Source organism: Falco peregrinus, chromosome 7 (genome assembly GCF_023634155.1).
Source record: "Falco peregrinus isolate bFalPer1 chromosome 7, bFalPer1.pri, whole genome shotgun sequence".
Taxonomy (NCBI): Eukaryota; Metazoa; Chordata; class Aves; order Falconiformes; family Falconidae; genus Falco; species Falco peregrinus.
The window spans coordinates 64,816,777-64,960,955 of record NC_073727.1 but is presented as its reverse complement, the minus strand read 5'-3'; the positions used below and the strand labels follow the sequence as shown (position 1 = coordinate 64,960,955).

Below are 144,179 nucleotides of genomic sequence, written 5' to 3'. Positions count from 1 at the left end.
ACATGTTCTATCTGCACTTCACTGTGATGCAGAAGTCACCATGACTAATGTTGTAGACTTTTAATTTTTGAGGTGATTAGGAAAATGAGATTTCTCCAGATCCTAGTTAAATTGTCCATAGCATTTGGGCTGAGACCCTTCCGACAGCGGATGAGGCAGGCCTAGGTATGCTACCATAGACCCTGCCACATACAAGCTACTAAAGACATCATGGAGTTAAACAGTAACTCAGCAGGCATAAAAACAACTATGGAGCCACAGTGAGATGGATTAGATAGCTCTAGTATTTCTTGACATTAGTGGGAACATTTCCATTGGCTTCAGTGAGTGTAGAATTGCCCAAAAACAATAGATTTTTTGTGGTTGTTTTTACATTTCAACAAGCTGGATTTAAATTCATTAACATTCCAAATGAGATCAATAATGAATAGTTCAGTAATAATTACCAGGACTCTACAGAAAACTCTATAAATTATGTCATGAGCTACACACTGCATGTGCCAATTTTCCATAAACAAGGGATTCATTCACTCTCTGTTTTCTAACAATAAGCACGTTTGGTAATTGTCACTAAAACTATACGTTGTTCATCTGAATTTAACACTGTGCTCATTTATTCTTTTGCTAAAATTGTCCTTCCATTCCAGTACCGAGTTTGCAAGAAACAGATTCAACTAAGGTTTCCTCCAAGGAAAAAGAGTTCTCTTGAGCCTCTGAGTTTGAGCTGAAAATTCATCTGTTCCACTAAATTTGTCAAAGCTAAATGTGATCTACCAATGGTTAATTCAGATGACTGCAAGACAACTGGGCTGCCTGCCATAACAATTTTGTTGCACGTCTCATAGTTCTATAGTGTTTATCCTAAGGTTCAAGCCCCTAGAGTAAAGTGACTAGCTGAAAATCTCCTTTATTTATTTAAAAATAAATAAATTATTTGTCTTCCCGGTCATGGACAGTGTTTGAAAACCTGAGGGTAGAGAAGACCATGGTAAAGACTTCTATTTTGAAAACTACTTTTAATCCCATTTCATTAATGCATAATCCCTGGTCACAGTATTTGACCGCACTGTAGACCAAAATAAATGGTAGGTCAAAAATCAGAACTGAAAAGGAAGACATTTTAGAAAGATACTTCTACGTTGTGCAGAAAAGTTACCAGTTGTGAGCTTATTGGTGTATTTCACTTGGTGAACACCAAACTCTCAGTAGTTGGTAAAACAAGGAAAAAACTTACCCTGAAGCAGAATTTTAAAATCATATTTACAGAAGTTATAACCACATTTCCAAAATTTTTACAAGGAACTATGAATTTTACAGTAGTCAAAATTCAAACTGAGAGTTGTCAGTCTAAATGTGGAAGGAGATTATTTGCTATTTTGCCTCAAAAATTAGCTTTAAACATTCATAGGCTGACCAATAATTTTAATATCCAATAACACAGAGCTGAGAACTGGATGGAATCATTCAGCTTAGTCCAGACACTTATTACAAGTACCAAGCAAATGGTGTAATCTCATCCATGATCTTACCATTTGGAAGATGAAGTTTACCTTCTGTCCACTACTCCAAATGGAAATCTGCTTCAAATGAGCATTCACTCCCACAGACAATAGAAAAGCCTTGTTATAATTTTCACACAAGATGAAAATACTCATAGTCACTAACACTTATTTGTTCTTATGCCAATGGTATTCTTCACTGAAGATATATCTTTTATTTCTCTGAGGTATACTATTTTTAGGCAAACTTTTTGTGAAGTTAAATAAACCAAACCCTTCTAACCACTTTTGAAAACAAAATTCTCAAATTCCTTGGTCATCCCCGTGTCTTTTCTCTGTAGACTGAATGCATCTCTCCTGACTGTGGATCATCAGAGCATTTCATTAAAATGAATTAATTAATTTCACTGAGATGACCAGGCTTGTATTGGTAAATACACTAAATGTAAAGGAGGTCAGCTGATGTGGCATGGCTTACTTCTATACAGGTAAATGCACTCCCCTGGTTTTCAGCACTGTTCTGCAAATGGTCCCCAGCCCACATTAGACCCTGGGCCATGCCCAGGCACTACCTGGGAAAGTGCTAATTGGCCTAAACTAAAAACATGCAAGGGCTGTAATAGCAATTGAAAGGAGGGATGATCATGCATCACAGATTGGCCCATGTCTTGGTCCTGTTTAATTATTTGCATAGTTATAGCATAAGATGAATGTTACAGTGGTACTAGTACTTCTCAGTTTCTCCTGGAAATACTTTTCACAACACATCCTAGATCTCAGTTTGCTTTCCTGATGACTGTGTCACATTCATAGCTCACAGCCACCCTGGGGTCATCTGCTGTACTTGCATCTTTCTCATTCAGCTTCTGTAGTCTTCCAGGCTCTACAAAGTCAAGCTATTTGGGGTTGTCCAATTGTGACATTTACAATTTTGTTCAGTTCTCTGAGGGGTCTTCAGAATTTTCAAGACTGAAACAATTACATCTCTACACCATAAGCTAGTAAATCAGACTTGTAAATTGTAATAGATACATTTTTTATATGGAGCAAGTAAGGAAATGGGCAACATAATACCATGAACAAGGGCTTTTATGTATAAATAAATTATCATGTAGGTTACCATATTTACTTGCTAAGAGAGTGCACGAGTCACCAAAACTCACATGAAGATTGGGGGGGTTTCCAAGTGACTCACCTATAGTCATATGCAAATAACTTCCTACATTTCCTCAATTTCATTCCAAGGTTTCATCTGTTAATAGAACATCCTGAGAGATTTCATGTGGATCTGTTAAAACAATACCCAGAGAAAATTTGTGTGCATTATATGACATTAAAATCTCAGTCCATGCATGTTTATCAAGCTTTCTTTCAGAGACCACATGTGAACAATCATATTCTTCATCCCCATGAAGTACATAGCCAAATCAGCTTTAGTACTCTGTTCACTTGAATCTTTGTTAAAAAACCCCAAAGCATTCTGGTCAAATTCAAATGCAATACAAATAAAAGCAACACTGACTTGATTCTTTATTTCTTAAATGTCTTATCTCTTAGCCACCAGAGGAAGCTTATTGAGGCTATGAATAGTTGAAATAAGTAATTGATAATGAAGAGGGGGAAAAGTTAATTAAAGATTTCAAATGAGAATTTTGATACCCTATGTGTTCAAACAAAGTGCCTTTCTTAGATCCTACAAAGCCTTACCCATATGCTAATTTCATGGAAATGAGGTTTATTATATTCTGTAGATTTTTCATTAAACAAGCAGAGACATAACAACATATACTCTTCTCTCCCTAACCCAAGCTCTCACACATCCTGCAAAAGGTGTGATAGCTACTTGCTTTTTATCCATTTTTATCCCTTGTCAACTTGGTTTTGTTGAATCAATATAAAAGAGACAGTATACTGTACAAAATGGATCCCCTGTCTACCTGAACTCAGCATTTCTTAGGATCTACCCCAGCACTGTTGATTTCTGCTGGTCTCTAAAATGCAAACTCTTCACATGCAAACTGTTTATTTGGAATAGTGTCTGGCTCATCTTAATTAACAAACCATGCCAGAGACTGGGCTAACATCTTAACACTGCATTCAAAACTGAATCCATTTCCAAAGAATTGACCCAAGGCTTTAAAATTTGCTATTTTGGACATATCTTCAGGCTGTATCCACACTTCAGATCCAGAAGATTTTGTCAAATCTTTCTTTGGGTTCTTTTCCTGAAGCAATTACCTCTTCTCCCCACCTTCCAATGGTTCAACCTGGCCCAAGTGCAGCTGCCAGGAAAGGAATATGCAGACTCTTTTTTTCTTTTTTTTTTTTTTTTCCCTCCTAACCACAGCCTGTTTAATAGCGTTTATCATGTACTGTATTTATGCACGTAGTCCTTTTGCTAAGGAGGAAAAAAAAGACAGCTCAGTTTTTAGATATCAGCAATAAACACTATCTCAAGGCTATCCAGAAACCTCAGAAAGTTAAACTAAACTGACTGGAAACTTCTTTGGGACTTAATGGTGATACAAATGCTTGGGGAGCACCTACATGCCGTTTTTTGTAGCAGCCTTCTATTCATGGCCATTCACAATACCACGTCTCTGAACACATTTCACAGCTAAAAGCAAGCAAAAGCTGCTCAAATTCTCTAGTGTTCTCTGCTGCATTTAAATTTTCGATTCTTTAATTGAAAGATTAATAGCTTAGTTGACTTTTCTACACTTGCTTGGTCATCTAACGCGGAATGCTCACCAACATCACAGAGCAAGCTGAATTCTGAATATCAAGCATCAGTGTCACACAACAGAACAACAATGCTAAAAGCATATTTAATTAGCTAAACAAAAGCATGGTAGAATTTTTTTTATTTTAGATAGAGAGAAGTGTGAAAAAACAGTTTTGGTCTGGAAATTGTGCATGGCTCAAGAAGGCTAGTGAATCACTTATGCTACTTACTATTTATTCAATATGTTAAAGCCTGGTTTAGTTCCTTGTGAAATCCGAGGAAGTCATTCCACTTGTTCCAGCAACAAGTCTGTAAGGATATATATGTATATTTTAATATTCTGTATATGGGATTTTTTCCCTTCTTTTTCTATCAGATACAGCTGCACATAAAGGACTCAATTACGTTTTTCAACTATACTTAGTATTCTATACATGTATATACAGGATATACATTTCCTAGAAGTAACTTAATATCTACTGTATGTCACTTAAGGTGTCCTACACACACCCCAGCTGCCAGTTCAGAAGGGTTTCCTGGTTTCCTCTGGTTTTCTGCCTTACTTGCAGAGCCCATAGATGTTTTCTATATCCCCAGGCTTCTTAAGAAGCCTAGACATTTATGTTTAGACACCTTAATCAAGCTCAAAGTATATAGGTAATATAACTCTTCTGGAGAATGCTTTGGTTAAAAATACTCAATAACCAATAGCATGATTATTTGTCTTGTTGCTTCTTATCACCAACCTCAGACTCTCTAAAAATTATATAAAGAACATAAAATCCAGGAATTAAATACTTTTAACTGATTATTTTAGAGTTGTTCATCCTAAATTTTGCACTCTTTTCTTGTATGCTTCATAGTTATGGGGTTTGGTCTTTCCATTTAGGTAATATGTTGAGATTCAGAGGAGTTTTGTAGTCTAGACATCTCCTAAACACCCTGTAGTGATGCCCTAGTAGATGTCTTGTAGTTTTTGCTAACCTAGACATTTAGTATGCTGCTATATGTGAACTGGTGGACCATGTGTACTTTCAAGAGCTCTTCTTACCATATAGATTTTGCTCTTCCGCTAAAAATCTCCTGTGATTTTTATGACTTTCATAAGTATTGAAGACCTAAGTATTTAAAAACAACTGTTGTTCAATTTTGTTTGCTTTGAAACTCAAAAAATTCTCCCTACTTTCATCTTAAAGTATGGAAGTAGTAAGCTGTATTACTGCAAGCAAAAATAAATTATCAATAGCAAGAATTAAATATGGGACCTCTAGATCTAAACATGTATATTTCTACTGACAGTGCAAAGGGGCCCTATTCCACAGCAAGGTGCTCTGGCAAGGTCATCAACTTCTCTCTGTGCAAAAGAGGGATACAATACTGCCTTCAAAGGATTTAAAAAAAAAAAAAAAAAAAGCTTGCTGTTTTGTGCTAAAGTGCACTTAGTTTGATCTCATTTTGTAGAATCAAACAAAATACGTGACTACTTTAAGAATATTACAGTGAATGCCTTATATGACCAGTCAGTGAAGTTGTACTGAGTTCAGGAATTTTCTTTGTAAGTATATTGATTTAAATTACAGTGGGATGCATAGAAAACTAATTAGGAAGCAACACTTGGCTTCCCAGAACAAATACTTAGGCCACCTCTTCAAAGATAATGGGCAAAATTATTAACCTCAAGGACATGGCAACCTGTCTGCTAATAAGATATATGTTTATTTTTCCAAACTCAGAACTTGAAAATGTACATGCTAATGAGCAGTTAAAAGTCTTCTGAGAAGAAAAGATAGGATCCTTCTTAGAATACGGCTAGGGAAACAGACTGAAGGGTTAAGCAGAGAGGGAGGCAGAAGGAAACAGATTCTATAGAAAAAGCCTAAGATGTTGGTGTCTTTTCAGGAAAAGGGCATAGCAAGCTGTAGGGGAAAGCTTCATATAAATATATACTGCATTTAGTGGTTTAAAGCATGTTTTCTTTGATGCTTTCTAGGATGCTGTCAGTCATATATTACCTTGGCATGACTGCAGGGAAATGGGAACTACAGGGTCCAACCCTATTTCAGCCCCAGCCTTTGAGTGGGAGAACTGCCAGTAAGGGCACAGTCAAAGACCTGAAAACAGATTATATTCATTCAGACAGAAGCCACAGGATGCTGGGATACTACTATTTTGTCAAAAAAAAACACAACCAAAGTTGTCTGTTTCATTATAGTTAATATTACACATTCTAACAGCCTACTTTATTTTTCCTCTGTACCTCTCTGAGGCATAATTCTCAAGAGAAGACTTTTTTCCCCACTAATAAGGGGACTCTTTCTCTTCCTTGTACCGTCCAGCTCTTCCTCTGCTTGTGGATCACCTTTAGGCTGCGTTTTGACCCATTTTGGCCTGGGTAGAAATTGTGTTACACTGCTAAGATACAATGCATGGAGAGTCAGGATGTGACAGCTTTATGGCTTGGGTGATAGCACAGTGAACAGGCACATTACAAAAAGGGCAATTACTGCAGGCTTTGCAATGTTATTTACAGTACTTACTTTGCTAACATGAGCAGCATTGTAAAAATGCTAGTTGTTAACACTGTTAAAACATAACGCCAGAGTTTTCTGCAGCACAAGTGGCTGGTATGCTGATAAATGACACTGCATGAAATGGTGGCCATGAAAAGCAAATTCACAGTGAATCACCCTCAACACCAGATTGGAGTAAGAGCATTGCAAAGCTGATTTGTGGGCTGATGTTGCCATTTAATGTGGTTTCCATCAAACTGTTCATAAAATTCATAGCTGCAGCTAACCTCCATTACTGTGTCCTTGTACATTCTTCTTGAAAATAACTTGTTTATGAAGCTTCAACAGCACAGAAAGATACTGTATGATCTGAAGGAAATGGAGGACCTTCATGTAAACATCACTGCAAACCAGTGGCCAAAAGGCACATTCCCTGTGAGGGCTTCAACTTCTTACTTACATGTTGTGATTACGTCCAACAGTCTTTGTGATCATCTCTGCCATATATGTTGAGACCAACCTTCAGGCAGGTGCAGGTCCATAGCCCATAGATAGCTATGCATATACTTGATTTATGAGCCTTAATCTGGAGCTGAACCCCACCTTTTATCGCTCTGGTAAGTCTCCAGTATCGTTACAGACTGATGCGATGGACCTCCAGAAACATGAGCACTGTTTAGGATCCATGGAGGTGCCTGGCATGTTACCACCTTCATGTCCTTGGAGAATCCCTGATTTAGACACCAGCACCAAATAATTTCTATATTAACATGAACATTCCTATATTAACATGAACATTCCTATATTAACATGAAATATTTCAATGAAAGTCTGTTTTTATTTGCAAGTTGATGATTTCATATAATGTTTTCCCTTGTGGCGTTACATCTCACCAGTCTCATGGCCAGTTTTGAATGATTAAATGTTCCACATCTCCAACCCTTTTACATGACTTAGATTCATAAAGAGAAAATATCAATGTCACATATAGAGAAAGTATGACAATAAGACAGAAAAGCAGTCTGTCTATTGAAGTTCTGAGAAGGAATTTTTGTTCTGCTTGATTACAGTTATCCCTTTCCTCTATGCTAAAGGGGTTTGGGGGTGGATTTTTTTTTTTTTGTTTGGTTTTTTTTTTAACTTTGCCATATACATAGTTTATATAGAAAACATTGGGGGTTTTATGCTGGGGAAAAAGGAGGATTCAAATTTATTTTTAAAATCTCACTGTAGCAAAGTTAAGGTATATATTCTTAGATGCCAGAATCAAGGAAATGATTGTAAAAGAAGCATATATTGTTGACGTGTACACTTCATACAGGTTTTGATTCATGTTTCAAGTATATATTTACACCATAAATTCAGTCTGTGGAGTTTTTCACAATCCAGTAGCAACTTAACTCTTCTGATTTTTCACAGAAATGGACTTCAAGTCCTTTTCAGATCAGATTATATGACTTGTCTAAAGGAAAATCAAACTGGAAAGTGTAGTTGCCTTTATAAAGGTGAATATGATTTTAACAAAGCAAAAAGCCCTGGAAAGACCCTGTGTCCACTATGATATTTTTGACTATAGATATGGAGTCAGTAGCATCTCTCTACTTGCATTAAAGAAACTTGCATTAGAGAATGAAGCGAGTATCTCTCTGAGCTCCATAAAATGTGAACTCTGAAAAACTCAGCATTTTTTCTGTGTCGGGTAAAAGCAAAAATTAAACAATATGACTTGGAAAATTAGTATTCAATAACTAGAATTGATTATAATGCTGAAATTACCAGATATGTTCATAAATATTCTAGGCTCGGTCAGACAGGAAAGTAATTAAAGTGTTTCAATGAGATCCAAGCTTGCATTTCCCTGGATGGACTGCTCAGCCTACTAGCTTGAAAAGGGAAAATACAAAGGGCAAGTTTTTCACAACTGATTATGGAACCGAGAGAGTCACTTTGCATTTCCTTAAAAGGGGTTGGATTTTCATAAAATACAGAGAAGCCTTGAACCATCTCAAGCTGAGCACCCCAAGCTAAACCAGCTAAATTTAAAAGTCATTTTTGTCAGTGTCTGGCAAGTGGTATATTTAAATTCTGTTTCATGGAAAAAAAAATAAATCAAAGAGACAAATCTAATTTGATCATGAGGATCAAGTCCTACTAATTTTAATTATTGATAAAACAGATCAAACCCAGGAAGGATGCAAACTCTGCTGACATCTTTTGCTTTCATTCCTTGTTTGGGCTACCAGGGAAATGGTCTGAACTAGCTTGCAACACTATGTTGCATTCTGAAGTTGAAAACAAACAACAGCCTCTGCTCTGCAAAGTCCTCACCCACAGTCAGAATGACAACAGCTAATTGGATTAAGAAATGGATTATGACACCCAGCATAGTTTGAATCGGTTAATTGGATTAAAATAGATTGAACTGGCCATTTGGATTAAGGCATAATCAAACTTCTCCACAGACAAAAGATCTGAGTAGCACGTTAAGGAAAAAGAAAAAAAGGAGAGGAAAAAAAAAAAGATAAGGGACAAGAAACGCTTGTTAAGGGGGGGTATGCTACTCTCTTCTTTCTAGCTATTTTTAATGAAGGACACATTATCTCCTTGCCTAGCAGCTGAAATAACATTGTGTAATGGAAATGAGCTCAGCAAAAGGGCTGTAGTCATTATAAAAGATAAAAATCCCTAGAAATCTGTTTAAAGGTTAATAAATAAAAAAGGATAAAAGAAGAAACTAAACATCGCAATACAATGTTACCTGCTACGCAAAACTTCCCAGTCTGCATTCCCTCCCCTCCACATTATTGATTTTTAAATTACATGGTCTTTTTATTACTTTTCTCTAAATCTGTCACTGTAAGAACTGACACAAAATCTAATCAAACCGTAAGGAAACCATCAATTTTATCTAGTTATTCAGATGGTTGGCGAATAACACCACAGCCCCTGGTCCTGTTCACAGTAATGAAATCAAGCCCTGGCCTGTGCTTTCTGATTTTAAAAGTTCTGCTTTGGAAAAAAGGCACAGCTGAAGGGAACACCTGTTTTGGAGTGTTGAGGAGCAGGATGAGGGTACAGATGGTCACAAGCTATTGACCAAAACATTTCCGTATTTCTAATTGAAAGATCTACATAGACATCTACATGCTTTTTAATACTTTCTCATGTATGTGCCTTTTCCGCCAGCAAGCCTCACAAAACTGTTCCTTTCCAGAGGTTTATAGAGCAATAGACACCATTCTATCAGTGTCATTTCACTGAGCATCACATGGGTGTGCACAAACAAGTTCTCTGGTGCGAAGGGACTTAAGCCCTTGCCATTAAGAACGGGCAACAAGGCAAGTGCTGCACTGCCATCCATTCCCATCCAGGGGCTGCAGAAAGCCCATGGTACCGGCAACATCTTCTGAACCTTTGGGCCCTCCAGGAGAGCCACGGGCTTGCAGCGTGTCCAGCAGTGGTTGAGGGTCTGCTTTATCATACAGCTCCCTATTGCAAAGCAGATGGTAGCCTGGGCTGGGGGAGAGGAAGGGCTAGGGGGAGAAGTGAGGGCAACGGGCGATGAAGACAATCATTTTGGCCACAGCAGCAGTTTGGTCTACCCCTGTAGTTCCTGTGGTCCGCACAAGCAGCAGGGAAGTGTTACTGCACTTCCAGCCCCTGCTTAGCTGCCAGGCTGGAGAGGACAGTTGTTACTTTTGGGTTTGCTTGCCCACAGCTCTATCACTTTGGCATTACTCAAGTGTACTGAATGCACCCATCAATAGACAAAAGTAGTAAGAGGGTCATGAAAACAGATGAGACTTGAGGTCAGTATTATAGAAGTTCAGGACCACATGGGCAATTTTCCCAGCTGCAGCTTGCCAACACCCCCCCCCCCCCCTCATATTCAGCAGCAATGAGATGTGTTAACTTAGTGTAAAAATCCTGCCTCCAACATCAACCTTTGCAGAAGCCCCATCATAATCCAAGTAACACTGCTGCATAATACATGGCTTAAATTAACAGATTAATGGAGACAAGAAATAGCCACAAACTCTAGTCATAAGTCAATGTGTATTGAACGTTCCAGTCGCTATCTCTAAATCAGTTTCGTTCTGTCCACATTTTAGTTTTCATCTTCTTTCTCAAGAAATGAACAGGAAATAAAATCCTGATAATTTATTAACATAAGAACAAAAGCTGAGGATGGGATGATATACATTCACTGAAAGACACATTTCCTTCTATGATTCAGAAAATAAATTTCCTGGGTTTGGTTTGTTTTCATTTGGTTTCAATCAGAGGCCATCCTATGGATATTTGCAAAACTATAGCAAGACGTTTACTTTAATATTATATAGAAGACACCTGTACTGCCCTTTTAAAAATTATGAAAGAAAGCTTTTTCAAGTGTTACAGAAATATAAACAGAAATGCTGCATTCTGCAATCTGCAGCAGTTCGGAACATGCCTTTGATGAATGCTATTTTTGCATGTAACCATCTTCCTCATATTTGTTTGAATAGCCAGGACTGCTCCCTCTTATCAACATAAGCATCACATGAGGGAACACACGCCCTTTTTAAAGAGCTGTGGAAGGCTTTTAGCTTCATTAGAAACCAGAACCAATGGGGTTTGGGGACTATAGGGTCAACGATTAAATTAATCTGTTGCTTCCCATCACCTACAGAATACTGCACTTTAGGGCAGAAGTCCCGCTGACTCATCTATATTAACACATTCTTTAATGTGCTTAAGTGCTTAACTGTTTTACTGGGACTCTGTGACTGGCCAAACAGGACCAGAATGTAAACCTCTGAAGCACTGCCCCAGCTGTGGTCAGCTGTGCTGGTCTGGCTTGGCACATCACAGGTATGGCACCACCACCAAACTGAGGTAAGATTCATCTAGCAGTAGAGTGATTACCCAGCCAGAACCTTAAGGGGTAAGTCATAATGCAATATTGGCTTTGACCCACGCTCTCTTCCCTCCTTTTCCCCTCAAGTGAACCTGCCTGTCAATCTGCAGCTTCAAGGTGTCAGAAATAAACTTCTTCGTGCTGAAGTAACCAATTAAGTTTTATTGCTTTATTGATTCCACAGATATAAAATGACTATGTAGAGCATCTGTCATAAAATGCTTGCTTAAGAAGCCGTTGTTGGAGACATCAGTACTCCAGTAGAAAGATGAAAGGAAGATTTAAAACGCGTGATGTGGATATGTGTTAGAAGCTAATTACATGCAGTGGGAACAGACACAAGGATGCCTTGCCATCAGCTGTGGATTGCATCTAAGATGTGGGTATCAGTGCTAAAATGTTTTCATAAAACAATCTTATGTGCTGTCGAGCTAGTCATTTTTCTATCATGAATTGTTCCTTCTAGTGATTTTTTTTTGAAGAAGAAGAAGAAGAAAACTCAGTATTGGATTGAGCTCTTATATCGTATAGAGTAGAGTTCTTTTATAGGGAATTCACTAGTACACACAAAACATTAAATGCTGGTCCTGAACAGGGAAGCCTATTGTCAGGAGTTGTCTTCGATAGCAATAGCATTAATTTATAGAAATATAAAGAATAAATTCAGCATGAAGAATCTATGACCATATAAATCTATCATGGATCAGTTGAAATGAATGCTGTTGAAAAGAACTGGACTGCCAGTATATTCATATAACTGCCTGTGACAGAGAAAGTTTACAAAGGAAAAAAGAAATGCTAGCAATAAAAATGGAAAGGTGACTTTTTTCAACCATATCCTTTCATCTTGATATATGCCCTGCTTCTGCGTTTTTCATATGAAAGCTTAAGAGACTATTGAAATTCTTTAAAAAAGAAAGGAAAAGGAGAGGCAGTGTATATTGCCTATCAGATATAGTCACGGAGGCGGTAGGCTCAGATATACAGATTAGGGAATCTTTTATGCTCTGGCAGCATTGGCCCCTGCATTGTTCTGTGTAGCCCACAGTGGTATTATCTCCTTAATTTGTTATTTTATAAATACTTTGAGCACTGAAACCTTTAAAAAGCCCAGGATAAAATAAAAAGCCCAAACAGTCAGTTTTAAAATGGCAAAGTCGGATCCCTAGCAGGTTCCTTTGAAAAGAGAAATTGTGTATGAGGATCATGTGCATAGGGACACGTTATCAATTCTGAATGATTTTCAAGATGTAGCCTTGCCTACTGCTAACACATTATACAGTGCTGCAGATCGGATGTACCCTTAAGAAAGGTCAGAAGAAAGATATTTTAAATACCATGGGATTCTTCTTCTTTTACACAAAAGGCCATGCTTTATTGAAGAGGTTAGGAAATCTGGTATTGTAAAATCCACAGTGCAGAACAATTTTGCGGAGCTGAAATAGGGCGGTATGTTATTTACTACATATGTAAATATTAAAAAACTGAAAACCTGTTCTAACTTTACATTGCAACACTTATTTCAGAGATCCAGGCATGTATCTAATAAATTCACCCTTATTCAGGAAAACAAGGAGGTAGAAGCAAGTATTAAAAACCCCCTACTAAACCTGCCCAAAGAAATATTCACTGATGATTTTCATTCCTTATTCTTTTTTTGCCCCTCATTTCCTTTCTGCCTCCTCTTCCTTTTTCTGGCTCCATAACTGCTTATTTTTTCAGGGTCAGGAAGGATGTTTTGTGGCAAGAGCGGGAAAGTCTCCTTTCTTTTCTTTTTTCTTTTCTTTTCTTTTCTTTTCTTTTCTTTTTTCTTTTCTTTTCTTTTCTTTTCTTTTCTTTTCTTTTCTTTTCTTTTCTTTTCTTTTCTTTTCTTTTCTTTTCCTTTTCTTTTCTTTTCTTTTCTTTTCTTTTCTTTTCTTTTCTTTTCTTTTCTTTTCCTTTTCTTTTCTTTTCTTTTCTTTTCTTTTCTTTTCTTTTCTTTTCTTTTCTTTTCTTTTCTTTTCTTTTCTTTTCTTTTCTTTTCTTTTCTTTTCTTTTCTTTTCTTTTCTTTTCTTTTCTTTTCTTTTCTTTTTTCTTTTTTTGCCATTTATTTCATTCATATACCAAGACACAAATAGTTTAAAAATATTCTCTATATATTGAAATTCAAAAGAATTAGAAAACTGCAATCTTTTTGCCCTGACCTGATCAACCCTTATTGCAGTTCCTCCAAAATATTCAATATTTCAATTGATCAGGCTTAAGGCTAAAAGACTGATGAGGAAATATTTGTTTTTCTGTATGATTTTATTATTTTAATTATAAAATATACTACTTTTATTGGTATATTTGACCATGCCGTAAGATTCATTGTGAGATTAATAATTTCTTTGTGTCTGTTTATTGGTCCTGACACAAAACCCCTCTCTTATTGATGCAGTGAACTTTGTAACCATCACACATGTTTTAAAGTGAGAAGGAGGAAACCAAGGAACTGCTTCTTTACAGAATGTATTTCCTGCCTTGACATTTCAAGAGTCAAATGCAGATGCTAAATATCTGCAGGTAATGTGGTTTACCATCATCCTGTCAAATAAGATCAGGTAAATCAAGATGTACCAGGACCGGTCTTTGCAGCAGTAACAGAAAAAAATAACTCTAGTTAGAGAGAGTACACAGAAAGGCTGCAATGGACATATCTCTGCAACTGTGCCCCATTCCCCTCTGCCCACCAAGACAGCATCAGTCATGGTTACCAGCCACGTGTCTGTGTGTACTCTCTCCGTGGTTACATTTACACAGAGAGAAAAACCTAGTTATATAGGAACCTCTGCTTGAAAACTTGTCTCTGTTGTAATATCCAGTTGTCTTGAAAATTATTAAGCAAATTACAATTACGTGTTCGTGCATAGTTGCAGCTATAGTACTGCTTTTGTACTGTGTATCTTATTTAAATTTTAATAATTCATACACATGCACAGTCTTCTTTCATTAGTGTTTTTTACTCTCTATAAATCATAAAACTAAAGTCACAACAGAGCAATAGAGTGTATATTATAAGCACTCCAGCTACAAAATTTCTGGTCCCGAAATAGCTTCTATCAAGGCAGGACAAAACATGGATCTACTTTGTCATTAGATTTTGTTAGGGAGGTTGCATACATGTAGGCTGAATTCCTGGGTCAGTCAAAGGAGGCACTGGAAACATGAGTTAATCCACCCTGTGCCATAGCTCCTTATCTCAAAAACATGAAAAATTATTGCCTCCCCCAAAGTGGTATATGAAGTATAAATCTGTTAATGGCTGTGTAAACTTGAATATTACAGTGCTGAGGACCATAGCAAGAGCTTTTTGTATCTTTATATTTTCTTTATTTTCTTCCAGTGTTTTTATATTCCTCAGTCTCACCACCCTCTGGGATTTCCTACAAATTTTCCTCCATCTCATCTCACCTCTTTGTTTGCATAATGTATGCTGTTCCACAACTGAATCCAGCAGTGGCTGGGGTCAGGCTGTAAAACTATGAAACTAGGAGCACAATCACAGGGTTTTAATGGGGATCAATCACCTTCTGAACCCTTCCTTTAATGGTAGTCTATCTTAAGATATGCATTAGTGAGGAAAATCAATTAAATTACCACCACTTAATGAACTATTGCTTGTTGGCCAAGTCAGGGTACCTGACTATGTTTACCACAATTAAAAAAATAAGCCATAAAGGGGATAAAGTAGATGCACCTCATTTCTGAGGGAGGCTGGCTGGGATTTCACACATATTCAGATACAAAGAAAGGTGTTGATTGTATTTCTTTGTATTCGGCCTTCCCTTGTGGACAAACTACAAGTCACAAACTGCAATCAATAATTAAACCCTTTATTTGGCATCTTCCTGCAGCAGACTACACCTAACCTTCTCACATTGCTCTTTCTGTCCCTGAATACATCGAAAGACTCTATCTTAGCAGAAATTCTTGACAGAATGTTTAAGACAGTGATTTGATTCCTGCAGCACAGTTATGCATACAGGTACAGGTACAGTCAAATGTTAATTCAGTTCAGTTAAGCTACATAGCATATTTCTCAGATCATTAAAGATGACCCGATGCTTGTACTGGTGCAAGGATTTGCATTTAGTTTGAAAACTTCTGGGCTTTTAACTTTACGGTTCTTAGCACATCTAAGGTTTCAAGCACTAAGAAATTTGTGATTATGCTGTTGCTAGTGGTTCACATTGCAATGTCAGCAGTGTCTTGCATGGGTCTACACAGGAAACAGCCAGAAATGATCTGGACTAAATTTCCTCTTTTCCCTCAAGACAACTTCCAAGGTCAGAGTGGAGGTCATTAACTGGACGGTGTGGGGAAACTCACACTGCAGCTATCTCTTGTGTTTGCAGTTCATGGATAAACAACAGACTTCATGCTAAGATATTTCAGTCCATTAATCTTCATAAATACAAATATTTATAATGCAGTAAGAATGTATTAGTCCTGTACACAGTGTCTGACTGGTTTACTTCCCTTTGTGCAGTTCGTTAAGTGTTTTAATATAGGCTCCAGTTCCAAGGTGTGTTGTGTTCACTCTTCATCCATCTCTCCATGTAAACCATGCACAGAGTATCTCAGAATGTAGGAGTCATCTTCCTGCTTGTGGATTTTGTTATGGCATTTAGGAGAACTTAATCCTTCCAACTCTATCCTCTCCCTCCAAGGTTGACAAGGCCATGAGAAAGAAGACACTTTCTCCAATTGCTTTGAAAATCTTGGTAACACCTTCACAGAGTACAAAAAAAAAGCAATCCCATAAAAGCTTTTTTTTGTACTCTGTTCCCAGACTGTGTCAAGCACTCTTCAAAAAAAGATGCTGGTGCAGAAGAATGTATGTTCAGAACAGGCTTTCCTCTTTGGTTATTTTCATTTGAACCAAAAAATGCTTCATTGTGCTCCATCAATGCAAATGCGTGTCAGTATAGCAATATACTTACCAACTTATAACTGAGATCTGTAATTTGTCCATGGTGCTTACCTTTCAAAAACAAGTTCAGTACTCACAGCTGCAAGGAATGATTTTTCATAATATGGAGCAGTAATAATGATGCTGTTTCTCTTGTAGAGCTACTATAACTGACATAATATCATATCTAATGGGCCACCGTCAACAATGAACCGTCCATGAAAGAGCACATTCAGTGCTGTCACATTCTAGGCAATTAGTTGCACCATTTAAATTATTACATTTCCAGTAATATGGCAGTGACATATGCACATCAAGAAAAAACTGTATTCTGGCAATTCTTCACCCATGCTAATTGCTTGCAGACCTGTGGAAAAGGCAATAGAAGGAAAAAAAGGAGAGAGGGGAGAAGGCAAAACAACCCTTTACAAGTTATGAGTCCCTGATGGAAATGACAACATCCGTGGAGCGCTATACGTATATCAGTTTATAGATGCATAGATGTTGCTTACATTGTACTTGCAAATATTTGCTTAGTTAGATTGCTAGTTTCATGACATTAAATAATGGATCAAAATTATCTAGTACATCTTTTTTCTTCCAGATTTCAAACATAAGAAAAGTAGTTCTACTTACTTGTTCAGCTTACTAACAGAAACCAGTCCCTCTTCTATACCTAACTCAGCTTTTGCATTTTGCTATACCCAGTCACCAGTGCAGATCAGCAGCACCATACAGCTTACACTTTAGTGCAGGATTTTCTAATAAACAGCTAGATTTTTGCTCCAGCCAGTTCTGTAAACTGGGCAAAACAGGAGTGTACTCTGGCACCATCTAGCAAAAGCACAAAGCAACTCTCATTCTGCTGTCTGAGCACAGACTAAAATGGGGACGTGAAATAACTAACTGGGAGAGAATTCAAAACATTGGCACTGGGCCTCTTTTTTGACACAGGTGAAAGAGTGCTTTAAGGATCATTTGTAAATATGTACCCACTGCGCAAATGTGGTTTTCTGCTGTAATAGCAGAAACTAATTTCTTCTATTTCAAGGCAAATGGAATAGAATATATAACCTACCATGGTGATTTATGCCTCTGCAGAAGGGGATTAAAAAGCAAACTTTCATTTCTCAAGTGTAGTCTTCTGCTTTAATCATACTTGAAATCACTGAGCCAAACACCGATTATTTCCTGAGGACCAGGGTGATTTTAACATCATTTTTTTATTGGCCATGGAAAAGCCACCTGACCCTGGTTTGTGGTATCTCCATACTTGTCATGGAAAAACAAGATTTATTTTACCGGATTGTAGTGAAAATAAAATCTTGCACACTTACTGGTTATTCTGAAAGCACGACACAATCTCAAGCAACTATTTTCCTTCCTATTGGAACTCTAACCAGACAGCTTTCAGGGAGAAGCTTAAACTTTTAAAGGGTAATGAGCAACCAAAACCTGGAGATGAGAAAGTAAAACATGTTACTGTATTAAAGAGAGCAGCTCTGCTGTTCTTGCTTTGCCTTGGGTGCAGAGGGTGAGCTCCTCAGATGCTATAAATTGCACTCCAGCCAGCCAGCTTCAAATGATACCTGTTTACATTGACTGAAGTCCTGGCCTGTGTTTTCTAGCAACACTAACCTTAGAAATCCCTTTGAAGACGTTTTATGGAAACCTTGCCTTCAAAACATCTCTTTTTGAAAGACAGAGGCAGTAGAAAAAGGTTTTTTTCATCAAATAACAAATAATTTCTAACTTCTCCAAATAGGGCTTTAGGAAAGTTAAACACAATTAGCCTGACTCTATAAATCCTATTGTTGGGCTCGTGCTTTAATTCTCTTCTCATCAAATGACTTGTTCAATAAATATTTCCTTTTCTTTAATCTTGCCAGCGCCATCTTGCTTGCGATTCCTCATAGTTGTTTGAATGGTTTATGAAGAGCGGGGGTTCCTTAGTGCTGTCAATTTATCCAGCCACTTTAAAGCATCTGTAAAATTTGAGAAAATCAGGGGGGAAATTTTTTAGCAAGAGATTTGAATCTAAAAGTATTAGAAACCGTGTCAGTTACTTTAGACACAAATCATTAACTAAAATGCCCAGGTATTTGTAAGCACAAAGTTTACCCTACAAGTTCATCTATGGACTTTTTCTTGCCTTTCTCCATTTACCTGGAAGAAGGAATGTATTTAAATCTCTGTTTAAGCCTCATTCCATCCTCTCCTTTTCCACCTATTCTTGCTCTGTTCCATCATATGCTTTTGGAAGATCTACTCTGGAACCCCTGTGCATTAAAATTATCTTCAATATGTCTTTAATTAATTCATATATCATTATATAATATCTGAGAAACACTGACAGGAGAGAGCGCGTTACTGATATTCTTGCCTCTCCGAAGGGACACAGGCAGTTTCCGGGTCTGAGGGATTTTCTCTTCCTGGCTTCTCCTAGTCCCTGTAGTGCATATTCAAGCTACAAAGAGCTAAATGCTTCCATCTGGAGGGTGTAACCTCAAGATACGTTATAGACCTCTCAGCTCTTTTCTGGGCCAACACATAACTTAATAGAGACATATATGAGCACACTGGGTTATCAGTGAAGAGTATGAATCTGTACCTCACCCATGGCACACACAGGCACAGCAGTCCCTGACACAGCAGACTGTTAGCAGGGCTCCTTTCAGCGCCAGGCTCCTCTCATGGTGGCATGTCCCCACAGTTGCTGCCTGCCCCAGGGGCCCTGAGCCCAAGCACGGCTAGCTGAATCCCAATTCCAAGTCACGCTGCAGCACTGAAGGAGCCATGTGAAGACTGCAGCAAATGACCACGCTAATAAACTGCAGCAGAAGGGGACCAGTATAACGCACATGGCTGGTCTGTGCTCCTGCCACTATTTCCTGGACTGGTGGGAGGACTTGGTCAAGGATCTCACAAAGATCCAAAAAGTCAGCTGATTATAGGTGCATAGCTTTTAATCAAATGCATTTTTAAGAACAACATTTGGAAACATTTTTAAATCTGACTGCATATGTTATTTAGCCACCTGCATTGGCTATTCCACACATAAAAACAAATTTTTGTTGGCTTCTTGACGTGAGTTTAAAATACGTTTGTGAATGTAGCTATGTGGGAAATGATTTGAAACTGGACCTTCTTCCATTCTGCTGGAACAATCCCTATGGCTTCAGGGTAAACCAAATGGAAGGCATTTTATTTAAGCTCTGGCAAGTCTCCACATCCCAATTTTTCACAAAGTCATGATATATGCCGAAAAAGTTGACATATCTGAAGTCTTTATGCAGCACAAATGTCATACTAATACTAAAACAAATGGACTATGGTTTAGGCCTGCATTTTTTGTACCATGCTAAATTCCCCTGTAGGACAAACAACAGAGAAATTATCTCTAGAAAAACAGGCTGATTATACTTAGTTTCATTAATAAGCTGTCGGTGTCTCCCTCTAAAAGATCCACATATGCAAATACTGGCCTTCATATATTTAGATATTTTCTCTGTCACCTCAAGACTGTCCGAGCGCATGCAGCTGTGTCCTTTCCAAGCTGTCAGACTCACATATTAACTGATATTTCATCAATTTGGCCTGAGCTGCATTTGTAACCGAGCCCCAAGGGGAAAGCTAATGCATTAAACACAGAACATTAGCCTCCTGGAAGTCATATTTCCTTCAGAAGGAAAGAAGCCTTCCTCACTCAAGCTGTACAAACCAGAAGCACCAAGATGGCATGGAGAAACTCATATTGCTCCTCATGATTTTTTCATGAGTGTTTCTGCTCATGCATCTCTAACATTCAGCTGTACTTTACTGACCTTTATTTATCCTCGTCCCCATGGTAAAGACTGGAAAGGTAAAAATGATCTGGTCCTCCACATTTTTGGGGATCTTTGATATATAAGGAGTACAAAGATGTTCCTTTCCTGTTCAAAAGGAATTGAGGATACTGGGGAGGAGTATTTGGAGCCGAGGGTGGGAACCAGGGTGGATGGATGTTAGTTTGCGAGTCCATAGCCCAATGTCTACAGAATCATGCAGTGCCGGAGGTAGTTAGTTTGTAGCTGCACAGATGGTCATGGATGATAAGATTTGCCTCAGGCAGGAGAGCTGTTCTTGCTTATTCTACTGAAATGCAGCCTTAGATATCTGTAGCTAAATTACTTTGATTTTTTTTTTATTGTAAACTCCTCAAGTTAAAAGGATAAAGCTCAATTTACGAACAAGATGTCAGAAGGCGAAATATAAAATGCAAGCATCCCTTAACCTAGCTTAAATACAAATTTCAGAAACAATTTCATTTGAAATACATTTAACTTGCAGGCTTACCAATCGCATCATTTCCCATACAGTTCAAATCAAGACTCGGCAGAACTTTCTCATTAATGCATCAAATAATGCAGATGTCCTTTTTTTGCCCCCTTTGAAGTGACATATGCTTCAATTTATTTTTAATCTCCTAAGTGATGTTGTAAGTAAAGCCGCCCTGTGTGACATATGAAGTTACTATTTTCTTCATCGCTATGGATCTGGAGAACTCGGGCAGTAGTGGCTAAGCCCAGATTGAATCAGGCTGTTTAACCTAAATGCCAAGGAATGAAAGCCATCATTTAATTGTGAGGACATACACAAAGGCAAATGCAATGAATTTGCCCCTTGCACTAAGACACAGAATACACTAAACACTTAAAACCCCACATCTGCACTTTTATTTTACAAGGCACATTTCCCCTGCCAGATGAAGCCTTTCAGTTGTAGCTGTGTGGAACAACACTGTCATCCAGTGGTTAGCTGGCTAACCACACACTTTCTTCCCTTCAGATTTTCCAAAGTGTGCATCCCTCAAGCTCGCCGCGTTGCTTGACAGATGACAGCTTGAAAATGAGTTGGCGTGAGCAACTTGCCCTCTGCAGCACATCTTTAAGCAATATTTCAGGTAATAGAATGGCTTTCTGCAGCGTCAGCGTCAGGGGAAGGAGAACAGGTTCCATGAGGAACCTGTCAGCCTTTTGGGGACGAGGCACAATGAGCAACCATTTCATTTCGGGCTGATGCAAGCAAGGGGAATATGCAGCTCTTAGAAGGTCATAGTCAAGGCCATTTCAATGGATATTTTTTTTTTAGGATTTGACTTGGGGAAGCCCTTCAAGACTGCCCACAAGTCCCGCTAGCCCCAGGAGGGCCAGGTGGGAAGGCCCTCATGCTGCTACAGAGGGAATTCACTAAGCTCCCTCAGCCTCCAGCGTTCACAGCCCAGGGGCCTCCGGCACCAGCGGCCACCCCTCGGCGTTCAGCAGCCTGTCGGAGATTTTCAGCCTCTAGTTTACCCAGCTGCTCAGTAAAACTTTGATTCTTCCACATGCAAAGAGCCTCATGGCTCATATATATTTCTGCAGGAAAATGGCTTCTCTCATCTGTTCTGACTCTGCCACCAGTCCGTTCTCCTCCTCACGCTGGAAGAGGAAATGAATAATCTATCCCCACGCACGTTTTCTAGGCCATCACCGTGCCAGACCTCCCCTCATCCACCCCTTCCCAGACACCAGACCGTACTGCATCACAGCAGTCACCCCACATCTTTGAGCTTCTCTGACCTTCTCTGCACTGTAACCAGCTCTACAATATCCTTTTTCAGTCAGAGCGACATGACTGCAGATAGTATTCAAAATTAAAGGTGGCATTTTTGGCAGAGCTGGAACTGACTTTCACTTTCAATAAAAGAAAGTCGAAATTAATAATGCATTTTGTTTCGTTTAAATAACATCAAGATCTTCACCGGTATTAAAATAAATTAATTTGGCTTTATTGTTTTCATGCATTTTCCTCTGACCGAAGGATTAAATATTAATTTTATTCTCTATATAACATATCTACAGTATTTAATATTTTATAGTGTGATTTGCCATGGTCTAAATGAAATCCTTTAATATTACTGAACTAGAACTTTCTGACATTTTCAAAATAAAATTTAATAAATGCTCTGATGTTTCCAAACTTAGGGATATAATCTTAAAAAAAAAAAAAAAAAAAGTAGTATGTCATAAAATTCAACATTTCCATTTCAGTTTGGTATAAGATAGTTTAAAAAAAATTCCATGGGAAAACATTTCTATCTTTTCAAGGCTAGTTGCAAGAGTTTTCCAGATGGGAAATGATGCAGCTCCTCATGGGAATATAATGCTCTCCGTATATTTTGTTAAAGGAGTGCATATGACCACTTCAGAAAAGATATATTAATCTCAAGATTTATGCATTATTTGCAAGAAAAGGATGCTGCCAGGGAAAAGTAAGGCCTGACGGACAGCCTAGGAGAGGCCATCCTTATGACAAAATATTTTTTTTCCTTTCTTTGTGAGTCATACCATCTTTTATCAAGGCTTAATTTTCCTTTCCCTTGAATGCAACCTTTAAAAGAAATTCAACGCTCTCAGTCTAAGACCCCTTTCCCTCCTTTTGTCCGTACAGCCTCTCTGTTTTACTGCAGGAGAGTACTGGAGATAAGGAATTTTATAAAAGAACATAAGCAATTTAGGCACAATTAGATATGTGCTCTTAAATCTGCTAGGTGCATTTAAAAGTCTCTCTAGTCAGGTTATGGCCATTTATATCCTCATTTATATGGCCTGCCAGGACTGCTTCTTCAAATTAGCTTGAAGCAGGCCAGATAAACCTAGAAGGAAGTCAGTTGTCTTTTCTTTTGGCTTATAGATAGTCATTGCTTCTGCTTTCAAGGCTAACAACAAACAAGATGAAGGTAGAGATAAAGAGGACAAAGACTAAACCATCTTTTTCCTTAAGAGCTCACCATGCAAGCAGCAAAATGTCAAGACGAATTGGATGAAATAGTAGGGTAAACTCCAATAGGAACAATACATCTTTTGAAAAGAAAGGCTGCCAGATAGCCTGAAAATGTTCCTTGGCTAGATTACCTTTTCCTCAGCAAAGCTCATGAAATCATCACACTAAGCAATCACAGATAAAATGATGGGGTAATTATGAAGGTTTGAGCCATAATACTTGAACTTGGCAAAAAAGCAAGATAAAAGCTCTTTGTTCATTAGCGTTATTAGGTTTCAGTTTGTGTTGAATATCTGTGATATTTTAAGGAGCCTGGAAGCATAACTCAGATTGAAGAGTAATTTCTGCAAGAGCATGCAATGGAAGAAAGGGGGAGTATGTGTGATAGCATCTCCATCCGCCTCACTGGAACTGGGTGCTGGGGACAGGGGTGGGAACAAGCCAGAGGAGGTATTACAGTGTTCCTCAAAAAGTAACATTGCTAGGAAAGTTTCAGGGAATATGTGTTGAGACTCTGGAGGCAGAAGGCAGGTTTTACACGAAGATGACCTTCAGAAACACGTAAACAGAATATTATCACTGCCCTCCGCCTACAGCCGGAAGCGAAAGCTCTGTGTTCCTGCTGGGGGGAGTGGGGTCACAGCTACAGACCCAGGTGCTGCCCATATGTCTTTGTATTCTGACTTTAATCAAACTATATAACATTGATGCCTTTTTTTTTTTTTTTTTTTTTTTTTTTAACCCACCGTTTTGTTTGGGGTTTGGTGGGTTTTTTTTTATTACTGGATTTGAGGGGGTTTTGTTTGCTTATGTTTTTGGCAGGGCTTGCATAGGTGTGTATAGCTGCAGCTGTCACATGGCAAAACATATGTACACATATATTCTGGTTTCATATGAAATAAGCTTTCCAGCCTCCAAGAAGAAAGAAGCAGGAAAACAGTCATCGTGACAAAGTAAAGTCTTTAACCATCCTAACAGTAGTGCACAGAAAGTTCATGTTATGAGATGGGGAGAGAAAAAGTAAGTTCATTTACAGAGAGCGAGAGGCTAAAACAGGCAACAAGCGACCTCAGCTGCAGGAAGTCTTAAAAAATATTGGCAGTATATGGACAATATAGTTGTGGGCACATACAGGGTTAAACCTAACATCCAAGTCAATATAACAAATTTAAACTCCCCTTCCTAAAGCAAAGTTCCTCTAAACATGACTCTCTCCGCAGCTGTCGGAAGCCAGCACTTTACAACCAAACCACCCCTCGCCCAGGCTGCAGGCTGCTGGAATGGAGATCCTCTAATTCACTTGGACTTACAAAACCCAAGGACACACCGTTGCTGACACCGAGGGGGAGCAGCCATATCCTCTCCCTAATCTCTCCACACTGCTCAGGACAGTTCAATAAGACCGTGCTTTGAAGAACAGCAGAGGCGGCAGAGTGATAGTACTCGTGCCCTGTGCTGCAGCAAGTGAAATTCTCCAGACCCTCACAATTGCGGCTGTAATTCCATTGAGGGTTTCTAGTGACATTAGTGAACCCCTCAAGTCTTTCTCTTGATGGAATTAGAGACCTGCTATGGTCTGTGGGATAGACATCGATGCTGATGTCATTAGCATCAGCACTGGTTCTGCCTGAAAAGGCTCAAGCACTGAAAAGCAGCTTCTAAAAGTAAGAGCTGTTTGAAATAATGTTTTAATGGGAAGCCAAAGAACTCACACAGCATAGCTCAGATGTAGCTTTCAAGACAACAGTAACTGAAAGATATAACAATATACAGAGAAATAGAATGTGCTTTTTACATGATTTGTTATAACGTGGTACCTCTTTGCTTTTCACCTTGCTTGTACCAGTATCAACTAAAATAAGACAACATCACTGAAAGCAGTGGGATCACATTGCATAAACTCATCTGATGTGAAGTCAGGATCAAGTTTTAAATACAAATACATTACTAATTCTAGGACAGCTACCGGACAGGGGTGGAAATCCTCATTACCTAAGGGGCAGTTTTGTGCCTGGAGCACTGTTCGCACAGGGCTTTGCCTTCCATAGAAGGCTGCCTAACTGGTTTCTGCTCTTTGTCATCTTAAGTGGCCTAAAAATATGCTGACAATAAAAGCTTTTTTTGACAGTTGTGTAGAGGCCTCTAGTGGGGAGATAAACAAAGGGTGGAGGTTATTCATCCTTCTCCCTCCCCCACGCAGCCTAACACTCCACCCAAGTCAGCAGAGCCAAAAATGTGTCCACTGCAGAAGCTGTCTCTTATTTCTGAATGTTAATCTCCTCCAGAACTGGATTACCACTGCCTAATCCCTTTAACCACAGGCACATAATGTTGGAAATGGATAACTTGCTTAGAAACCTGCTCAGAGCACACACATTTAAGACACATACATGGCCTTTGGGCTGCTCGGCATCACGCCTGTTAGAGCAAACACTGCCTGCTGCTATTTGCTGGCTCCTGCCTTGCTTAAGAGGCCTGTCATACCCTTCCTGTAGACATTACAGAGGGGGGTTGACTGAGCTGTTGTGCACTACCCTCCACGTTATGCTGGAGCTCTGCTATTCCACCTCCTGCCTTCTCGGAATGTGTTTTATATTTTAGTTGGAGAGCTGTAGTAAAGATTTTAAATGAGCAGTTTCTGCTCATTACACAAGCCTGTCACCCTATTAAACAGATAGATGTTGTGCTTCTCATTGTGCCGGAGTCTTCTGCAGCAGTTTTTGTACCACATCCCACACTACACTGCTTTTTATTTACATTTCAAAACACCTGTCTAGCACTGTGCATGCTGCACAAAAATTAAAATTACAGCCTAGCTCTGGAAATATGCTAAATATTTCTGCCTCATTGATACTGCATTGGAATGCATGAGAGGAGAGAGGGAAGAAAAAGCATTATTATTTCATTCAGAAAATATATGAAGAACCAGAGCCTTTTGATTAGTAGTGTGAAGCACGAAGGTGAGTTATGGTACAGGAGTAATAATACATCTTGGTTGATGAGTCAGCACTGAGCAGGGAGGCAGCAGCACTGGTTGTCACTCTGAGCATTGCTGGGATTTGTTCCACAATTAGACAGTAGCTGGGATATTGATTAAGTATAGATAGCAATACTGGTTATAGTCTAATCATGTAACTGGAAGGCAGCTTCTGAGCGTATAATTACTTATACAGAAAATCATCCATGCTCTGTGCTGAATTATCATATAAAAAGGAATATTATTAATGTTCTGTAATGGCAGAGAGGAGAAGGTAACGATGATGCAGTATATTCCGAGTCTCACATTAAAGACAAATCCAATGCTACATTGTGGTTCGGGGTGTGAAGTTAGGGGCAGTCAGAGGCAGTTCTACCCACCTCTCAACTTTGGATGTTGATACCTACTTCATGTAAGATGGAAGGTGCATTTTACTCTTCATCGTAGGTGAACCTCAGATTTACTGATTCTATTATAAAATGGTCATTGCATTTGCCTGCAAGTTCCCTGCAGTACCAGTTTCTAATCAGATACGTGTTTTCAGCATGTATAATGCCTAGAAAGTAATTCTGAGTTATCTATGACTAGAAAGTTTTAAGGTGGTAAAAAGAGACATTGTCATAGTATGAAACCAAGCCCTGTCTAGAAATCACTGATAGTGGAGAGCAAAGGCATTATTTCTTCTTGTCATTTTCATATTGACCAGCACTGACATAGTCATTTAAGAAGAGTTGTTAGATTCACAGATTTCTACTGCATTGGAAATACAGAAGTGACAGTATGCCAGTATGCCGTATGTGTATCGCTTCTGTCTCCTAGGCATAACAGGGAAGCAATTTATCACTATAGTGCACCCAACATGTCCCCATCTATCAGCCAGCCCCTTTATCATATGTTTGTGCCTCCATTTCAACAGCAGGTACCAAATGTCACACTTGTATTTACTACTGCATGGTTCCGCTGAGGCAACTCCTCAAAAACCTTTGTATTTACAAAACCCAATCTTTCACCAGAAAAGACTTTAATAAAATGTACAATGTCTGTGCCAAGGTAGGTGTCTGCCTTGGATCGGCCTCTGTCAGCAGAAATCCAAGGTCTAGGTAAACTGTTTTGGAAATGGTTCAGATGCTTGGGCAATGTCTAGTCTACAACCAGCATGTGAGCTTCACCTGCTGCCATGAGATTTCCAAGGAGACAGCTGGCAAGTGAGGAAGTCCATCAGCCCACAGAGGCTCGGAGACATGGATGCTGCCCTTCTGCGTGCATCAGCCAAAGCACCCTGAGGATGGTCTTTTGTCTCCAGGGGGCAACTACCTGCAACAGTGATGTTGTTTCAGTCCCGTCAAACTAAGAAGTGTTTTCCATATGCTGAGGATTAGTGGTTTTGTTTATGATGCTCTGATGGCTTACTGTAAAGAAACGTGATATGGACTGTAGTCTCACCAGAGCAGAAAGCAGAAATTATCTTCACTTATTAAGGTGAAGATTTTAAGTATTGCTAATTCCTTAAAATAATTCTTAAATTAGGTAGCTAAATCTGCACAAAACATGTGCTTCCAGTCTGTGGAATGGGGCTGGCTCTCCACACTGCAGTGACTAGGAAGTGGTCAGGTATCCCTGATGACAGACGCTGCATAGATGTTTCAATTTAATCATGTACAGAAAACATTTACAGGTTTTAATTCTAGTCCACCTCCATTTCCTATAAAATTCAAAGGTGTTTTCATTAATTGAAAGACCTGACAGTGTAAGATGTGAGATTTATAAACCTGGATTTTAAATTAGGTAATTTAGATTACTTGGGATAATCCAAAGCACATTTTTAGTTTGACTGGCAGAGGCTTTGGTTCCCAAAATGCTGAATTCAGGTCTTTTTCATGGGCGTCTTGGGAAGATACCTTGGGCAGAGACTGCTACCCCAGAATAGGCTACAGATCTCAGCTGCACCTGCATGTTCAGCCAAGAACTGATGCTGGCTCACCTATGCTATTAAATTGTTGGCACAGTCCTGAGAATGTTTGATGAACTAATACAGATGACTGTGTTTCCAGGATGAGAACAGATGACTCAAGCAGCTGTAGAGACCCCGCCTTCTGGCCATTATCAGTCACTGTTTACCATGCCAGAAACCAGTATCTGATATTTTCAACACGTAACTCGGAGGCTTTGCAAAGGTTCCTGAACTGTGACTGTTTGTCTGAAATAGTGCAAGCTGCAGACACCACTGCAACACCCGCATGCAATCTCTGCCTCGTTTCCTCCAGCAGTTGTGCATTTTCTTAGCAAGCTGGGCTGAATCTGCTGGGACATCACAAATCTTCTTGTGCAAAGTTTCTCCTGGAGAAATGCTGCTGAATCTTCTGTTGATCAAAGCATAATTTTCACAGTTTGACTACAAATCTTAGTGCTATATTGCCTCATAGGAGCTATTTGAATTTTGCCAGTCCATGCATTGAATCCAAGCCTGATGGCATCTTGCACTTACCTTCATAAAAAAATGAAGCAAGAGCTTCATTGCAAGTGTTTACTGCAACAAGTTCATATTTTAAATTCATTAATTGCAAATAAACAGACGTGTAATAGATGAGGAACCCAAACATAAGTGCCAAGGAGGTTTTATGTCCATTGTATTCTCACCTTAAACAAATCAAAGTTATTTAAAATTACTTTGGTGGCACAAGAACTGGTTGATTGTAGAAGGGAAGATACTACTGCCTAAGAAACAGTATTTGCCTCACAGTAGTAGGTGTAATCTGTCTCATTCACTCATTGTGGCCATCAGGAATTTTTTATTTTTGTGATGGAGAGCAGAGAATGTACAGCTGGGGAAAGGCTTGTTGTTTTGTTTTTTTTTTTTAATTTATATCTTCTACATTGAACATCTGATAATGCAGCCAGAGAATGCACTGAGGGGAGCTGGTAAGGCACTTTGATGAAGTCAACCCAGCCAATATTTTTTCTAAAATGAGAAAAGTAAAAGGTTCTACAAATAACTGCAAGAGTAGAAGGATGACAAGGTGCACTTTATCTCACAGCTTCCAGGATACACACCCACCAGAGAGTACAAGGCTCTGTGTGATTAGTTGTGTACTGGCACATCAAACTCTTTGTTTCAATGAATTTGAACAAAAGGACAGGCCACTCCAGCAACTTGTTTCTCGAAATAATGTAAACTTCCTTTAGGGCCAAATTGTGGTGCAACTTCAGAGCCACACAAGGGAACAACAGGACTCAGATGCTCCACAAAAAATTACACTGTGAGTGTCTGCTAGAGCAGGTTGTTTAGTGACTCAACTTGCCTTGCAGTCTGCTGCTGGGGCAACGTTGCATTATCCAGTCTTTTGAATGGATCTCACAGCAAAGCCACAGTTTAGCCTTTAAAGAATAAATGTCCAGGGTTATATTGTGCCTGAATTGTCAGCGTTAACACGCCAATGGTTAGGTTTGGAATTTACATGTTGTTGCTGGTTATTGTAATGGCCAAGCACGTGTAACGTAGGAATTCTGAATATTGCAGCAGGGTAGTTATAACTTAACATAGCTTTTCAAGGCAAAATTCAGCATTACTGTTGGTGATAGAGTCTGTGTTGGGGCTGGGGAGAAGGAAGTGGAAAAGCGGACAGGGAGGCTGAAGGGGGCAAAAGTTTCAATAAAGGGGTCTTAGTTAAGGTGTTGGAGGAAAAAGTGTGGCAGAAAGGAAAAGCAGCAGGGCACTATGGATGGCAATGCTTGCCTTTCCTGCTGCTGCTGCAATGGGAATAAGGGCAGCAATGTTATCTGGGTGGGAGCAGTGCATGCCTTCAAGTAGTAACTCTCCCATATACTCCTGGTGTGCTCCCGTATACCACTGGAGCTGGGGCGTACCTAAGACGGAACAGCCTGTCTTAAGGCAGCTGCCTGCTGTGATCCTGCCTCAAACAATTTTGGGACGTCCTGCTTCAGATTTCAGCTGTTCACAAACCACTAGAGCTCCACTGACTTTAGAGTGGCCAGCTCTTCCCCTTCCTCTGTCAGCCCCAGCACCAAGAGGGGCAAAGGTACATTGCATAAGTAGCACAGTGTCCACAAGAATGCCCACTTCCTAAATTTCTAAGTTTCTAAATCACGTATTCATTGCAAAATGCACATCTTGTTTGGTGGCTGCACTCACCGTGCTCCCAGCATTTGCTGTGCACATCGAAGCCATGCAGCATTCACGCAGGAGCATGAAAGGGTTAAGAGTTCATCTGGAGCATATGCGCAGCTGCAAGTTCAGATGAACCCTTGCAGACATTGGGCTTCACTGTTTGTACAGGGTTCATTTTCTATTGCACTCCAGTACACTCACATACCCCCACTCGCACAGGCGCAAGCACACATATACACACACGAGTACCCCTCTGAGAAGATTACAGTAACCAGCAGCTATAATTTTACTTAAGCCTTTATGACGTTTTTAATTAAAAAGGCTTTACTGCTTTTCTAGCATGACATTTGATTGCACTCTAGATAATGCACCCTTGCCGATTCTGGCAGCAGTAAATCGTTTAGAAAATATATGAAATATTTTTATAAGGAATTTTGCCTGATCTGTCTTCGATGAAAGACATAGTGATTTCAAACCATGTGTATTCTTTTCAATAAAACAACATATGCCAGAGCAAGACAGCTGAAAAACATCACCCTGTCTAAACTACTGTCCATTCTAACTGTGGTTTCATTCTTGCTGCCTAGATTAACATTTATGTTTCATATAGGAACTTAAATTTCTTGCACCATTTTGGAGTACTGTCTGAAATGAAACCTGCTACAATCTGTTTCTTGCCTGTCTGGAAAAACCTGGGTCTGATGCCCTTGTCATCCACACCATTTTAATTTATTTGATTTAATCCTGATTTTCATCTTAGGTAGAGTCACAGATTCTCACCCCTCAGAAGCTGTCATAATTATGCTTTATTATTATTTTTATCACTATTAATATTTATATTCCTTTGATTTATTCACATGTATTCCTTTATCCATTTTGGTCAGCAATAATCACACTTAGCTTAAACATGGTACCTTGTTAATCTCTGACACTGAGCTCTAATGCTACCCTCTTTCCTGGATTTATGCAAATCTGAAAGCAGAAATGCTGATACTAAGGACCTCACACACTTTGATGCCATGGATGCATTTCCAAGATCAAAGAACAAAATTCTAGCACCACTGAAGTCATCTGAAGGTAGCCATTGAAAAAAAGAGCTCTTAGATCTTTCTAAAAATAATAGATCTCTTAGAGAATTATTCGGTTGTTTGGTTTGGTTTGGTTTGGTTTGGTTTTTTTCCAGTTAGACAGGGCCTCCGACATTTCAAACTGTCTCCATCCAAATTGAAGTAAAAACTTTTTTTTTTTTATTAAGTCTGAGGAAGAAAATCCTGGGTAAAGCCAAGTTGCCATTTCTGAACAAATTAAAACCTTTTTTTTTTTCATTTGTAATAAAAAAATGTGTATCTTTTGTGCTGAAAAATATTGAGAAAGTTCTACTTTTATTGTCTTTTTTCAAAGTAACACTTCAGTGGAATATCCCTGCAGAAATCTTCAGTCATGGGAAAGAAGTTACTAATTCCGTGATAAATTTGTCTATGGCTCCATCAGGATAGTATGCAAATGGATTTGTCCTGATAGTATCCTTATGACTTGAATAGTTCTCACCCTTCACCTGATATGGATGAGGAAAAAGGCACAAATATTAACATCAAAACCTTCTCCTCATTTGTTAAATCTTGATTTGAAATTCCAAACGCGATTTTTTTTTTGTCAATGTTGTTTTACAGGAGTTTATTTATTGTGGGATGCTTTATTTACTCCAAGCATATTTCCCACTGACTCCGGTTGTCACCCTGAAAGCTCAGTGTTGCTGCAGACTAGACGCCAGATGTCCCCTGGTAGGCACTACAATGAGGAACACACACACTCAGTTACCACCTGTTAAAAAAAAAAAAAAAAAAGAAAAAAAAGAAAAAGTGATTTATGCCTTTTGCCCTGCGATGTAGAGTAACCTGACCCTGCAAGAGCCCTGGGGCTCGGCTGGACCTGCCCCAGCCCTGGCCCATCTGCCTGCACCAAGCGAAGGATGGAGGCCACTGGCAGGGGACAAGCTGTGTGTTGCAGGAAGGAGATGGCTCCTCAGGGGACAGCTTTGGGAACCGAACATTGTCCAGGCAGATTGCTCCAAATCTGACATCTACTTGAAAAAAATCGGCCCCACATTGGATCTATTGGCAGATTGTTTCTTTGGAGGGGCTGGGGAGAAAATTGTTATCCCCCACCGAGGATCGTGTAGGGCTTCACAGTCAGAGGGCAGGAGCAGGTATCACTCGCTGCTTTAACAACCTGTGCAGCCATCCCGTGGCTGCAAGCCCTTCACTGCTTCCTATTTTTATAGTGAGATGAAGGTCCTTTTTAATGAGGCTTCACTAAATCCCCATCTTGATCCATCTCCTGAATGCTGTCTATCTCATGTAGTGTACAAGGTGGGGATACAGCAGAAAACATTTTGCTGAATTGAATCCTGTCTCATTCACCAGCAGCTTGAGCCTCAAAACACAATGAGCTCTGCCCCTTGCTTCTGCATGGGGAGTGCTCCTCCTTGTGCACATTCGAGTATGTTGCTCCTTGCTTTTGGCTCATCCCAATGTTTTTTGATCCTTAGCCTGCTATCATGGGGCTCTTCTTCTAACCGCCCAGCAGCCCCAGCAGCGAGCCAGAAGGGCAGGCAGAAGCAGCCCTGTGCCGTTGTGCCCGATTGCCTGAGGACCAACGCTGGATGTGGGTGATGAGGCTGTGGGAAGAGCTCTGCTCAGCCCCAGCCCGTGCTCACAGACGGGAGCATCAGGTCTCTTTAACAAGCTCCTTTGAGCTGCAGAGAGTTGAAAGGCTGCAGAGGCTTATGACTTGGCCAGATGTTGATAGCTTTTGCTTTTTTTTTTTTTTTTTTTTTTGGTGAACACAACAAGCATGTTTCTGACGCCTAGTCAGGAGTAGCATACAACTCAGGTTTCAGATGTGATGCAAATCATGGAGATGCGCTAGAGCGCTTCAATAAAATGGTGGCTGAAAATTTCTAAAATGGGTGAAGTAGCTTGTCTTTCCCTGCATGCCATGCTGGGGAATCAGTGCACCATTTCTGTGATGATTTTCCCGGATGTTTTGCTAACACTTTTCCAAAAGCATTCACACAAGCATGCTACAGGGGATATTTTGACTCAGAAAGATTGTCAAAGTGAACCTAATGGGAAATTAAAAATGAAGTTTTAAAAGGACAAGTTTCAGGCAGCTTTCACCATAAATACCACTACTTACACTGTTTAGAAGAGGTATGGACTTACACAGTACATGTAATTTTTGAGGCACCACAGCTAACTTTTCAACAATAATTTTTTTCCCTGCTTTAAAATCAAAACTCAACACAACCTTAACTGTGGAGCTAATATGTTACCTCCACAATGAAATTTTGTAATAGCTTTAACACCAGTAATTCATATGATCCTGCCATTATTTGTGGCCTGAAAGAAGATATCAGGAGAAGGAGGGGGAGGAATTCCTACTGACTTGAAAGAGGTTTTTAGAACCAGCGTATTATGGAGTGCAGTCCCCTTTTTCTTAATGGCCCAATTTGGTTCAAAGAATGTTTCAAGGCATTCAAAAATGCTTTAAAAGCAGCAGGTTCTCAACTACATATGTCAAGTTGCAGCCAAGAGTGAAATTTTATAGCTCATTGAAAAATAAGATTGTATTATGGAAAAATCTGACACGCCCTTCATTATTGCAGCCTGAACGAACCCAGTACAATAAAGCAAACTGATAAAACTCAAAAGACAGGTATGTAATAGGAAGCCAGATCAATGTCGTGCGTGCCTTGCTGCAGAGCTCTGGGGATCTTGACTTTTTAATCAGACTACCTGGCTTGTAGCCTCAGCAGCATGCCTTCTGCATGGCTGCATGGAAAAACAGCCCAGGATGCACTGAAACAAAAAATAGCATCATTAAAAAAAAAAAAATAATCCAGTTATTTTATGCTAGTTGTAACAATCCAAGCCTCTGAGCCCCAGGTAACTGCAACATATAACCTTATTACACTCTTTAGTGTATTGAGCATATTTAGTTTCTCTGTGCGGGGAAGAAGTTATAACACATTCACTTCAGACATATAGAGCAAATGAGGCATAGGGGAAATAGGACTACAGTATTATTTAGGTACTTCAGTTCTGCAATTTTTCTGAGTATTAGTTACCTAATTAGCCCTGAGGATCTGGGTTTGGGTGATTTGCTCACAGCCACACAAGCGAGCAGTGACAGAAAAGGCAAACCTTGCTTCAGCAGTGCTGTTGTAAAGATATTATGTTTAAATTCCGTGCAGCTGAAGGTCAGATTAATCACTTTATTTAATACTCCACTTTTCCCTTTCCCTTAGACAGATGGTATAAAGGTACTTGTAACAGCTACATCTCTATGCCATTCGGCAGCTCAGGCAGTGTTCTCTATAAAAAGAAATCAAGAATCGAAAAAAAACCCCGACACCTAACACATGTATCAAAATGGCTTTAAACAATTGTTTGGTTTCCCGCTTTTTAATACAACCACTTACCTTCTGAGCCACCACCCCACGCTACCTCTCATTCTTCCAGCTCTTCATGTTTTATGTGTCTTTATCACTGTAAAGCTGACTGTGCTTATCCAGAAGTATAACCCCCTCTTAAATCCCAAACTGCCTTATTTAGTACTCTCGCTCCCTCTCGTGGCTCGATATTATTTATACACCGACTGTGAAGGATGGCTTTCAGAACTGCAAACAACTTCGGAAGAGACAGTGTTAATCTAATGTGCTGCAGATTTCCCTTTATGCACAAGCAGGCTTGATATACTGAATTAATAGGAGTAAAAGAAAGTAAAAGAAAAAGAACTGGCATCCCAACAGATTTAGGCAGGCAAATGGAGTGGGGCGGGTGGGTTGGAGCCTGCCATCTGATCCGCGGTGCTTCTTCCTTTGATGGAATTTATGGCACGGTGCGTTTTGAAATCAGACTGCTCCCATTACCCGTGCCAGATCTGCTCCCTCTGTGGGGAAATCTGGGCAAGCAGCAGGAAAGTCTGCAAGGTTCCTTCAATGAGGCTTCCAGCAGATTGTTTTGTCAGATGTTGGCCACCCTGCAAATAAAGTCCCAGGGTCTGTTGATCTGCAAGGGAACCTGCCAAAGCCCACAGTCACCTCCCTTGGGTCGCTGGGGCTCTGTCCTCCCTCCCCTCCTCCTCCCAGACTTTGTGGAGGGGAACCCAGCTCCCTGCATCTCCCTTTGGGATCCCATGGCCCAGCAAGGGGAAGATTTCATGGTACAGGAGCCTGCCTCAGGCAAAATTCACTCCCCGAATTCTCACCAAAAATCCTTTTTCTGGAGGTCAAAATGAATCTTAACGTCAAGAGGCAGCACTCCTTTCTGTACAAGTCTCTGCACAGATCACCAGGGACATCAATAGGTCACGTATGCAGGCAGACAGCCGGTGATGGAAAAAGCATGCAATCCTAGATCCCTGCTTCTGTCTGGGATGGGAAGACAGCCCTTAGAGAAGAAAACATTTGTCAAAAGGAATAAAACCTATTTGTCTAAAAGAAATGCTGTTCCTTCCATGCCCTTATACACTATCGACCAGATTCTAAGGACAGGGAGGTCTTTTGAAGTGCCTTTAAATATTTCCCATAAAACTCCGTTGCTTCAAATATTTGATTCTTTTTACTGAAGCACTTGAAAACAAGTATATCTTGGGGCTGTAAACCTCTTCCACTGCCTGAAACAGGGTGAGATGCTTTCTCACCACTGACCAACACGCAGGACCTGATAACCTGAGCCCCAGCATGTGCACAGCTCCTGTTAAAGACTGGGGGCTTAGAGCCCAGGGCTCTCCACATCTGAATATTAGATTCCAAATCCACCATGTGGATCCTGTTAATTCCACACTGAGAAAGAATATCAGAGCTCAGAGTGATAATCCTTAATGGACGTAACCCAAAATCCCCAGCTGAAGCAGCCACGACCTCTCAAGTTCAGACCCAGATCCAGACTCCTGTGACTTACCCCGGCTCCACAGGCTGTGCACAACTTTAACACAGTGCCAAACCCAGGACACAGAAGCAAACCAGAAGATGCCCCAGCTGTGCTCGATTTACTGGCACTGGGTTCAGGGCTTTCCCTGTCCCAACTGGCTATACCACTGGCTAAATCACCACATGATTTGCTTTTTTTCCTGCAGTGTGCTAGTATGTTTCTGCCTATTTTCTCCCCAACACTGTAAACCAAGGTAAAGCAAGGTTTGATATTTACTAAAAAGCTGTTTCTCTAGAAACTAGAACAAAGAGTTTGATTACGGAAATCTTTCTTCTCCTTCTCATTGGTCATCTCTTCACCCCCTCTTATTTCAATGCCTCCAATTCTGCTGCTATTTTCTGCTCCTTAACCTGGCAAAGGGAAATCCTAAAATGGCTTACCTCTACAATTTTTCCTGCAGTATACAAACAACAACATCTACAATATATTCCTTTCTCTCTTCATAAGTACAGCTGTTGAGGAAGAGAACAAAACAAAAACAAACCCTCAGAGAGGTGAAACAATGGTGAGAACAAGCCTCCCCCCAAAGCTTTCAAGTCTGCTGTGGTTTTATTGATACAGACCCCTCTGAGAGCAGGATTTCTCATTGCTTCAGCATTTATAGTCCTGGGCGAAGGCAGGGAGAGGTGTATGTATGAGAGAAGTTGAGCTTCAGAAGCTTCTTGAGAAGTTTGTTGGGCTGCTAGGTTTGATTTAAGAGTTTAATTATGTCCAAAACATTTCTCCCATCCCTATTGCTGATGTTTTCTAAAAATTGATCAATACATCATTTTTTTGCTATCTGCCTGCCAAACATGAAGTCAGAAGAATGATTGAGGTACCTGCATTTTACATCCAGAGTATAGACTTCAATCAAGGAACTTGTTACATCAATTACGCATAGCTTAAAGGTCTCCACAAGTACCAAAGTGGAAAGACTGAGCAGAAGGTCCATACTAAACCCTCCTCCCTATTGGATGCATTACTCAGGTCTGCCCAGGAGTGCAACCTCACCTTGGTGGTACCCTCCAGTGAAAAGACTGGCCAGGGCTCACCCACTGACCTTGAAAGCACAGGGACAGAAATGTTCTTCCTTTGTACAACAGACTGATAAAATACATTCCAAGAAGACATAAGCACAGGTCAGAACCTTACTCTTCTTTCAACGTTTCAATCTCTTGTCTCTTTTCTCTGGTAAGAGTCAGGCTAACATTGCTTCAGAAATAAGTGTTCTTGCTCTTTCATCCCTGTGGGGAAAAGATTAGGAAATCAACACCCTTGTCTGTCTTATGTGGGAAAAGTCATGCTCTACTAAGGGAACATGGTGCAGACTGAATAACAGATGCAGTGGTTTTAGAAGTGTCCTAAATGGCATTCAGACCTAGGGAAGCAAAACAACATATGTGCAGCATTGCACCCATCGGAGTGTCCCTTGCATGGATCAGGTTATGCATGTGCCATTTCTGCCCACTGGTGAGCTATACAGGCAGCCCAGGTGAACTTCTGGGATCCACTGACCCACAGTTGTACATGAAACTTACAGGTAGGAGGCATCTGAAAAATAATTTCTGTCATATAACTAAGCTATGTGTTCAGAGAAAGATTTAATTCCCTACGTATTCCCCCAGCACACAATGTGCACACATACACACATGCACACATACTAACATGCACAGTTCAGGATAGTGTGCATCCAGTCCAGCATCCTCGCATCCTTGCAATCTTGCAATCTTGCATCAGTGTGATTCTATCACAGATTATGAGGTTTTGAAACACATGTGCTCCACCCTTTGCATTTTCTTCATTTTTTTCCATTGCTGATTTTGTATGGAATATTTACTGTACTTTTTGTGGCATGACCTTCTAGGAGGGAAATGTGTGGTTCTTTGAACCTACCTTTTTGAATATTCCCTATTTTTCCCATCTCATTCTTCATTATGGCATGGGCTGAGCACAGCCCTCACTGATTCCCTTCTGACTCAGATCTCCTTTGTGGCTGGTGGGCTGCAAACTCAGAGCAGCTCCCAGGCTGTTTCCCTTGTGTTGGAAAACTTCCCCTGTTTCCCTTTGCCCTCCTCAAGGAGCTTTCTGCAGCCACCTGCAATGTTGTTTGATCAGATTTCTGAGGCATAGGCAGTGTCCCAGGGCTCTGTGGTCAGGTGGACATCGGGGACTGTTGTGGCCCATGAGCTCATGTGTACAAGTGGCTGCATACCATCCTGTTCCCCTTCTCCATGTCAGTCCTGTAGCTGCACTTTTGTTTTACCCTGAAAAAAAAACTGCCCAAAGAACTTCTTTGGAGAACAAGATGAGGGTAGCAACCCCTATCCCTTCTGAATAATGCAAAATCATCCCCAAAAAACACCCTAAATCCAGTGTCTCTAGAGACTTATGTGAGCAACAAGTTTTGTCCCAACAGATTCAGATTTATAAGAAAAACTTCATAAAATGCCAAGCAATTTTTTTCCTAAGATCAAATGCTTTGAGAAAGTGAATCTATTTCGGGTTATTGCTGGCAATGCTACATATAGGTGCTTCCTTTGAATTGCAGCTGCAGATAAGTAAGTCTTCATTTCCTATGCACATTCAGATCATTTCCTAGCTGTCTGCTCTGTGAAACTCCCACACAGAAAAAGGAAAGGCTTTTTACAGTACCTTGAGAGCAGTTTGTTGCACAGATGATGCATCCTCCGAGGGAGGCAGCTGTAATTGTAAAGTAGATGAACTCTAGAGCTGAACTCTTTGCTGTGTTACAGGAGTCATATGGGAATCCTGCTCAACTGAGCAGCAGTGCTGCTACCAGGAAGCAGAGTCAGACCCAGTTAAAGGCTTCTGATCCCAAATACCACAGTTAAACCCAACGGCAGTTCAGAAGCTTGGAACTGCTGAATAAAAGCTAACTTAAGTGCTTTCCCTTCACTAAAATAGCCTATATTCCATTTATCAAACAAATATCATATGGAAAATGGAAAAGCAGAGAAAAACTCATACTGTTTGGGCAATACACATACGTAGTACACAAAAATAATACATGAACTACATTATTAAGGATGTCATTTGAGAACAGACACACCCAAGTAACCAGCTCCAGGAAAATACTGTTGTAGAGTGAGAAAACTCGAAGTAAAATACTGGCACAGAGCCATTTTTGCCAACCTGACACAGAAGAATTGCATCCCATTTTGGAGTGAAAACTAAAAATAGTCTGAAGATGTTTGAGGAATTTTTTTTTTTTGAGGGATAAGATGGGTATCAGGGGTGTCTGAAGGAAAGTTTCTGGGAGCTGCAGTCATGGACTGGAGCATTCAACCCGAAAGCTTACAGGCTGGGAACAAGGAGTACATGCAGCTGGATACAGAACAAACCTCAGAGACAACAGCAGCACAGTATCTTCTGTGTGTCAACGTACGGAAACCTGTTTGCATCAGCAGGTGAGACTCCTTAGCACCGTGTCGTTACTTACCACTCCAACCTCTTGCCAGTCTCACCAATACCACAAGAGTCAAGGAAAGCTTATTTGGAAATGATCCTCTACAAAAGTGTTCATATCCCAACAAAAGCCTCAGAGTAACCAGCCCAAGAGACTTACAGCTCTGGGAAGTCGTATATGTCCTCTACAGAAGCTGTGTCTTCCGTCCTCTCAAGAAAAGATGTGCCTGCTTGACTACAGCATCTTTTGCGAAAGAAAACTGACAGCCCAAGCAAATATGCAGACTGCACTAAACTTTTACCTGTACAGCTGGCCCCAGGGAGAGGGGAAGAGCAGCAGAAAAAGTAAATTGCCCCACTAGAACTCATTCTGTACCTGCCATGTGCTTAAAATGGGGCTTTTACTGGCTGGCTCTTTTCATAAGCAATGAGTTTGCGGACATAACATTTTTTGTCATTTCCCCTGCTTTGCAGTACATGACTTGCACTGTCTCTATGGCTGAATAAAAGGTCATGACTGACCAGCTGGTAACACAGAATGCATTTTTACACTAATGGCAGGGTATTCTAGCTTTTGTTTCCCATTACAATGACTGTATATTTACATAAATCCTACATCTGTTTAGCTAAATTAAGCCAGAGGGTGATGATCTTTGTCTTTACAAAAGAGCTGATTTAATTGTATTGAACATAGCTTTCCATTTAAAAGATCAAAGTCAGTGCAGCCCCCTGCAGCAACAATTCAGTCTTATGTGTTTCTTCAAATATTTAAATTAAGAAAATAGAGGAACTGGGGCTAAAAAAACTAATGAATTTTAACAGACAAATAACAATTACTCATTCCTTAAAAAAAAAAAATAAATAGGGAAATAAAAATAAAAACTCTTTGGGGTCTTTGTTTATCCAGAGCTTGAAGAGAGACATTTTTCCTTCCATCAGAGTCTCATGGAGTGTCCTGGCTCTCCAGACTCTGAAACTGTAAGGAATCGATAGTGGAGGCAGCATGCACATTTTTAGGCAAATTTGTAGAAGCTGTAATGCTATGGGGAAAAGACACAAAACACTGAACAGTAAAGAAAACCTGGTGAAGAACTGGCCTCTCTAGACACCATGCATTAGTTCCAGGCACTCAGCACAGTGAACTCCTACTTGATAAAACATCACTTTGTATGTAAAAGAACAGGTTGCCCAGGGAAGCTGTGGGTGCCCCATCCCTGGAAAGGTTCAAGGCCAGGCTGGATGGGGCTTTGAGCAACCTGGTCTAGCAGGAGGTGTCCGTGCCCATGGCAGCGGGGTTGGAAGTACACGATCTTTAAGGTCCCTTCCAAACCAAACAATTCTATGATCCTGTAATAAAATTGCATGTTACCTCTACAGAAAATAATGGTAAAAATCCTGGCTATGAAACTGTACCTGTAGTGGAGATAGGTATTTCATGTCTTCTGAAAGAGTCTTCATGTCACCTCATAGCATGTGACTTCAGGGAATTAGTCTTTGTCTTGCAAACTTTTATTTTTGGGAGGGGAATGACTGAACACCAACCTTACATTTCACTGCTGAAATTTGGTATTCAAGAGGTTTCCTCATCTCTCAGGCTGACAGCAGCACTTACTGCTCCCAACACTGGGTAAGCACCACGGCTACACCCCATGCTACTGCAGGACGGGGCCAATTGTGCACCAAAATCCACTCTTCCCTGCTCCCACCCTGTGGTTACCCCCTGCAGACAACCTGGGAACATGGACCAAAAGCATCTGTAGCATGTTCCAGGTTAGCCCTCAATCAGGAAACAGAAGAAACCAGACCCAAAGTCTGTTTTGGCTCTGAGGAAACCCTTCCAAGAGAGACACGTTGCTTTTACGTTACATCTGCATCATACATCCACATTAGCATTTCAGCTTGCATCAGGAACACAATTTTGAAGTGATCGTCCTGACTACCCCTCCTCACCATGCTTTGCTTCACCTTGTGGAACAGTCCTGGTGTCTGCAAACAGGACCCCATCCAGACAAGGCTAAAACAAAAGATCTGGTGTAGGAGCACACTCATTGCACTACAGCCGCTAACACAAGACCAGTCAATGTGACCTGATTAGAGCTGGTCTGAAACAAACCTCTGAAATAACGTGGAGGGTACACACTGGGTCCTCTGCACCAGCTCCTCTGTGCTGCAGGTCTGCCCTACTTGTTCCAGGCCACCTGCTAACACAGGCACAGCTCAAAGAGGCTGCGCTGCTGCTTTCTAACCCTCTCACTGCTTAAATGGGTGAATAGCGCCATTTTAGGCACCATATGGTATCCCTGCAGGCCTCCAGCTGCCACTCTGCAGATCAACAGCTCAACCAAATGTCTCGTGTCATATCTGGCAGCCCCTCACAGACATCTCAGATACCTTAGGGAGACTAACGGACTGTGGATGTCTATGTTTAAGCAACAGAATACCGTTTTATTTAAGTATCTATTCTCCTCTAAACCAAAAAAAAGAAAGCAAATGAGACTAAAAATGAGGAAACAAAGGTGCTTGAAATACTGTGGTGAGTTCTATCAAATAAAATAGCATTTCTCATAAAATTCTCTCATCTAAAACACTCGGAGACTTTTTTAATAATTAAAAAGTACACACAGCTTAATTTGGGCCAATAAGAGTATTGTTTTGTACTTCAAGAAACACCTGAAATTTACTAATTGCTTTTATTGTTCAGTAAGGGCTGGGTTTACTGACTTTAACAGAACTATTGAGAAGCCTGAAATTAAGTTTCTGCATGTGTACTTTACCAGTCTAATACCCCAGATGCTCTGAGAACTTTAGCATCAGGATCTTCTCAGGATCACATCCTAAAGCTAGGTCTGTACTAGTAAATCAGTAAATTATCAAATTACTAAATTTGCTGGGGTAGTAATAAAAGAAACAGGCTTTGGCACGTACAGTGCCCTGAGGATGACTGACAGAGAGCAGCCACCTTCTGTGCTAGCAAATGCCTGGCCTCCAGAATGGGCTGGCTGCAGGTAAGCAGGGATGCTGCATGGGCTAACCATGCTCGGGACTGCACGACAGAGACTGACGGCCACAGGACAGCACTGTGTCACGGGCTAACCTCCTAGTCTTACCCAATGATCACACTCCAAAGCTGCAGAAAAACAGTTAGCTACCAAGAAGCAGCCTAAGTTTCTGAATCTGCATGGATATATTTAGAGCTCTAGGTCTTTTAAGCAATGAACCCAAAATATGAACCCTTGCTGTTCTGTTAGTCTTCCTAAGTAGCCTTGGCTTAAAGAAGAGCATGGACTATGAATACATACTGCGTGTGTGCAATCAATAGTGTTTGATGCCACTCACTGTATATATATTATCAGCACTCTTAAATACGAACCTACACTTCTCAGTAATAGATGTGAGTGGGATTTTCCCCTTATACAGAAAAGTACAGTAAACAACAGAGAAACAGATAACCTGCACAGATTACTGTTGACAGAAGAAAGATTATTCTGTGGGACAAAATACATCACAGTGCATTTTCAGGTACCAAAACCAGAGAGGCAATATTTAAGTGCACTAAAAAGTGTATTTTAACTGTTATAACAAAGAAATTGCTTTCACAAAGCACAGTGTTTACTAATTAGTTGTAGTACTGTCTTGAGAACCTCTTCCTTGGAGGCACTGGCATCAACCTCTTGGCATGCAGGATTCACCATCCTTCTGTAGGACTCTTCAACTCTATTTAAAAACAAAACAAGAGAAATAAAACTTCAAATGGCAGGGATATGAAATGGCATTAGCCATCAGTCTCGGAAGAAAGTGTTTGCACTGCAGAGACAAAGGGAAAAAAATCTAGTATGCTAAGAATGAAAGCTACTGCAAAAAGCAAAAAACCATTTGTTAACTATTAAAATGCAAACCTCAAAGCACATAGTTTCCTTGACATTGATTCCCAGAACTCTATCCATATCCACATGGCATGGCACTGAAGTATTTTTTTCTTTACAGCTTAGCACTGGATACAGTCTGGTATAGCAGTACAATGGACAGCCTGCTTCTAACACCTGAATTAATTTATTCAAAGCCCACTAAGGTGTCTCTGAACTATATGGCATGGCATTGTGTAGGTGTGCTCACTGACTGATCTGAGCTTTGAGTTACTGGATTACAGAGTTGGCACATAGTCCAGCCCTTTCCTCTGATCAACTTTGTTAACCGGATGAACATTGGGATGAAATACAGGATGAAAACCTCCTCACTCAGACTATAAGCCTTCTCACAATTCAGAACTTCCTGCATTTAGCATGCAAGGATGAATGAGGATGTGAATATAATTTTCTATGTTCCCACAATTACTAATGCCAAACGTTCAGGCTGCGATTCATAAGACAAACAAAGCAAGATTCTGGATGTTCTCACATCCAGGTTGACATAATTAACAAGTAGAAATAACCAAAGGCTTTCTGACAGAAATAAGAAGTAACAGAACTGGAACATAAAAGATTCTTAAATAGCAGCATCCTCCCTAGCCCACCCATCTCTCTGCAGGTCCCACTATATGAACCCTGTGTCCACACAGCGTTTCTGTCAGAATTAAGTAATGGATATTTTTAAGGTATATGATCACCAGAAATGTTAAAACCCTAGAGGTAGATGTCAGTTTTGCAATTTGTAGATACGGACACTGACATTCAGGTGTCTATACTGAGGTATCTACATGAGCACTAGGTATTTAAGTTTCCACTGTAGACAATGATGATCTAATCGATACATTTGGTGGGGCCTAGACAGCAATTCAACACACCCTGACGTAGGATGCCTAGGGTGCAATTCAGTTGCTTAAGCAAATTTATCTAGTACTGCTAGAGATGCTCAGGACTATCTCATTCAGCTTCCAGTTGCTGATCCAGAAAGTGTCCACAGGTTCTGCATCACTTCTGCCAGCCTTACGCAGATGTCTGAGATCATATCAAATGGCTCTAGATAGTTATACTTAGATCACTGAACTCCAAGCTGCTGGAAGGTTCCATTGAATGTACTGACTATATCGGGACCTGACACACTTAGCACAACTAAAGATATCTACAAGAGGACATCTAAATTTTATTCTCTTAATCTGGATCTTAATTCCATAATTTTCCGGGGAATTTAAGTGTTTCAACTTCTTGCCTCCCAGTTCTGGAATTTGTAGGTCTCTCTTCTTCATGACCTCAATAAGAAAGAAACACAGAATCACAGAATGGTCAGGGTTGGAAGGCACCTCTGGAGATCATCTAGTCCAACCCCCTGCTAAAGCAGGTTTACCCACAGCATGTTGCAGAGTCATGTCCAGGCAGATTTTGAATGTCTCCAGAGAAGGAGACCCCACAGCCTCTCTGGGCAGCCTGTGCCAGGGCTCTGGCACCCTCACAGGAAAGGTTCTTCCTCATATTCAGGTGGAACTGCCTGTGTTGCAGTTTGTGCCCGTTGCCCCTTGTCCTTTCGCTGGGCAGCACTGAAAAGAGCCCGGCCCCATCCTCTTGACACCTGCCCTTAAGATATCTGCAGGCATTGATAAGATCCCCTCTCGGTCTTCTCCAGGCTAAACAGGCCCAGCTCTCTCAGCCTTCCCTCACAAAGGAGATGCTCCAGACCTTCATCACCTTTCTAGCCCTCCGCCGGACCCTATCCAGTAGTTTCCAGTCAGTCTTGAACTGGGGAGCCCAGAACTGGACACAGCTCCCCAGACGCAACCTCACTGGGGCAGAGCAGAGGGGACAATGACCTCCCTCGACCTGCTGGCCGTGCTCCTCCTAATGCACCCCAGGGTCCCATTGGCCTTGGCCACCAGGGCACACTGCTGGCCCATGGGCACCTTGCTGCCCACCAGCACTGCCAGGCCCTTCCCCGCAGAGCTGCCTCCCAGCAGGCCAGCCCCAGCCTGTACTGGTGCGGGGGGTTATTCCTGCCCAGGGGCAGGACCCTACACTTGCCTTTGCTGAACTCCATGAGGTCCCTCTGCGCCCAGCTCCCCAGCCTGCCCAGGTCTCGCTGAATGGCAGCGCAGCCTGCTGGGGTCTCAGCCACTCCTCCCCGTGCTGTGTCACCAGCAAACGTGCTGAGGGGACACTCCATCCCTTCACCCAGGGCACCGATGAATCAGTTGGACAGGACTGGACCCAGTACTGACCCCTGGGAACACCACGAGCCACAGGCCTCCAGCAGGACTCTGCACTGTTGATCACAACCCCCTGAGCTCTGCCACTCAGCCGGTTCTCAGCCCACCCCCCTGTCCACCCATCTCACCCACACTGCCTGAGCTTGGCTATGAGGGTGTTATGGGAGACAGTGTCAGAAGTCTCGCTGAAGTCAAGGTAGACAACATCCACTGCTCTCCCCTCATCTACCCAGCCAGTCACTCCATCAGAGAAGGCTATTAAGTTGGCCAGGCATGATTTCCCCTTGGTGAATCCACTATTCCTGATAACCACTCATGCAGGCCTCCTGTCCCTTTCGTTTGATTATTTACTGATAGGGTGCACCTATCCTGAGCTTGGAGGAAGTGATGCTTGAATATTAGCCAGCTCTCTTGGACACCCTCACCTTCCAGAGCCCTAATCCATGGGATTCCCCCAAGTAGGTCCCTGAAGAGGCCAAAGTCAGCTTTCCTGAAGGCCAGGGTTGCAATCCTGCTTATTGCCCTGCTTCCTACACTTCTGCCACAAAGGTGCTACAACAAAAGTAGCACATAGCAAAATACAAGTATTTTAACTCAAAGCTCCTTTGCAGGAGAATGAAGTTCTTCACCTGCGGCTTTCAAACACTTTCAGTCAGAACTAACAGAATTTACTCTCCTTGTCAGCCATGAATCCTTTCCAAAAAGAACCCAAACCCCAACCCAAAAGCTTAGATGTAGGAAAGCCTTGTCTCAGCAATGTGAGTGGGACATTTGCCACTGATCAGACAGGAGCCAAGATTGCCTCCATCCTCTTATTCCTCATTAAAGTGTACCTTTGGCGAAACAAACTGTTAGTTTCCAGCTCAGCTTCCTCCTTTGTTTTCTTCAGCCCCCGACACTGAAGTCTCCGGACTCGCTCTTCAGGATCAACGGTCAGGAGAAGAACAAGATCAGGTTTAAGCAGATCTTCAGGCCACTGGTATACCTCATCATGAGCTGGTGGAAGACCCTGGACTTCCCCAGTTATTTCAGTGGCAATTGTGTAGGCAGCTGTGCTGTGCCAGTATCTGTCAGGAAGATATAAATGGAGAGAAAAATTTTAAAGAGGACACTAATTCTTCAGTAACATAGAAGACAGGTGTCACTATAATGGCAAGTGCAATAATGACAAGGTAGGTGACACTGTGATTTTGAAGGGAAATGTAAAGAACAGTTCTCTGCCATCCATTATTTCTTAACAGAGCGGTAATATGCAACACAGTACTCAGCATTACTGTGAAATATTAACTAAAACATATGGCAGAAGCTACACATTATGCAAAGAGTGTTCCAATTATTCCTATCAAAAGAAAAGTCTTCTCATCTAGTGAGAGAGGTCAAAAGAAGAGTTACATTATATGGCAAAATCCAATATTCTCGTCCCTTTTTTGTGGTTCCTATCCTACTTCATGCAACAGATTTGGTAGAGAACATGCAGTCTTCAACCACATGTGAATGAAGACAGACTTTGCTAACGGTTATGCATTCCACTTGCATTTAGCATTCCCACCACTCTGAGGCACTGTATTTTATTTATTTCAGTGGTTTTGTGGCTGGTTGAAACTAGCACTCACACACACAGCTTCCGTGTGTGTGTGCTGTGCAGGAGGTTAAAGTACATGTACTGAAATAAGCCAGAGATTTCAAAGTGCATCTAAACTTACTTTAGTAAGAGTAATACTGAAAGCTGCCTACACGGCTGGTGAAAACAAGAAACGACATAAACAAAGCCAAAAAAGTGGGAAGTATATTTCTGGCTTTACATCGTCAAGGAGTAAGTCTACCTAAAACTCAGTCCTTCTAATCCATTCATACCTCAGATGCCTCTTAGAGATAGGGCATCAGCAGCCCTCATTCTCTGCAGGTCACAGAGCCCTAGTTTGTCTTGGGCTGCACAGTCCATGCCTCCACTTATTCCTAACAGAAGACGTAAGACTTTCCATGTGTCTTAAAGCCAGTTATGAGTATCACACAGATGGAAGTCCCCCATCTTACTGTTATTTAGAAGTATTTCTCTCTAGAAGATTTAATATTTATCTGACTATATGCAAAGTAGCGCTTCCAAAAAAAAAGAAAAGAAAAAAGGAGAGGAGAGGAGAGGAGAGGAGAGGAGAGGAGAGGAGAGGAGAGGAGAGGAGAGGAGAGGAGAGGAGAGGAGAGGAGAGGAAAAGAAAAACGAAAAGAAAAGAAAAAAGAAAAGAAAAAAGAAAAGAAGAGGAAACCCAGAGACTATGATTGGTAACTGCTGCTTGTAACACCGAACAACTATATGATGGCACTGATATAAGAGGACTTCTTAAATATACAAACCTGTCTATGATCACAGGTGCTTGAGTGGATGCTTTTGCTATTTCTGAAGCAAGAATGTAGTTGCCCGCAGCATAAAATGCTCTTTTAATGGACTCTGGCTCATCATCAAACACTGTCCTCCACTGGCTGATGCAATCTGGTGGGGACCTTAGCAGGATGCCGTTCAGGGTGTCCTTAACTGACTGGGTTACGGTGGTTTTGCCTGCATTTCATTTACATAAGGAAATATTTGTTACATTATGCACAGGTACAGCTGAGTTTTAAAAACTGAAAACTGCTCCTATCCATTCACTCAGAGCACATGTTCTGACACCTATGTAACCAGAGTATCTTGCGATAATGTTTTCAGCGGGAAATTATTCTGAGTTTAGTTGCAGGAATTGTTGCAGGACCTACTCCACTTCCTATTCTCAACACCTTCCACCCCTCACTCTTGCCAGCTTTAGGTCTTCGCTGCCTTAAATGCATTAAGTGCAAGACAATTTCCCTATATATGCATCTACAATATTTTTCTAGGTCACAGTTCATGTGGATGTCACCATGCTGTCCGCCAGTACTTTCTTTTTAGAGGGGATTTTAATTTATCCTTAACTTATAAGTCAGAAAACAAAGCTATCCAGAGGCAGCTAACACTTCTCCCTGAGCCAAACTGCTTCCAGTTTCCCAGTCTACCACTACTTCAGTTCATTTATTTGAAAACTCTCCGGTAAAAGCGTATTTCATCACCTGCACAAGAAATGTAATTTCCAGCACTCTGTGTATTCTTTCATTTATGTAGATAAAGAATTCATCCACTGAATGAAAATTAGCACAGACTGTTTGATCTCTTACAAAAGAAGACAGACTGGTATTTCTAATTCCTAATTCCTTCAAATCTGTCACAGGTTTCCAGGATTTTTTGACTTTTTAAGCCTTACGCCTGGCTGAAAGCCCTAGCGCTCGCTCTTTCCAACAATTTCTCATCCGTGTTTCTTCAACCACACACTGCCCTTACCTGTGGCATCCAGCCCCTCAAAGACTACGACGGGAAAACCTCCCTTCTGCTGGCGCTCCGGGCATTTCTCCAGCAGGTCGAGCAGCGCTCCAGCCTCCGGGATCCGCGCCGCGCACTGCAAAGAGATGTGACCCTTCACACCCGCCCGCCGCACGGCCCCGCAGCTGGAGGCGCCGGGGCGCGGACCCCGCTCCCGCAGCGCTGCGGGCGGCCCCGGCGGGCGCTCACCTCCCGCAGGCGCTGCCGGACGGCGGGGGCGGCGGACGGCAGGATGCGGCGCAGGGGCTGCGGGACAGGCGGGAGCGGGGCGCAGCGCCGCAGCATCGCTGCCGTAGCCGGGAGGAGGAGCCGGAGGGAAACGAAACCAGCCCCGCCGGCAGGGAGAGAGCCTGGCTACCGGGGAAGGCCCGGCAGGCAGGGGCCGCTCCGGGCGGGGAGGGCTTTCTGCGGCACCCCCGCCCCGCCGCAGCGGCGCTGGGGTGAACGGGCGCGGTCCCCGCGGGAAATGGCTCCGTGCAAGGACGGGCTGGAAAAGAAAGTGAAAGCTAAGGTCTTAGCCCCAGGATTCGGTCTGCCAGCCCCTCCCACGGCTAAATCCTGGCGTTCTCCAAAATAAATAATAATAAAAAAAAAAGGCAACACAAATACACTCCGCTGCTTCGGACTCGGCCAAAGAGATAAGCAAGGCATAAACCACACTGAACTGGTTTTCTGTGTTGCAGTGCCCAAGTAGCACCGAGCTGTCGGGACACATCGGTAACTTATTCCCATTATTCTGTTACTCAATAGCTTTATAACAAGACCAACGCACTCAAATAATTTTGGAAGTACAACAGACTTTCCCAAGCCTGCAGTGTTTCCATAACTTTGTGATGGCCAATTTCAGCTTTCATCGGCTCAGGGGCAGGAACCAGAAGCACTGCAAATAGCTGCAACGCACACTTAGTCCCATGTCAGCTGCTACGAGTAATGTTGCCCAAAATGTGGATTTTGAGTTTTCAAAATTTGTAACCTGAAATGAAGGAGAATCTGCACCTCTGCAGAATCTTATTTCTCCTTTTCAATAGTTGGAAAACTCTCAGTTAATCTAAAGTTAAACTTCTGGTGCATCTTCTGAAAGAATATACTCTGCAAGCAAGCACACTCTATAAGAAATCCCTCAGACACTTGATGTCTTCCTCTGGTCAGCTCAAACAAGCTGCACAAATATCTTTTGCTTGGTGTATCTGCAGGGAGAGGGGAGCAGCTGGTAGACAGTACCAGTTAGCTAAAGATAGCTGTACTAGTTGGGAACTACCCATGCTGAGGAAGCTGCTGGAAGGCTGAGCCACAGCAGGAACTGGGAATACAGCTCTGGAGGCTCTTCAATACAGTCTCAGCAGCTGGTACCAAAACTGACTTTATTTTAAGGTGAAACATGCCCTTTTTCATACCTGAGAACTCCTGTGTTGTTCCACATCACTCAAACACATGGCTATGGCAGCTGGGTATGGGTGCCAAAAGACACAAAGTGAAACATGGTTCATTATACAAGAAACAAATAGATAGTAATTTTAGAAACATAATAATATGCACTACTGAGTCAGAGTAGTGACTCTTCTTGCCCAATATTATGTCTGGTAGAATGACATGCTGTGCATAAGCCTGGCTTATCCATGGTGCCTGCTCCTAGCCCTTGTGTTCATCCAGCATCCAGTCACTGAATTAGAATGTTAGACAGCACATCCTCATCTCTTCCTTTTAACACCTATTTATGGACCCTTGTTAAACCTCTGTTTAAATCCCCTTTTGACTCTACGGTACAGTCTACCTCCACAAGCCCCTGTGGTCTTAAATTCCATCAATGCATCTGTTGCATAAACCAGTTTTCTTTTATAAGTTTTAAATTCATATCCTACTTGTTTCAACAAGTGCCCCTTCCAGTAATACTACTGACTTTGGTGAATAACAGTTCAACATTCAGCTTATTTATCACCGTCATGATTTTGTAAAGCTCACTCAGATTTCCCCCCTTCAGCTTTTTCATGTCAGAAATGAGAGCCCCCACCTCTTCTGAGGCAACTGCTTCATCCCCCTGATCATTTAGATACGGGGATAGTGTCTTTAATTCCATAAGGTCCTGCCAAGATGTGGAGAGCTGAACGGTACCACTAGCCAAGCTATGGCTGCACGCACCAAAGTTTCACAGAACAGCAAATAATGCCATCTGCCTTGTTCTCAGTACCTTTCTGGATGACAACCAAGCTTTTTGTTGTCTCTTTTTGCTACTGCCTCTCACAGAGCCATTGATTTCAGAGGGGTAGTAAAAGTGACTCCCAGATCTCTTTCCTGAGAACTTAGTGCTACTACTGAGCTCAGTGTCAGCTATTAAAGGTTTCAGTTATTCTTTCCTGCATGTATTACCTTCCCTTTTTTCTACACTGAAGCTTATTTACCACATTTCTGTTCACTTATTTTTTTTTAGGTCATTGACTTGCAGCCACATTTCATTTCAAAAGCACTTGAAAGGATGGCAGCGTCCCGCACTGACCTGTGTGTCCTCTTGTTCTTCTGTTTCTGTTTTCCTGATACACTGTTACTTTTCCCTTCCCTGCTAACTAAACAGAAAGAGCTTACTTTCGTTTTTCCTTTTCCCCTCTCACTACTTTGATAAAACCTTGTTTACAAGCTTTCTTGAGCCAAGCTGGTGGTGCTTCCAACCTCTTTTATAATATGCTTATGAGATCATTTATAATAGGCATGTGATGTCTGTCCTCCTTGCTAATTATTTAAAAATATCTTCTTGCAAGATTTTAGGTCTTTCCCACCAGATGATACAGAAAGAGTTCAGGTAAAATTATAGGAAGAATTGCTTTTTATGTCCAAGACAGGTCTTTGTATTTAAAACCAGTGTAGAGAGCATGAATATGTTTTGAAATTAACTTACAGTAAGTACTCAGTTTCTTCACAAGGACCTTTATCATTTTGATGTCTGTATAATATTAAATTATGTTGAAGAGCAAATATGCTAATTATATGAAAAACACTGTTCTGGAGCCTCTTGAGATCTTTGAGGGCTCACTGTGCTTGAGATACAGGCATAACAAGAAGCTGTAGGACCATTCAAAATGTTTTTCATTTGACCAAAGTGGAAAAAGAGAAAAAACAACCTGAAAATGAATGAATCCATAGCTTTAGAAGTATATCTAAGTGCACAGCCCTGTACTGTAGATGAACAGCTGTCTGAGACACAGGCAGGAATTACTTCAGTTGAAGGCTCATGAAATGCGTAGGTACATAAAATACATGCAAATAGAACACAGCTGTTTTCATGCAGAATAAACTTTAAAGGACACTAGTAAAGGGCCCTCCGGTAAAGACAAAGCTCTGGGGATAAGACCAAAAGAACACAGAAGTTAGTACAGTGTCAGGACAAAAGACTCTCTCCTGTTCTGCTTGTGCCAGTGGCCAGTGCCAGATGTTTGGAGAAGAGTAAGGAAAGGACATAGAAGGAACCCCTCCCAACATCTTTTTGCCAAGAAATGTTGGACCAGAAGATCCTTGAGGTGCCTTCCAACCTGGTATGCTATAATTCTATGATCTTTTCCCATATTCTAAGAGTCATCTGTTTAAATACTTCCTGAGCTGGAGATCACATATATACCATCAAAGGCCCATGGCGGACTTCTTTCAAACACACCTAATCTGTGTCTATATTTATATTGTGTGTTTCACATGCATTTCATAACTTAATTGCATGTGGGTTTTAATTTTCTATTTGGTGATTTCAGTGACACCCTTTGGATTCCTGCATCCCAAGGAAGAATGAGTCACTGCAATTACAAGGCCCTTGACAAACCCCCATTTATGGTGCTGCAGATGCAGCAGGGAAGAGATCATTTCCAGCTGGGAGTGGAGCAAGAAGTAATACACTTATCAAACGCTAAAAACTACATCTGCTGTTGCATGACTTCCCTGGTTGTCCTTGGACCATTTCTAGTCCTCACAGGTGACTTGATAATGACTCCTTCTTTAACCTCATTTATGTTACAAGTTCATGTCAGTAATTTGCTTTTCCCAGGGAAGACACTGTTTGACTAGAACTGCCAACTAGCCACACTGGAGAAAGCAATCTCTTCATTTAAATAAATAAAAATACATTATTTACATAAACAATATATCATTGTTCTAAAGTTTTGCTTTCCTAGCAACTAGGGAGCACAACAGCATTATCCATATTTATCCAGTGGATTCTTCCATGCTAGTTGTGCACCTATGTACCACCCAGTGCACCATTAATAACATTATTCAACCATTTTTGAAAAATTATATTTATCTTTAAAAGGTTTTTCAGTGCAGATTTGCAGAACTGAAACATTTTGAGTGCTGGGACTCCATCGTGCCACTGTAAGATGACTTCTATGGGAAAGAAAGGGAAGGAATCAGACTTCCTACCACTTTCAAGGAAAATCATGCTTTTCTGAGCCTCTTCTAGAAGACTCCAGGACAGAAATTTTCATTACAGTTCCTGCTTGCAACATTTCTTGTAGATCCAAAGCTAGTGTATAACAACGCATATTTATGTTTTCTTGTAGGTCTCACCATAGAGCCTGTGAGCTAGAACAGTTTGGGAAGTAAAATGTGAGTCTTTCTTGTTACTGCTAGGATTTGTACATCTGTAGGGGGGCCCATCCTGGTCTGGGTTTACTTTGTGGGGCTTTACAGTAATGCAGAGAGTGTAATCTGAAGACATACTTAGTTGAGGGAGAAAAAAAAAAAAAGAGGGTTTTTATAACTGCCATTTTCTAAGAAAGGATAGATGAAACTACAGAGAACAGGAAGTTTTGAGTAAGCTTGAGTGTTAGGTTCCCTGCATGGTTTGATCCTTGAAACAGAGACTTTCTCTTTCAAAGAAAAACAGTTCAAATGTTAATGTTTTGGTTTACTGAATCACTGAGCAACACTCTTCTGACATGCTTTTGGAGTGTTTGTTTATCAGATGTCTCTTGTTGAGCAAAATTAGTATTCATCAAAGATTTTTAGTGATTTAGGAATTTTTACTGATTTCCTGCTTTAGGAAAGTATTTTGAACCTATTTTTCCCATCCAACTAAGGCACTAGGCAACAAGCTCAGGGCTGAGGTCTAGGTCACTGTGCCAGCCTCAGTGAATCTTCTGCGATTCCCAAACTTTCAGAAAGTTAGGGACGTTTCTGAGACAAGGTAAGATAAATGATACTTTTTCACCTGCAATAAGATCTCTGTGCAAAGCTATATGCAGAGATTGTGAGCTCGATGGCATACATACATATATATATGTATGCACATATGTATATACTGAGACACAACACAATATTTCTTGAGATGTAGAAGAAAAAAAGAAGTGTTGCAATTGTCTTTAAGAATGTCCTGCTACATTAGCAGTTCTGTCAGTTAATGGAAGCGAGTGAAGCTCCAGTTTAAGCCTGCTGTAGCCAACATGCAGTTGGTAGGTGCTGAGATCCGAGTATGGCTCCGTACCTTGGCAGCAGTGGCAACGCTAAACCGCGCACACGAGAATGAGGAGGCTGACTGAAGGCAGTGTGAGGCTGAAAGCCGTGTAGGACCTGGAGGACTGCAGATAGCAACTGGTGCTATGATGGAGGTGCTCCTTCTCCAGCAGTAGCTGTTGTGCCAACAAGGAACTGAGGAATATGACAACTGGCAGCTTGGTACTGATCTGTCCTGGTGTCCACATGAGGGGGCAGCCATCTCTCTCGCCCATGTCAGCTCAGGCAGCTGCCAACTTTTCCTCCTGTAAAGGCTAACTGTATATTCAGCTTGGTGCAGTAACTTTGCTCGCGGTGCTTTAGGCAGTATTGGGGACCAAGACTTAAAGAACCTTCAAACATTTTCTTTTCATGAATCTGAAGTTCTCAGGCTCCCTAACCTGGACTGCTCTGCAATGCAAACCCGTTTAAACTTCCAGGAGCTCGTGGCTGTGTCTGAGGAGGATGCCGCAGGATGCAGCACAGTTGCACAAGCTCAGCTTTCCCCCCGCTTCACGAGCCACAGCGGTTGTGACCAGAAGAACTGAAGCCACCGAGCTCACGCTCATCAAAAGCGGTGTGCGGGGAGTGCTCAGCTGTGCCACCTGCTCACCCCTAGAGCTGCTCACCCCAGGTGCCGGCTGCGGGCAGCCAGCGGGGCTTCGCGGTGGCCCCGCCGGGCCGAGAAGCGGGGCTGTGGCGGGGTGGGGGGGTGAAGGAAGCCGCCAGCCGGCACCGGCGGCTCGGTGCCAAGTTTCCCTTCTGCGAGAACGGAAAGCGAAACCCAGCGCTTCTCCGCGCTCCGGCACGGCGCGGCGGGGCGGAGAGGGAGGGCGCCGCCGCACTCTTAAGTGCGGAGCGCCGGGCGCCTGGCTGCAGCTTGCGAGCCGAGCCAAGCCGAGCCGAGCCCAGCTCAGTCCAGCCGGACCGAGCCCAGCCAGGTCCAAGTGAACAGCAGCGCATCCCGCCGGGTGCAAGTGAACGGCAGCGCATCCTGCCGAGCGGAGCCGGGCCGAGTTCAGTCGGATCGACACCAGTCGAACCGAGCCCCGCGGGGTCCAACTGAACTGCAGCGCATCCCGTCGGGTGCAAGTGAACGGCGGCGCGTCTGAGCCGAGCCGAGCCGAGCCGAGCCGAGCCGAGCCATGCATCTGAGCGTACTGGTCCGTCTGCCACTGGCGGTGGCGCGGACGGTGCTGGCGGCGCTGCGCGGGCGGCTGGGCGCGCTGTGCTGGAGCCTGGCGCCCCTCTCCCTGCCCCTGCCCCTCTCCCTGCCCCTGCCCCTGCCCGGCTGGCGGAGGGTCTCGGCCCCCAGCCCCACCGCCCCGCTGGGCTCCCGGCGGGAGCGGGAGCCGGAGTGGGACGACGCGTCCCCGACGCCCACCAGCGTCAACTACCACTTCACCCGGCAGTGCAACTACAAGTGCGGCTTCTGCTTCCACACGGCCAAGACCTCCTTCGTGCTGCCCCTGGAGGAGGCCAAGCGGGGGCTGGCGATGCTCAAGGAGGCGGGTGAGTCCCGGGGGGCCGCGGGATGCGCGGCGCCCGCCTCCCAGCGGGACCAAGGGGCGTCGAAATTGTCCCGGGTGTGTCCCCCTCTCCATAGCGCTGCCGTCGGGCACTGGCAGCCTGTGGAAGGGGCGGGCAGTGGGCAGGCAGAGGTTCACAGCGTCTTTCTCTGGTCCTTTTCTAGGAATGGAGAAAATAAATTTCTCGGGAGGAGAACCGTTTCTTCAGGACCGAGGCGAATTTTTAGGCGAACTGGTCCAGTTTTGCAAGCAGGACTTGAAGCTGCCGAGTGTCAGCATCGTTAGCAATGGCAGCCTGATTAGAGAACGGTGGTTCAAGAAGTACGGTAAGGAAAAACCACTGCGCACAGGAGCACTGGCAGGGCTCGGGAGCCTCCTTGGGGCAGCCTGACTGAAAGATGGGTTTTGGTGCAAGTGAGAGATGGTTTGTTAGCGCTTCAGTTACAGTAAACACAAACCAAACATAAATACCGGTGAAATATTGTTAATTATATATTGTAACCATAGGCAGTTTGTACTATTGCCTCTTTGGTGTAATAGTATAATAAAATAATAGCTCAGACTGTGTCCACAATTCTGGGGACACACAGACACACAAACAAGATGTTTTGGTGCTGCTGCTGTGGCTTTTGTGGTTCAAGTGATGACTCCGTAGAACTATATATTTACATGGCACTTCATGACAGATCACAAGGAAGTGAAAGTGGGCAGAGTCCTGACAGCTTTCTGTGAGAGAGTGAATATTAATCCATTTTTTAAACTTGTTTTCAGGTGAATATTTAGACATTTTAGCAATTTCATGTGATAGTTTTGATGAGGATGTCAATGTGTTAATCGGCCGTGGTCAAGGAAAAAAGAACCATGTGGAAAACCTGCATAAACTGAGACAGTGGTGCCGAGAGTATGCTGTTGCTTTCAAAATAAATTCAGTGATCAACAGATTTAATGTTGAGGAAGATATGAATGAGCAGATCAAGGCACTCAACCCTGTGCGCTGGAAGGTAAGAAATTGATGTATACCATAGGTTTACTTTTCAGAGAAAAGTAATAATGAAGTGAAGTCCTGGAGTTGTCTGAACCTCTAATGACCTCAGTCATATCTCCAGCTCCAGCTTGTGTTCATGTTAGCAGACTTCTTACCAGTGTTACGTGGTGCTGAAGACAGTTCTGTCTCTTTCTGCACTTAAATGGAGCCCAATACGTCAAGCAACTTCCTGGCTGTGATATTTACAGGAAACGAGCATTTCAGCATATGTAGATCTAGGGGTTTTATGATATTCAAAATAAGATGGAAGGTTTTTAACATCTGAAAATCTATCATGTAGAGAAAAGGAGGAAAACTTAGTGTACAATGATACATTACAATTAATATATTGCTAGCAATATAGAAGTGTACATTAGGCATTAGTGTTCTGCTATAGCGTATTAGTGATTAGCATGCATATATTATGATATTTTCTGCTAGAAGTTTATTAAATATGTTATCAGTTTGAAAATGGGTAGACATAATGTGACATAAATATGGGAGAACTTGTGGAATAATTTCTCACTAATTGCTTCATGGAAAGTGGTATACCCACATGATTTCCTGGGGAAAAAAAAATCACTGTAAGTAAAATCTTGGTCTTACTGAAGGATTGTAAGGAAAATATGACACAAATTTTAATACTTTATCAAGCTTCCTGGCCTGCTTTCTTACTGGTGTTACAGAGCATGCTGATGGCAAAGGTGCCTTTTTTACCCTCAAAGCCTATGCTGAATGTATTTGAGGACTCGGCTTTTAGAAGGAGGCTGTTAAGTAGACAAACTATTAAATTTTTTTTGTGGGGAGTCATCCCTATTTTTTTCTGTGACCATCTGAGGCTAGTTAAACTTACAGTCACCAGTCAGGTTAAAATCTTTAAGAATAAAAACTGACTTGATAATCTGCATGGTACATAGTACTTACTGGCATTTACAACAGCCGTTTATTTGAACTTTGATTATCTGTGCCCTTATTAAGACCAGGGCAGTTAAGAATTCTGTGGAAACCTGATCAATAACCATGACTGTATAATTACATTTAGAACTATGTAATGTTAATTTGCTAAAAATAAATCTGCACCATGCCCTTTGTGTAGTATTCACTTGCCACAATTTGTGTCAGTGTGGCTTCACTGACAGAAATTAAAGACATTGCTACTGAGACAGCTGAAAGTTTTTGTCATGATAACAGTCTCTTATCCTCAAGGCAAATGAAAACATAAATTCTTAACCAGGTGTCTTTTGTCTTCAGGTGTTCCAGTGCTTGATAATTGAGGGGGAGAACAGTGGTGATGATGCCCTGAGACAAGCAGAGAAATTTGTTATCAGTGATGAAGACTTTGAACGATTCCTAGATCGCCACAAAGATGTCTCCTGTTTGGTACCTGAATCTAACCAGAAGGTAAAATTGAACTTGTCCTTTTAAAACCTTATTTTCAAATACAGTTGGAAAGATGGAAAGGAACTAGAAGCTTTCATGGCACTTAATGCTTTTCCTATTAGTATTGGCTTAGAAAAGGTACAGTACAACTCTGTCAGCAACTGGGTTTTAATACTCTTTAAGGATTTTACTGGGCACAGAGTTGTTAATTAGAAGAGTAATAACTCATCAATCCCATTCCTGTGGAAACCAGTGGGAGTCCTCTCACAGCATCATGTGGGCTTCTGTTCAGTGACATGGATGTATAAAGTATCAGCACAGAAACAGGAGAAACTGGGATTTCCACAGCTGAATAGTGAACTCTAAAAATAATTAAGCCTTTCAGAATTTAATACCTCTTCCCCACCAAGGCATAACATCTGAAAAGGTTGAATGTTAATGTAAACACACTTTATACTGTAAGCTTAGTTTCCTAATACAGATTCACTGTGATGTTACACTATGGCGGTGTCATCAACCTACATGAAGTAACACATCCCAGTCAGCATTATATTGGGTATTGAGAACAAGAAGTAGTATTCTTGCCGTGACACATCTTACTGGGTACTCCCTCCCACAGTAAAGTCACATTTTTAACATTGTCTGTCTGAACCTCTTTGAACTGCACGTTTGGGCTCTTTATTCACAAGGAGACTCCTTGTGCTACTGCAGAGCCCAGCAGTCAGCTTGGTGAGCTGCCATCCAGCTTATGTTAGCTGCAGTAAAGGACTTTAGTGTCAAAGGGTGGAGCTCAGGACATTTTGTAAGATGCCTACAGACCCTATACATGGCATGAGGAGAGTTAGAAGACTCACTGTTGAGAAAGTTTATGAATTGAGTGAGGAGATGCTAGGCTGAACCAAGTTCAGGAATGCCTTAAATCTCTCATCTCGTGTTCCACAGATTAAGACTCTGCATTTACAGTTTATTCCTTAATGTACGGAGAGCTCAAGTGAGCAGACTGGGTTGCCTGTACTATGTAAGACACACACGTCTAGCATTTCAAACATTCAGTGGGAGACAGCTTTCATAAGAGAAGGTGTTTAGATGAGAACCTGTAACGGTTTCTGCATTTTTTCCATGTAATAAGTCCTACAAAAAAACCCCAGTAGGTTTCCCTCAGCAGGTTTGGTTCTAGAAGACACTTTCTGATTTCTATTAAACCTGTGGGAAAGATGGACACCAAACTGATCAAACAGATTTCCCGTTCTGCACAGTAGCAAGCTCCAGCTACCCAAAGGATCGTGTAGGAGGTGCCTGGTTAGCTGAGCAAACTTGTCTTATTTCAACTGTTGGCCTATTTCTTGGTGCAGACCTGAGAACTTTTTGAGCTGGGAGAACACTTTTATTTGCTGAAATGATAATTAAACACACCAGCTTAAACAGTCTTGTAATTTGTTTGGAAAAATACATAATCATTCCAGTATACAAAATAGTGTACATTCTGCTAGTGTGGAAGTTAATAGAAGATTTGGATATTATTTAAAACACCTTTATCCAGCTGTGCACCCACATTTCAGTTAGACACTTGAGAACTCATATTCCAAGAATTACTGGCTTATTCATACACTAAGTCATGCTAGCAATCCTGTCATTTATTTCTGTGAATTTGATCTAACCTCACTGAAACATCAGTAAGATATTACCTGTTTCAAAGATTTGGATCAGGCTTTAAAAAAAAATAGTTGATTTTTTTGTCCTTGATTTTTCACTATGGAATTTTGGTTTGTTTATTGATTTAGTTTTTTCTTTTGATCTATTACAGATGAGGGATTCATACCTCATTCTGGATGAATATGTAAGTCTTTGGTTGATATTTGGTATTTGTATGCTAACATATGTATGTATAAAATGTTGATAACAAATTAAATTTACTGTGCATTCTATAAAATAATTTTACAATGTAGTACAAGGAATAGATGCAATTTCTTCCCTTCAAACATACTGAGAACTTTTATGGTCTAAGAGGAAGTTGCCGTTAGGTTGCATGTATAATCACTGCATCACAAATATTAAAGTGCAGATGTGTATCTTTGCAGGACATCTTTGCTTTTTTTATTTAATTTAAAAATACAGAACTTGTCCTGAAAGTTAGGTTTCAAAGAGCTTACTTATCTTACATGTGACTGAAGAGCAAACATTTAATCCTCAGGAATTATGGCATGACTTTGTTCCTGCTAGGATGTGTCACTGTTTAACTGTGAGCTTCTGAGCCTTCTAAGGAATAGAGTGAAACTGTTCATGCACTTACATAGGTTTTTGTGGGATCGCAGTGCCATTTGTTTAACTCTATATGAAAATTAAGCTTTTACAAATTGACTTTCTAACATCTTAATCTACTGATATTCCAGATGCGTTTTCTGAACTGTAGAAATGGACGGAAAGAGCCTTCCAAGTCTATCCTAGATATTGGCGTAGAAGCAGCTATAAAATTCAGTGGATTTGATGAGAAGATGTTCCTAAAAAGAGGAGGAAAGTATGTGTGGAGTAAAGCAGACATGAAACTGGACTGGTAACTCAATATACTGAGTCAGGGCAGGTGCATTATGTAAAGAAAATGGGTCTGTATGTATGTATCTAAAGTTTTTGACTACACTTGGTGTATTATGCAAGCTGATGTTCAGTATAACTCTATATGTGAATGTGTTAAATGGTTTTAGGATGAAGATTATGTTTTTGTCTATTTTTTGGTTGAACATTACTAAGTACCTTCAGAGTTTTCACGTAAATAGATCTCTGAAATCAACTTTCAACAATCAACCATTGTATGAAGGACTTAAGGGCAAAGCGTTAGTATAATGTCGAACAAGAAACAGTTTTAAGATAATACATAAGTGTACATGCCAGAAAACAAATGGAAAACCACCCTAATCTCTAATTCATTATCAACAGCTGTAATTATGGGTAAATGTAAACTTACCAGGAAGGTATTGTGCCTCGTTCACATGGAAAGGTGGCTTGCAGTTCTTCACTAGATCACAAGACAGCCAGATGACAGGCCTTTGGAAGCAGCCCTGGAGTTTTTTTGGGGTAACAGAGGGTCAGAATCTAGGAATCATTGTCTGTAATATTATATTTAAAAGGAAATCAAGATGAAAAAAATCAGCAATTTTCATTCTTTAGGACTTAATCCTAAAATCATCTGTTGTTCTTGTCCCTCTCCTCCATACGGACACGCAGTATTTGCAAAAATGTGGGATGTAATTTTCTGTGGAAACACATTTTTAGTCACAAAAGAATATTATAACATAAAAGTGCATTTTACCCAATGATGAGCAACTTCTTATTTGCTCTATGTAGCACTTATGTGCACTATGTAGCACACCTAATGGGTATCTTCTGTTGTATACTGTGTTACTCGCATACTTTTTATTTTGCTAAGCCTTAGGATTACGAACAACAAAGTTCATATATCATGTAACCTTGTTTAAAGCTTGCTTGGCTCCAAATCATTCTTGCTTGCTGGTTATGAACATGCAGGTGAAACTAGCTGAGTTTTGTGATAGCAGTCTGATTGTAAGAGCTGGCAGCATCAACATAAAACAGGGAAAAGGTCAAAAACACCTGCCAAAGCCATAATCTAATATGCTGTCCTCAGTCTTGGTTTTCTGGCAATTGGTAGGGCTTTGTAATTGCAGTTTTCCAAATTTAACTAGTCTCCCCCCCCACCCCACCCCCCACCCCCCCCGACAAAGCTCTGTATGAAAGGCACAGGGATAAGCACTGCACAGAGCAGAAGTGAGCTGGTGCTACTTACTTGTCCTGTCCATTGGACTCAATGCCTGGATTGTCTGACACATTTAAATGTTTGCAGCATTTGGAAGGCAGCATGCACTGAATGTTCCACGTAGAGAAAATTATGGCTTCTTTCACTTTTCTGATAATGCTAGTTGATTTTTTTTAGAGAGGTTTTAAAGAGAAATGTTTTGCATTTCTCTAATGCACTTCAAAGTTGAAGGGGAAAGTAGGAGCCGCTGCTTCTGCATAAAGGAAGGTGCATCTCTGAATACACTGCGAAAATGTTTCCATTTATGATTCCTTTTGTTTCCATTTCTACTATCCTAACTGTAAATATATTGTCTCAGTGGTGCTCTTTTGTCTCTTTGTATTTTGCATTTTGCAATCACAACACTTCCTAGACTGTAACATTTCAGGTCTTTCTTTTTCTTGTATTACTACTAAGTGACATTTAGAATGTGGCCCACACACATTAACCCCACAGTCTTTTGGCAGCTGTTTCGCTGACCTCAGTTGGAGTTTTGCCTGAGTAGCAACTATGGGCAGTGCAAATTTATGTAACTGGGGCTTGACTTCCTCTGCATTCCCATTGCTCAGATGTTAAATCCAACCTCTTCCTTAGCATCCCCACTGCATGGTAGAAAAGAAGCATTTTCCTTTGCTGCTGGCTCAGTCCCAGCATGGGGAAAGATTTAGTGCGTCAGTGTAACGGTAAATCTACCAGCTTGCTGCTTCTGCAGAAAATGCCAGCTGTATCACAGCAGACAGATGCGAGGTACACAAACTCCCATTCAGATTCAGAAATCCTGCCATTCTTTGCTTTGCATTTTGCTCTGTAAATGGCTATTCTTTTGCTGCATGAGATCCTCTGTGCCTATGGAGGAAGCTGTAGGATAAACAAACTGGAGCTGAAAATGTGAAAATCGAGTCAATAATGCAAAGACATTGAAGATGGCTTATATCAAAAAAATCTAAGTTCTTATCTTCATAAAATCTTGAGGATTTCACATTGCCTCTTGATCCCATAAGTAATTAAGAAAAAGTTTCTGCTCTGTGTGGTACTCTTTTTCCAAAGGAAATGCCAGTCCATGTGTGTTGGAAATAAGAATTGGACATAACACAGTTTGACGGACAGTCATTGGTATTTTTATATGCAAAATTCATTGTTGTGTAAAATCTCAAAAAAATTTTTTTTTGCCTACAGATTGATTAGCCTAGTTTATTTTATTTAATCTATAAACACAGTTCACATGGTACCAAAAAGGGACTTTAGGCATTTATTCTGTAGTTGGGCCTAACCTGCAGCATGGGACTTGAAAAATAATAATGAATTCAACAGAGTTATTCCCAGGCTTAGAGATTACATGTACATCGTGACCCTGAATACTCAGGATTTAAGTCCCGTAAACACAGATGTGCTTAATTGTATTTTCCTGTGTAATTTCACAGTACTGCAGCTAAGCACTTGCTAAAGATGCTGAACTGGGAGAGAACTTCCACTGCAGTTTACTAGCATCATGCAGCTGTTTGTATCAGTAAAATTTGTAGAGAATGAGCATTTGCAAGAATGACCTCAGTTAAAATTATGAATATGCCTTGGATAATGAGTAAAACTGTCACTTAAGATGCTATTTAAGATGTCCTCTTTTTCAGTGTAAAGACTGATAATATCTTTGAATGTTAAAAACGATGAGTTTTTAAATGACGCTCTGACATAATTAGTGCTAAATATTTCACAAGGATGTTGCACATTTCAATAAATGTTTCTATTTTCTGAATTTGCCTGTACTTTTTTTTTTTTTTTAAATATAACCCAGGTCCATACTAGCAGAATTTGTGACTGCATTCACAAGTCACATGCAAGTTGATGTGTGTCTGCATTCACAGGAGAGCTGTAATTCTGGATGCAGGCTGTGTTCAGCGCAGGGGGCTGCTTGCACGGTGCCAAGGGCAGCATCTAGCCCCAAACGGAGAACAATAGCGCTGATTCTCCTTGCCATGAGAAGGATTTATTGCAAGCTTGAGTGGACTGGGCTGTGCGGGGAGAAGACAGTTAAAATAGCTTCTGCTCTTCAGATGACAGCCATTACGAGAGACACAGCTATCCATAAATATGTAAGGAGAAAAAAAAAAAAAAAAGATTATCTGCTGTGTATGGTAAAGAAAGATTGAACGGCTAGGCAACTTAGAGGAGCAGAGACAAGAGGCGGCTTAAGCTCATCTCCCGTGTTGGGGCTGCAGCATCAACTCTTGCACTAGGCAGCCTGAAATTGAGCTTTTCACAGAAATTCGTTGTGTGTGATGGGAGACTTCGCTCCCTCCCTCCCCCCTCGTGTTTGCCAGCTTTTTCTCTACGCGTTGCGGCGGAGCGGGGGTGCCTGGAGCAGCGCGGCAGCAGGATGCTGTGCGGAGCCCGCGGGGGCTGCGGCTGGGCCGGGGGCGCAAGGTGCCTGCAGGGAATGGGCCCGGCAGCCCCGGGCACCCCCCGGCTCGGGGATTTTTCTTTTGTGTCTCCGCGCGTTACAGAAGGAAGCCGGTCCTTGCTCCGCGCATCGACCCCGCAACACGGAAGCAGCTGCTTTTGCTAAACAGCCCTTGCAAAACAGCCATGCCCGCCGCTTCCTTGCATTCCCCTTCCTCGTTTCCTTGCAACAAGGCAAACCCTTCGGCTTTCCCTTGTAACACCGAGCCCCATTGCTTCTCTCCTGCCGCTGGGCGACCTGCTGGCCCGCGGGCCGCCGCGCCAACCTGAGATGCGATTCCTTAAATTAAAAAAAAAAAAAAAAAAAAGGAAAAACGGCGGCGCGGCGCGGCGCGGCGCGGCACGGCACGGCACGGCACGGCCCGCCCAGGGAGGCCGCGCCGCTGCCCGGACCGGCGCGGGGAACGCCCGGCGCTGCCAAGCGGGAAACCCCGGGATCCCCGCGCCCGCCGGGCCGGGAGGCGCCTCCCGCGGCCGCCAGGGGGCGCCACTGTGCCTGGCGCGGCGGAGCAGGGCGGCCGCTTCAAAGCGGGCGGCGGCAGCGCAGCGGTTAATGGCGCCCGCCTGGCTGTGGGCGCGCCCGCCCCCGCCCGCCCTCACCCCGCCCGCCTCCGCTCCCGCCGGAGAAAAGCCCGGGCGCCGCGCCCGCCGCGCACACTCCGGCTCCGCGGCTGACGGCGCCGCGGGGGGTGGAGACCATGCCCGGGGCGGCGGCGCCCTGCCGCAGCTCCGTGGGATAGCGCGGGGCGCCGCGCACCTTCCGCGGGCCGCCCCATGCCGGCAGAGGCTGGAGCGGCAGGGTAAGGCGTGCCGGGCGCGGGGGGTGTGCGGGAGCGCGGGGGTGTCCGCGCTCCCCGGTGGGGCGGCGGGGGGCGGGGCCGCGCCGGCACCCGAGTCCCCTTACGTAAAGGGCTGCGGGCGCTCGCGGCGGGCTGCGCGGCTCCCGCGGGGCGCGCTGAGGGCGGGGGCGTCCCTGCGCCCGGGGGCTGCCGGCTGCCCGCGGGGCGGGGGCGCTCGGTCGCGGAGCGGGGCCGGGGCTGCCCGAGGGGTTCGGGCGCTGCCGCCGGCCCGTGTTGGCGGGCACGTAACGCACCGGGCGCCGAGGTTCGCGTGCCTCTCGCCCGGCGGCTCCATAATGGGCTGAAGCTTCGCGGGGCCGGGCAGCGCCGGGGGGTGGCGGTGCCTGATGGAGGGGCGCGCACCGCCGCCCGCAGCCCGGGCTGCAGGTGAGCCGTGCAGCTGGGGTGGAAGCGCTGCTGTGGGCTGCAGGCGCGGAACAAGCAGGAGCAGGTTGCTCTTTCTTGATGCATGTATGGTTTTTTTTGTCGGTGTGTGTCTTCCCCCCCCCCCCCCCCCCCTTCCCCCCAGCTGTACAGATGCTACCATTGACTTGGAGGTGTTGGAAGAAACCGTGTGTATGACGATCGGTTCCCCCATGCCCCCCCTCCCCGGATCCCTAGTGACCCTTTAAATTGCAGAATCCAACGCCGTATGGCTTGGATTTTATTGCTTCTAAAAACCTAGGAGTGTCAGCGGGGCAGGACACTTGAAGAAGAAGCAATCTGCCTGAATTTCTATTGTTTTCTTAGCAATACTGTCATTTCTGTCCTGGAACATAGTATTCTGTGTTCTACAACAAGAATGAATGATGACTTATAAATAGATCCGTTTGTTTATATTGCTCCCCGTGTAGCCAAACGGCTGTTTACATTGTGAGATGGATGGCTTTGCTTCGCGTTGGCTTATCAGCGCTGACCCAGGAGTGGGCACAGCTGAAGCTGTGGCATTCTTGGGCAGAGTGCTTCGGGAGGTGGCACCAGGATTGGTGCCTGATTGATGGCCCTGCTGTTTGCTTGTATGTCTGCTTCCCATGTAGGTGTGAGGTGAAGGGGTGGGAGAAGGTTGTGTGGGGATGCAGTGTGCTGAGCAGCAGGTTTGTGCCTTCAAAGAAACTGCTTTGTTTATGCTTAGATGGGACTTACAGTGTGGAAGGTTCTGAGTGACCTGTCTCCTGGTAATGTTAGGGTGTCAGTCAGACTGACTTGGCTTTAAGTTTACTAAGTATCCAACAGAAGCCAGATCAAGTGAGGAAAGAGCAGTGGTGGGAAAAGCTTTGCTTTTGCTTAGGACCTACTTGAAAAAGACCGTATTTCTCCCCCTGCCCCTCTCCCCACCTCCTCCCTGGATGAATTCTTTTACCCTTTTCCTGGCCATCATGTCTCATTATCCTCTTGTGCAATCTGTATATTGTTCATGAGGGGGAGAAACCATCTGTGACTGAAATAAGAGTACAATAACGGAAGTTTTGGCCTGATATAACTGCTTGGAATGAGCCATCCTTTAGATAAAACAAAAGGTTGATTTCCCCTCCTTTCTAAATCACCCTGATTCCCATTCTAGCAGCTGCTAATCAAATCATGTGTTTGTCTTTGCAAGCAGTTACTGCAGGCTTTTGCCCTTGAAGCACAGTATTATAACTTACCTTCACTTACAGTCTGGATTTTGCATATTTCAGTATTTTTAGGCAATAGTATTTCTTTGAAAAAAAAAAAAGACTATATATTTACTTAACTGCTTTTGTTTCTATCTAACGTGTTTGGTTTTATTCCAGTACTGCATTCCAAGTCTTTGTCACATCTTCTGTGTTTTTTTTTTTATAACTTGTGACAACTTTCAGTTAAGCCAGAGGACAAGGCTGCTGTCCTAACTATGAGTTCTGGCTGCAGTGCTGTCCTGGGGGTATGAATGGCTTCAGTATATCTGCTGCATTTCAAAGAATGCTCTCATAGGCTGGCAGAAAACTGTTGTTTGCCCTCTCAGTTGTTTGCTGATTCAGGGGAAAAATAACTCTGATGATCCCACAGCTTGATCTGTGCACGTAGACTTTCTCTCCTGGAGACCTGATGTAGCAGGGGAGACGGAACCTGTTATATTTGTCACTGTTTCCTGTATTAATAGTTAGGCAGTTGACTTAGTAGTCTATGGTTTGATTAGGAGACTTGCTTTTAACTGTGTTCTTTTCTGTATCTTGAGTTACAAAAAGGAAATGGAAAACAATTACAAACCAACCCACCACTCAGTTTGAATGGTTTAGCAATTCTGCTGTCTAACTTAGGCTGTGGTCAGCTGTTCTTTTTATAAGATGGGATCCTTTTCTATTCTGCTTTGCAGAAATGAGCTCATAATACTCATCTTTCCCTGACCTTTTGAAGGAGATCAGACAAAAAGATCATAATGATAATTTCTATTTTTCACTTCTGATGGCTGGGAGGAGCTGTTGAAAATACACTTGCTCCTCTGGCTGCCTGCTGCAAAGCAATGGAAATGATTTTTCTATTTCATAATCAGATCAGAAATGCTTACAGTTTTTCTGCATATGCAATCAGTGAATACTGGAGCTGGCAATGCTAGTACAAAATGGGTTTTCAAATAGCTTGAATTGTTTGCTGGTGGTGACACCCTAAGTGTCATTTCTCAAAAAGGCTGAAGAAAATGAGGAACAGAGAAAGTGAACTGATGTATCTGATAGTTTTATTTACTGTGAGGGGAAAAGGTATTTCGTCAGATGGTTCTAGCCTTGGCAAGCCAATGTTATTTCCTTCTTACAGCATCACTTTCATATTTTCACTCGAAGAAGAGCAAGTGGTAGATTGTTGCATTAAAATACTTTGCTGTTATCCTCTATGTACCACTATGATAGTTTAATAAAACTATATCCTCTTTGTCCTGTATGGAAATGGCTTATAATTGAAGAAAGGGACTAAAGATTACTTAATATTTCCTTTTTGTACCATATGATATCCAAAGGATCATCTGAAATACTTGAGAGTGAAGATGGGCCTTCAAGGTTGTCTGGAAAATAACAGATTCTGACTTACCAGGTTCAAGCATTTTTATGTTTGTTTTTTTTTTTTTCTTCCACCACATATGTTCAACTTTGCTGTGATCACTACTTTGCTTGTGAGCAGCTAGCTAGGTTGCAAAGTTTTGGAGTTGTTGTATTTACTCTTGACTTTCACTTGGAAATGTTACTGACCATTCTGTTTCTGGAGTACTGGGGTTAATTCCTGTTACCATAAAACTCCACTGGGACTGCAATCTGTGAAAGTTACCACTGTGGCTCTAGGAGAAAGTTCCAGCTGACCTGCCTTTGCCTCAGCTCCAGCTGCTAGGAAATGGGGCATACACAGTACAGAAATTGGGTAATACCTGACAACTGTTGTATGCATCCAGCCCTTGTGGAGAGCTCTTAGCTAGCTAGTGAGGAATATGAAGATGAATTTAGCAAAATAGATTAAGGCAACAATCCTTTATTGGCCCACCACAATCTGTTACATGATCAGTTTCTTCCTATGTTTATTATTTCTGCTATTGCTTTTTACCAGATGGTCTGTTTCATGTTTTACTGCTGGTGAGGATCTGTAGAGAGGAAGCTGTGTGTGGACTTACTCATGTCACGGATATTAATTTCCTCTTATAGGTAGTTATATATGTGTGTATATATAATAAAGTTATATACTGTTACATATATAAAATATATTTTTACACTTGAATTTCCCTAAACAATGTCTGTCTGAGGGCAGATCTGGCAGAGTTGTCGACAGTGATCACATGCTGTCCCACCCACAGTGGTTTTCCTGAAGCACTTGTTATTATAACTTCTGGTGTCTGTCTTTTTCTCACCACCTTGCCCTTGAGCATCCTCTTCAGATTTGGGTGTGCTGATAATGAAGCTCTCATTTTGTCAAGCAATGCAGATTAGGGATAGCCTCCTCCTGTTGCAGGTAGTTGGTATGCACAAAGGGTGGCAGACCTGTTGTTGTGCAGCCTGTTGCTGGTGCTTTATAATACTGCAGAAAGTGCATGATAAGAAAGGAAAGGCTCTTTGTTTTTTTGTTAAACATATCCTAATACTGTTCTTCATACATTATAAGAGTGTTCTGCTTATGTGAATTCCCTTTTGTTAAAATAATTACTTTAACTTTTCTCTTTATCCTTTTGCTAGTTTTGTCATGTAATAGCAATTCTTTAGACACCCAGAAATTTTTAGGATTCTTGTAGTTGTTTGATATAAAGATTGTTCCCTGAACAGAGCGTGTTACTTGGTAGGACACAAACTGAAACAGTTCAGTCTTATTTCTGTATTTCTCCTGTGTGTTTTTTTTGCATAAACATACCCTTTGTGACCCTTTCAATTAGCTGATTGCTTTTGCACACTGATATGTTGAATACATCTTTTGGTCTTCTGTTTGTGTCTTCGTGCTGATTTGATTAATGTTGTGCCATCATCTTCCTTCATGTATAATGCATTTCTTGTCATGCATTTGGAGCTAGAGAAGAAAACATACGCCTACTTTCTTTAGAATAACTGTGCATTACTTTGTATCTGTCTTGACTTTTGTGGCAAAAGTGCTGACCAAATGTACGTGTCGAGGATATGTTTTAAGATGTTGGATTTGTGGAGAGACAGTCCATGATTAAATGTCAAAAGAAGCTTTCAAATTTTTTTTGTGATGCTCTTTGTACTTCTGGTATTTGTTGACATCTTAGATTTTGAAAGGTTTGCAGATGACATTTCTCTCTACTTTTAAGTTGCTAGGTTGTGCTTGTCAGTTGCTGTTTCCTAGTTGTGTGTGTGTAGCTTTCTAACAGAGATGGAGTGACTATCACCAGGTTTCACTAGCTGAAGCTGAGAGAGGTAGGATAACCACAGTCACAGCTGCAGGATGCACATGGCAGCTCAGGTGAGCTGTTGGTGCTCATTGCATCTTGAGGTTTGGTCTCAGCTGACCCTCAGGACCATGACTTGGAGCCTGCTGGGCTCTGGCTTGCTCCTGAGACCAAGCTGGCGTTGTGGTCTTTGTGCCTCTGGTAACCTGCAGGTAAAACAGACCAGGCAACTCTTCCTATGAAGCACAGACAAGTGAAATCTGTAAAGGCTGTTTGTCAAGCACAACACAGTGGTCAGCTTCGAAGTTGCTACATGTGTTGATGCCAACCACTTCCTAAGGGTGCAGGATGTGTTATCTCACATGCAGCTCCGATGGTAATCAGGTAAAAAGCCTTTTATGTTCATGGATTTTCATCCATTTGTACTCAGCTGCAGGGTGTAAGTTTATCTCAAGGTTCCAAGCTCGTTCATTTTTCTTGTGATGCGATGGTCCCTGGCCCTGGAAAGGTTATGATAGGAGCATGTGTGCTGTGCAGGGCTTGTGCTAAAGAGTGCTGCTGGCCCTGGCACCTGTCCATGCTGTTGTTGGCTTCTGTATGTCTGCTCAGTTGTGCCCTGCACTTTGGGTGCTCTGAGGGAGCTGTTACCCACAGTGCGAGTTCATCCTTAACTCTGCTTCAGTTTCTCACCTCTGCTGCTTGCCTGAGCAAGTGCTGCCGGAGCTTGGCTTGCATCCAGTTGCTGCCATCACTGGGCATCATCTGTGGTGGTGTTCAGAATGTGTAACCTCCCATATTTATCTCCTTTCTTCCACAATGTGATGTCCTGCTGGAGCAGCAGTGTTGGGCATGTACTTTGTGTGGATTTATGTCTGAAAATACATTCTCAAATGTTTTACCAGTGACTGTTTTTGAGGGTGAAATGTATAGTTCTTGCTTGTTTTAGTGTCCCCTTTGCATCTGCAAAGAGACGTTAGGCTGGTGATAACCCACTGCTCTTTCATCTTTTGTTCCAGGTTGACATATCCGTTGAAAAATCTCACTTCAGGGGGAGCAGCAATGTAGTTCTAGGTTCAGTTCAAGTTAGATATTTAGTTTAAAATAAAGTTATGTCAAATCAATAGACTACTCGTAAATCCAGTGATAGTCTCCGTAGCAAACTGTCAGCACTAAGTATTTTCACCAGTCATTTCATATTTCCATTAGCTCCTTAAACTGCTGAAGTTCACAGACTTGAATGAAATGCAATGTTTATGACTATGTTCCCTGACTTTCAATTTAGATTACTGCTGCGAAGCTTTATTATCGTTACTGGTAAATGTGCTTTCAGGGGCTGCTCTTTCTTGGGAAGATCTGTTTTGCTTTCTCTTGTCTGAAAGGTCTGCATGGGTTTTCTGGGATTTCTTTACTTTGGTTTTGTTTTCCTCTCCTCTACAACTGTAGCGTACTGGTCTCCAGACCAACACAGGTCTGTCTTTGTTACTTTATAATGGGAATTGCTGCTTTTGGATGAGGTGATGCAAGATAGTTGCCAATATAAGGAAGAGTCAAACCATTGTGTCCCCTCGTTGTGCTAATAATAGCGATGTACCGTTTTCCTGGCAGGCAATGCTGCTGCTAGTGGCAGCTTCAGGAGGGATCACTGGAAGGACAGCAGGATCATTCAGGATCTCTGCTTTTTCCTCTCACCTTGGTATCTTTTCTCATACAGCTTCATTTCTTACCCCTTGAGACTGAACTGTTCTTTTCATTGAAATAGCTATATTTCTTGCTATGGCATCAACTAATTCTGATCTTTAACTGTGGAAGATGGCAAAAAGGGTGCTATTTATGTCCCCCCCATCTTCTACCCCACCAAAAAACCTCCAACAAAACAGTTTTTGTGCCACACTGGACTGAGTGTTACTAAATTACAACTTGGAGAGTGCCAGGGTAAAGCAATATGTGGGTGTCATATCAAAGTCACTTCAACAAACATAAAAATCCACTTGTCATCTCAGTACCAAGGGAGCTTTCATATGATTCCCTTAACATGGGTGACATGGGAATTGTCCAGCCCTAGTGGTTATGGAGGTTTTGAAGAATTCATAGTATCTGGAGTTTGATGTGAAAGGGAGGAAATTCTTGTTCTCAAAAAAAAAAAAAACCCAAACCCTCTAAAGCTTTACAGTCAAGGAAATTAAAGAGAAGTAGGCTTAAATGAAAGACAGTAGAAATTTGTCAGGTTATGGCAAGGTCTAGATCTTTACTGATTTAAAGATTTCTGATAAATGCTTTATGGACTTTGTGGGGTGTTTTTTCCTGTTTAATGTTTGCCAGTTATACTAAAAAGTTAATTGTAGGAGAGGGCCTGAATCAAGCAAAAAAAATAACCTTTAAGTGAAGTGCAACTTAGGGCTGCTGTTTCTGAAGCAATTGTCTGGCCTAACTGCCTGCATTACTGCAAGGCCCGTGTAAAAGTGCTACCGAGTCAAAATGGCCCGTTCCTTCTGGTAGCAGGCTGCTCCCCTGCCTTCCAGGAGGGGAAGGAGAAGACCAGCACGTAGCAAGAAAGGCTGTGGGGTCAGTGTTTGTCTGATAAGAGAGCAACTTAAAGGATGTACTGAGAACTACGTGAAGCTGAGTGAACAGCCTGTCTCTTAGCAGGTATTTGTAGGTGGTGACTGGGAAGCAGAAGGTATCTGTACTCTTGAAAGTTGCTGAAAGGTTGCAAGAGGCTGGTGTCTGACCATCAGCAACAGGTCTTCCAAGAAATGTCGGAAATGCTCTTTATAGAAGCTGTAGACCTGAGCTTAGGTGTTGCACGTTAGCCAAAGTCTTCATGTCTGTGGTCCAGATGTTCTAGTGCTTGAGTGGGAGAAAATCAGAGGTTCCTCAGCCAGATCCCTTCCAGACATTCATTCAGAGCTTTGATTGCTTCCATTCAGTGAAAATATGCAGAACTCTAGTACTTGAAAATGGTAAATGCTGTAAATTGATAATAAGAAATAAATTGGAAGACATAAGGTGCTCATACCTAATAGGAACATTTTTGAATACATACATCAGATACAAGTACCTCGTGTTTTGAATGCATTTGTAAATGCTTAAGAGGGCTTCATGGTAACAGTATCTTCTGTGATTGGTTCATTATATGCTTAGGGAGTCTAATTGCCAAATTGACTTTCTTTAATCGAGCTGGCACTTGCCATTTAAAACTAATATATACCTACAGTGATGGGAAGTCTGCAAGGGTCAGAAAAATTTCCTGATTTGCCCAAGAACTTTTTTCTGGATATTCTGTTGTATTTCTCTAAAACAACAGTTACTTTTCATAATAATAATAATACAAAAAACCTCCTCCGGTTTCATTTTTTTCGTCCTACTCAGCAGCCATTCAGTACGCTGAAACAAGGAAATGAGGATATTTTGAAACAGGGATACTTTGCATAAATTGCTTCCAAAAATACTTGCTGTTCTTGAATGTTGATGCTTCCTATGGATGTTAAAGTAATGTAATGGAACTGTCAAAGAAAATAAGATTTGAGTTCATCAGAAAACAATAACGTAAATACAGTGGTTTTCTTCTCAGTACAGTATGCTCTGGCAGATGTCATCTGTTCTGGGGAAGTACCATGTATGCAAAGCATGCAAGTGCAGAGCGTGGCTTCAGGGCAATCTGCCTCAAAACAAGAGCATTGGGCACATGATGGTACATCTTAAAAGTGTATGAACTCTTAGTGTGTAAAAACTTGGTGTGTCTGTAAATGAGTGAGCGGTACTGTATGACTAGGAAGATGTGAGCTATTTCAGAACTTTCTCAGAGGATTGTCTGGTGTTTGCCATGGAGGCAACTGGGCTGAATGGGGGCCATTGACGACTGTGGTGTTATGAATTACAGCATTGCATGCCACGCTATAAATGAGTACACAGAGAAGGGGCTGTGTATCCTGTATACAGAGCTGTACTCTCCTTCCTGACAAATCTCGTTTAGATCATTCCCATCTTTATGCACTCTCCCAGTGTTCTGCTGTGTATGTAGTGGCATGGTTTTGAGGCTACATGGGAAACTTGGGGCAGAGAACTGAGGATAAATGGCATATCTAATTCCTTTTTCCATCAAAGAACCGTAGTTCTCTCTTAACCGATACAGTGCCTTTTGGTAAATGTGCTGATACAACACAAAATACAGGGGAAGAGCACTGACGGTCACAGTACAGCTCTAACCCGGCAGGTGCAGGGAAGAGTACCACAAAGTTCTGGGCATATAGGGAGTGTATGCTTTGGGATAAGGCCATTGCATCAGTTTCTCCATGCCTCCTATTTTGCTTTTGTTTTGGCTGTGTAGCTCACTGCCAGTCAGCCCTTATGGAACCATTGTCAAGTCTGTCCATCTGGCTGTGGACTAAACAAAGTGCAGTTGTACCTCTTGTCGACTGTTGTGCTGATGTTTTGTGGCCTGAAAGGAGTTGTCCTGTGGTGTGCTCAAGTTTCAAGGGGGAATGTAGGTGCTTCAGGACTGCAGAAATGTGAATCTAGGGCATTTCAAATGAAAATTTCCTTCATTAAAAATAAATACACCACTTGACATCAAACTACCCTTTTTCCAGGCAAATACTTTAAAATGTACAAAGTATCTGAGATGAGCAGCAACTTTTCTGGTTCCTTTGTGATTGACTGTCAGAATGAGGTCAGGTTAAATCTGTGTGGAATTCTAGGTCAGGCTGAGCCTGCCCTTAGACTCTCGTTAAATTTCTTCCTGGTACTTTAAGTGAACAATAGCATTCAAAAATATTTGCAAATGGAGGTGTTAAAACATAGATTCATATTCTCATACATGTGTGAGGGTTGGATACAAATTTTCTAAAGTTTGAATTTTTACACTACTTGAAATGTCCATCCAAGTCATAGTCAAATTATTTTAATATTTCTTCTTAAACTACACTAGCAAGCCATATGGAAAAAGCATTTTTCCTACACGATATTAAGACTGTTCAAAGTGGTGTGACATGCCTACATATCCCTTTTTATAGGAATTGGTACAGTATTTTGTCAGCTTTGCTGCATTTGAAGATCGTATGGAAGGATTACAGAACCTTCTCCAGTAAGATAACATAATGAAATCATCGTTTTGTATTTAACAGTAGGTTTTGACTGAGTGTTCTTCATTGGAGGGAAAAATAAATATAGGGAAGATGTTTTTTCATCCCAACTTTTTAATGAGCAGGTGTGTGTGTCAGGAGTTGTCTTCTCATGAAAGCTTAATTGTATGTGCTTTTCTATTTTACATATTATGATAAACCTGGTAGTTAATCCAAGTTAAGACCATGTCTTCTTACAAATCTGAAATGACAAGGCTGCTTTTGCAAGTGCATCCAGGAGTTAGAGTAGTAATAGCTGTCAGGTTCAAAGCAAAGCTAGTAATTAAATCTTCTGGCCTATCACATTAGAAATGTAATTTATTTTCCTGTTTTCAGCACACAGTATCTCCTGTGTTAGTGTGAATGGATCTATTAAAATACCTTTTATCACCATGCTTTAAGCTTTTCTGTCTTCATGAAATCCTGTAGCTGCCTTCTGTAAAAAGCCTTTACAAAGCTCTCCACATCTGACCTGATAAAAAGCATCTTATTGTCATGATCCAGTCAGACTAATAACTGTTCAGCAGTGGTAACCTGAATAACATTTGCCAAGAGAAAATGATGTGGATATGTAAACCGGAGGGAGGGGAAGGACTGTGGCAGGTGGGTAGCCTCAGACTCTGCCCCAGGGAGTCCTTGGGAATTTGACCTGGCTTGAGCGACAGCCGAGTTTGGCTGGCGCTGAACAGCGAGGAGCTTTACTAAAGAGGAGCTTTACTAAAGCTCGTATGTGCTTCTCTCTTTGCTAAACCGAACACGTTAAGCTCTGCCCTGGCACAGGGATCACATGGCTTCAGTTTGGTTGTGGCATGTAAGTACCTTGCACAGCAGAATTTCCCTGTGACAAGTGCGTTGTGTCCCTGGCTGATGTGGGAGCCATCGCTGCTGAGGGATCTAATCTTTCTCCTTGTGGTTCTTACCTCTTTCTGTAGGGGTGACAGTGTAGGACTGCATTTCATGCAGTGTCCTGACAAGGCTAAGGAGGCTGGTGGGGACATAACATTTTACATAATCACATGTTGTCACTGCCATAAGTAAAGGTGAGAATCCAAAGCTGAAATTACTTGTTGTGCATATAACCTCTCAAATGTCATGCACTTTCCCATGCGTCCTTTTGCTTTTGCCCTTGGACCCTGTGGCTGCTGGGCTGTGAGCTGCGTCATCAGCTCTGACAGGATGAGGTGGAAGGAGATGAGTTTCATGGCCATTCATGCCTCCTAGCTACTCCTGGCTGACACAAAAAACAGATGAACCATGGGCTGTCACACACAAAAACAGAGTAGATCCTACAGGCTTTCTTTCCTCGTCTGTCACTGGTCCTGTGCTGAGCCTGACACAGGTTTCCTAATCCTGCCTGTCAGCTTGTGGCTCTGAACAATGGAGCTTGCTTGTTGGGAAAACCATTACAGCATGTCAGCAAAAAGCGTGCTAGATGAATGGAGCCAGCAGCAGGCTGCAAAATATAAACAAGTAGATCGTTGTGAGAAATGAACTGGGAATCAAGATGTTCCAGGACTGGTTCTAGACAAGACACCATTTAACATTTGTAAGGCAGAAGCCTTAAAAAAAAAAAAAAAAAGCAGCAAATTATGCTGTTTACGAGTCTCATTCCAAGATTTTTAATAAGTAAGGAGTCACAATGATTTCTTCACTTTTGAGTAAAACTCAAAGGTGGTAGGTATGCAGGGTGTGGCAGAATGCAGTCAGATCTCTGTGACAAGTGTTCTGGGCGTCCATAGCATGGGAAGACTGTATCCTGGAAAGCAGCAACTCTGCAAAAATACTAGAGATCAGGCTCGTTACAGAACTTTACCAGTGCACCATGGGCTAATTTGATCCTTGGCTGATGTAATTTGTAAAATAAAACATTTTTCTCTTTGTACAGCATTAATGATAGTAATACTCAAATTCTGTATCTGGTTCTAGTTGTAATGTCTTTAAAAAGACTTTTGAAAACCTGCAGGAGGTGTAGAAAAAAGGGCCACAAGGATTATTAGTGGTGAAAAATATCCTGGTAGTGATTTAATGTGGAAAGGGTAGGGCATGAGCAGCTTTTGTTTTTGCTTTATTTTTTTTCCTGCATTTGTTTTATTTTTAATTATTGGATCCCTATCTAGATAATTTTAGGGTAGACTTCATCTCATACAAAGACAAGTGTCCAAAGATGGAGTGATGTGTCAGGTCCATCTCTGAGATAGATTGCTGTGTTGGTGATGGAGGGCAATGTCACTGGTGATAAGAAGTAGGCAGCTGGCTTTTAAACACTAGTAAAAAATGATCAAGAGAAACAGGGTGAGAAGGTTATTAAAGTTATGGAGTTTGGTGGTTTTTTAACATGAATTAAATAGCAAAAAAAGGGGTTAAAATGGCAAGGAAGCATGCAGGGGAGATAACCATTGCTTACCTATTTCTCAAAGTCAAATTTTGTTGATTGAAGCCCAAGAAAGAGGAGGATTTTGACTGCCTGGATGAGTATTTTAGCTATCTGACATCAAAAGGAAAGGACTGCATGTTATGTATGTAATGCATATTCTTTCTACAGGGCTTAGACATATAGGTTCTTGTTGAATGTACTCAGCCTGCAGGCTGGGGGACTGGCAGGATGGTGGCTCATCAGGGAAGAGCCTCTTGGGAAAGCCTTGTGTGGGAGGGGAGGTAAGAGGTTTGTTTGGCTCTGTGCAGAGCTTAACCTGGTAGCTGCATATCTCCAAGGAAATGTCAGAGAGGAGAACTGAAATTTCCGGTTTGGGTAAGGAGTGGGAGGCTCGGAATAGGAGGCAACTCTGTGGGGAGGTAGATCCCTCTGGAGAGGATAACTGTTTGTGTTTTTTTTTTTTTTTTTGTGGCTGCCAGCGAGCAGAGCACCCAGGAGCAAAGAGGAAGAGGCACAAATGCCACTGTTAAAAAGGCATTTTTTCCTCGGGATCCCTTCTGCCTTTGAAAAGAAGTGGGAGAGAGGGCCCCAGCCAGAGCGGTCAGCAAAAGTGCCAAGTGAGGTGCTGGCAAGGGTGGGATTTTAGGAGGAAGGAGGTCAGGAGGTGCCTGTTGGCTGAAGCTGATGCAATGACTGAGAGCGCTGGCCAGGACAAGTTTTGTGTTAAGAAAGAAGGGCTGGCAGAAGAGCTGGAAAACATCTGGGGTAGAGCTGTAGGAAAGTTTGCAGACAGCTTAAACTAACCATACCCCGACAGGACGAGAAGAGTCTGAGCATCTTAGCTGCCTTGACAAGAAAGTATCTTCTACTAACTTTATTTTGCTTCCTTTTTTCTTGTTTTTTTGTTCTCTTCCTCCCATTTAGAGAGTGAGAGGTGTAACTAGAACCACTGGCTGAAGATCTAATAGGAAAGGTGAATGGCTGCAGCTCTTCAAACCAGTAAATTGCCCTCCCCACCATTAGAGAAGGTGGCGGATCTGTTGCAGTGTCCAGCCCAAGGCAGGTCATGTGTCCAGGCAGTATTTGTTAGCAATGTACAAGTTACTTTTCTGCCTTTCACAGTACTTAGACAATGAGCAATAATTTGTGGTGTTCAGGTTAACAAACTAATGCATCCAGTGGTCCTTCTGATCAGCTCCAGGAAGCCCGTTTTCCTATTTTACAAGCAGATACACCATAAGGAAAATATATTTTGTCACTTTTTTTTCTTCTTAAATGTCAAGGGAAAGTGGGAGGAGGGCAATAACTTAATTTTGTCAAGATTTGCTGATTTTCAAGCAGGTTTTGTGGCAAAGCAGCAAGTAGGAGGGGAAGGTTAAAGTGAGGAGGATGTGCAAGAAGGGAGGAGGGAACCTCTTTTTGGCGATGCAACTGTTGGCTGAGTAACTAAACAGTAGCCTGGAATGTTGCAGTGCATGTATATCTGAGCTTGTTCAAGTAAAGGTTGCCTGAGTTGTTTGGCCCTTCCTTTAACTACCATTTTGGGTTTTTCTAAAAGTGTGGCAGATACTTTTTCCATATCACATCACTGTAAATGGCAATCAGAGTAGAAGATTAGAATGTTGCAGGAATTATATGCTCATTTTTAGAAGTTCCAAAGGCTAATGCATGCTTGAATAATTACAAGTCTTCTTGAATAGCATGTTGTTTAAAGCTTAAGGTGAATAAGGAAGACCAGAATCTTATGTGTGTGTTTGGCTACACACCCATTTCAGGCTGCCTTTATTTAGATTTGGTAATGAAGGACAGGTGTTATGTTAAAAATCGACATACTTCATTTTGAGGATGTAAGTTTTCTGAATATTCTTTGGAAAGGAACTGAGCTGGAGATTTCTCTTTCAGAAATAAAACTACTGGATAAATCTGAAAATGGCAAGTAGCTTGAAGTGACAGTAGGACTTCTCCCAGATGCTGTGTTCTAAATTCCTTCTCTTCCCTGGTAGTTCATCACACTTATTAAAATGCTCTGCCTACATACTGACTGTGCTCAAAGCAGTGGGCTTTGTGTGTGGTTTTGTTATGTGTTTTCCTGGTGTGGTTTCTAGAAGTGCTTTGCTAAGTGCTTGGAAAGCTGTTGTAGTTCACTGTTGGATTTGTATCTAAGAAGTCCCTGAACCTTGTGCTGGATACAACCTGCAATCCTTCAGACTGTGTTCTTCTGAAGCTCTGGGCCACGGAGGCTGCAGCTATGTAAGATGATAGTAAAATGTGCAGTGACTTTTTTTTTCAGGCTTGGAAACCAATTGCTTTTCTTTCTAATTATTTCTTGTGTGATGAGATTAATCTGTCCAAACTAGTAAGTACTAACTGAGCCAGGAAGTGCAGAGAGTAGAAAGGGTTAAGAGGTGAATTTTGTCTGTCTTTGCTAAGACAACCTGTGCCACCACAGAATTTTAGAAGCTTATTGGCAGAATGGAGCTGTTGGTTCCGGTTTTATACAGTCAATCTAAATAAAGTCTGACCCTTATTTCTTGTCTTTCAGGCTTGGCTAACACTACCTTGCACCAAATTCCTAGGCCGGTTGGTGCTTTCTCATGGGATCCCTGTGACTGACAAAGGAGAGATTGTTATGGTAGGCATTTGCCTTGACAGCTCTTGGCCTGGGCACAGACAGATGCAGTTTCCAATGCAGCCGCTCTTTTGTAGGACTCATGCCAACAGGAGCTGTGGCAGGGGGAAAGTGCCCAAGAGGTAGTTTTTATAGTATTTGGAGCTGATGTTGTGTTCCCCTATGAAAATCAAAACCATGTAGCCCCAGCTACTATAGAGAAGGGAATCTGTCAAACTTTGCTTTTAATTATGGAGCTCTGGAGTGGTTCATTTGCCAACTGTATTCAGGAAAACAACAAAATCTGTGTTCTAGTTAACTTCCTAGCAAAGTCCTAAGCGCAGAGAAAAACACTGTTTTGACGCAGTCCAATAACTTTGAAGCACACTTTTATGGTACTACTTCAGATTGGTTCATTAGGCTTTTGTTTATATAATAAAATAACATATGTAACATATATGTCTTTATAACAGAGCCTGTTTGGCTTTCATATATGGTCCTTGATTTAATAGTTTAAGCTTCCACAACACTGCATCTTCAGTTCTAAACAGCAGTAAATCCATAGTCCGAATAAGCAAGTGACGTGTTTTGGGATGGCTACAGAGCTATATGTAAGCCATTGTAATTGTTGATATATTTGATAAATGCATTTCCAGTAAACTAAAAAAAAAATAAAATACTAGTACATATTTATCATCTTGTCTTCTAGAAGGCAGTAACAATTCTGTTTAAATAATTGAAATCTATCAGTTTCTCTATGGTTTGGAAAAGAGCACCCTGTAAATACCACTACAGCTGGAAATGCTGCATTTTGCTTACACTAATACATGGCTATATGCAGAAATAATGACATTTTTAGATTCTTCATTTGCCTGAGCTCATGATTTCCTGTTGGTAGCTTTCCATTTCCCAAGCAATGCCACTTTCTCATGCAAGCATCTTCTGGAAATAGTATTGAAAAGTCATATACTTACAGACTGACAGATTTTAATTTTTTTCTCCTTTCCTTTGAAACTTGTATTAATGACTTAATTATCAAAGTGTAATGATGTTCTTGCTTGACTTTTTCTGATCGCAGGAAAAACCTCTTGTGGGGGAGCTATAATCATGCTGTCCTTGGCTTGAGTTTAAGTACAGGAGTTTCCATGTAACAAACTGTATGCTCAGCTTGAGTAACGTGTCTTAGTGTAAAGAAGTACTGTTTAATTGTAAAGCTTGTTGAAATATTTTTCATCTGGGATTTTTTCTGCTTGCTTTTTTTAGTACTGAAAGTGAAAAACCTTTTTTGTCACGTTTTTACTAGCAGAAAAAAACAAAATAGGGGGATGGGGAAAGGAAGCAAGATAAAATTTAAATTAAAAACACATCTGATACTGTTTTCTGTATCACTTAAAAAGCAAGTTGAGATTCAAAAAACAATTATACTGTTTCATTGCTTTTTATTTTAACTCGTTTAAAATTTAAATGTGGAGAAGTGGAAAGGATTTCTTGGGTCCCTCACAGTTTGGGCTGTAGATGGTAAGAATTCCTTTCATAAACTTCCAGCTTAAAGCAATCAGTATTTCTGCTCCCCCTGCTTTTGGAAAGCTGTAATAGAAACATATAATGCATCTCTGATGCTTAGAAACTTGAAGAAACTTTCTATAATAAATGGACGATAGCAAGTTTATATGTCTGTCCTTGTGGTTAATGGCTTCTTAGTTTAAATAGTTCCTCATCCCTTGTGTGATGCGCAAATTACTCTGCCTTATGTCTGTTCTGGGAGTGACCATATCTCTTCTTTGATCTCCATGTGTGAAGCTAAATAAGCCAAGGTCCGTTAGCCTCTTTCCCTGAGATGATCCCTCCATGCCTTCAGGCATAGCTGTCTACTTCTGTGCCTATTCCCTACCATATTCTCACCAGCAGTGCAGCTAGTTCTCATCTCCCTGTTTGTTTAGCTTTCTGCTGAGGCGTTCTAAAGAACCTCAGACCTCTCCAGGCACTATATCCCATTTTCTGAAAACGCAAAGGGAAAAGTGTGCATAAAGTGCTCTTGGGACCAGTGTCCAGTCTCTTGGAAAAGCATACAAAGCTCATCCTTTATTCTTCTTTTTAAAAGCAGAAACCTCAATTTAGTGTCATTGTTCTGCCAAATGTGAAACAACTCGGACTTCTACGATCTTTTTGTGGACTTCTGTGATTAGTGTGAGAGCAGATCTGACATGCTGTGCACATACATAGCTGGCATGTGCCTTGGTTTTGAATCTTTCTGCTGCCTTCCAACCCTGTTTCACTGAAATGGCTCTGCAGGATTACTGAAATGGAGCATATCCTGGCAGAGATCTGTATTGGGAAATATTTGTGGCATATGCATGCTTGTGAGGTATTTGTGTAATGAACAAGAGCATACCATACATAGTTCAGACTATTAATATGGAGCAGAGGAGTGTTGCCCTCTGAATTTCCTCATCTAGCAGGCAAGAGCCTGCCACTTCTGTCAGTGTGGTAGCAAACATCGTGGCAGAACTTACTGATCTTTCCTAAGCATCTAGAGAAAAGCCTGTGTGTCTCACCATCTTTAGAGATGCTGTCAGAGATGTAGCTTGCTCCTGCTCATTAGTCTGCAGAGAAGGGAGCAGATGGGGAAAGTCAAGAGTTTGCCAGTAAAAGGCAAATTCTTCTCTAATGATCTGGTGTTGGCTTGAAATTGTGGGGCTTTCTTACGAAGTTGTTCATGTCTGTCTCATTTACAACCTTAAAATATTTGTAATGTTTCATTTTGCTGTGGAAGGAAGCAACAAAAATATTTTTGCTTTGCTACAGGTAAAAATAAGGTTACAGACAGCTACTTCGAAAACATTAATGGCAGCTGAGACCTCTGTGAGTCTGTGTACCATAATTTAATGACAAGTGGGCAGTGTGGACGATCTAGCTCCAGTGACACATTCATAATTTGCCTTATTATTATTATGTTACATCTTGTAGCAGTAGCCAAAGGCACAGCTTGGTTTAGTCCAACATATAAAACTTTGATAGCTAAAAGGAAATTTAATAAAGATGTAAATATAATCTGCCTACAAAAGTTGTAGTGTTTTTTTCAGCCTGTGACAAGAAGGAAGAACTGCACTGCAGAGGTGACAAACTCATTCTGTGGTGACAGCCACAAAGCGGTTTTTAATTATAGCTCATCAAACATTATGTAAGATTAAAGCTATTCATTAGCTTTAGTACACCAAAAATTTCCCCCAATAGCAAAGAGAGGTTTGAAGGTGAGTAATAGTGTGTTGTGGTTTGTTTTTTTTTTTTTAAGTAAGCAAAAGTAAATTACAGCAGCTCATTCTAGAGCCCATCTGTATTCTTTGTTTGCCTGATTGTTTATATATGTGGGTTTGTGGCTTGGCCAAGGCATTCCCAGTCTTTGAGGCTTTTAATTCTTAGTTCTGAATGTCTCACTATTACTACAGAAGAACTTAGCATCCTATTGGTATAGCTGGATGTCACATTTCTGAGGCTTTATTTCAAATACTGGAGGGTTTTTCCTCTTTTTATTTTGTTTGTTTGTTTAGGATTTTTTTGTTTTGTGTTTTTTTTTTAAAAAAAACCCTAGTATTAATTTCTAGTAAGTTCAGATTGAATAAGATGTTTTGGGATTGTGCCATACACTACAGCCTGAATGGGAGTTACTTCTCTCCTTTTTTTAGTCTGTAGAACTGATATCTGGCTACAAATGTTTGCTTTTTGAACAGATTTGATGCGTATATGAAATTGGCTTTTGGAATAGTTTGTTCCTGCTTATGTATAACTGGCCACTTTTCTTGTTAAGAGAGGATTGCAAGAGTCAGAGTTGGGGGTAGTTTTGAGTTTTGCTGTGGTTTTTTTTATTTTTTCCTTCCTCCTGCTCAGCAGGTGAGAAGGGAGTAGAGGACAGTGACTGCTGCAGATGCAGAGCAACATGGAAAAGCAGTAGCATTCCAGTACTTAAGTGTGCTGGAATGTACTGGCAACGTGCAGAGTAGGGAAAGAGGCACAAGTTTAGACGCTTGTCTGCTGTTATGATTTTTGACCTTCATAGAGAAGTTAGGCAACCACTGCATACCAGTCCTTGTAGCAATCATCTCCCTTACGCAAAAAGGTCTAGTTGCTGCATAGCAAAGTTGGTTCCTGAGCTTTCACAAGCAGAACTTCCACTTTTTCTACTTTGAATACAACTTATACATATTCATTACAGCAGCATGTGAGAAATTTTCTTGACCCTTCCTACATTACAGTGGGGATTCTAATTTTCTCTATTCAGTTTTTCATTCCCCTGTTAGTGTATTGATCCTGACAGGAATTGATAGCTCTGTTTGTCATCTCGGTGTTACTGAATCTTCTTCCCATGCTCAACAGCTAAAATTCAGCTTTTTTTTTTTTTTCTTCATTCTGGTTTTTGCATGTCTCAATCCAGTTTCACTTTCATATAAAACTTGTAGGTTGTCTTGAAACCATTCTGTGGGATAAGAACTGCCAATGGGAATGAAGCTGCTGAAGATCTCTGCATCTGAAAGGTGACCTGTCAGCTTCATCCCTTTCCTTTGCCACCATGGTAAAAGGCTGATTTACAGCTTGCCATATTAATCACCAGTCCTTTTAATGCCTCTGTCATAATTTTGAGGTGCTGGTTCCCATTTCTGTACAGACTAGAGCCCAGGGCCGAGGAGGGAGCAGGTTGGTTGCTGGTTTGTCACAGGCATGAGCAGAGCTGCACAACTGAAGCAGTTTTCTCAGGAGCTGTGGAAGGAACTTCCCCAGGAACTTGGAGCCCTCTCAAACCTCACTGCTTGCTGTTCCAAGCACAACACCACTTTTCAACCACGCTTTCTTTAACCAAAACACAAAGCCAATCTCCCCAGAAGAAAACATTTCATTTTGAGTATGAGTGGAGAAGGCAGGAGAGAGTACAAACTGTCTGTGAGACAGTATAATTATATTGCCTTATGCACTACATACCACTTTGCCTGCTTTTTCCATCTGCTGAGTCTCTGACCGCTGCTGGCATTGCAGGAACCCAGGCCTCCTGGTTATTTCAGGTCGCTAGCAGGTTTTGGTGCATCCTCCTCAGCCTAGCTCATGTGATTCGTACCTATGGCTAGAAGTTAAGTCCAGTTTGTTACTTGTTATTAGTGTTGTGCCCAAGTGCAACAGCCTGTTTGCTGACCAGTGCCTGGGAGAAGGGGTCTCCACACAGCAACCTGAATTGCTGCTCTAGGGCCATTTTTCTGTGACCATAATTTTTTTTTTATTTTGCTTTCTGATTTATTTCTTTTGTTACTAATTTTCATCATCTTTAGGAGGCATTTTAAAACATGGTTAGTTATAGTCATTTACTGACAACCGCATAGTTAGAAAGCCCCATGAAATCAGTTTATGCTTTATAGGTTTTTAAGTCTTGTATTTGGATGTTTCCTGCTCTGCATGTGCTCCTTGTTTTCACTGTCTTCTGTAGACCTTCATTAGTGGGGTTTGGGTTTTTTGTTCTTTTGGAGTGTGGATACACGACAAATGTGTCAGTAGTTACTGACCTAGTTGCTTTGCCAGTCATATTCCCAAACTGCCTGTTAACTCAGCTGTGTAACTTCAGCTGTTAGACTTCAGAGGCTTAAAGCTTACATAGCATTGCCTTGGCTTATAGCTGGTGCACTGTGTCTGGTGCAAAAACCTCCCTGTTCTTAGTTTAGAACACAATTAGTTATGAATGAAAGAAACCCTGGATTTCCCATTTTCTGTTGCATTCCTACACTGCTCTGCTCAGGCCTTTCCCACCAAAATGAGTTCTGAAGCCCACCAAGCACCTTTGTTCAAATTGCAGTGCTCTTGTTCCCATTTGTGCTGACCCGTGTAAAGGAGATGTACTGTCCTTATGGCTCTGATTTTTGAACAAATTGCTTGTCCCAACTCTTTTCTAGAGGCAGCAACCAGCTACTGTGTTTCTCTGTCTTGTTTTAAAGTAGCATTGGTTTGCTCTTGGATCTATTGAATTGGTTTCCTCTTGGAAAGAAACTACAGGGCTACCTTTGCCAATTAACTATGGCAACAATACTGCCTTAGTATACAGTGTAGGTTAACCAAGGATTTCAGAAAAGAAATATGGGATACCTTTGATGGTTAGGTATTTGTTCTTTGGTGGGGGGTTTTTAGTATGGAATAGGAATTCAAGAACATTCCAGGGTTCAGTTCCTTCCTTCTGAAAGTTTTCTTCCTGTCTAGTTTTAATATTGACAAACTGTTTCATCCTAAAAACGTGTAGAACTCTTAACTCCTAGCCAAGCACTTACTGTCCTTTGACAAAAAGAAAAAACGATCTAGAGAATGACTTCAGGCCTCTGACATGGCTTACTCATGTAATAGACTATCTTTAGGAACATTAATAGCCATATTTTAAATGAAGTTTCTATTATTGGTCTCCTAGATTGCTGGTTGCAATAAAGTCAACCAAGGGAGAGCAATCAGATTGAGTTTGTTACTAGGAATATCTAAAAACAAACCACAAAAGCTAATTTTAAGCAGTGGGTTGCAATCTATGTTGTTTGGTTTAGAACCTCTGGAGCAGTTCCTTTCCAAACATCTCTAATTTTGAACTGGTATGTGAGACTGCTGTGGCTGCTCTTTCACAGTCTCCTTAACCTAAATGCTATGGTGACCATTAAAAGTGAATAGGAAAAAATAACAATTACAGAACTAAAAAAAATTTCATTTCTTAGTACAGTGGATTCCCTTTAAATAGGGAGGGTATGTCTCAAGAGCTGGGTGGGTGGTGTGTGTGTGTACCATGTTAATTGGCTGAGACCATAATGAACGACCTCATCTGTGATCTTCCCAGAAGCTGAAAAGAAGGCAGGCTTCTATGGTTTGTCTTGTTTGGTTTGGGAAAGCACGAGTTGAACTTGGAAAGGTTTCTACTATCTAAAATGTTCAACACGTGGCCTCTGGAAAGTTTAGAATGTCTTTACCTACTGGTTTTTATTTCAACCTTTTTATTTTTTCCAGTAAGAATTTGTTGTACTAAGGCTTTTCTGCTCTTATTTTTTTAACATTGAAATAATGTTAAATGGTTGATGTTATTGCTTCTACTACTTTTTAGGCTGCATGCAAAAGGGAGGAAGCTCAGAAGTCACAACTGTTCAGACCAATACTGCTTCAAGATACTTCCTGACACCCAGATGGGTCTAGAGAATATGATTGTCCACTCAATTCAGCTACTTGTCAGTTTTCTGAGGCAGAGAATTTAGTACCAAGGCTATTCATATTAGTTGAATTGTTTTATAACTTTGTATTGATGTTAACTTCTGAAACCTGCTGTCCACTGCAGTGTGCGCTTGAGGGTGATGCTGACCCTGTTCTGGGTATCTTAGACTATAAAGCAAGACCTGACCTAGTGATAAATGTATTTTGTTTAAATCCTGTTAATAAACTGGCTCTAACAGTGCAGAGTATCTGTCAAGCTCCTGAAAATGTTTTTTTCAGACCTAATTCACGTCTGAGGCGAGAGGCTTGATGTATGTTTTACGTAAGGAGAAGCATGTCTTCAAAGAGCTGTTAGCTGTTTCCTGTGGGACAAGCCTTAGTTACCTTTCAGGTAATAAATGATCACCTGGACTCACAGCAGGAGCTCATTTTATGAAGTGGCTTTGAAAAGTGTTGCTACTTTTTTGTTTCCTTACTTCTTTAGGAAGTAAAATGACTTAATTCTGGTAATGTTAAGAGACATGAACCCATGGGAGTGAATCTAGAGGAGGGCCACAAAGATGATCAGAGGGCTGGGGCACCTCTCCTGTGAGAAAAGGCTGAGAGAGTTGGGGTTGCTCAGCCTGGAGAAGAGAAGGCTCCAGGGAGACCTTATAGTGGCTTGCCAGTGCCTAAAGGGGCCTGCAAGAAAGCTGGAAAGGGGCTTTTTACCAGGGTATGTAGTGATAGGACAGGGGTAATGCCTTCAAGCTGAAAGAGGGTAGATTTAGATTACGTATAAGGAAGAAATACTTTGCTATGAGGGTGGTGAGCCACTGGCACAGGTTGCCCAGAGAAGCTGTGGATGCCCCATCCCTGGATGTGTCCAAGGCCAGTCTGGATGGGGCTCCGAGCAACCTGGTCTGGTGGAAGGTGTCCCTGCCTATGGCAGGAGGTTGGAACTAGGGGATTTTTAATGTCCCTTCCAACCCAAACCATTCTGCGATCAATACTGAAGAAAGCTCTTCATTTGGCTGTTTTGTTTTTAAAGCTGCTCTTTATAAACCCCTAGTTTATATGATGACCCCAGACTTCAGCTGTGTTAGAAATGTTTTCTTCCTTGCCTGAATAAGTCTATGCAAATTTCCCTGGCTTTATGCTACATGCCATATCTCTCTGCTGGGAAACTGTGAAGAACGAGTATGTCTTCTATCCCTGTGCCCAGTGTGCTTCTTGCTAGTAAGCAGGTCAGCACTACAACCCACAAGAAGTGTGCAGCAGTTTAGTATCCTTCCTGCCCACATTCACGAGTAGGTAGGAGTTTATGGATTGAGCAGAATGCAAGTGGTGTGTACAGAGCCACAAACCAAAACTGCTTCTACCAACGTGCAGTGTGGGATACACCCAACATGCCAGAGCTGAGTACCTGTTGCAGTGTGCATGTTAGTTTGGGCAAGGGGCTAATAAGGTCTAGGATTGCTAAGGGGCAGTGCAGAATGTTAGCAGGCAATTCTTATTTTGAGAGTAGGCTGTCACTTTCACTACATATCAAATCTACAGCAAAGTCAACTGTGATCACACTGGGTGTTTTTGCATTACTTTATTGTGACCTGAGCTGTTCCTTCTCTGGCAGGATGAATTATGCAGGTATGTAGAAGGTTTAAGGGACAGACTTAAGCACCTTCAGTTTTCTCTTTCTAACAATGCAGTGACATGTAAAGCCATGTGCTTTTTTTATTTTTATGTATATTTTAATTGCAATTCAAATCGACTATACTGATGCCATATTAGAACAGCTCTATTTTTTGATAGCTATTCTGTACTGATGGTACTTTCCTTTAATTTTCAATACTTGTCCTGTTTGGGTAACTCAAAAGCCAAGTGTCTTCCATAATATTAAAGACTAACACCCCCAAAAGTCCTAATCAACTCCATACTGTCCTTAATAAATTAATTAACTGGCAGGGAAAGCCATTTACAAATGTAGACCTGCTCATAGTTTGCTCTTAAGATGTTATAAATGAGGAAGGAAAAACTAGTTCAAGCTCCAAAAGTATCTTAATTTACAATTAATCAATGAGTAAGAGGAGAAAGTTAAATGGCATCTAGAAGTAATAAGGTCCAACACCTACTGATTTTTAAGAGCTCTGTTCAAGTGTACAGTGCTGTGTAAAAAAAAAAAAAAAAAAAAAAAAAATCCCAATAGCATTTCCCTGCATGTGTTACCAAAATCAAAGGTCTGTAAGTTACTGGTACTTGTTATCTAGACAACTGTAGCATGAGGATACCTGAAGGGAGTGTTTCCACTGTGGCCAACCTGCACTCTTCCTTTCTTCCCCTTAGCTTTCTGCTGTCTGTGCATGCCCTTAGTGCTTCAGCCTTTGGTTTTTGGTCCTTCTGCCATTGCTGTTGTGGAGGTTCTAGGCTTGCTGTCTGCCACATGCAGATGGGGTGCTGCAGTGCTGCTGCTTTCCACAGTAAACTTATGCATGTTACTTAAGTGTGTTATACTGCAGGTGTTGTGAAATGTGGGGAGAGGGGGGAAAAATTGCCACTACCAACAAAGCCAGAAGGATTACTGTGCAACGGTAGTATTACTGTGAAGGATTAGAGCAGCGGCTGATGTTGAGGCCAGTGCATTGCACCTCTGAAAATACTGTAAATGCTGATTCTTACTCTGCAGAAGAAGGGAAATGTACACTCAGGCAGCTAACACACTGCTCATCTACCCGCCAGCCAAAGTGGTGTGGCAGGTACCAGCTGATGGGTCAGAGGCAGGGCTAAGCAATGTGAGCGGCTCAGTTACGCAGTCAGCTTGAGGCAGAAGAGGTTATCAGTAGTTTCTTATAACTCGGGAGGATCTAGTGATTAGAACATCACCTTTTTTTGGTGTGTGCAGTCTCGGTGGTTCATACTGACATAAGAACTTTCTCTGGATTGTGAAGTTCAAGGCCTGTGAAAAATGACTTTACTGGACCGTTATGAAGAAACCAGACCAAAGTAGGCATCTGTCACTAATCAAAGTGTTCCTATGTAATGACTGTCTGAAGTTCCCTAGCCTGTGTGAGTGACAGGTCTGTGCCCAGGCATGTGCTGGAGAACTGTGGTCGGAATGCCTAATTCTGCATGTGCAAAAGGAAACTTGGGAACAGACATCACCCTACTCCCCAAGCTAGCAGAGCTGAGATACTAACATTGACCGCAATACGATTACATTTTGTAACACTGTGCTTGAAAGCAAACTGCTGGTATCCTAGAGAAAAGAGGAAAACTTGTTCCAAGCTGCTTTCCTAGTAGGGCACCCAGAACTCTCCTGTTTGGCTGACCTGGGCTGTCCTCCCTTGGATACTGTGCAGGGGAAGGGAGGCTGAAGAGCAGGATAGTAATGCAGATGTGATGAGAGCAGGTTGCTTCAAGCAGGAGGAAATAACAGCAACAGTATTATAGATAGGCAAGGAGATAAAAAGGCAAAGAAAAGAAAACAAAACTTTTAAGAGGATTGGTGATAATTGGATTTGACCAGTGTGCAGAGGAAATTTGAATCAAGTTTGTCAGACCAGAAGTTTGTTGTAAAATGTCCTAGTTCATAGGTGTCATTTTTATCACGCAAAGCATCAAATTAAATGCAGCATTGTCTGTTGGTGAGACATATGGAAATTCTTAAATATTTTCTTCTGCTATCCATTTTTAAATTTGGTAGTACTATTGACCAGGCTAGATCCTGTTTGCAGGATGTACTGAGCAGGCTGGATCAGAGTTTTTTCAGTGCTCAAGAGATGAGGGGGTAGAGTGGGATCATTTTACCGATCTATAATTCAGGTCATTGCAGAGCCCAAGCTATTAAATTTATTGTCAAAAGATGGAATTCTTCCAGAAAGATGTGTATGGTTTTGGTTGGCGGTTTTTTTTTTTCTGTTTGGGTGGGTTTTTTTCTTTGGCTGAGGTGCCTGGTATTAGACACAAAATCTTCCTCTGAAGGCCTTCAAAATCGCTTCCCTTCCTCTCACTGAGTAGGTAATATAGGCAGTTATCTTGGAAAACCTGCTTCTTTAGGCACCAACAATAGGGTGACTAAGTCTGAATCCCATCCTAGTTTTTCCTTATGTATAGTCTGGTGTGTCACTTTGTACACAAAAGTAACAAAAGTTACACAAAGCGTAACAAAAGTTACACAAAGCGTAACAAAAGTTATGAGTTTTTATAGCATGACATCTAATTCAAATCTACTGTACTTTTCTGTCCTCTGAAGACTAGAAGGGTAGTTCTGGGTCATAGCTGATGCACGGGGCGATATGGTATAATAGAAGCTGTTACTTCTGTAGAAAAGCTGTCCAACTTCTAGCTAGAGCTGCTGTTTTTAGGCATGGTTTTGGAAAAAAAAGTAATTTTCCAGATGGCTGTAATTACTGCACAAAACATTCCTATGAAGTTTTACTCTTTCTATGAAGTCTTCCTCTTTTTTTTTTTGTACTTAAGCAGTATTTTCTTCCTAGTCCTATTGTCTATATGTGCTGTGTTGGTACTTATCCCTCTTAATGTTGTTAGTGGAAGATAACTTTTAGAACAAGGGAGAACTTCTCCGAGGGGCAGATCTGGGACATGAGAGTGGGAAGTTGCTGTCCACACAGGGAGCTGTGAAAAATGCAGTCCCTTACAAATATTTGCCTGGAATTTGGTGGTTATTGAGTCACAGGAACAGGGAGAGCTGTGGGTAAATTAGCTAGGCTTCACCCAGCTCTGATTGCTGTTTTCAGCTACTAGTGTATCTGCTTTGCAGTTCAGGTGTAGCATACAAAGGGATGGTACTTGTGTATGTATTGTCTTATAGCTAAGGTGTGAGCTGGTGGTTAAGACCTGAGCTCTGCTGTTAGCACGTGTGACAGACAGTAAGAGGATTTGTGGTGGGTTTTTTCAGTCCTATGCACTTTATTCCTGCACCTGAGACTTGTAAAGCACAATGGAAGTACAGCACTGGGCAGTGCACCAAGTATGCATTTTGCCATAGTTGCAGGGAAAAAGACAGTTTTTATTTCCTTTTGATTGGTGGAAATAAGAGACTTGCTCAGCTGGTCTCTCCAGATGTCTTGGTCAGAACTGGGGCTCTACTTCCCTTGCTCATGCTCACATTTTGTTGGTAATTTTGCAACCTTTAAATGTCATTTCTAGCTTTAAGTTTCCAAGGCTCCCCCCCCCCCTCCCCAACAAAGAAGAAACCTACAGAGCTCAAGCTTAGTGTTGTTTGGGCTTTGTGTAAACACAGCTTTTACTTTTCTGGGAGAGTCAGCTGTGGAGAAGGAAAAATCTTGTGGTATGTTAGTTTCAAACTGCTCCTTACTGATTTATTGCTATTGTGGAGACAGTGCAGAGTGAGGTAATTCATCAGTTCCTTGTAAGCAGAGAGGAGCAAAGAATAGGAGGAAACAAGGAAAGGGGTGGAGGGGGAAAGAGCTGGCAAAGAGAAAATAAAAACAGGGGGAAATGTAAGGGATGGGAGGAAAGGCACAACAAAGCAGTTGATTTTTGACTGGGTGGTTTGTGAGTTTCTGGAAAGTAACAAGATGTTACCTTAGAAAGCAGTGGAATTGTCTGTGCCCTTGTTATTATTGTGGCCTTCACTAGCTGGAACATGAGCGTCACAAGGGACTTCAGTGCTGGACAGTGTTCTGGGATTGTTGCAGCCGCAAGGTGCGTCCTCAGGTTACAACTGGCTTTGGTTAAGACCAGTCGCTTGTAGGTCAGCTACATCTTTATCTTGCTTTAAGACCTATTCCAGATGTTCAAGTCTCCAGCAATGAAAGGAGCCCAGGGTGAATCTGGCAGAGTTAGCGCCGGCGAGAGGGCAAGGTGTATGGGTGGGAATCAGCCTAAGGCTTACGGTGGTTTAAATGCGGGTGGCTCCTGTGGCCAGTAGTGCAGCTCTAGTTGGTATGGCCAGCAGTTGTGCCAAAATAGTCAGCATACCCTAAAGCAGGTATCTATAGCCACGATGATAATAGGAGCCTGTAGCTGGAAAACGTGAAGGTGTCTTCTTAGCCATATTGATTTGGAGTAGGACTTAACCGTGTTGAGCTGCCTGCCTTGGCTGATGAACGCTAGCTGCATAGCCCTATGTGTACCCATGGTTTTGAGCATGAATTGTGTTAAAGGTGGTGGCTACAAGGAGCAGGATACTCTGTAAAATCTGAAAACTTGGTAACCATCAGCTTGCTTCCAGTAGAAGCAAAAGCTGAAAACATCCAGCCAGGAAAAGGAGTTTGAGTTTGTTACTGATTCTGTTTTCTGATAACAAAAAAAAGCCAAGTTAACAGGATGTTGCTCTTTCACTCTGAAAATCTTCTGGTAGTTGCCAGCATTTGCTGAAATAGTGACTCATATCACAACTCCTTTCAAGAAAGATTACATTGCTTTTTCTGCATTCAACTGTCAGTAGAAAGGAAAAGTTTGAGATATTTTTTTCAGTTACCCTTCTTCCTTTGGTCATGATGCCAACAGGTTGTTTTAATCTGTGCTTGATCTCAGCGTCTTGTGACTGTTTCAGTCATGTAGTCTTAGTTCTGGTTTGTTGAAACTTGGGGAGGAGGAGAACAATGGAGTGTGAGTATGGAGAAAATCTTTCTTATTCCTAGATTCTGTTTGCAGCTGATATTCCTGTCTCTAAAATACAAAGCTTAAATATTTCTTAGCTGTTGATAACTTAACCCATGGTTTTCCACACTTTTGCATGGGCTTAGTGGTTGCCACAGAAACTCATGGATGGTACCTTGCTCTTGGCCCTAGTATTCGAAGGCAGGGATTCATTGCAGTAGAGTTTATGGGAGTTTTTCAACAGGAATGGCATTAAAGTTCATGGGAGCTTTTAATGAGGATCAAATGGGTTCATCACTTAAAGGAAGCCAAGGAGATGGGCAGGCTCATTCTCTCCAGACCAAAATATGTTGCATTCTTGCAGGTGATACACCTGTGCTACAGTGTCTGGGCTTTTCTCCAGTATGACAAGGGGGTGGAATTTTCCTGCCCAGCACAGGGGAGAATGCTTTTAAAATGCATATCGTTTTGGCCTAGCTGTTCCGCATTACTGTGAGGCCATGTCTGTGGCTGCTGAGGGTGCCCGGGGTGTGCTGAGGGGCTGGGGCACCAGAGAAGCAGGATGGTGCAAGGACCTCCCGGCTCTGGGCTGAGGTGCTCTGCTGCACCAGGGCTCATACAGTCGCTTGGACAGCAAACATTGATTAGGCACTTGAATTCTGAGCAATATTCTGTAGTATTGCCACATCTCTGTCCTTTTATTCAATAGCCCCAAAAGATTACACGAGTGTTTTTGGGGCATAATGCAGTGGAATTCTGCTTCAGTTGTTATTGTACTCCGTACAACAAAATATACTACTTCTGGCAACAGCCAGGAAGAAGATCTTTTTGCCCTACTTTCTCCTCATTTCCCCCCGTCTCTTCTGTGTTCTCTACTTTCTTCCTTCTCACCCCTTTTTTCTTTTTAATAAAATGTTTTGGGTTTTTTTTTCCCTCCATGCCTTTAAATCTTCCAGTGCTTTCCCTTCTGCCTGACTGCAGTTTCTTTCAGATGGAGTAAAGTGGGTGTCTTTGGTTTGTTTTTTTTTTTTACCTCTTTGAAATGTTTTCACCCTTGCCTATGGGGTCTGAAAAGCAGCCACACCCGGTTTATTTCAGGTTACTGCTGTTGGCAGTGCTTTGAGAAGCCACAATTGCACCAGAGCTGGTGACACACACAGGAGAATGCAGGGTCAGAAAAGTATTGGCACTGTCACATTTTTTAGTAGCTGTATTTCTGGGGATACATGAAAGGATTTTGCCCTCTGAGGTTTCTTCTGCGTGGAGAGAAGATGAGCTTATCTATTTGTAGCATGTCTATTTGTAGTATTCTTTAGAAGTTAGTATCTTTTCCTCTTTACCCACCCACATTTGATAGGCAGTGTTGTTACATACATCCTTAGATCTGGAAGCTCTCCATTGTTGTTCTAATATTTAAAATATTTTGTGGTCTGTGCTGTAATCAAACCAAGCTGAGTACATTATTCTGGTTTTTTCCCCTCTTATATGATACTCTAATTTCTCAGGAAAAGAAACAAGATAAATTGATAGCCAGGTATTTAGCAAAAAGATTTTTAGCTCCCACTAACAGTGACTTGTCCCAGAAGTAGTCCAGTAGATTTCTTTCACTCTTGGTGCTATTGTTTAAGTACCTTTTATTAGTGAGAAACCAGCTGTTCTTTCTTTTTTATTTGGGCATTGGAATGTTTGAATGTAATCTTTGTATATATTTTAATATTATACATACATGTGCATCTATATTAGATATTTATATATATTTAAAATATGGGGGGGTTATCAGTTAGGAAGGTAAAGCAAAGAAACACAGTGGCTATTCATGGGGTGAAGTCCCTGGAATAACTTTTTCAACTCAGGGAAGAGCCTGTTTCCCACGTGCTATACTGGCCAGAAGATTGAAGTTGCTGACAGTACTCTAAGCTTTTACATGTTTTTATCTCTTCTGGGCTGAAGCCGTGGAATAGCTTGAAAACAAGAACAGAGATGGTGGTCTTGGCATTGATGGTTAACCGGTGTAAGGACTTAAAGTTCGGGTCTGGAGTTCACGGTTGACCTATGTGTTGACAATACTTTCTGCAGTATATTCTGTACAAGCTAAAGTTTCTTATGTGTTGATAAGAGTTATGCTTGAAAAACAGCAGCATGTTATACTGGTGGAAGACAGAACGTGGCTTTACTGGTTGGGGTTGCCTGGAATTCAAAGGACAACTGATATCTGCTGGACTCATGCAGTTATTGTGGATCAGATTTATGAGTGAGCCTTCAGGAGTTAGGTAGGTATCTGGCAGGATTTAAGAACTTAAGTCAGGCAGGCAGCAAAGCTCTGTAAGTTAGTAATCTCTAAACACCTAAACATATAAATCCAGTCTTCTGTGTGTTTGCTTGACATCTAGCAGAGACAATTATTCTACTTACCTCCCTGGTAAACTGGGATTGATAAGTGAGAGATACTAAGTCTGCCTGTCAACTTTTATAATCATAAAATCTACCTAGTGGGTAAATTTTTATTCATTAATTTGTGTTGTGGGGGACTTTTGAATGTTCTTACCAGTCTGTGGTACAGTTGCATAATAAAAACTGGCAACACCAATAAAAAATAGTTGCTAACTAGTCAATTATGTCATGCAGGCTTCTTTCATATTTCCTTACTCATATAATTCTGAGGATTCTTGGAAGAGCCTAGGAACAGAGAAAAATGGCATGCAAGTTCAAACTCTGACAGAGGGGGAAACAAATAATCCAAGCTTCAGGACTGTTGCTGAACACCCTCAGCCACCAACCTGGATCATGTGAACTAGCCCCTGCTGGCTTGGGGTCTTGGAGATTGCTAGTGATTCACAGGCAGTGACCTACGGCTGTAGCTACATAGGAAGGCTCAGAATTGCTTAGGTCAAAGTCAAAATAATCACTTAATACATGTGGCAGGCAGTGCCAGTTCCAGAGTGCAGTGTAGTAGCCTTTGCAGATGACTCCGCTTCAGAAATGTGCGTTTTTTCCACATAAGTAAAAAAATGGGAGAAATTTTTAAGATTTATATGTATTAACATTAAATATATAAACATACTTCATATAAAATATAGAAAATTGTACTGTGACAGATGTGTTTGACTTTATGTAGGAAGAAGTGTAGCCTGTATTATTTTTATATATACACAGACATATGCACACATATACTTATATAAATATATATACAAAACTAAAACTGCACTATAACAGATGTGTTTGATTTCATCTAGTAGCCTGGATTATTTTAACTAGCATCACTTTGACAAAAAGGGGCAACAGGAATGAGAACTAATTTTAAATCCCATTTAAATTCCTTCCTTTGACTTAAGAGGGCTGTTTTCAATCATGTCAGTGAATTTGGATTAAGATAACTCCTTAAGGCAGATGAATTAAGTGTGGCTGATTAACTAGTTGTCTGGTAGGAGAGGGAACTGAAGCCCTTAATTTAGAAGTTAAACCCATTCCTGACCTAAAGCTGAAATTTAGATTCTGTTGAAAGCTCTATATTGAGTCTTTCTTGGTGAAAAAGACCCACCAGTTAAAGTGTGCTGTGTATGACTGTCTTGTTCAACCATATTTTCTAGTCCCTTTTTCCTCGTAAACTGGTCGTGTATCTGTAAAGTGTTGACAATGTAACTGTATCCCGACTGTGCAGTGCCATGCAATACTTGACTGCAGTAAGAAAACTCACGCTGTTTTATGATTTCTTGAATGACTTGCATGGAATAAGGTTGCATTATTTCCTGATTACAGTGTTTTTCACAGAAGTTTTCACAGTATTTCTGTTTCACTGTCTTCTGCAACTTCTTGAAGCCTGGAAAGAAAGAATTGTTCTATTCTTGACTTACCAGAGATAGTCAGCCATTTGTTGTCACTTGAAAATGTAGGCTGTGTAGGTGGACCAAAATCTGAGGGATTACTGTTCAGAAATCCAGTTTGTATTCACTTAATTCATTAATTGTTGTGCAGAAATAATGAAAGATTCCTTCCCCTTCATAGCCATCTCCCAGAATGCATAATAGTCATGTTTTAAATATATTAACATATTGTTACATCAACGTGACCGCAGTCACATTGCATTGCACATCACTAGAAAGCATGAGAGTACAATCTGAAGCTGTAAGGGACCACAGCTATGGAACAGTAAGAGTCTACACCTGTTTTTGACAGAAGGTGTGAGGTTTTTTTTTTCTCCTCCACTCATATCTTGTGAGTTTGCTTCGTGTTTTTTTTTTTTTTAAAAAAGCTTTGTTAAGCTTCGTGATATGTAATCATGGAAGCTTATTACTTAGTTGCAACAGTGTAGCAGGTGATCGTGAAGCAGGGTCTAGTCTGTGCTTTGGGAAAGCTTTGTTCTTTGTTCCTTTACAGGGACACCCAGTAGAGATGCTGCAGTGGGATGTGGTAGCTTTTTGTATATGTTTTCTAAGGCTGGGTGGCAAATTTCTTTATTGTTGCGCTAATGCCACCAGCAACAACGGATATTTCCCCCACCCCATGACGGCTGTAAGATTTCATTATTACAAGGTGTTTGGCAAGGAGGGGTGAGGAGGAATAGCTCTGTTACCACTTGAGGGTTCATTCAGGTTTTGCTTTCTGTTATCTCTGTGGCTGAGTTCGTCATGGATTATGTGCCACCTGTGTAGGGCAACAAATTTCTGCTGGCCTGCTGGATGCCGGCTTGAAAGAAGCTTCACCTTGATTCACTTTTGCCTTACAGAAGACAAAGAGGATAAATATTTCCCAATGAGGTGTTAACTGCAGTATAGCTGTGCTGCAAAAGAGCCTCTTTTGAAAGTCCTAGGCAGCAAGCTTTATTAACTGGAAGGTTAATATTTTCCCCTTTATCATAACTTATTGACCCACACTGAATAAATACATACATTTCTTTTTTGTTTGGATTATTCTTATTTGTCTTTATTAATGTTTGGCAAGCTTTTAGTCTGATTCGTGTCAGATTTTACATCTTCTCCATGAAACTTGCTAGGATATTTGTCTGCCGCATGTATTAAAGTGTGTCCTTGACTTAAATTTATCCTTCTTCATTGTTCATCTGCTAGTTTCATTTGCTTGCTGCCATAAGCAACAGATGTGAAATAAACAGGGCAGGACAGCAAATAGCTCAGGTGTGTTTGATCGCTGCTTCTCAAATACTTCATGAGTCTCTGCAAATGTCACATAAACCAAAGCCTGGAAGAAGAAAATTGTTTTTGCTGATACTCAGTGTTGAATGGAAAAGTATTGGTAATTGACAGTAAAGAAGCAGTCTAGCCTTAAAGATTTTGGGGTTTCATTCATATCGCTGTGTCAGACTGTCACATTAAGGTCTCAGAATGACTGTGCAGCAGAAGTCCTGGTTTGTGACATGGAGTCATTATTCATGTGCCATTCTACGGAACTGTTGCCTCAGTTTCCTTTGAAACGGTGGGGAGTTTGTGTGTGGGCTTTCAGAGGAAGTGATCCAGAGCATCCCTGGAAATTAGGGTGTTTAATCTTTCTCTCCCCCTCTCCTGCCTGATGGCTGCACTAGAAATAAGTATGACTAGGCTCTGCACTTTTGGTGTCCTTTATGTACATTATAAAGGGCATCTTCTAATGAGTTAGACTGAACAGAGGGCTAACATAAAATCTACACTTTGTTTCAGAGTATTTAGAGACCTGGGTGGATTCATGTCCACAATTAATTGAATATCAAAGACTTCACAAACACTTCTTTGAACTCTCAGTGTGATATCTTTGGGGGCAAGAAGTATGCTTCGGTTGAGCATCTGCCTAAACCTAGTGTAATAAGCATTTATTTGTTGCAGTTCTGGAGGTTTTGGGAATAATTCATGGATAATAAACTTGGATATAAGCAGTTCCTGAAAGTGCAAATGAAGGGAGAAGGGGGGGGAAAAAAAGGGCTGGGGGGTGGGGAGTGGGTGGGGCGGGCAGGGGAAACAACCACCACCACCCCACCAACCATAACCATGGTTGGAATAGTGTAACTGCCACTGTGGGGAAGGTAAGGAACCAGCTACTTTTGAGGAGGGAAGTAAGATTATGTGGACCTCCCAGCAGTCTTGGGATGTGAATTTCACACACTTTGAAGGTCATGTCAGTGACAAAACAATGCTAGCAAATATGGTATTAAGATTGGACATACTATATAAGTTACCTTAAGATGTCGGGGGGGGGGGGGGGGATTTCGTTTGGTTCTTCCCCCCCCATGTGTGTAACTTAAATTAGCTTTCCTCTTTGTAGGAATACATTTGTTATGTGGGAAGTTATTTTATTTCCAGTTAGTCAATTGACAGCTCTCTGTCTGGGCCCTGAAGCCTAGGATAAAGATGCTCTGTGTGGTCCTAACTTATTGCTGTCTTGAGGGTTACATAGGTATTACAACCTTTTTCTGTAGTTACTTGCCCCAGTTGGTTGTTGCTACAGCAAAGCTGTGTTCTCAGCATATTGCAAGGTTTGGAAGAAAAATGCAGGCTAAAACTGAGTGTACTCGGAATATTCATTGTTCTTTCTAAAAATAACTTGGCAAACTGATCGATCTCTCATGCTTTTAGGAACAAAAATATCTTGGTCTGTGAGTTTCAATATTATCAGGCTGGAAAAGGGGAATAATAGGTGCTTGGTTCATGAAAGACCTTGTGGGTCTTGCCTGGGTAGCTGGAGTTGTGGGGGTTAAGGAATGTATAAGCTTGTAACTAGTGGTTAAAACGACAAGAATTGGGGATGAGATTTTTGCATGTATAGTGTCAGACAAGTCTGACCTTCTGACCTAAGGATATTTCCTGCTTGTTCTCATATTTTGTCAGTGTATTGTGGCCTGTGGTGTTTTTTTTTTCCTTTTGCTTGCTTTATGCATGTTTTATCAGGTCAGGCAGAGGATATATAGTCTGCTGCAAGTGCTGACATTGTCAAATTAGCCATTGCTGTTTATAGCTGTTTCTTTTTTCCTGTAGAGCTGACAGGCAGCAGCTGACAAGGAGATTTTCAGTGGCAGAAATGTACTATCAATATAAGGAAATAATGGAGTTTTGTGCTGTTTTTCAGACTGTTCTGCAATGACTACAGCAAGATATAGGCCTACTTGGGACTTGGTACTTGACCCATTAGTGTCCTGCAAGCTCTGTCTTGGTGAATATCCCGTGGAGCAGATGACAACAATAGCACAATGCCAATGTATCTTCTGTACCCTGGTGAGTTTTCCTTTTTTTATTATGCATAAAAAAACAATGCACAATTTCAGCTGCAGAAGTCACGTGTGTTTCTGCTGAGTGGGTTTCACCCTGAAGCGTTGATGCCGAAGTGGAAATGAATACTGTTGCTGTGTACTTGACACAAATGCTAGCAGGTAAACTTTCTGGTTTTCCTATTTTTAAAAAAATAAAAGGTTTTTACAGCAGTGTACTGAAGTGCTGAGTATACATTTAGTTCCTTAGGAAGGTTATTCACCCTTAGCCTTTTGCCTGTCAGTGGCTTGGATTTGGGTTGGATTTGTTGGGTTGTTTTTGGTTAGTTGGTTTTTTTGGTCTTTTTTTGGTGTGGCAGTTGTTTTTTCTGGGCTGTTTTTTTTTGTTTGTGATTTTTTTTTTTTCCTTTTAACTTTAGAGTAGAATCTTTCACTAAGAAGGAACCCACAACAATCATATAGTCCAGCTGCCTGACCACTTCAAGGCTGACCAAAAGTTAATGCATGTCATTCAGGACGTTGTCCAAATGTTTCTTGAATACTGACAGACATGGGGAATCAACAGTCTCTCTAGGAAGCCTGTTCCAGTGTTTCACCACCTTCTCAGTAAAGAAATGCTTCCTAATGCCCAGTTTAAATTTACTCTGATGCAGCTTTGACCCATTCCTGCCTATCCTGTCACTGGATACCAGGGAGAAGAGCTCAGCACTACCCTCTCTGTGTCCCCTCCTCAGGGACCTGTAGAGAGAGAGCAATGTGGTCGCCCCTCAGCCTCCTTCTCTCAAAACTAGACAAGCCTAAAGTCCTTAGCTGCTCCTTGCAGGACATTGCTTCCAGCTCTTTCACCAGCTTTTTTTTAATCTCCTTTGGACACATTCAAAGACCTCCACACCCTTCTTACATGGTGGGGCCCAGAACTGCACGCATTACTCAGGGCAAGGCTTCACCAGTGCTGAATACAGCAGAATAATCCCCTCTCTGGACCAGCTGGTGACACTGTGTTCGATGCACCCCAGGATGGGGCTTGCTCTCTGGCTGCCAGGGCACACAGCTGACTAGCACTGAGCCTGCTGTGAACCAGCACCCCCAGATCCCTTTCTGCAGGGCTGCTCTCCAGCCACTCCTCTCCCAATTTATACATGTGCCCAGCATTACTCCATCCCAGTGCAGAATCCAGCGTTTCAGCTTGTTCATTTTCATCCCATTGATGATTGCCCAATACTCCTATCTATCTAGATCCCTCTGCAAGGCCTCTCATCCCTCAAGAGTCAACAGCATCTCCCAGTTTGGTATCATCATCAGACTTGCTGATGGTGCATTCAACTCCTGCAACTCCCAGATAATTGGTAAACATATTGAACAAAAGTGGCCCTAGAACTGAGCCCAAAGGAACATCACTGCTGACCGGTTGCCAGCCAGATGTAGCCACTTTCACTACAACCCAACCCTTTGAGCCCTGTCCTGCAGCCGATTCTTCACCCAGCGCACTGTGAACCTGCTCATCCCACAGCTGCACAACTTGTCCAGAAAGATGCTGTGAGGGGCAGTATCGAAAGCCTTACTAAAATCTAGAAAAACGACATCTGCCACCTTCCCTTCATTCACTAGGCAGGTGACCTTAGTGTAGAAAGACAGCAAACTAGTTAAGCAGGACTTCCCCTTTGTGAACCCATGCTGACTGTGCCTGATGATTGCATCATTCTTTAAATGCCTTTTAATAGTATACAGTATGGCCATGCAAGCACTTGCAACTAGAAAAGTATTTAATGTATTACAGATTCTAGTACTCCTGTATCACCGTTACAATCATATAAGTGGCTTTCATTACCATGTTGTACAACTGCATGACTGGAAAAACAAGCATCTGGTCAGTTAAGTACTAAATGCTGGTGAACATAAGTGTAGTACATAGCAAAGATCATCATTATAGTAAATAGGTATTGCTGGTTTATGAACAGAGAAATAAAAGTAGTAGTAGCTTTCTGTGCCTAATGATTATTTGGAGTGAAAATGTTAGATCCTTTAATTTTGCAATAGGTACAGGTACACCAAAAACCTTGTAAAGATTGTTTGGCAGTGGGAAAGTTACAGTAATATCAGTAAGAATATAATTTCTGGGATAAGTGATGCTCAGACTTCTAACAGCATGTCATAAACTCTTGAGAAATTTTAAGTTTAGACATAGGATTGAGTAATTTATTTTTTTTTAACTTGCAAGTTTTTTTCAACAAAGTTGGTTTTGATATTTGGGTGTTTTTTACATTGAAGAGTAAGCGGTTTTTAAGTTGTCTTTTCTATCTTTTTCTTCATGGAAATGCTACCTTTTTTAAATAATAGATTTTTTTTTTCTGATGGCTATTGAGAAAATACAGGGGATTGCCAATAAAACAGCTTCTTTTTGTTGCTTACAGGAACAGCTGTTTGCATTGCTTCTGTTTTGCTCAGTTTTTAATACATGTAATACTCTAAAAACTCCCAGGTTGTTACAAGTAACTTTTAATGTTGATGGTCTTTGGGAAAAGACAAAGTGAGCACACAGGCAGGTAAACAGATATAATCCATTGCAAACACTGTGCCTGGCCAATTACAGGATAAGTATTGCTTTGTTCCACACTTTGAAAGGAGTGTTTGCTCAAGCATGCAAAAGTATATAAAATAATAGACTTAATTAAAACTGTTCTCTGCTGACCTGGTGTTTACAGGTGAGTTTTCAGTGTGTCTCCCTGTTTTCTGGACATGGAGAGAATTTTAATTTCATTTTTCAGTAACATCTAAGTGGCAGAAGGAAGACTGGGTTACCAGATGCATCTTTGCTCTCCACCTTGTTCCTTCTGACACTTGCTGCCATCACTGATCTTCCATTTCTTCTTGGTAGAATATGGTTATTGACTCTTACTGCTGTTTCGAAAGATAGAGCCCATTATAGATGTTGAAGATGCAACCTTTGCTAATAACCTATTCTTAGGACCTGGCATAAGGAAACTTGCTGTGGTGACATTGGGTTCTTGTGTCAAACTGTATTCAGGTGGAATCATCAGTCCATTTTTACCACTTGTATTTGATTGTCTTGAATAGTTCATTCAGCTTTGTCCTGTTTAAGCAAATCAGCCTATCTTGTCTGCCTTTTGTCTGCCATTTGCATGATCTTCACTACAGTGACATTTGAGTGCACTGGAAAAATTATTTACCCTTAAGTTTTCCTGTGAATTAATAGGAAATAATATTACCCTTGCTTTCACTGATGGCAGTGGGGGAGGAAGTAAGAATCAGTCCCAGTAATTGCAAGAGGCAATAACTATAAACCTGTTACAGCCCAGGAATTCAGCGTGACCGAAACCCAAGGCCTCCATCTCTACCTCATGGACAGCCTGGCATTGATGTCTTTGGAAATGATCATTGCAGTCCTCAAGATCAACTGTGTTTTGTAAACAGCCAAATTAAAGTTATTGAAAATCACAGTAAAAAAGTATCTTTTTTACTGAAGACTTCGGGTGGAGTCTATGTACGGTAGATCAGTATATTATACTAGGATAAGTGGAAATACAACTGGAGAAATATTTGACTGTCTCTGTTTTGTTCTTGATGAACCAACATATAATTTTTCTCTGGCTTCTTGCTTTTATGTAAATGATCTGAGGTAACTAACAGGCACTGCAGTGATGTGACGGACATCCCTCTTTCTGTTTTGCTCATAAGTGTGAAAACTATTTTTGCCACAGCTCTTGCTCCAAGCTCTAGCCCTTCTGTCTAAACAACTCGTGCTGTCTCAGCCTGCTGCATGTATTACAAAGAGATCTTTGAAGTGCAGTGCTACTGATACGTAGGCAGAATTTAGATCAACATGCAGATTTCTCGATCCTATAATATTTCTGTCTGCAAGTCTTCACTCTTTATAACCATAGAAGTGCTGTGGTCTCATGAAGGATTGTCTCTTCCCAACACTTACACAATAACACAACATTGCTATTCAGAAAGAGAGAATGGGGACACTGTTTCCTTTTGCTCTCTGGCAGAGCTGTGCATGGATTGAATAGAGCAGACTGCCACTCCTCTGCTGATAAGGCATAGATGCTATAATTTCCCATCACATTATTTTTCCAGTTGTGGCTATTAGTACAATACTCCATTATGGTTTTTATCATTATGATCACTAATGTGCACACAATGCTGTGAGCTCTCAGGTTTTGTATATCTCATCCATTAGGCATGTATCCGTTGTTGGATTGCTTGAGGTACCAGAGGAACAAAAGTCTAGAGGGTAGAAAGAAAAACAAGCTTATCTGCTGTGCTGGTTTTCTGTTTGTTTGTTTTTTCCGAGTATTGTCAAGGGGCAAACTAGTATCTCTTTTCTTCTGGTCCTATTGCTGATGTGATTGCAATCTGAAGTATTTGAAGTATATTTCAAATTGTGGACTAAAATGCTTAAATGTCTTGTTTTTTATTAAATCACTTTCCTACTGAAATAGCATACTGTACATAGCTGGTAATTTAAAACGTCAAGGTAGTCAGCAGTTGCTTGCCCCAGCAGAAGTAATTGATTTTGCATGTTTTCTGCAGAAAGTTTTTCTTACCGCACTTCTCTCCTTAAGGAAGGAAAGGGAAGAGTAAAGCAAACAGAGCATCACTTTTTTGTTGTTTAATTTGGTTTGTATTAGTTACTGCACCAAACTTTTCGAGTTATTACTTAGCCTTTGCTTTTTTGGGGGTGAAGAGGGGGGACAGAGAGGGAGCAATTTTAGTCCAATTCCTGCGTGAAATTCTGATCACTTTATAACCTATGATGAAGTTCTCCTGTCTTTAAAGGACAGGATGTTCCCTTGATGTGTTAATGATTGGGTATGTACTAAAGTTACAACAGGGTTTGTTCCAGTTGATATTCTTGCATGGAAGTCAACCAGTTGCTTAAATCTGTTCTGATTTAGCTGTACACACATTATACATGTGTGTACATATATATAATTTATAGCTATATATATAAATATACACATAGAAGTGTCAATGTGTTGCAAGTATAGTGATGCTACTGTTACTCAAGACAAGCTCAGCTCCTCTTGACTTCACATTAGATTGTTCCCTTCAAGATGTTACATATTCCAAGTCTTCCAGTACTAGAGTCATCACTTGCTTACCTTTCTCAGGTTTAAAAAGAAAATCAGTCAAGTTGGCAGTCCAGGCAAGCAAGTATCTAGAAGAAATATAAAGCCTGAGAGACAACTTGTCTTTGATGGAAAAGTTTATTGTGATTGCTCACCTGCAATCCACCTTGTTACTGATGGAGGGGAAGACTGCTATTCAGGTACATGAGAGAGAGATCCTATAATCAGAAAAAAAGTAACAAACCTAACGTTAAGACCTACATTCTGCTCCTTGTCTGTGACTTCTTGTCCAGCTGTGGACATGTGGATCAGCTTTGCGGTGTTTGAAAGTAACACTGCTAGGTTGGTTTTGTTTGTTCAGTAGATACTTGTACTCTGATTCTTACTCCTAGGCTTTACATGAAGCTCTTTAGACAGCTGGCTAATTTTCCTTGGACCTTTAGGCATCCCTCTGAGTTCGGTAGAACTGTGATTTGAGTCTATAGCAAAATATATTCCATCTCAAGTAGCATGACAGTGATGGGCTCTCCTGCTATCACTGGCCTGCTTTCACCAGGATTACTGCATTTGCCTAATCATGACTGTTCATACATGTCTACTTAATTCTAATCATCCCCCTAATAGAGCTTCTCCATAGGCTGAAGACTGGAAAGGCAGACCCTGTGATCAGCAAGGCAAATATCATTATCCTGCCAGTAAGTGGCAGAAGGCATCTTTTTTCGTGTTTTCTTCCTTTCCCTGCCGCCCCTCCCCGCCCCCCCTTTCCCACCTTGTTGTAATGCTTGACTGGAAGCAGATAGTTTTGCTGGCCTCTGAGTTGAATGACTGGAAAAAGCATGATTTGCTTAGTGTTATCCCTCATTCCAAATGAGGCAGAGGCAGCATCACCTTCTTGCCCTGGGGCAAGGCAGACCAGACACCAGGAGCGGTGCAGATGGGAGCAGGTGGCTTGGTTGCCTTCTCTGTCCTGTATGGTTTGTCCCTGCTTGCCAAGGAAAACCTGCCTTAGCAGGGCAGTGCTGGGCTGAGGCCAGGCTGTCCCTACCTCTATCAAGACAAGATGCCCTGCTTGTGGCTTTTTTTTTTAATTGATTGGAAACAAAGTGCTGAGGTACTAACAGACTGACTCCTGTTCTTACCTCTGCCATCAAGAGTGGTTCCAAAGAATTTTTATCAATATGGTGATAAGTGTTTTATATATAAAAAAACATATATATTTATATATGAGTGTGGGAAATCTAATGGCTTCTGAGATTTTGTAGAGCTCTGGGTACTTCCTAGCAGCTGTAATGTTTTCCTGTTTCCCACCAGCTGCTGGCAAAGCCTGGAGCCTGCCGCTTGTGCTCGCTTCCCCCAGACCTTAGCAGAGAACCGATACTGATCTTGACATGTGACATGTCAGTAGAGGCTTCATGGTTAGAGGTCACTATGTGTTTGCACAGCAGTTCACATGACTGTCTGGGTTCTGACTTGTCTTGTAGGTGCTGTGATGACAACCCCCTGCTTAAATAATAAACTCTGTATAATAAACTTGGGAACTGTAGAACTCTGACTGAAAACTAAATTTGATCCAGAGCCTTCAGCTCTTCCCTCTCCTGTGTGATGTTACTAAATGAGATTAACGTTATCTGTCTTCATCTGAGCGTTGGGAAAACTAGTTCATTTTTGTCTGCATGTTTTGCATGTGAAAATGAAAGGTCTTTTGTTTGCTGCAGGTGTATTGTCCTCCCACTCAGAAATATTCATTCTGTTCTAAAATAGAATAAACTTTTCTCAAACAACCATATAAGGGAAGACTGAATTTTTTGTTGTTTTTGCCTCCTGAATATTTGAGTTTTATCCTGCATATGTTGGCATTTGAAAACAAATTTCTTTTTGTAACGTTTACTCCAGGTGTTTCTACTGATTGCAGCCCTGAATAAGTGAGAACAAGCAGCTTATGCAAGCTAATGAAGTAGTAAAAATCCAACATGAAAAAGTTATATGTACATCCACTTGAAATATCTATGCTAAGATGAAGATATGTGCAAACTGCAAGATACTATCCTTGTCTTGATTGGCCATTTTCTGCTGACTACTGATCTAAAAGACTTCTCTGAAAAGAAATTGTTCATCTATATATTTTACAGTACACACATATAAATGTCTATATAATCTCCCTCAAAAAAAACCAAACCAAGCCACCACCATTTCAAGGGATAGGCAGATGTAAGTCGTCTTTGCCTTCCCTTTCTCTGTTAAGATGTGCAACTGGAAATGGGCATTTGTTTTCCAGGTTTGTTTAGTTCTGTTGCTTGGTCCTGCCTGTGCCTTCCACAGCCACTGATTGCTGTGTCTCAAAGGATGTTTGTCATGATCTAGTATTTCTCAAGCTGAAGTCAGCAGGGCTCCTCTTTCTGTATCCTTAATGATACATACATTTCTTCTTCCCTCACCTCCATCTGTGGAGAAGGGCCTGGGAGTGCTGGTGGGCAGCCAGTTGCCCATGGGCCAGCAGTGTGCCCTGGTGGCCTAGGCCAGTGGGACCCTGGGGTGCATTAGGAGGAGCATGGCCAGCAGGTCAAGGAAGGTGATCCTGCCCCTCTGCCCCAGTGAGGTTGTGTCTGGGGTGCTGTGTCCAGTTCTGGGGTGGCCAGTTCTGGGCTGCCCAGTTCAAGAGAGACTGGGAACTACTGGAGAGGGTCTAATGGAGGGATGCAAAGGTGATTAAGCAACTTAGGAGGGAAGCCTGAGCAATCTGGGCCTGTTTAGCTTGGAGAAAACTGAGAGGGGACCTTACCAATGCCTGCAGATGTCTGAAGGGTGAGTGCCAAGAGGATGGGGCCGGGCTCTTGTCAGTGGTGCCCAGCGACAGGACAAGGGGCAACAGGCACAAACTGCAACACAGGCAGTTCCACCTGAATATGAGGAAGAACTTTTGTACTGGGAGAGTGCCAGAGCCCTGGCACAGGCTGCCCAGAGAGGCTGTGGGGTCTCCTTCTCTGGAGGCATCCAAAACCCACCTGGATGTGATCCTGTGCAACCTGCTTTAGCAGGGTTTGGACTAGATGATCTCCAGAGGTGCCTTCTGACCCTGACTGTTCTGTGGTTTGTTGACTGATGGCCTGATGCTGACACTTCCCTGTGCTCAAAGGCACAGTTACCCCAACGCAGAGGGTTTGGTGGCTGCCCTCAAGCAGAGGGGTGCTGTACCTCATCCCTAAAGTATCTTGTCTAAGCCATTGTTTGCATCAGTTAAGTGTATACCAGGGACTGCTGTGATATTTGGGTGTAACATTGGAAACTATTTGAACAGAGGCAGAGCCAAAGCAGCAAAATCTGTACTGCTGTTCACAGGATAAATCAACAGCCATGTTTGCACTAACTAACCACAGTGGCATTTGCAATGGGTGAGTCCCTGCTCCTCTCAGTCTGCTGGCTGTTCCCATCCTGAGGTTTCACCAGCTGATGGGAGCACAAGGGCGTTTGGACAAGACCAGTTTTTACAGCTCACTGAGGAATGCTTATGTGGTTTGCCCTGAGACATGGAAGCACGTGGGTTACATTAATCTTCCCCAGCCAAGATGTTTGGCTATCATACACAGGCAAGATGATGTGACTGGATTTAGGCTGACAATACAGGCTGTAGCAGGGCTGCAGAATACCTGGTGCAGCCTTTAAAAACTGACAGTGTGGGTGTGGGGAAAGGCACTTGCCTTTGGCAATTTTTAACAACAACAAAAAATCTTTAAAAAGAGGCCAAGTGTTGGGCAAGTAGAGGCAGGAAACCTGTCAAACAGAACTTTTTCAAATTACTTGCCACTTTGGGATAAAAGTTAATCACCTGTGATGCTGTCCATCTCTGGTCCTCGCTGAACTCCCTTTCTTGTGTGTACCTTCTTGTTCATGGCATAGGAGGCCAAATTTGTGCAGGTATTTCCCTGTTGCAGAGCTCTAGAGAGCCTTGCAAGTGCTTGTCTTTGTATGTGTAGCAACAAACAAAGGATATAAAGAGCAAACATGTAAGAAGACTATTCTTTGTTACTGCTTTCACATTTGTAGATTTGAAGTGCTGCATGTCAAGATAAGTGACTGTTTCCTTCTGTGATTTACTTTTAAGGATGATGAATCAGCTGCAGGGATAATAAAAATTTGAATTTTGATAGTGAAGATTTCTTTGAAAGTAGATTGTCTCTGAGAAGATGTTTATAGAAGTGGAAATGATCTATTAAAGTTCAAAGTAATATCACGAACATTAAACATCTGTGCAATATGTATTTGTCTCAGATCTAGGTGGTTTATGAGGTTGAATATAGTTTGTGTTCTTAGATTTGGTCAGTATAGCTAACAGCATATCTAATAAAGGGAAAAAGATATCACTCCCACGGTCATTTGTATGCCTCAAACATCTCTCTGATTAAGCATGCATAGATGTTTCCCAGTAAGTCACTTGTCAACCAAGTAAAATCAGCGTGGTACCTAAAAAGCGAGATTGTAGATCTGCCGTAAAGAATTATGCACACTGGAGCAGCAGTGCAGGAGTATTTCAAAGTTGAACCTGTGATTAAATAAGAATAGATTTGAGGCAGGATAATAACTACTGCTTTACACAAAGAGGCCATGTGGGAAGTTTGAAAGAAGCTTAAAAGCTCTCTGAGGAATAATGTACCTTTTTTTATTTTCTCACATGTTTTCTTGCATGCTTTAAGCGTACCACAGAAATTTGGCAGAAAGTAGTTTTCTTGTTCTGTGAAACACTGAGATTAAAAGTGGGAAGGCTGTTTATGACTGGATTGTTGCAATGGAAGTACACAGGCTCTTCAGGAAGGACAGATGGGAGAGGAGGAAAGAGTTGTTGCTCTCTGTCAGTGACCAGCTGGAGTGCATGGAGCTTCACCTGGGGCTGGGTGAGGAGCTGATGAGAGCTTATAGGTCAGGATTAAAGGGAGGGCAGGGCCAGGTGACACTGTAGTGGGGGTCTGCTACAGGCCACCCAACCAGGAAGACTGAGCAGATGAGACCCTTTATAGGTAGGTGAATGGGAGCAGCCTCACATTCACAAGCTCTAGTCATCATGGGGTACTTGAATCACCTTGGAGGGACAACACAGCAGAGCATAAGCAATACCGGAGGTTCCTGCAATGTGTTGATGATAGCTTTCCTTCTCTAAGTGACAGAGGAGCCAACGAGGAGAAGTGCTGTGTCGACCTTGTTCTCACCAGCAAGATGGGGCTGGTGGGGAATGTGAAGCTCAAGGGCAGCCTTGGCTGCAGAGACCATGAAATGGTGGAGTTCAAGACCCCTAGCACAGCAAGGAGGGCACACAGCAAGTTTGCTACCCTGGACTTCAGGAGAGCAGACTTCAGCCTTTTCAGGAATCTGAAGGAGATCCTGGACAAGTTCAAACACAGAAAGGAAGTCTGCGGAGAGTGGAAGCAAGGACAGGTAGCCTAGGAGGAATACAGAGAAATTGTCTGAGCAGTCAGGGATCAGGTAATGAAAGCTAAAGCCCTGATAGAATTAAATCTGGCCAGGGACATCAAGGGCAACAAGAAAAACTTCTATAGGTTTGTTGGTGATAAAGATTAGGGGAAATGTGGGCCCTCTCTTGAAGAAAACTGGAGCCCTGGTTACCCAGGATGCAGAGAAGGCTGAGGTACTGAATGATTCTTTCACCTTGGTCTTCACCGACGAGTGTCCCAGCCACCGCCCAAGTTGTGGAAGGCAAAGGCAGGCACTGAGAGAATTAAGAACCTTCCGCTGTATGAGATCAGGTCCCTAAGGAACCTGAAAGCTCACAAGTCCATGGAATCTGATGAGATGTATCAGCGGATCTTGAGGGAAATGGTGGATGAAGTGGCTAAACCACTATCTATCCTATCTGAGAAGTCGTGGCAGTCCAGTGAAGTTCCCATTGACTGGAAAAGAGGAAACATAACCCCATTTTTAAAAAGGGAAAAAAGGAAGACCCAGAGAACTACAGGCCAGTCAGTCTCATCTCTGTGCCCAGCAAGGTCATGGAGCAGATCCTCCTGGAAACTGTGCTGAGGCGCATGGAAAATAAGGAGGTGATTGGTGACAGCCAGCAAGGCTTCACTAAGGGCAAATTGAACTTGACAAGTTTGGTGGCCTTCTACAACAGGTTTATGGCACTGGTGGGTAAGGGAAGAGCAACTGACGTCATATACCTGCACTTGTGCAAAGCATTTGGCACTGTCCTGCGTGACAGTGATGATCTCTAAACTGAAGAAACATGCACTTGACAGATGTGGCACTTGATGGATAAAGAATTGGCTGGATGCTTGCACTCAAAGGCATGGGGGACACCTTGTAGCAGCCTTCCAGTACCTAAAGGGGGCCTACAGGAAAGCTGGAGAGGAATTTTTTACAAGGGTATGTAGTGATAGGACAAGGGGAAATGGCCTTAAGTTGAAAGAGAGTAGATTTAGATTAGGTATAAGGAAGAAATTCTTCACTGTGGGGGTGGTGAGATGCTGGCACAGGTTGCCCAGAGAAGCTGTGGATGCCCCATCCCTGGAAGTGTCCAAGGCCAGGCTGGATGGAGCTCTGAGCAACCTGGTCTGGTGGAAGGTGTCCCTGCCCATGGCAGGGGGTTGGAGCTAGATGATCTTTAAGGTCCCTTCCAACCCAAACCATTCTGTGATTCTATAATTTGTGTTATGGCCAGATGAACATTCCTGTTGCTTTTAGAAGTATCCACAAAACACTTAAAAAAGGTAGCGTATGACAATTATATGTGGTTACAGGAATCTGTGCTTTTCAGGAGTAGGGAAGACTTAGGCTCAAAGCTTACTCTGCCATTCTTCCCTCCTCTTCAGAGAACACCAGCTGTAGGCTGCTTATTTTAAGGGAGTCTTTCTTCTTTGGATTGTTCAGTTTTGTCTGAATGCAAAGTCTCTCTAGCAACTAATGTTTTCTTCAGGGAAAAGCTCCCTAGTCCAGAGTGAATTTGCTGTTTGGACAGAAGTGAGGGGAGCGATTACTCCAAGAGTATTAAGTCTCCACCTCAGATGTGGACACGGACGTGTACCTGAGCCATTCACTCACTCTCATGCACACTCTCTTACCCTTCCCCACGTGAGTCCTGCACAGTGCATCACTATGTACTGTTCTGATCTGAAGCTAAAAGTGACCGTTAAATCACATTACCCAAAAGACTTACGGACAATGTTCCTACGAGTATAAATACCTATTCACTAGACTGACTGAAGAATTAGCTTGGTGTAATTAGCATAGAGCAGTGGAGTAACCTTGGTGTTACACTGTCTTATGGCAAGAAAAGGTATCCCTTTCTCAGTCTTCATTTTTAAGTAACGTAAAGAAAAATACATGGTGTGCAGAACATAAAAATATTATGAAATAATGTTAAAAGTAGTTGTTGCAGTAGTTCTGTTCATCTGTGTAGCCTCATCACATGGATTTTGAGCTTTGGCTTAGTATCCTTTTAGCACAAAACCTACCCATAGACCAAACTGTAGATTTGTAGCTACGAAACACTGCTAAATAAGTGCTTCTCACTCAATATTCCTCATGTTCTTTCCCAGAATTTAAGGCCAAAAGGGATCTTTACATCCATCTAGCCTGATGTCATTTGTCATATAGATCATAAAGTAACAACCAGTGATTCCTGATTCTTCATGTGGTCAAATGCAAATTGTTGTATGTGTGTATATGTATGTATATTTCTAGAAGTTCATCTAATCCTGGTTTGCAGATGATACAGAATGTGAGAGACCAGCAATTTAGGCTACATGTTAATGATCATCTTAATTTCTTGTTCAGTTTGAACTTTCTTCCCAGTATTACTTTCAATTTCTCCTCTTTGCGTTGAAACTTAGGCCCACTAGCTCTAGAAACAGATTTTTTTTTTGTTAATAAATAACAAAATAACACATAAAAATTAAAAAAATTCCTCCCTTGTTGGAAAAGCATGCCAGCCCTTCCTTGTGTTCCTGAAATGAGGTGCGGAACTCTTAGTGGTTGTCTGCCCAAGGTGAAGGCTTATTCACCTGGTTAATATTTCTGCACAATAGTAATTGCAATTGTCTGCCTTTAATATTCACCTTTAATAAATGCATTGTAAACAATTAATTCCCTTTCTTTTTTAGAACTTGGTAAATGCTCCTTTTTTCCCTTTTAATTTTTTCAGTAGGTGTTTGGTTTTGTTTTTTTTAAATGTTCTACCAATACCAGCACATGATGATTGTGCGTACAGTGCACATTTTTTTTTGGGATGGCTGTGGCCTAGTGCCAGCATGAAAATACATTTAAATTTTTCAGAAATAAATGATATGGTGATGATATACTTGGCTCTGCAGTCCTGTCATGCTTTTTTGGCCTTTCCAAATCCATTGACTGACTTACAAAAATTTTTCATAAGACTTGCAATTGCATCTGCAGCATTAGCGTAGTCAGAAGTCTGCATGTTGACAAAATCCACCTAGTAGCTGTTAAGAGAAGAATACAAGATAATCTTTTTGCCTGCCTAACTCTCAAATAAAACGTGACATTCCTTGTCTCCTGCAATAGCAGCAATAACATGTTCTTAAAAGTAATTTTGTTGTAACTTTTCAAAAATGTTTGCTCTTCTATTTTAAAAAATTAAGATGTTAACCAAAAATATCTTTAAGTGGTTTTAATTACATGCATCTTATATTGAAAAATTATCTTAGCCACCAAGTGAACACGTTTTCTGTCAAAGGAGATGGTAGATAAATGTTTCCCCACATGGAAGCAATGAAAGTCAGAGTCCTCCTTAGGAATTGTGAAGGATTTTATTTGGTTTTGGGTGTCAGGAGGAATAAGTACAAGCATTCTCATAGGCCTAAGTGTTGCCTGAATTCTCCTAAAAGAAAATTAAAAGCCAGACATGTTAATTCTTTATATCAAGATTTTGCTGTGGCCTGTGCAGGTTTGTTGAATGCAGCAGAGTAAAATTTTTATGGTTTGGAAATTAGGCAAAAAATAACAGTTTTGATTGTCACAGGGTATTTTGATCTTTATAACATTAGACAAAATGATGTGCAGCTCTAAAGCAGCAGCACATCAGTGGTCACTGAATATACCTTTCTGTGTGGCACGGTTCTTGATGTACAAAAGCTGGAAGTACAGCACATATGGCGGAACTCTAAATGTTAGGTGATGCTTGGCAGCTTCAGAAAGGAAGTCATTCCTTTATTAACCATCTGTCTCTCAGGCTGAGGCAAAAAAAACCCACCAAACAAAGTGTTTCTCATTTATATAGGTAGCTGATAGTAAAACCACTGTTGGGTTGGGCTCTCAGTTGATCCCTATGAGAGTGGATCTGGGCCAAAACTCCTCAAAGTGGATGTGCTCCTGCTCTTTGTCATGGGGACAGCAAATGGCAGTAGGATTCCTGGGTTACCAGGTGAAAGAAAAAGTCATCCAGACACCAGAAAGGACAGCAGTGATGTGCAGCAGGGATGCACAAGGAGTGTGCATACACAGGGAAAATACAGGTGTAATGCTTAGGGGAGCTAACTGGTCTCTTCTCACTGATCTTAGCAGCAATTGGGGCACGCGATTCATCTTGACATGCAGCTTACATAGCCTTATATAAAGATTGAAATATAGTTTATATGTTTTATATATATATAGTCTGTATATAGTTTATATGTAGCACATATGTTGCACAGTGCTTTGCTTTCCTTTGTCTACAGGAAATTACAAAAGTTATATGGCAGTTTTCATGCGATTCCCTGTCTAACAGTCATATATGGTAGTATATTACAATCTCCTTTTAATTTATAATTATTTGAAGTTGTAAAATGAGTGTTAAGTTATAGATCTGTATAGTTAAGGAACCCAGGCAGCCTCAGTAGCGTCCTGAAGTGCCAACATCTAACAGTTTGTTTCCTCCCCACTCATTTGGTGTTGCTGAGAGCGTGCATGCTGGACAGAAATCTAAGCTACTACAATTACCTGTTCAGTTGTTGCAATTGCAACTTAAACCAAAGTAACTTCCCTAACAATTGTTACAAACTGACATGTTTTAGTTCTGAATTGGGAAAGGAGTAAGAGCCCACACATGTTTTTTTACTCTAGCTGAACTAATGACTAAAAATTTACACACTTGGTCCTCCCTTCTTTCTGGCTAGGCAGCTTTTCAGTATTCCAGGTGAAGATTGTCAGAGTACAGAAGTGAAGTACAAAACTGAATAGAAAGCAAACGTTTCTTCTTATGACTTACTTAATTCAGTAGAGTTTGGTTGGTGGGGGTTTTTTTGTGTGGTTTTTTTTTTTTTTTTTTTGTCAAATGCCTTATGCTTGTAACTTTCCATTGACACACATCCATGAAAGGAAGACTAAAGATGCCTCTCAGCATATTGGTTTTATAAGGGTGAATATGCGACAAGAAGGATATCTCATGACCTTATTCCAAGCTTAGCTCTTAGGTACCTAATTTCAGCTCCTGTTTTCTCTGAGAGAAATTATGTAATACAGTTAATTTTGAAAGTTCTTTGGGGTGACTTACACTCCCACATTTTTACTTTATCCTATACAATACTTTATAACCTTAACGGAAAGACTATGAAGATATTTTCTTCCAGCATGAGATCAATTACAAGTGGCACAGAAAATGATCAACAATGTATTTGTCACCTTTTAGGAGTTGTTTTGTAACTTTTCATAGTATATAACTGAGTACCTGATCCTGCTGTGGTGTTTTGCTTGTGTGCTGGTGCATTTCTAGTACTATAACCAGTTTAAAATTTTCTGACACAAGTGGCACATCTTGTGTCTGCTCTCAAGAGAAGCCACCGGTACCCTGTGCTTCAAATTCACTTGCAGCTCTTTGGCTTACTCTTTCTCCACTCAAGAAATCTCTGAAGTGAGGAAATCTTGAATGGACAGGGTGTTTTATCCTCTGGCTAATTTACAGTGGTGTATCACAGCCTCGAGACAGCATCTGTGTTCCCAGAAGGTGTAGCATAAGAAGTACACTTTGGCTGTGCTGGCTTTGAGGAAGTAGGCTCTAGTGCCACATCAGGGGAAGGGGAAGGCCTTGGACACTGCTCGTGGCAGGGGTGAACTGTGTCATTCCTTAGGCAGAAAAGAGTAGAAAAGACAGAAAATATCTTCATAGCCTTTCTGTCAAGGCTATAAATGTGAGGCAAGGGAAGCAAATCAAATAGCCTTTGGCAATGGTCCCAAACAGGTTGAGGAGGAGAATTAACCACATTAATGATTAATGACGGCAGAGCTCATTCAGCTTGAAAAGTACTTTCTGTAAGTGCTAAGTGCTGACATTAAAAATGTATGCATTTTCATTTTAATCCACACTTGGCATCTGCAAATGGAGGGGAAATGGAAGAGCCAACAGTATCATTACAGCAACACTAATACCTCACTACAGCTGAAATCACAGCTTGCCAAGGCACACAACCTAGGATCTGGTTCTTGCAGGGCTCAGCCTGCTGTGTTTGCTGCTGGTGGTTCTCTTGAACTGCTCCACCACCCACCCTGCCGAGCTCAAAGTGAAGGCTTGGAAAGCTTCTGCAAGCCAAACATCTACTAAGTGAACAGTTGTCTTCATTAAATCCCTACTGATGAAAAAGGGACATAGACTATAATCTATCATGTGGATTTTTTACGCGTGTAAAACTTTTAAAGATACCAATTATCCAGTCTCCATTTTTCTTTCAGAAAAAATAGACCTGCTGTCTCTGTTGAGTAGGAGACACAGGAAAGGGGACTGTGGCAAAATGATTTGTTGTGCTGTCAAGGTGGTGGCATGTTGCCACCAGAAAAGCTGTGTACCAGAGCAGCAGAAATTGTGTGGGCAGGAAGAGAAGGTTTTGCTGCAATCAAGCTGCAAGAGGTAAAATCTAGACTAGAACGTTAATATAGGCAGTAGGGTCTCTGAAAGGAGCTGAACAGAAATATCGAGAGGCAGAGCAGAAAGAGAAGAGGCGAGATGAGTAGTGTCAAAGTCTCGACCTACAAGGCCCAGCTACAAGCCAGATGCAAAAGGTTAGGCTGGAAGTGTGCTTGTTGATGGGCCTGTTCGATGGCATGGCTGGAAGGAAGCAGCAGCTTTGTGCTCAGACCTGCAGTTAGGCGTGCTGGACTTGGCAGGGTCAGTGCAGCCCTTTGCCTCCCCAGGCTGGTGCTGAGTCGGCGGCTGTGTACCTTTTGCAAGTTCTGTCTGGAAATGGTAATTGAAGTCCTTGTTTTGCCAGCTTGCTGCAGCGTGTAATCCTTCTTGCCTCCCACCCAGCCATACGCTGGGCTTGTTTTGTATCTTCATTTTATGCTACCGTCAGTCTAGCCTCGCTCTTTATTCACATACCCGGTAACAGAGAGGTACCTGCTTTCTGTAATTGTCTCCAGTTTGCCACTGCCAGCTGGGCTCACAAGCAGGGTGAGAACACCACAGGGTGATCCATCTGCTGGAAAGCAGACCCTCATTTGTTCTCTGTGTAGTGTCAGGCTGGTAGAAGTTGCACGGTATCTGCAGAGAGGAGGATATCGTGCGCTCTGCATCACTACCCTTGCCTCCCCAGCCAGACACCGATGTAGTAGCTCTCACCTTGATGTGGAGGTGTGGAGGTTGAGAGAGGTGGTTGCTCTTCAAGGTTAACAAGGTTTGGTCTCAATTTGCCCTTAGTCTAAAATAACCACCTTTCTTCTCTCTTGTGTTGATGGTCGTGCTGTGTACTACTGTTTTAGATGCTATGTTTTCAGTTATAATTTGGGTAAAATGCTGTGGTTGCTAGGGGAGGAAAGTATTAGTGTTACAAATATTTATTGTTTGGTCCCTATGGAAACTGTGGTTCTTCCGTGAGTCCTAATTCTCACATTTTTCCTTCCTATGGAAAAGATATATCTTTAACCATGAAGTTCAGATAGTTATTTTCTAGAAATAGAAGACAAGATACACCACTCCCTTTTGCTGACTGGTGTGCTTGACAGATGTCTGTCTATGGGTAGTTACTGCTTACTAAGCTGTGTTGTGGTTTCCAGTCACATAAAGATTTTTGGAGTGTCGTTAATCTAATTTTATCTTGGTAGTGTTTTATTATTTTTTTTCCCCATCCTAGCTCCCTGTTTGATTTGTGCTTCTCCCCATTATTGCTGTTTTTTAATTTGCTGCGTGTTTTAATTTGAGGAAGAGTTACTTGATGGTGAAATAAACTTGCTGTTTTCTATTTACAGGTATAACCATGGCAAAAGCTGTAAGCATGGTCAGTGGATGTAAAAAGGTCATGAAAAAACAGTAGTATCTTTTTTCAAGGAAGTTTGAGTTATTCAGATTTTCAGAGGAAAGCTGTTAAAATACTGAGTGATTTATTCTTGATGGGATGGTTAACTCAGTCTTTGGCTCTCTTACAGTGCCTAAAACAGTATGTGGAACTTTTGATCAAAGAAGGTCTAGAAACAGCAATCAGCTGCCCTGATGCTGCCTGCCCAAAGCGAGGTCATCTGCAAGAAAATGAGGTACACTTTTACTGCAAATAGGGGTGGGTTTTTTTAGTTCCCAGGATGTTTAGATGTGTCTTGCTCTATATGTTACAGCTGCCATAGTTGCCAGCATATGTTTTTAATAATTTTCCAAAGGTCGAATATTTTGTCTCAGTTTGTTGAAAATGCTTTTGATTATTGCTGTTCTAATCGGAAATTTGTCTTTTTCTTTTCCTTCCTTCAACAGATTGAGTGCATGGTTGCATCAGAAATCATGCAAAGGTATAAGAAGCTGCAGTTTGAAAGAGGTAACACATGTTAACACTACGCGCTGCAAGGCTGTGGGAATGGTATCGCTCCTGAGCAACCCCATAAATCAGAATCTGGCTCTGCACATGTTCATGCAGTAGCATTGTGCATTAATTGTTCAGTTGTCAAAAAAACAACAACCCAAAAAGCATTGTTTCTGTTCTTGCCTGAGTGATTTGCAGAACTGCAACGTTCTGGGAATAAACTAAGGAAAGAAAATTACTATGTATTATATTGCTCCATAACTAAGGGAGGGAGCTACTTCTATTTAGAGCTTTGCTGTTTGAGTTGACTACCAGTACTTTAGGGGCTGGGGAGGTAGACTGACCCCTTTTATGGAGCCACCATTATCTTCTGTGATGGCCTCTGGTGCAGAATTACTAGGCAGTTCTGTGTGTAATGATAGCATGAACCTTGTTAATTTTTATGAGGTTATAAGCTGACTGGGTGCCTATGGGGGTGTGGAACTGTGTGGCCATAGAGAATTTAGAGTAGTGTTTTACTGAGGGCAGGACCTGTCCAAGAAACCACTGAAGTCATTGGCAGGTTTTTATTGGCTTCAATGGGCTTTGAAACATGAAATAACTTACAGCAAACAGCCTCCCAGAAAGGGATGAAACTGTGTAACAGTCTTATGCTATTGTTAATTATGTGGTTACATTAGGGCAGAGGCCACCATGAAGTAAGAGTCCTACTGGGCAAGGCACTGTAAAAACACTTTCTGACGGGTTATACCTGCATAGTATGTGCTCTATTTATCTTCAAGTACAAGTGAAGAAAAATACACCGCCTCATTCTCAGAACAAGTTTACTTCAGTGAATGAAAACAGGCAGTTAATTCAAACTCAGGAAACTCACTTTAGCTTGGTGCCCGCTTGCAAAGCAGGCCAGATTTATGTCTGAATGGGCAGCATAAATTAAAAGGCTTCTTTTAAAAATGCGTGTCTTCAAATGCCCTGCCAGTCAACCTCAGCTTGAATACATTGTTATGGAAGGCCAGTCTTGTAACTGCCTTTGAATTTTGTTCTTTTATGTCCCTTTGTAGAAGTGCTTTTGGATCCGTGTCGGACTTGGTGTCCATCCTCTACTTGCCAGGCAGTTTGCCAGCTCCAGGAATCAAGCCCACAGGACCCCCAGCTGGTCCAGTGCAAAGCCTGCGACATTGAGTTCTGCTCTGCTTGCAAATCTAATTGGCATCCAGGTCAAGGCTGTCAAGAGAACATGCCAATCTCTTTTCTTCCAGGAGAAACAAGGTAAAGTATTGCAAAAGATCAAATATTTAGAAACAAAACAATCTTTGAACAAACCAGAGTATGAATAGTAAAGTAGCATTCTCCTGATACTCTGTTTTAAAGCTGCTTCCTTCACTTAGTCATTCCTGTTCTTGTAATGCTGTATTCCAAAACTGGATAGCTCTTGGCAGTATTGCTCATTGCCACTATTGCTGGTAAAGCACAAAGGAGCTGCTGGAGCCTCTGTCACCAGCCCTTTTGCCCCAGCGGGAAAAACACGATATAGAGGCAGCTCATGAGCTTCCCTTCAGGAAGATCTTGTTGCTGCTGCTATTCTGGATGGCGTGAGGGCTGGTAACATCGTGCCAGACAGTGATTTTTAGGATACTCTCTTGATCATCCTAACTGCTGCACATTTGGCCAATGATCTTAAGTTCTGTTTCAAGCTGTTTCCAGTGGCATACTGCAGCCAGTGAGTAAGAAAGGCCATTGTGCATATGTTCCACTTAATGTTTGGGTTTTTTCAAAGATTGCATAGCAGTTTGAGGTATCATTAAAGACCTGGCCAGCCTTGGACTTAGCTATTCATACGTTGTCTTCTTTCAAGCTTTGCTGTAACAGATGACTAGCTAGGATGCTGTCATGATGAGTTCCTGATTAAATATAGTAACTTTTGCACATGCTTTTTGTGTGTGCTTGACCAGAACTGAGCTTACTAAACTTCACAACAAGGTAAAAATTTTATCTGTTTTCCTTCATGTTTTGGATGCTTTTAGTTCTTGCTTCATTTTTTTACTCTGTTGAGGTTTGTTTTTCCATTATTTTGGAGAATAATGTGCCAGTAGCAGTTTGTGCTACCATGCATTTGGAGTTTCATATACAGTTTATGGATTCAAAGCATTTTTCTGTAATACAGTTGCCCCTAGTGTGACTAATGTGTGTGTGTCCTTTTATCCTGCTGTTGGGCAAATCAGTCAGTCAGTCAAGGGTCAGTCCTGTTTTCCAGCAAACTGTTGATTCCCCATCAGTTGTTCATGTGTCTCCCACTGGCAGTGGCTGCAGGAAGTGTCATTTGTTAAGGTACATTTAAGTTAGTGTGCATAAAACCTCCATGTGGTAGAGAGCTACTCGAGGGAAATAAATGTTCTTCCAGTGTTTCCACATTCCTCTGTGTTGTGCTCGCTATACCAGGGGATGTCCTGTGGTTTTGCACAGTCATGCAAGACAAAAAAAGGCAGTGCTGACCCTAACTCATGAACAGTGGTCTTGCTAGGACAGTGTTGGAGATGAAGAGATCAACTCCGAGAGAATGGCATGCCCCCAAAACCTCACAGTTCCTGATTTGGAGGGAAATTTCTAGGGAGGATCGTCAAGGAGGGCAGAGACAAGCAATCTTTCCCTGGCATCCCGGTCCAAAGGAATGTGGTCTGGGCTTGTTGTGCCATCAAGGGATTGCTTCCTCTTCTTTTCTGAGAAAGAAGGAGGGAGGAGAAAGACAAATGACTTAGATGTACAAAGCATTTAGGTGTTAACTAGCTGCTGTTCCTCTGATATATTCCAGGAGAAAGCTGTGTATCGGTTAGTGTCTCTAGTTAACAAAAACAGTTGGTAAAATATGTGGTAAAGAAAATGTCCTGACTCTCACGTAGGCACTCAACATTAAACAGTCATTAAACATTTTTTCTAGAGATATGTTTGAAAAATAGAGAATAGCTAAAATATCTGAATAATAAAACCCAGCTGAATACCTAGTTCTCTAGTAATTTATCTTTTTTTTTTTTTTTTTATGAAACAGTAGGCTTACCTTCTCAGCATGGTTCTTACATGTTCTTCTCTAAACTGACATGGCCATGTACTTACTAATTCCTCACTCTCCCCCACAGTTCAGTTTTTAAAATGGAAGAAGATGATGCTCCAATCAAACGCTGTCCAAAGTGTAAAGTTTACATTGAACGAGATGAAGGCTGTGCCCAAATGATGTGTAAGAACTGCAAACATGCCTTTTGCTGGTACTGTCTGGAATCTCTTGATGTGAGTACATACCATGGAGTCTGGTTCTCAGAAACTTAGAATTTCATTGCTTTGCCATCCAGCAGGCTCATTAATCAATTAAATAGTATCTCACTAGCTTCTGCCCAACTTGGTGGTCCACAACCCACCAGACCTGATCCTGGTAATTTGATAGGATTTGTGCTCTCTTTCACTTGTCTGACCTGTGCAATCTTAGCATTTTGCTGATGTGAGTCAGTAAGTAATCATCAAAAAGTAAAATTTCATGAAAATACTCTGTTTGCAATCTTACTTAGTGGCAAGTAAGATTGGGAAGGGACGTTGCTTCGCTTTGTGTTTTTTTTTCCCCACTAATACTTCATTTAATACTGACTTTTCAAGTTCTCCTTCTTGAAGGAGTTACAGGATGAGTACAGCAATGTTCTTAGTCTTCAGACTTCCTTAGTGGAAGTTTAACAAACTCTAGATTTGGTGCGTCATCATGTAGAAGATTAGCAGTCAGATTTTACCGTTCATTGTGTTCTGTGGGACAAGAAATACATCTGACATATGAAAAAGAATACAATGTTCTCCTAGCACCAGGAATTTGTCAGTCTATAAGCTGCTGCTGTCATATGTTTGTCTTTTTAAAATCAGCCTGTTATCATGCCCAAGGATCAGAGTATATAGAATATACAACATCTGTTTCCATTTCATCTGCTTTATTTTATAACATTGTTAACAATAGCAAAGGAAATGTTTGAAGTTCCTGAAAGCTACTCTGACTATTCAGATCCTGGGGTTGTCCTATTTGAATGCTTTAATAATAGTCCTTAACTCACAGGCTTTTCATGTGCTCAGTTAAAAAGCAGCGTTCCCTTGGTACTAGGCCTGCTGTCTTGACTGGTTTGCAAAAGGATGGCAGGACAGGTCGGGACATAATTTCTCAAAGATCTGTGTTGCCCTTTTACTTTCAACTAGTAAAAGGAACCAACTGTGGGAAGTCTGCAGTACAAGTATTCGTTTTCCTTTGTTCTTTCTGTATGTGTAAAATGTATGCAATAGTCCTTTTCTCGGATCCTCTTGCTGAACTCCATGCTAGCATTTAAATATGCAGCTTGAGAGCCTTTGGGAGAAGAATTCATTACAGATACATAACACTTGCTAAACAGCCCTGTTTGTGAAGATGCTTAGCTGTAAACAAAGCACTTTGGAAAGGTTAGACCTGGCCATATCCACTTTACTAAGTTTTTATCTTCCTGTACAGTTCCTGGTTATAAGTTCTCAGGAAATAGTGGTTTATTAGTTGAAGAACAGTTTACACTTCTGTTTATTGCCTACCTTTTATTTTAATATTTTTTAGGATGATTTTCTCCTTATACATTACGACAAAGGACCTTGTCGAAACAAGCTGGGACACTCCAGGGCATCTGTTATCTGGCACAGAACACAGGTAAAGCTCAGATATTTAAAAGCTCTCTACAGGTCTACTACTGTCATAGTGCTTTCCTTTGCCTTGCTCATTTTAACACCTTAGGGTAAAATTCTGTGCTAAATGGCAGCTGATCTTCATAGCAGATTTTGTTAAAGAGGGCTGTAGCTCAGAGAGGAACAGTTTGCTCTTCCAGAGAGGACACTCCTGGGCAGAAAGCCACTGAGAATTAGAAGGGGTACATTTGCAGAGCCAGTTAAGTGCCAGTCCAAGTGCGTTCTCAGTAAACATAGAGGATGGACTAGGTTGCCACCATCCATATTACTAACAGGAGAGCTCATCCTGCAAGGGATCTTTAGCTTCAGATCCAGAACTGGAAAGGAATTAGCCTGAGTATGCTCAATATCTTGTTATGGACTCCAGTTGACTCATTCATGGACAGAAGGTAACCCCATGAGTTTCAAACACAGATTCAAACTGACAGTTACAAAGAGCGTGGGGATGGCTCTTGTAGCCTAGACCTAGTCTTGCTGGACCCACCATGAATGCTGCTAATGAAAGTGCTCTCTGCACTACTTTAATGCATGTAATATAAATGCTAATGTGTGACTTGGTCCAATCTACTGCCTTTACAGTCACTTCAGAGATACAGGGACATCTGGGTTTCTGAGTCATCTTTTCCTAAATTAACTGTGTGCCAGTAAAAAGCTATGAAGCGCTTTTCTTCTTGAAATATACATTTCTTTCCATTCGAGCATAAACCCCAAGTCTAGAGAATAAACCCCAATTCTGGTCAAACAGCTAAACTGAAATAAAATGAGGATTGCACCGTGCTCCCTCCACATACACCCCTGGGTGCCTGAGCTATGGACTGAATTTTGTGTGGCTTAGCCAACGGTATCTTAGGAAGTGTGTGGGTAGATAAGTTGTCTTGATGTACCTGTAATGTGAGGTGATTAATCTGATATTTGGAATCTGTTCTTAGCTACAGCAGTTAGCGCAGATATGTTTGATAGACAATACATTTGATGTTCAGGTCGTTGTTGAGAAAGCAAATGGTAAGTCTCTGCCAATCAGGATATGATTCTGCTAAACCTGCTTAAGCCCAATCAACATTGCAGTCATTTCCTTATGTGAAGTTTCTTTGAGTATTTAGCCAAGACAAATTGAGGTGAGCCTTTGGTTTGTGGTTTGTGGGTTTAAAAGAAAATATTTGTTTTGGCCAGAGGGAGTGGCTTGATGCTGAGTAGGACAGCAACTTCTGCAGAAGCAACAGAACCAAGTAGAAGATGAGTAATAGTCAGCAGGCAGTTTTGTTTAAAAAAAAAGCAAAAAACACAAGAAAAAACCCAAAATAAACAAAAAAAAACAACCCACAACAAACAAAATGAACCTTAATTATCTCTTTGATAGCATATTGAGGCAGAAAGGAAGGTGAAAATTAGATAGCTCATAAAAATTAGCAGTAGTCAATCCAGTCCACTGAATTGCTAACTTCCTTCCAGCTTGGCTCTGACCAGCACACATCTAGCCTGGGCTGCAAGGAGGTAGGCAAGGGTGTGCTGCCTCCGAAGATCAGTATGGCAGCAGCTGCATTTTTAGTAGTCACGATTTTTAAAGGAGGTGAGGATTTGGCTTTGGTTTGTGTCTGTACGAAGTAAATACAGAGATTAGCACATGACATGTGCATCAGATTGTCAGCACCTCAAAGAAAAAAAAAAAGACTAAGTAGCGAAACGTGCACACCTCTGAAGCTGAAAAAGAAATTGCTCTTGGCAAGAAATAAAATTGTTGGGGCGTGGAAGTTTGAGCTCCTCGTCCCTGGACAGCTAAAAGCCGGGACTGAAAGCCTCGGTCAGGGTAGGAGGCAGCCCGAGGGCGGCGAGCGCTGTCCCGCAGCGCCACCTCCTGCAGCCCAGCCCCCGGCCCCGGTGCTGGAGCTGCAGAAATACATACGTAGTAATCAGAACGAGAAATTGGCCGTGGCCGACAAAAGCACTAGTAAATCATCGCTTCTATACCATGGCTAATTAAATATTTGCCAGCTAATTGAAGTGGCGTATCTAGCCCTGGCTAGAAGAATTCTTAATGAGTACTGCACTCTTAATTTCATTTTGCCTTCTGTTGTGGGGTTTTGCTAGCAGATTAGCATTCCGCTCCTGCCTTCATTATTCAATATTATTCACAGACTCTCTCATGTGAATTAATCTAAATTATTTTCTCAAATAATTTGCAGGCGTATTGTTGCAGCATTACACTTACAGTTGCCTGTGGCAAATGGGAAACTTCCTCAGGCGATGAACCTCAGCTTGAGTGTTTTTTTAATAGTTTTCCAAATTTAAACTCTGTAGAAACTAATAGAGTTTGGCACGCTGACAGGATGGGTAGGTCTGTGGTCCTCTGCCCATGCTGGGAAGAGGGTGATCAATAAATGTCAATTTAAAAAAAGCTTTTAGAGTTAGGTCATGTACCCTGAAGCAGCAGGATGAGCTCAGGTCTGACTGCAAAAAGCCATTACATATTCAGAGTCCTTCTGTAGTCCATAGTGTTTGTAACCTGTGGCTGAGATCCCCAAGCTTGTGTTGCTGCTGGTGGGAAGTTTGTGGGAGTCTTCCCTGGCTGTCCATGAACAACATGAAAACTTAGACTGATTAATTTTGGAGCTTTCTCCAGCAAAAAAGGGAGCACCTGGAAGTGAAAGTCTCTAACTCTTTTCTAGTCTTGATCCTGATATTTACATCTGATCAAGAAAAAAGTGTCTAGTCAATTGCTTCATTAGTTGTTTGAGATATAGCAGAACTCGAAAAGGCAAATAACAGTGTGCATCACTTTGTGTGATGGACCTGAGTTGTGTGGCACGATGTTGACTGGAGCCATGAAACATGAGCGTTCACTCTCTGATTTCACTCATGTTTGCTGATCGCAGGAGCTGACTGTAGCGTGCTCTTGGGGGGAAGTCCTCACTGTGGTAAGGTCAATGGCACTTGCTGAGATCCTATCGAAGGACACTGGTGGTGCACTGATGTCAGCAGAATGCAGACAATTGCTATCCCTAATGCAGTGGTATTCTTTTCTCTTGCAGGTGGTAGGAATTTTTGCAGGATTTGGTCTTCTACTTTTGGTGGCCTCCCCTTTCCTTCTGCTTGCTACACCATTTGTTCTGTGCTGCAAGTGCAAGTGTAATAAAGGAGATGATGACCCTCTGCCTACCTAGACTGAAAGAAGATTGGACTCATCACAACATGTGTTTTGATTTTATTGTTGCTGTTGCTGTTTCCCTCTTGCACTTACATTGGTGTAGCCTTACTTGTCCCATTCTGCTTTTCATTGACACACAATCTCGGTTCCAGAAACTGTTGTTACTACTGTGGCATAGATAATTGATGATAGACAAGGAGGGTAATGGAAGGCAAGTTTGGTGCTAAAGGGAGACCATGGACCTGAGTAGCTATCAGAGATGAAGAGATGATACTGCTAAAAAAAATGCAAAAGGTTTCTGCTGCCCTGCTGGTGGACTGGGAACTGTACAGAATGACATCAGCAAAACAAGCTGAAAATGCATACAAACCTAAACGTCTGCATATCTGTTCGCTTACATATTTGATGTCTTCTTATTCCTGTATGTATTTGTTGCCTATCATTTAAACCAGATAGTCAACTTACTGTGACTTTGCCATGTTTATTACACATCTGTTTTTGTTAAAGCCATCACAATGTCCTTTTTAGTACCTATTTTTCCAAGTATAAGAAAATCAATAAGGTGCATATAGGCCATCCTATGCCTTTCTTGAAATCTGGGGAGGGTTAGAGGGACAAAGTTGGTCCTGTTGCCTTCCAGGAATTTTTTGAAGTCTTAATATAAATTTGTTTGATTGAAAGCTACATTTTAAAAATGAATTGATGAAGCTGTAAGGTTGACACAAACCTTGGTGTCACAAACCTGCTATCTAATCAAGGTTCTTTTAAAAATGCATTGATGGTATTGATTACCGCTGGACCACTAGTATTTTTCTGAATTGTTATTTTTTGCTGTTGTTTAGGGTTCTGCTACACTTATAGGGCTATGTAACTTCTAATCCAGGTATCTTAATCTTTTTATATATAGAGAGAGATATATATAATCGTATTTAAACCAAATGTGTAAATAGCTGTGCTATTGAAAGATTTTGGAAGCTCAAAATAGCTTGCTTCTGCCTTTAGGGCAATTACTAAAAAATACAGGACTAACTTTACTATTTAGCAGACTCTTGGGTTATCAGTGAATCTTTCCTTTTAAGTATAAAAATACATCAGGGTTATCCCTGTAGTTAAGAATAAAAATGCCTGGGATATTTGTGGAAGTTGTACTTTAAATTTAAACTACTTAGCCCATTTTCAGAGTTAATATCATAGGTTGTATGGTGTATGCTGTTAATAACAATACTGTGACGAAACAAGTTTTTATTTGAAAAATAATCACTTGATTTGATGATTTTGTGGAATTCACAGTGCTGTGTTTCCAGGATAGTAAAGCGTGCTAGTCAACATACTATTAATCATTGTAATTTCTCTTTAGAGATATTTTTTTGAAAAACATTTTACTCTGATTGTAAAGCCTACAAGAATTTGACTAATAACTTCTTGCTATGAAATATAAAGCACCTGAAACAATGTGTATGTCTGTGTGTAGTACTGAAGGAAAACATTATTTTGAATGGCTTGCGGACTAAGTTCAACTGTGTTTTTTTCATCATCATTTATTTCTGTGCATTATCAATGTACTGAAATGGATGAGTATGTTGAAGCCAGGATAACTTTGCACTACAAATGTATTAAGACCCTTCAATGCAACTGCTTCTGGCTGCTGTCACAGGCTGGGAATATGTTTTCATAGCTCAGGCATAAGGAAGTGACTCCTCCTTTATACGTTTGTTTTATACTGTCTGTTAAATAAAAAGACTGTAGGGTACAATTTTGAAAAGGGCCACTGTATTTTTATAAAACAACTCTTGAATTGCTTCTCTTTCTCCTTCTTCCAAGTTTATTGGTATCCAGATTCAAACTGTATCTGACCACAGATTTCAGCTTCAGGAGCTGGAGGTTGTCTGCAGTTTGCTTATCTGGCTTGATTTTAATGAGTTCAGCCATTGTAATGTGAAGATAAAGGATAGCTGGTTTCCAGCAAGTCTGAACCCTTCATGGTGTCTTCACATTGTTTGTGGCAATGCACTGTTCAGATCCTTTGTTATCAGAGTCTTTTCAGTATTGTAAGCTATCTGTGTTATTAAAAAATGCGTAATTGTTCAAAAAAACCTGCGGAAGGAAATCAGGGTAGTGCATTGGATGGCTGTTTTCCAGCCCCCAGGGTGTGTGTGAAGCGCTGAGTTCAGCAGGCGGGGATCTGGTTATCTCACCCGGCTCTGGCAGCCGCTCAGTCCGTCTCCCCCCATGTACCCCAAGCCGAGCACCTGGGTTGTGCCGAGTCATTGCTTCGGTGTGCAGAAGTCCTGGAAACCCTTCTGCAAGGGACAGCTTCCTGCAGGTAAGCTTGAACAGTGGCCTTTCATACTTGGCCCTGTAATTCTATTTAACTGGAGACAAAAAAACCCCTGGACCACAGGACGTAAAAGATTTCATGAGCTGTTACTTTTCTAACTAGCAGCACTGAGGGATTTTGCTGTGTGCAGCAGTGGCTCTAATGACAGATTTGGCTGCTGGGATGACAGTAAACAGCAGAGGTGCAGTGGCCTGTTAACAGGACCAGTGTCCTCCTGGTATGAGGTTTACGTTCTCTGTGCCTTTCTCAGAGACAGCCTTTTTGCGGCAGTATAGCGAAACTTGAGTTTTCCATGGTACTGTGTGGCCAGTTAATAATCAATGTCAACATTGATGCATTTCCAGATTTAAAAGAAAAAAAGAAAGAAAAGTCTTTTACAAATACAGACATCTTTACATTATAGTTTCTAATTGATGCTCACAGGTAACGTTATGTATCAGAAAACTGTGTACTTCTGTCAGTATATCTGTCTGATCTCGACATATTTGAATTTCTACTGGAGATTTTTATGACGTTACCTCTTGTTTCACATCCTGGCTGTTGGGATAGACTATATGCCTACATATGTTTACCAAATACCTAATCTGTTCAGGTTTGCTAAATGTCGTTCCATCTGTATTCTTCTCGGGGATTTTTTTGTTTTTCTTTTTTTGAATTTTTTTTTAATGCTGATTTGATTCCAAAGTAGCAACTTCTGGTGGTGGTGTATTGAGTTTGGGGCATTTTAATGTTACAGCTTACATTGATAGCGTGACATTCAATACCCTGAAACTGAACTGTAAGTACCTTATTTTAAACTCTGACTTTTAAATCCCCTGCCATGGAGAAGTGAATGTTTGTCTCTGCTGCTTTCCAGATGAAATTCTGTTACAACAGCTTTGGCTTTTTAGAATTTCACCAGAAAAATAAGGTTCACCACATGATTTCTCTTGAGTTTATTATGGTTATGCTATTATTTAGGGAGTTTGGATTGTTTTAAAAGCTATTTTTAGTGGCGTTTGTAACAATACATAATTTGCATGTTCTGTTGGGATGAAGTGGTGTCATGTCTAGTGAGCGAGTGTCAAGTCCAGACTCCAGAGGCTTTGCATCTCCCTAGACTTGACATTCATTGCTTGGGCTGAAGTCAGCCCTGAGAGGGGTCAGAGCACACAGCCCATACCACCTTCAATGGTGGTAGCAATGTGGTTTCCCCACGTGACATTGGACAAGTCACTTATCTCCTTTTATCTCAATTTAACCATCTTTTAAATGGATGGACCAATGTTTACCTACCTCACATGAGGATTGTGAGGGCAAATTCATTGGTTTTGAGGCTCTTCAAGATCCTGTGATGAAAGACTGTATATAAATGCTTACTGTAGTTTTATGTTAATATTTCAGTTTTATTCATGTTGGCATTCATCCTGAAACCTCCTACTACTGACTTTAGCATGCCAAGAATTTGGGATGCTTTCCCCCACATACCAAGCAGCATGATCTTTCCTCAAATACTCTGGCTTATGAATTAGGCAAAATCCCAAATAAGAGCTAACTGGATCAACTCTCGGCTTGCAGTTCATCTCCTGACATGCAGGAAACACAATCAAAATTAGTGAAAAGATCTCCTGTTTGTGGAGCTGATAGGATAAAATATTCATAGATCAGAAAAAGATGAAGTGCTTTTGTTATGAGCAGGAAAACGAAAATGAAGTTTTGTGCATTTCATCTGTAGGCCTTTTACTGCATAGGAATAAATATATTTGATACAGGCTGTTTTCATCCCAGTGAGGTGCAGCATGCATAAAGCTTTGTGCAGGTTTGCTTTTTTAAAACCAAAGTTGGTACATTTCATGTGCGTAGTCTAAAATCCTAAGGAAGACGGGTAGAATATGGTTGTTGATGACAGTGATATTAAAGGCATCAAAAAAGCCTGCATCAGTGCTTAATTGCTAATGCACTTATACTAAGTAAGGCATGCTGTTTGTGTTTAGAGCCCTGTGGTCTTCATTATTGCTTTGAGTTGTGTATCTCTCTTATAAGAATTCCAGGAACATTAGGTACAGGTACATGGTACATAACTGAACCTTTCTTGATCATTTTACCATGGATGTATTTTAAACTTGTATAGGGATAAGCATGAAGGAGTCATGCATATCTATAAATAATGTATTTGACCAGTGTAAAAATAGTTCTGTTGATGTATTTGAAATGTAAGTACATTTTGTGCCACTAACACTGTGATGTATAAAAGAGCTGTTGAATGCCTTTTAATGTTGTGTTTTGTACTTTGAATCATATTGAAGAGTTTAATTTGTAATTTCAATAGATATTTTAAATGAATGCGTCTCCTGTGATTCTTCATAGTGACTTCCCAGTGCTATACATTCACTAAAGCAAAGTGCTTTTGTTATGGTAGGACTCCCTGTGCTTACCCACCTCTTGATCCTTGATCCTGAGCAAGCACAGCCTGTAGCCTGGAGACCTCCTGCCTCGTTTCTGGGCATAACTGAGGTTTCTGGCTCATTGTCTCCCAGTTTAGCCGTAGGAGTGAATCTGGGTATCTCTAGAGATAATTTGACCCACAGCTGGGTCTTTGGTCCAGCTCCTGTTGCAGTCCGCTGATGGACGCCCTAGCCGGGTGAATGTGCTGCTCCAAGGATCACTCTGAGATGCATGTATGTTCTTGCACCACACATTTAGGTCTGGTGGAGATAAATGCGAGTAGCTTGTATTCCCCTGGGTTTGTGTTGTGTAGGTGAAACTTTCAAAGGCAAAGTGCAATCACCTGAACAACAGAGCATACTGAACTCCCTCTGACAGTGGAGTTGGCTCTCATACCTCTCAGCCCGTCAACACGCACTTTGCGTTTTGCCCGAACTGCAGGTGAGGATGCAGTCTTGTCTTCAGTGCTCTTAGTTTCTTTCTCACTTGTTAGGGTGCAATTTGTCTATATCCCTAGGAAAAGCACAGGCACAATTTCTTAAAAAAAAATGGTATGCATAACTGATGCGTGTATGTGCTTTATATCTGACAACTTAAGAAAAACCAAGGCTGCATAATAGCTGCTACTCAGTCATGCCTCCTGTCATTTGCATGAAGCATAATGATTTTTCTCCATAAGGGAAAGATCAGTTTAGATATTTTGTTCAATTGGGCAGAAAAATGTCTATAAGTGCCACAAGGGGTTTTGACCGATTCTAGGAGTAGGTATCATTAACAAAGCAATCGCCTGTCTTTCCCTGCTCCCACAGTCTGTTCCTTCCAATTAGGGTATGTTGTCTTTGCAGTTTTCTTTCAGAAAGGAGGATTGTTTCTCAGTCACTTGCGTGTAGTTCAGTAACGTTTAGCTCCCTGGGCATCTCCTCAGTCTGTCTGCCCTGTTCGGCTTACCTTGCTGTAGCAGGGTTTTCTTACACATGCCTTCAGCTCTGTGACTGGGTTTCTACACAAGTCTGTAATCACAGAATCAAGCAATTCAGAAACTCTAGGTAACAGACTTCAGGGTCTCAACTGTCTAAAATCAGATTATTTAAGTTGAATTCTTAAGTGGCAAACTGTAGCCCATGTATGTTCTAGCAAATAGTGTCCAGCATCATTCAGTCGCCAGAGGCGACCCGCATCCCTAGTGGTAAGTTCTGCTAGGAGGGACCCCAGCCCCAGAGTAACTCCTGAACCCCATCTGGGCATTGGGTGGGAGAGTTCAGGTCAAAATCATGCCAGTAACTGTCCTGTAAGAACTGAACAATTGGCACAATTGAATCCCACAGCACAAAAACATTGTGCTAGGTCGAGCATTCTGCTAATTATAATGGTGCTAATAGAGACGCAGATGTAGAAATCGAATTCTAGAGACTGACAGTGCCAACCTGCAAGCACAGTGCATCCACAATATCCGCAAAACCTCTTTTTTAAAAAAATTATTTTCTTAATTGGAGATCATCTAGGATGTTTCTCATAGGAGATTTTATGCTGTGGGTACTTGCCTGTTAGCAGTGCATCTATACTTATTTTAAGCAGGGTATATAGAAATTGATGGAACCTTTGCTGATTTTGATTTTGAAAATAAGAGATAAAAGGCTGTCTTGCACATGGATGGCTTTGCTACTCAGACTCTGCACTCTGGGAACCAAGATCCAGCCTTGAATCTGACACCACTTAATTATGAGGTTTGTCTTAATGTTCAGGTGTCTGGCCTTAACTCGTGGTAGTCACGCAAAGACACGTATTCTGGGTCTTTGGGACTCTCAAGATGCTTCGCAGATGTGGTTTTTTTCCCCGCCCACTCTGATGACAGAAGAAATCTAGGCAACTGTCTTTGCTCAGACTCACAACTTCTACATGGCTAAACCTGAGAGAAACAGTTGCAGAGTGCCTTACCAGAAGTAGTGCTTTCAGATACCAGGGCACACCTTGGTGGAGGAAATGAGAACCTGGTTACACTGCTCCCATATAGTGTGTGTCTGTGTGTGTGATGTCTATAACTTAACACGTGGCACATCCACAAAATGTTTATTTGCTGTAAATCATGCAAACCGACTCACACGTGCAAGTGATGGAAATGCACTTGAAGGACTGAATAGTCCAGTTCTTCTGTGGTGTGTGCACAAGAACAACATCAAGCTGGATTTGCTAACTGGTAATTTATTCCTGGTGTTCCTTGGTCACCTTTTTTTTTTTTTTTTTAAAGCCAAAAATGAAATAAACACTATAATCACTATATAAACACTAAACTTAAACCTAGGGTCGCAAAGAAGAGAGTCCCTGGGAGTAAATGCTAGGTATCCTAACTCAATGCTGTTTTGTAAAATCTGAATGTAAATATGGGTGTCTGGCTGTTATGTGGTACTTTATTTTTATGCACAGCATGTCCTTAAATGTCAAATGTGGCTTCTAGTCAGTGTAGTTTATATATGTTTACAGGAAGAAGAAATTCTACTGTGTAATTTTGTAGAGCAAGAAATGTGATCCTGGAGCAATGGAGATTGCCCATATTAAATAGACCGATAAAGGTTCTGGGTTATTTTTTGTAGCTTTGCATGGAAGAAAGTGTATTAGGAATAGAATTAAATCACTTCCTCCTTCAAAACACTGCCTTCTCCACCCCCAAGCGCCCCCCCCCCCGAGTAGCTGGAAAAGAGAAAATAAATGTCTATAAGCTTGAATAAGTGGGACTCCATGTATGCTATGAATTGTATGCTCAGAGCCCATGAAAAGGGATTAACCTTTCCATTACTTTTTAGTGAGTTTGGATTTTCATTTTAGGTGAGCCACAAGCTTGTATTGCTGAGTAAGAGAGCACATGTGACAGACTGCCGTGTTAGTGTGACAGGTTTTCTTTGCCAGTGATTTGCCTCAGTTGTCATGACCTGTTTTGTGTGGCAGAATACAAGAGACTGGTTTCGCTGTGGATTATAAGAGAAAAACATGTATCATTAAAGGAGAGTGAACATAACACACTAGCTTAGCAGGTTCTGTAGGCTTGACCTGCTCGTACCAGTCTAAATTAAAGTCTGTGGACTCAGCCATTCCTGAGATCTATGCTGCTGTGTTTTAGTCTTGAGAATGATTACAAACAAGCACACATTTTAGTTTGGGTTTGTGTTTTGGTTTTTTTTTTTCTTTGCTCCCTTGAGATGATGTTTGCGTTTTGGTGAGTGGCAGAAATGCTTGAGGTGCCTCAAAATCCTGAGGCCTCATTATATTTGCGAACAACACTTGTTTTGTGGGATTAGCCACAGGAGAAACGTGTGAGACTGTGCAAAATTTTCCTTTTAAAATTGCCTTGGCAGATAAGCGTAACATAGCATTTGTTTCTTTCTTTTCTCACCTCAGTAATTATTAGTCTACGCATTTTGTTGAATTCTGGTGTAAATTCTATGGTGGGTGTACCTCTAGTGAGGGTTACCTGAGTTGGAATAGGGATGCACTTTTTTTGATGCGTTAGAAAAGCACATGAAGCAGGGCGTTTTAAGCCCCAGCGGTAAGCGGTGCTGCTGAGAGCCAGCAGGGTGCAGCCTCTGAACGCCGCTGCAGCAATAGGGACCCGCTGGCTTCGAGAAATCCCTATTAACAAGGTTTCTATCTCAAGCTTTTAAAGTCTCTGTTTCCAAACCTCCGCAGAGTTAATTGTAATGATATCATGGCTAAAAATAACGATGTTACGATGGGCCTGCACACTCTGCTGGGGCTGTTTTAGTCTCTGGGTATTAACATATATTATTGCTCCTGCTCTCTGAGAGTATATAAACCTTTTCTGAAAATGGAAAAGCCTAAGTAGTTGAATTTTCAGAAAACTGATATACACATAGAGATGTTTCAGTCTGCAAATGTAAAATGAGAGGTGCTAACCAGAGGTCTCTTTCAAAATGCCGTGTTCAGAGAGTACTGAGATTAATCACACTGAGAGAAGAAGGGGGAACACTAAAAATCAGTTAGTTCAAAACAGATTAAGTATTGGCTAATAACATTGCATCTCCTCTATATTTTATAATTGACGGATGTTGTAACTGAGCCAAATTATTCTCTTCCCCCTTCCTACCCACGCCTGCTGTCGTAGCTGTGTTCCTCAATACAGATGTTCAGCAGAAACAATGCAACTGTCCAAACAATAACTCCAACCAGCCGTTTAGTAGTCAACACGTTTGGCAGTGGGGGCAAGCTGCAACAGCGGGTTGCTGTGATTCCTTCTGCCTTTACCTCATTCTGTTTATGTGTGTTCCAATGTTCGTGTGTCTTCCCCCCTCCTCCCAGGTATATCTGAGTAAAGCAAAGTGAAAAGTTAGTTTCTTCTATTTTTTGTGGCCTAGGATGTTTCAGGATCCTGCCAACACTAACACAAACTCTAACTTTTAAAGAAAATATAATGTGCTGTCCTGGCTGCTGCCATCTCCCTGCCAAACTTCCAGGGGCTCCCAGGAAAGTTCTGGTTCATGCCAATTACAGCCTGTAAGGATGTTTGGACCATGTTTTTCAGCTGGATTCATTTTTCCTTTTCAGGACCTCGCAATTATCTGATGCAAAACAGTGTGATTAGAGGACTGGGGTAGCACAGTGTATCTTAGCAGACTGCCAACACTTTGCTCCCACCATATCGCTACATTTTGTTCAGCAGATCTCCCAAGTCTTCAGCATTGGTCAGGTGGTTACAGACTGAAGACTTTCTCAATGCAGGATGCCTCCAGCCTTTTGATGCTGCTTCCAACTTTTCCTGGCTTCCCAGCAGCAGGGTATGGTTTTTAGGTGCAGAGCAGTGCTGTGTGTTGAAGAATGGCCCTTGGAAGATGCAAGTGTACAGGGGCCGTCTCACTGCTTGCCAGAGTACGAAACAGAAAGCTGAGAGATACAGAGCAGCAAAAGGTAGAGGTACCAAGAAAGAACACTTTCCTCTCTGCCACCTCTGCCTCTATGGTAGCAGATAGAAATGTAGGTTTGATGCTTAGTGCCATCACTCTTACTAGCAGATTTATCCTTTCGCTTGCGATCTTAGGATGTGCTGCATTGCAGGCTCCACAGTCAGCCGCTGGCATCTCCTTACAACTAAAACTTGGTAAGGGAGGCAGAGGGGGAGCTGTGACTGGGTTAAAATGTGAGACCTTTATGTCAGAGCTGACCCTCTGACTCAGCTTCTCCTTTGCACTAACCTGAGGCAATTGACCCAGACTAAATTTTCTCTGACATTTGTCGTGGAAATAAACTGAACATGAAAAGCTACAGTACCTGCAAGCATATCTTTGGTCATTCTAGATACATGCCAGGGCTCCCTTGAAACCCAAAGATTTCTGTAGGGTACAAACATCTCTCTTTGACAGATTTTACCATTGTGCCTGAGAAAACCCCTTCTGAGCCACAGGGTCTGGCCAGAGGCTGATGCTGTGAGACAAAAGAAAAAAGAAATGCCTGAGGTTCCAGCAACATCTGCTTTAAATTACAGGACATCTTAATGACCCTTCAGGACACTCAGTACTTAAGGTCTATAAAGTTTTTGATGGCAACCTTAAATGTGCAGCCTGTCAGCACAGCTCATTAAGGTTATAACATTTCTTTTGCCTGGCTGGACTATGACTTTTCTTACTCCAACTCGAATATGAAGCTCGCAGAGGAGCTGTAGCTGCTGCCCAGTGCCAGCAAAGCAGCTGGGAGCTGCCTGCCTGCCTGCCTGCCCCTTTGCTGCAGCTCGCAGCGCCCGGAGCACTCAGCAGAAATGGCCATGATTGCCTCTGCTCAGAGATGATCATCTCTAAATACGGGTGGGCAACAGCCCCATAGAGATGACTGTGGGATTCCTGGTGTCTTGCTTCAAGCAACAGTTAATGGTCTCAGCCAGGAGGCTGCGTTGGGTGGGATATGCCCATAAAACAAGTAACGATGCCCCAGTGGAAGCGTTTTATAGGGCTTTATGTTTCTGAGTATTCAACAACCACATGTGTAACAGTAGGAACTGTAAAAGCTCCTGGATACAAGGAACACTCAACATGTTGGTGGGGGAAGGCAAACCGCTTCTGTTTACAGGAAAATATCATAATCTCTCAAAAGGCCATAAAAGCAGTCAGAACATGAGGTCCAAAAACATTTCCATTACTCTCTAGAGCATCCTGGATGTCCTTTGTGTAAAACAGGTATTTCCACCCTGAAGAACTCAGCTTCTACTGAAGACTCAAAATAAGGTTTGTGTGATGGGTGTGTGGGCTGTGTGCTGTGCTCTGGCTAATCCCTGCCCTGAAGCAGCTGGGAGGGGGTGGCCACAGAGGAACATTAAATAAGGGTAGTCCACAATGATTAGAAAAGGTGATTATCACTTGATCAGCCAGGAGTAGTATCAGGCAATTTAAGCAAACATCTCTGATTCATTATTATTATTTCCTTCAATGAGCAAGATTTCAGAAGATATCTTGCATCCACCCCTCTCCCACTCCACAGAGCAGAAAACCTCTCTGGTGTTGCTGCTGACTTTTGTTTCACTAAAATGGAATTTTCTTGCTATTTTAAACATAAGAAACAAAACCCCAAATTCCAACAAGCTCTGGAGTGCTGCACAATGCCTGGCTTATTTCTTTTCATGCATGGTGTCATGGCAACAGGAAGAATTTGAAATTAATTATAATTCAGGCAAGATGGCCTCTACTTATATTATATGTTGGGTTTAGCCTGGCCTTGTGCTTTTATTTATGCCAAAACAATATCAAAGACACTCTTTGCTATTAAGGATTTTTCTTTCTCTGGTAAATAAATTTGTGGTCACTTATTTGAACACGTAACAAGCTGTCAGTGAAAATTATGACTTTGAATTAATATAAAGATATGAGACAAAAGAAGATTCAAAGGAAAAAACAGAAAAAGGTAGTAAGTGATTAAGAGAAACAGATCTTGTTAAACTTCAGTAAACCCGATGAGTAAAACAGAGTATGTTCTTTTTAATAGGAACAGCTGAAGGAACATTGCTGTTAACAATTTATCTAAAAAGATTTGATTTATGGGCTTAGTAATCAGATAAGAACGTGTTTAATCTGAGAAATGTTCAGTACCTGCCTTGATATGATGATGCTTTAACCTTTAAAGACACTTTGATACTACACAAAGACAACTCAATGAAAATTCAATTAGGCTTTCCAACCTAACAGGTGTTTCACTTCCTCATTCAAACACAAAGTCCCAAATTATTCATTTTTTAATTCTGCTTTGCATTGCTAAATAGTTATATATTGCATACATTTTCCAATATAAAAGGCTAAAGTCAGGTTTTTAACCATTAGATAGCATTCTTACGCCTGGAAAGACAGCTCTGCAGATCAGTACCAGCAAGGCTATTTTGCAGTTCCACCTTCAGACGTGCTGTGCATCCTGCGAAGGGACAACAGCTGGCAGGAGAGCTTGTGAGGACTGAGATTTCCCTGCAGCAGATTCCTGCAGCCTCTGTTCTGCATAACACAGTAATAACCCCCATATGATGAACAAGTGACCCATTTATGAGGCAGCTTCCTGAAAATCATGAGAGATGTGAAGGTTTAAATCATAAAGAAAAAGGAAATTGAGGGAGCTGGGGTTGTTTATTTGAAGAAAAGGAGGCTCAGGGGGGGACCCTATCACTCTCTGCAACTACCTGAAAGGAGGCTGTGGGCAGGTGGGGGTCGGTCTCTTCTCCCAGGTAACAAGTGACAGGACAAGAGGAAATGGCCTCAAGTTGTGCCAGGGGAGGTTTAGATTGAATATTAAGACATTTTTTTTTCACTGAAAGGCTGGTCAAGCATTGGAACAGGCTGCCCAGGGAGATGGTGGAACCCTTGGGAGTGTTCAAAAATGTGTAGATGTGGTTCTTGGGGACATGGTTTGGTGGTGGACTTGGCAGTTCTGGGTTAATGACTGGATCTGATGATCTTAAAGTTCTTTTCCAACCTAAATGATTCTATGATTCTACAATCTGTTGGCTTTTGAACCTTAAGCATCCATATCTGCAAGTTTTCATTCATCATGAAGACAAAAATCAATGTGCTTAAAAAAACGCAAAGCAAACAAACCAAAACCAAAACTGAGGTTCAGCACAAGTTCCAAAAGTAGGATTTCTGAATAAATAATAAATCCAACAAAGTGTTACTTTTTTATACTTTTTTTTGTATGAAATGTTTTGCATGTAGCCTATTTCCTTTGTGCCAATCAGTCCTGATTTACATGTTCCAGGTATCAGGTAGCCACAATCAACCTACAGATGACTAAACATGATATTCTCTTTCTTTTTAAATGGAAGGAGAAATGGAAATTTTTATTGAAATGGAAAGCTATATCCATCTGGAGAAAAAGAAGAAAAGGCTATATTCAGGTGTTACTGTGCATTTAGTTCTTGACTAAATGAAGAATGAAAAAGACCTTGAACTAAACTCTTAATCCCTCAGGAATTAAGCACTAGGCAGTCCTGAAGGCTTGTGAACATCACTGTCACTCAAGCCTTTGCATGCAGTCAGAGCTACTTGGAGGGCACTTTGGCTGTAAGTCTCTTCGCCGTTATTTGCCTCTGTGTTCTCAACACAATTTCTAGCAGTTATTGCACAAGATGGGCTGATGACAGTGGAAGTTCCAGAAGATATTGACATCTCAGACTTCGGCATCAGGGATCAGTAACATTGCATAAATAATCTCTGAATATTGTGACTAATTTCTATGTCAGAAGAACAGCTACTCATTGCAACAACTGAAGAAGGACATGTGGGAAAAGTAGCAACAAGCACTGAACAACACATTGACACATGTCCTCCAAGCAGAGTGTTCAAGAACTGATCCACTTACCAGATGTACGGCAGAAATCCAGGCACCTTTCTTGATTCCTCTTGTCTCCACATAGAATGCATCAGAGATGAACAAAGACTCTGTTAGCCAAGTTTTTGAAGACGGGAAGTTACTCAGGTCTTCAGCAGAAATATTTGGGGGGTGTAGATGCTTGCCCAAGATGGAGGTTGGAGATACTCTGCTGTGTGATACCACTTTAGCACCAGCTTTCTGAAGAAACCTGGGATGATAAAGGAAAGTGAATAAGAGACAAGGAAGCAACCAGATTTACTAGTCCGCAATTACTCTGAGGAGTAGTGCTTTAGCTGTGGCTTTCTTACTGTGGCTCTTTCTGTGTTTCGTATCTGCACTGCCTGTAGCCAGCCGCCCTGTTTACAGCCACAGATGACAATAGAGGATTTATAGCATCTGTATTGCTTTAGCATGTTTTCAGATAGTTCAAAAATGAGTATTGCCATTTATTTTGGATATTGTTTTAAATGAGTGTGTTTCTTTTGTGCGCAGAGATACTAAGACCCAGGTTTTTTCCATACCGACTGACAAACAAGCAGTGATCAAAAGCACTGACATGTGCCAGCAACCCCTCTCTCCCAGGACCATGCTCCCAAATTTCCACTTCTGAAAAATGTGGTCCCAGTTAGCAGAACAGTGAGACCTCGCAGGCAGCTGAAGAGAGTCTGTGTGTTTAATCCACAGTTAACAAGGAGCAGGAAAGCAGTAGGAGCCCAGAAACTTCCTGGGTACGAGCGATGTCGTGTCAGCTGAAAACCTGGCAGAGCAGATTCATAGTGGAGGAGAGGGCAAAAGCTCAGAGTTGGTGGAGAAGCATCCAGTAGAGCACAAGAGGGCACTGTATTTAATAAAAAAGGGAAAGACACAATAGTGGAATTAAAAAAAAAAACAACCACGCACCACTGCCATGCAAATACAAGTGAAAGGAGAAAAAACACCAAATGCAAATTGAGCAGGTGTAAAATGTTACGTGACCACTGCCAGAGCCATGACTGCTGTTCTGATGCAGCTTCCTTTAGCATTTTCTTAAATCAGAAGTTTCTCCAAGATACTTAAGGATTTGCCTGTTTGATAGAACGAGGTAAAATAAAGAGAAGATGCTGAATAATATAAACCAAGTGACTTTTGGGCCCATTTTTTTGACTGGTCTTAGCATTTGCTTCTAACGTTTAATACAATAAAGTGCTTTTAGAAACCAAGGACGGGAAAAATCAGGGTTAGAAACTTTGCAAAGGTGGTATGCAGCTGTATTCTTGAGCAGGTGGAAAACCATACATATTTTATTTCATAGAATACCCGTGTAAAAGGCTCTTCTTAGTGTGTTTGATAAGCTCTCTGTGTAGAAAAGTGTGTATCAGGATTACTCTGCACCTGCTGTGCAAATCTACTCAAGCCAGGGCTGCTGTCAGGATACTTTTCCATAGTGGCAGCAGCACTTCTGCCTGGCTGAGCACAAACAGGCTTGGCTTCCTTCCACCCTCCGGCCAGGGTCACTGAAGAGGGGACACTTTGCATCTTCATACAGGGCAAGTTCAAGAACCAAACCTTGCGATACTGTAATTTTAGCATCTCATAGCTTAACATTTAAGAATTATGTTGATATAAAGAATGATGAAGGGGTTCCAAAAGTGTCCGTGGGAAACTTTTCTCAACCACAGGGGGTAGAACTGAATGAAATGAGTTTGGAAATTGAGAAGATCTTGACCTTGGCAGAAGATGGGCTGAAGTGAGGGACTGGCATCCTTTCAAGGGTGTTGTGCCAGTCAGTATTTTTCCTGCCCAAATGAGAGGTTAGGCAGGCTGGTAGGAAGTTGTTGGGAGCCAGAGGCACTGCTTCTCAGCCAGAAAATGTGCCATTCATGAGAGGCTCAAACCCCTCAGGAGACAAAGCTGGGAACTGCTGCCTCTCATAGGAGACTAGAGGTCCCAGCCTGTGCTGGCCCTGCTGGTAGGGCCTGATGTCTTTCCGAAAGAATACGGCTGCATACCACCTTTGCAAAGTTTCTAACCCTGATTTTTCCCGTCCTTGGTTTCTAAAAGCACTTTATTGTATTAAACGTTAGAAGCAAATGCTAAGACCAGTCAAAAAAATGGGCCCAAAAGTCACTTGGT

General features: G+C 41.6%; 3 protein-coding genes and 1 long non-coding RNA gene across 10 annotated transcripts; 2 read left to right on the top strand and 2 right to left on the bottom strand.

Annotated features, from left to right (window-relative positions):
• Nucleotides 1–34,185: 34,185 nt before the first annotated feature.
• Nucleotides 34,186–39,701, bottom strand: LOC129784924 (uncharacterized). Of its 5 annotated transcripts, none has more exons than XR_008748196.1 (4): nt 37,465–39,701; nt 36,852–36,923; nt 35,747–35,928; nt 34,186–35,518 (listed from the first exon to the last, which is right to left on the bottom strand). It is a non-coding gene; the product is annotated as an uncharacterized LOC129784924 (long non-coding RNA). The 5 variants fall into 5 exon arrangements; XR_008748197.1 differs by having other exon boundaries at nt 37,514–39,701; XR_008748199.1 differs by having other exon boundaries at nt 37,606–39,701.
• A 3,720-nt stretch (nt 39,702–43,421) lies between these two features.
• CMPK2 (cytidine/uridine monophosphate kinase 2) lies at nt 43,422–49,876 on the bottom strand. Its single transcript, XM_055811118.1, has 5 exons — nt 49,584–49,876; nt 49,356–49,470; nt 48,362–48,563; nt 46,846–47,079; nt 43,422–43,593 (listed from the first exon to the last, which is right to left on the bottom strand). The coding sequence occupies exons 1-5, from the start codon at nt 49,677–49,679 to the stop codon at nt 43,473–43,475; spliced, it is 768 nt and encodes a 255-aa protein (XP_055667093.1). The 5' UTR covers nt 49,680–49,876; the 3' UTR covers nt 43,422–43,472.
• Nucleotides 49,877–55,736: 5,860 nt separating this feature from the next.
• RSAD2 (radical S-adenosyl methionine domain containing 2) lies at nt 55,737–64,348 on the top strand. The gene is made up of 6 exons (XM_013299732.3): nt 55,737–56,372; nt 56,554–56,715; nt 57,161–57,390; nt 58,665–58,814; nt 60,598–60,630; nt 61,184–64,348. The coding sequence occupies exons 1-6, from the start codon at nt 56,006–56,008 to the stop codon at nt 61,346–61,348; spliced, it is 1,107 nt and encodes a 368-aa protein (XP_013155186.2). The 5' UTR covers nt 55,737–56,005; the 3' UTR covers nt 61,349–64,348.
• Nucleotides 64,349–65,684: 1,336 nt separating this feature from the next.
• Nucleotides 65,685–133,121, top strand: RNF144A (ring finger protein 144A). Of its 3 annotated transcripts, none has more exons than XM_055810366.1 (9): nt 65,685–65,852; nt 85,279–85,353; nt 101,642–101,787; nt 120,233–120,337; nt 120,549–120,609; nt 121,656–121,863; nt 123,726–123,873; nt 125,195–125,284; nt 128,346–133,121. In XM_055810366.1, exons 3-9 carry the CDS (start codon nt 101,653–101,655, stop codon nt 128,475–128,477), a joined length of 879 nt encoding a protein of 292 aa, XP_055666341.1. In that variant the 5' UTR covers nt 65,685–65,852; nt 85,279–85,353; nt 101,642–101,652; the 3' UTR covers nt 128,478–133,121. The 3 variants fall into 3 exon arrangements, with proteins under 3 accessions (XP_055666341.1, XP_055666340.1, XP_055666339.1); XM_055810365.1 differs by lacking the exon at nt 85,279–85,353 and adding an exon at nt 80,759–80,848; XM_055810364.1 differs by lacking the exon at nt 85,279–85,353 and having other exon boundaries at nt 65,686–65,852.
• The last annotated feature ends 11,058 nt before the right edge of the window (nt 133,122–144,179 follow it).

Bases quoted from the DNA above. Each gene is read 5' to 3' on its own strand.
- RSAD2 (XM_013299732.3), top strand. From the start codon at position 56,006: ATGCATCTGAGCGTACTGGTCCGTCTGCCACTGGCGGTGGCGCGGACG. The intron at 56,373-56,553 runs GTGAGTCCCGGG...GTCCTTTTCTAG, and splicing joins GGCGATGCTCAAGGAGGCGG to GAATGGAGAAAATAAATTTC. The intron at 58,815-60,597 runs GTAAAATTGAAC...GATCTATTACAG, and splicing joins TACCTGAATCTAACCAGAAG to ATGAGGGATTCATACCTCAT.
- RNF144A (XM_055810366.1), top strand. From the start codon at position 101,653: ATGACTACAGCAAGATATAGGCCTACTTGGGACTTGGTACTTGACCCA. The intron at 101,788-120,232 runs GTGAGTTTTCCT...GCTCTCTTACAG, and splicing joins AATGTATCTTCTGTACCCTG to TGCCTAAAACAGTATGTGGA. The intron at 123,874-125,194 runs GTGAGTACATAC...AATATTTTTTAG, and splicing joins ACTGTCTGGAATCTCTTGAT to GATGATTTTCTCCTTATACA.
- CMPK2 (XM_055811118.1), bottom strand. From the start codon at position 49,679: ATGCTGCGGCGCTGCGCCCCGCTCCCGCCTGTCCCGCAGCCCCTGCGC. The intron at 49,471-49,583 runs GTGAGCGCCCGC...ATCTCTTTGCAG, and splicing joins TCCGGCAGCGCCTGCGGGAG to TGCGCGGCGCGGATCCCGGA. The intron at 47,080-48,361 runs GTTTGTATATTT...TCTTCCTGACAG, and splicing joins GCACCTGTGATCATAGACAG to ATACTGGCACAGCACAGCTG.